This window comes from Phalacrocorax aristotelis, chromosome 2, assembly GCF_949628215.1.
Source record: "Phalacrocorax aristotelis chromosome 2, bGulAri2.1, whole genome shotgun sequence".
Classification (NCBI taxonomy): domain Eukaryota; kingdom Metazoa; phylum Chordata; class Aves; order Suliformes; family Phalacrocoracidae; genus Phalacrocorax; species Phalacrocorax aristotelis.
Genome location: NC_134277.1, coordinates 152290357 through 152434535, shown reverse-complemented (window position 1 = coordinate 152434535; position 144179 = coordinate 152290357). Strand labels below are relative to the sequence as shown.

The window sequence follows — 144179 nt, the reverse complement described above, 5'->3', positions numbered from 1 at the left end:
AGGTTGGCAATGGAAGGAATTACTTTGTGTTAGCCCTGCTTCAAGCTCTCGTGAGAGCAAGGGATAGAATTTAGGGAAAAGCCAGCTTCCTTTCCATCTCAGGCTGCAGGCTGTAGTCTAACCAGCGCATGAAATTATTTAGTCAGTGAAGAATCATTTTGGTTTTAGGCCCATGCCAAGGAGACGTTGTAATCCCATCCTGTTTCATTTTGAGGAAATGCAATTTAGAGAGTTCTCAACGGTTCCTCTTTAACATGGCCTCTTCGTGCTCAGCTGCTGCCAGCGGTTACGAGTTAACTGTTCTCTGCGAACACCACAAAAGCTAGAAACTTCCCAGAGAGCAATAAAGACTCTTTCCATGAGGTGCAAAAGAAGTGATACAAAGAGGAGCCCACTTCCCCCAGAAAAACTGCTCTTTTCCCTCCCCATGCACTTGCTCCCACCAGCAAACAGCCAGGCAGTGCTCTCCTGGCCTGTCTGACTTTGGGAGAGGATATTCCACATGGCACTTTTCTTTTTAATATGTCCACAACTCTGAATTTGTTATTCCAGTATAAAATGTCCGTCAAAATGTTCGTGGCACACAGAAAGCCCCTCGTTTGGATGTCACCCTGCATCCTCCCTCCAGACCTTCTGGACTAAGTACCCCTACATGGACTGCCCTCCTTGCCCACTCATCAGCCAGAGAAGTGGCAAGACTTCAGAACAGTTTGGAATCATTATTTTCTTTTACTGCTTGTTTTATTTAAAATCCGTTTCAAATTCAAGCTGTCTTATTTCTCAGAAGAGAGACCTCAGCCTCCTTGCTGTGGCTGTGGCTTTCTTGCTGCCCTGCTTTTATCCAGGCAATTTCAGGGGAACATACTCTGGAAAGCTAAATGCTATGCTAGTTTCCAAACATTTCATGCATTTTCTTGCCCAGACAGAGTAGTGCAGGGAAAACAGTGAGCTTGTACCTGTGGAGATTTAGTTCAGGCTTCACTGGTGAAGTTTCAAAAGCCACATTTTGAAAGATGCTTGAAGATCCTGATAGACAGCTTGTAGGATTTTTAGCGCTGTTTTAACAGCTGATTTGTAAGCTTTTTTGTTTCTAACTCTCACTCAGGTCAGTGCCTTTAGAGAGAAGGTCTAATGCGTAATGAGTGGGTGCTCTGAGCAAGTGAGAAGTTGTCCTATTTACTTCCCTATGCTTAAAATGCCTGACCTGGCACTAAAGAAACTACTGTGCAAAGTGTCCTGGTAATTATCTTTTTCTATGTTTAACCATTTTGGTGTATTGCTTTAGTTAAGAGGGTGACCATCAGATGAACACACTTTTGAAAAATTGATTAGGGCATGATGATAAGCACAAGACAAGGAAGCCAAAACGCTGTAATTTTTACCCCTCCGATGTAAACTGGAAAAGTTATTTCTGCCTTTATTTCCTTGTGTATAACATAGGGTAGGGAACGGTGCCCCCCCGTTTGCTGAGGTCCATCCTCACAGACACAGGCACGTGAGAGAGAGGGTCAAATCTTTCTTAGTCAGGGCGGCTCCACACCTGACATAGTACCATCAGTAATCTATATAATTCCTGTCCGAGCATAGCGAAGTCCTGTGTGGTCACCAGATCACACTGAACAGTCAGAATAACCAGATGATTTCTTCCAGCTGAAATCACTTTTATAGTGTAGCGACTGGGAGTTCAGCCTGCTGGGCATAAATACATCACATCTGGTGGAACTGTTGGGGTTGTGCCAGCACCGGGTAACTCTAGAGGGCTGGGCAGGCAATGATATCCCTGCCATAGACTTCTATGGGACAAGTGAAAAACACACAGGCAGGCTAGCATGCTTTACTGGATCTGACATATTTTTAACGAATCAGAAAAAATCCATGGTAAATTCATTAAGACTTTTCCGTGTGGGTCTCTAACCAGAGTCCCACAGCTGGGATTTAAAGGTCCTGAGACAAGATGTAGAAGATTTCCCCTTGGATGAGGCCCAGAGAACATACTGGAAAGATAAATGCGCACTTCTCTCCTCATCTTCTGTCTTTCTCTGTAAAACATTTAGGCTTAGATCTTCCCTGGAGATAAACTGGCACGGTTTCTCTCGTTGTAATAGAGCTGCAATAATTTACGAAGGGCCTATGCATTTTAAATCACATCAGTTATGGCAGAGACAGAGGGAATATTGCAAACCACAGTCCCTTCTGAATGACCACATCCCCTCCAGCTCCTGGTCCCCACATGACTGCTCTCCCCGTCTCCCCTTTAAAGCCAGGCTCAGCAGAGGTTTTCTCATCCACCAGCACCCTGGTTCTGACCTGGGGACAAGAAGTGCCTGAAGGAGCAGAGCTGCAGCCAGAAGCAGCTCAGTAGCCCCGTGCACGCCCTGGACAAGCCAGTGTGATCCTGCTCGCTGTGCTGAGCACAGGCAAAGTTAAGGCTCCCTGCGGAGCTGCACCTTGGGGACCCCACGCGACCGCTGCAGCCCAGCCCAGGGCTCCGGGGGGAGCTCAGGCTGCCTTGCACCCCTTCCATTTCACAGCCAGAGCACGGGGCCCCGCATCCAGCCTGGTCTCACAAATCCCCCAGCCTTCCCCTGGAGCCTTTGCAGGTTTTAGGGTTTCCATTTAGCGACTCTCTGAAGTTATTAATACAGAGGGCCTTATGATGATTCTGCAGAGCCCATTAATCACTTCCGCTGAGACAGAGGGACTGTGTGTACAGAGTTTGCAGAGATTATCGCCCTGGCTCCAGGATTTGTCACATTGCATTACAAATGGTGTTTTAGTGAGCTCCACAGCTCCCAGTGGGCCATAACCTGTCTGAGGCAAAGTCAAATATTGTTGAGCAGCAGAGGTTCCCCAAGAAGGGGCTTATCTCTTCCAGATTGCTTGATTGTATAAATAGGACTTCAATATGAGATACAAATGCAATTAATTCCTCAAGGGTTACATTTGATAATGGCACAGAAATTAATCTTCATTTGCAGAAATAACACTGGCTGTTTCATGGAGTCTAAGTAAAAGCCTGTAGAGATATCCCCTGTCCCACCAAAAATATTGTTTTATTTTCCCTTTTAAAAGAATTATAATATTATTCTTGTAACCCACAGAGATTTCTTGTTTGAAAATGTTTTAACAGGGATTAATTCATTAGTAACTGAAGGAAAGGGCACAGCCGCCACAAAACAGCTGAGCTGCAGGCACTGTCCTGCACGAGCAGGGGGCTGAGCCAGTGTTCCCAGCTTTCAGTTCTGCTCTCCCAGCCATAATCCAGTAGAAGGAAGACCCAAGATTGAGTGTTACAAAGACATTTGATGTGCCTAATTACTCTGGTGTGAGTTAGTTGCCTAATGCCATTAGGGAGCTTGTTCTAGATAACGTAACAGGTCGTTTCCCAGGGGCAAGTGGGAAACTCTCATGGGATTCTGCCAGGAGATGCTGATCATAAACTCACTCTCACAGAAGTTTACCATTTTCCAGCTGTTCCTTCTGCTCTCAACTGAAGAGCAGAATTTCCAGCCTTAAACCTTTACTTAAAGTAAACTTAGTAATTCAGATAAACTTACTAATGATTAGTGTTATCAATTCTTTTTTTTAGGCTAGATTTTCTTTTCTGGGCCCAATGTACATATACATGTAAATGCATCCAGTGCCTTCCACAAACTCTTGCTCTCCACTCTCAGAGTAAGTGGCAGCTCTGTTCAGTTCGCTGTCTGTACGTCTCATATGCCCGTGCAGAAGACCGATGCACCTAAATGGCACAGGTATTTCTGTTGCTTTCAGAGAGGAGAGAACCTGGAAAGAGATGGAGGACTGAGAGGGGAAGAGGGGAAAGGAGATGCAATGGCTGGTGAGATCTGGCTTTGATGCAGAGATGTCAGTGCAGGGGTACAGCCAAAGATAAGTGGTGTTTACATCACTCTCAAATATACCAAACAAATGTTGCCTACCACTAGGCAGATGAGTAGGATATCAAGAGAAGTGTGTCTAGGGACTGGAACACACAGTTTTGGCCCAGTCGCAGGAAAAAATGCTGAGGGGGACTGGGGGGAAAGAAGTGAAAGCAGGACATCAGTCTTCTTCAGCATAATGGTACCGGATTTGTTTGTGGTGGAGGTAAGCTTGTGTATAACAGGAGGGTAGCTGAGAAAGCCTTAATTAAATGTGGTTTAACAAAAACATACATGAAAGAAAAGTTTTGTCATTTAGAAGTTTGGTGATTATGTATTTTGAGCAATCCTACCACCTGCAGCTTGAGTCAGCTAGCTACTTCAGAGACTTTTGGAAGGCACAAGTGAACAGATGGTGTGTTTGTGACACCATCAGGTAGTGGGCAGTGAATATTAGTAAACTGGCAAGTATCCACCAGAAATTATTCCAAAGCAGATAATTAAATAAGTTATAAATAACAACAACAACAAAAATTTTTCAATAGTTGAAAAGGAAGGAATGAGGGGAGGAAACAAGACTTTTTTTTCAGATTAATTATACAGCCTTACTTCTTACCTTTTCCTAGTCCATTACACAGAGACCAATTAAAAATCTAATAAATTAAACATCCCTCAGATATTCTACATAACTGAAGCTAATTGTTTGCCATTTTGATATGGTCAAGCTTATGTAATAATAATGTTCTAGTTCTCACTAGCATTAATACAGACTTGAAATTAAGTCCCCCAGACATCACAAAAAAAAGTCCACTGATTGGCACAGAGCAGTGATTTGTATGAATGACATATCCCCATTTTAATTTTACTATTTCCAGCTCAGAAGTCTGGCAGGCCTGCCTGGGTTCTGACAGCACTGGTCTTGGATTTTTTGTACACGTTCTCTCTGACTCAATCTTGACACCAGCAGTCTTGTTCTTGTTTAGGGCAACAATAAATCTGACTTCTTTTCTACACAATACAAAAGGAAATACTGCAATTCTGTAAGCATTCTACTGATGAAGCAGAAACCTTGTATGATTTTTTTAATATCCAGATTAATCAATAAAACAATATAATATAAACAAGCAACTCTCATTCTGAAAACTCATTGTGGCTACTGAGAGGTGAGGTCTAAAAGCGGGAGAGAAATACTCACAGGACTTGGGGGAAGATTCCAGCTACAGAAATACAGCCATAGAGCCATCAAGGACTACAAGACCTTGCTAGGGCATGGAGACACAGTCAGGAAGGCTAAGGCTCAGCTAGAACTGAAATTGGCCAAAGATGTCAAGAAGAACAAGAAAGGGTCCTTCACATATGTGCACAGTAAGCAGAAGCATAGGGAAGACATAGGACCATTGGTCTACAGGGCAGGGAAACTACTTCTCAGTGCAAGGCCACTGTCTCCGCTAGTTGTGGAGATCAGGGGATATTGCTGACAACTGGAAGAGAGCAACTGTCATACCCACCTACAAGAAAGGAGACTACGGGCCCATTGGTCTTACTTCAGCTTCTGGGAAAGTAATGGAACAAGTTCTCCTAGAGAGTATCGCTAACCAAATGAAGCAGGTGATTAGGAAAAGCCAGCACAGATTTACCAATGGCAAATAATGCCACACTAGCCTGATTGCCTTCTACAACAAAATAACATCTTCCTTTGGCATGGGAAAGCAGCGGATGTTGTTCATCTGGACTTCAGCAAATGTTCCACACCATTTCCCACAGCCTTCTCCTGGACAAACTGGCAAAATACAGATTGGGTGGGTGGTCTGTGAGATGGGTGGGGAACTGGCTAACAGGCTGCACTCAGAAGGTGGAAATCAATGGTTTTTACTCACGCTGGCAGCCTGTCACAAATGGAGTTCCCCAGGGATTGATACTGGGTCCCACACTCTTCAACATCTTCATAAATGATCTGGATGATGGGATTGACAGCACCCTCACCAAGTGCACTGATGACACCAAAGTGGGTGGTACAGTGGACATGTCAGAAGGGAAAGCCACCTTACAGAGAGACCTTCACAAGCTGCAAGAGCAGGCTAGCAAGAATTATATGAAGTTAAACAAAACCAAGTGCGAGCTCCTGTACCTGGGATGACAACCAAGGAGCCCAGTACAGTCTAAGACCTGTGTAGCTGGGTAGCAGCATTGCTGAAAGGGAGCTGGGGGTCCTGGTGGAAAACAAGCTGACCGTGAGTCAGCAGTGTGCCCCTGCAGCAATAAAGACAAATTGGATCCTGGGTTGCATCCACAGAAGCATTACTAGTGGTGGTAGAGATGCGATCACCCCACTCAGTGCTTGTCAGGCCACACCTGGAACACTGTGCCCAGTTCTGGACCCTGCAATTCAAGAAAGATGCAGACAGACTGGGGAGGGTACAAAGGATGGTTACAAAGATGATCAAAGGGCTGGAGAACCTGCCCTATCAGGAATGACTGAAGGAGTTAGGTCTTCTCTCCCTTGAGAAGGCAAGGCGCAGGGGGGCCCCATCACTGTAGTCCAGTACTTAAAGGGTGGCTACAAAGAGGACAGAGACTGTCTCTTCCCAAGGAGCCATGTGGAGAAGACAAGCGTCAACAGGAACAAGGTGCACTGGCAGGTTTCATATTGACATGAGAAAGACTTTTTTTTATAGTAAGAACAATCAATCAGTAGAACAACATCCCGAGGGATGTGGTGGAGTCCCCATCACTGGAGATTTTCAAGCTGTGATTGGACTGGATGCTAGATAAACTCATCTAGGCTCCCTTTCCCATGAAAGGTTGGGCCAGATGATCTTTTGACATCCTTTCCAAACTGGGCTGTTCAATGATTCTATTCTATTCAAATTACCATTTACATCTTAATTTTAGGGTACAGGGTTACAACCGTAAGTTTAGTGTACAGCTGAGGTTTTTTTAGGATTTACTGTGTATTTGGCGAAGACTGGGCTCTTACAATAGTGTCATCACAGTAGCCAGTTGACTTGTGCATGCTAGAGATCCCATCTCTGAAGAGCTTGGGAGCTCAGGATAATATTTATACCATCACTCCACAGGCGAGAAGCCAAGGCACACCCAAGGGCAACGGCATTCAGCCCAGGCACCTGGGGAGTGGGTGGCAAACCAAGGGCTGAATGCAGAGTTCCTGTCCTGCGCCTTTTCTCACAAGACTCTTCTTGTCCACGCTCTTCCTCAAAGGACATCAAGCAGAAAGCAGAGACAGTCTGGTCTTCTCAAGTGGCCTTGAATAAGCTGAAATCTGCTTTCCTGTTAGGTGCTTCTGTTTGCGATGCAGAAGACACTTCAACCTGGAAAACAGATGCATGAGGGGGAATATCACAGAGGTCTATGCCGTCATGAGTGGCTGCATAGGGAAGGGTGACTAAGGAATGGCTGTTTAATATTTCATCCATTACAAAGGCTAGCTGGTAGGTAGCACATTCAAAAGAGACATGTGAAAGTATTTTTCATAAGATGTGTTCAAGTTGTGCAACTCCTTATCAGAGAAAATTAAAGGCTGAAAATTTACAGTCTCAAGGAAAGACTGGACAAATTAATGAAACAGAAAGTCATTGTGTGCTGTTAAAAACAAAATATTTTTCCTGGGTCAGGAACTCCCTAACAAATTGTCAGAAAGTTGGAAAGTAATCTGGGGAAGTACCAAAAAAATGTTTTGTCTATTTTCATCCTATTCCTGAGGAATAGCTTGCAGCCACTATTGGAGGCGTGATGCTGGGCTAGACAGATTTTTGGACCATCCCAGAACAGCCCTGCTTGTATTCTTGGGAACTGACAGAGAGGTCAGGGGTGGAAAGAGGGAGCCAGGAATTCTAGAAAACTGCTCTCTTAATTTTTTCTGAAAACCTGCCTGTCGAAACTGGTGCCAATTCATGGAGTGAAAAATGTCCTCAGTGTTTCTCCAAGACAGCCTGAAAGAGTAACTTCCCCAAAGAGTCAAATCAGTAGCATCTTTGGATGCAGAGGAAAGAACATGGCAAAAAGATCATTCTGGATCAACTAGAGGTCAAGCCTTCAACAAGAAACTTCAAAGTCCCCTACTGAGTTCCTGGAAGGAGATTAGACTTAAAAAAACCATACCATGTTTTGGGTCATGATTTCCACAGCCAGAAGAGTCTCTGTCTATCCCAGAGTATATTGCTGCGAGTATCCTCAGGAGCAATCAACTCTATGGATTCACCCTATCGACAATGGCATGAAAAAGGTTGCTCCTGGATGTAATCTCTGTGTGCCGGGCAGTGAGCCACGTGGAATGTCAGGCAAGCTCTGCAAAAGAAGGATTTGGCTGCAAACCTGCCAGTGCTGCAAAGTGTGTAATACTGAAAAACCATGGACAAGGAGTGTTTGGCATCATGAGACCTATGTTCTGTGGGAGATCTCGGGCTATCAATGCAGGATCTGTGAGCGGGTGAGTCAGTCCAGCTCCCTGTTTTGAAAAGGCAGAAACTGAGTCAGAAAGGGCAATGAAGTTTTCTTAAGGAAGTTAGAAATATTTTTTATTTTTTTATTATTCTGTTCCCTACTCTCCTTGACTGCTAAGCCATTTCTGGTTCACCTTTCTCTACTGACCAATTCTTTCCTCCACTTAACACCCAGAAACCCTCATATATATTTTTCTCCCTTCCTTGGTTTCTTTTAAATGCCAGTGACTCATCTACTCTCTCTTTTCTTCCTCACAGCTCTTGGCTCTGGGTTGTTTTTGATTGGACCCTTGTTAACAGCTTCGTTGTTTCCCTGTATCCATGCACAGAGCGCAGCTGCATGCTCTTCCTCTCAACGGCAGGAGATGAAATCAGAAAACAAAGTCCCCCCCAAAAGAGCCCAGCCTGTCTCTACTGTAACAAGCTGAAGCAACTTTTGCAAAATGACTGCCTCCGTGGGCAGACAGCTGAGCTCTCCGAGACAAATTTGGGGCTCAGGGTGCACAGACATAATAATTACCAGAAATACATCACAACCACCTCTCCTGGCATTAGCTAGGTCATTCCTAAATCACAAGGTGCAGCCTCTTTCTCACTCCTCTCTGGGTATGAAAACTTTTGCTTTCTATCATCGTCTCTCAGTACACTGCAATCTTTCTCCACAAAATTGTAAATGATAACACCTGCTGGCGCTCTTATTTGTTCATTCCCTGTATCTCCAGCTGCTCCCTGTGCGAGATATTACGCCCACACAGACGTATGAAATATACAGTAGCAGCTTGTGAAACTTCTATATGAAAGATGCAATGAGTACAAATAATGGCATTGTTCTGAGGCTCTTCATCTTGTACCTGACAGAACATGTTCAAGAAACTCCAGGAATACTCTAAAGCTGATGGAGGAGTCACTCACACTGTACCAGTGCAGCTGAAAACAAATGAGCAGGACTGCTCTGGACATCCTATTTTCCTTTCACCACCAGAATGTATTTGTTCTTCAAGTCATACCATATTCATATTTACTTTAATGATTCATAAACATCCTGGGTTCCAGAAGCTTCTAATTAACTCATCTATTTAGTGTCGCTAACAGATGCTCAGGGAGTGATTTATTGTACAATACCAGATCACACCAATGTATAAATCCAGCCAACTGAACTGGCAGGCAGTCTGGGTAAATATCTTCTACTGCTGGTAGATGAGACTCTGTCCTAAATTCAGCATTAATGCCCTGCAGACTGTGGCTCAAGCATTACTGTTTTCTTTTTCTATTACTCTGCACGTGTAGCATACATTGTACTGTACAACTCTGGTTATTTCCCATTCTTTTAAAAAAAGATTTAGTGAGGTACTGCATAGGATTCAGGGTATGTATTTATCCTGTCTGAGAAAAGAGGAAATCAATAGCTCCAAAGAAGTTTTCACTCAAGCTCCTTCTAATTTAGCTCTGGCTTTCTGTAGTTTCAAAAGCATGACTGGTCCCTCCAACATGGTGTAACAGAATGATGCTAAACTTTGTTAGAGAAGTCACATCAGGGACCCTGTCTATACTAGAGATGTGGCCAGATCTCCAGCCCATTTATTGATAAATAAAGGAGCTGGCCTGGCCACCACAGCTTTGGGCAGGACATTGAGCTTAACACCTACAGCAGCAGAGCTGGCTCTGCAGGTGTAGAAACACCCACAGAGGTGTTCCACACAATGCCTAGGGCTGCTCCCACTGACTCACATTCCTGAATTATTAGAGGGACCCTGGCATGGCCCATAGCCTTGGCCAGCTAAACCTCCACCAAATCCTGGCAGGCAGAGGCAGCAGAGCCAGAGAGCAGCGACACGAGGCTGTTTGCAGGCAGCCATGCCGGCGTGCACCACGAGAGCCCACCCTGGACAGAGCCAGCCCGCACCAGCTGGCCTCAGTGCGAGAGGGTGCGAAAGCCTGCTCTCAGCATTACTGATCCACCAATATAAATACAGCCTGTCAGCTTTGGCCTGGCTGACTTGGTTTATTTGGGAACTAGGGTGGAGGTTTTTTTAATTTCAAATTTCAAAATGGTAACAACACATGGTCTCTGCTTGTTGCCTGGGCAGGAGCTCCCTTCCAAAACTGAAAGGCACGGACAGTTATTTACCTCACTGGAGAAGAGCTGCAGACAACTTTTACAGCTTTTCTCTTAAGAACTCACCCCCTTTTCATTCCAGTTCTTCCCAATGGCAACACCATGACTCAGTTTGTGTAAGCAAAATACTAAGGAAACACAGATAAATATTGTTTTAAATTCCTTAAGGTGGGAGTCATTAGAGGACCTTTAAAATAGTCTTTTTTGCAGTAATTATGGTTTTGCCTGTCTCTAGTCTTCAAAAAAGGTGTATTTAAGCTTTGTGTTTCAACTGCACTGAAAGGGACTATTGTAAATAATTAGGGTGTGCTTTTTGCTCAATTTTTAAGAACAATATTTATAGCAAAGTTACTGGGTTTTAATGTACTTTTGACTCAGAGTGAGATTTTGAAGATGAGATGCAGTAATAAGCAGTACCACCTCATAAAAATAAGTTTTAATATTAACCACTTGACTTCACATGACTGCATATTAATCTTTCTTTTTGCAAAGTTCAAACAATGTTCGAGTCCTGCTTTGTTTACAAAGACGGGTTTATTCTTCTTCATCATTTTGCACTGACTGCACGGCTTCTGCCTTAACCCTATTTCGCTTTCTTTTTCTTCTTTTCTTCTTCTCAGCAGAAGGCTCCTGACCCTCCTGTATTGTCTTCTTTTTCTTCTTCAGACAGCTGAGAGGATTGGGGCCACCTGCCCTTTTGCGTTTTCTTCTCTTTTCACCTCCTTGCTTTGCTAGTCCTTCTTTTTCTTTAAGCTGCACAATACTTTGTTTCTGATGCTCCGGAACAAGCTGATTTGTCTGCAACTTTTGAACGAATGCCAAAGATTTAGGAGAAGGTTTGTCTAGCACCATAGTGTTCTGAATAATAAAGAGGAGAGGAATGCCAGCCTTCTTTTTCACTTTGTTTGCTAAATCCTGGTCCTGTAAAATTAAATACTTTAGTCAATATTTTGGGACTAAATGGTATTTGCAATTCAAATGCACCTACTTTTAATACAAAACTCTGAAGATAAATTACATTATGAAAAAGATAAGAAACTTAATCTAGCAGATATAACTGGCAGTGCCTTTCAAAGCAATTTAATTTTCAATTTATCTCCTTCTGATTAGCTGTACTTCTGATGAAAAATTTATTAACGTTTCCTTTTTTCATGCATGCATATGTGCATTTTTTGAGGAAAAGGTCCCAGTTCATTGGTATGTAGTACACCACTTCACAAGAAGATAGTTTCTTCTGTAACAAGTAATTTTAAGTTCCTGTATCTTATGTAAGTATACAGAACTGTACTGTAAACCATTTTATATATGGTGTATATAATTTACACATACAGTCCCAATAACAGACCTAAATAAAAAACTGCCTTTCTCATTTGTACACAAGTTCTACTTTTATTCTTTAGTTAGACCTCCTAAATTTCTTGAAATTTAAGTTATACTGTCATTTAACACTTAATTTCACTTTCCAGACTACTGTGCAGAAGTGTTCTGGGCAGAGGATGCACGCGCAAGCAATACGCAAATTAACATTCATCAGCTGTTTTCCTACATGTCAATAGGTAGTCAGTATGTTTTCTACACTTTCTGCTAAACTAAGCAATATCCTTAAAGGGTAAAATTACCTAGTTCTTCAAGTAAGACAAGAGATTCCTGACTTTATAATTAGCAAGTACATTTAAGAGTGAGTAAGGCTTTACAAGATTAGTTCCCACAAGCTATTTAAAAATCTCATAATCGAGGTTTCTGTAGGTTTCCTTATTCTTAGGTATCAAGTGATTGCTTCAAATAAAATGAAGTTATGCTTCCCATGAGCATTTATTTACCTGTGTAGCAATAAAGAAGTGGTGAGGATTGCCTTCTTCAACCAGGGAAAGTAAACAGGCCGAACCGCTCACAGGATCCTTGTGGTGTGAACAGTTTCGAACTTGAAAGCTTTGGGCAATTAATTTTGCTCCGTACAGGGCTTTCCCCAGTGATTCCAGTTCTTTCAGAACACATCTGAAAACCAAAACCAACAGTGATTGCTAAAAGAGAAAATAACTACACACTTTTAACAACAGCAAAGGTTGACGTGAGTTAATTAGGAACAAGGAATGCCCAGTTGTTCAAGGCTCTATGATTTGTAAATGGCAGCAGTAATCTGAAAGCAGAAGCCCCTCTGAACGCGTCAGCAAGATTTCCTCTGTTCTAAACAAGATTAACCAGTAACTATGTTAACTTGTATTAAAAGACTTTAAAATATTTTGTATCAGCAACAATGCCAAGTCCTTATACCTTTATGTTCCGGTATCCCCTAGCACATGAACTACTACTTCACAAATAAAATTACTTGAGTTAGTGCAAACTGATTAACCACTACATTTAAGTTAAATTCTTCATCGGCGTCCATCACCTTCCTTCAAGCTTGCTATCAAAATCCAACCAACCCACACGAAAGAAGGAAAAAAGTCTGTCCAAATGATTTAGAATCTGGAAGTTCATGATTCCACAATTTTCCAACTAGACAATGAAACGCAAACCTAACATCCTCCTCTTGGCAGCAGCTAGAGCAGACGTTCACACAGGACAATGTGGCGGTCTATGAGGATGCTAGCGTGTATACTCAGAACTGAACAGGGGATGAAACCTAACTTACTCTGGCTGCTGAGTCTTACTATTACATGCAGACAGTGGTAGGAATACATGGGCTTGAAATACAGGTTCAAGTATATGGCAGCACAGCGATTAATCAAAAGTAAGCATGCCAAAAACCTCTTTGGAACTTGTACTGAGTTTACATTTATCTCCAAAATAAGTGCAAGGTATTAAAAAAACTATTTTTCCTTCCAGAGAAGAAAGTTTAGCCTTTGAGGACAGTCTTGAGCCTGTTCTTTTTGCAATGACTCTTGGCGAGCCAGCTCATTTCCTCAGGGAAGCTCTGGCCATACCACTGAGGCGCTGCCTCACCAACTTCGCATTCTGGCAGCAGAGAAAGTCAGTCCATTCGGCTGCCCGAAGTGAAAACTGGTGACAAAGAGCAACAGAAATTGCTGAGGGAAGGAAGCCAGAAGTGACATTTAGACATGACTGGAACACTGTTTGGATCAAAGCGATTCCCAGACCTTTCATGGCTAAGGTCATGACTTGATACTTTCTACTGTTTAGAAGTATGGACCAGTCCTGCGTGCTTTGCAAGATGGCTCAGTATTTAATTTTTGTAGCCTAGGGTATACATCTTCCTGATATTTTCAGTACTTGCCCCCATGATGGGCAGTTGGGTATTCTGTCATTGCAGAAATCCAAGTGAAGGAGATTTTATCATACGCAATATACAAAGTCAAGTAAAAACAAAGGCAACTTCAAGGCAACTTAGGTATTTAGTGTGCACGCTTGACTTTCGTGCCTTTATCTAGTACATCCTTGCTCTCCCTTGAGAACAGCTACTCTGGAAACAACCCCATACTGGCAGGCCGAAACTCGAAGCAAGCAGTAATTCCCTCCCTGCCCAGGAGATCCAGGCCTGCCTCCGTGGCTCCCACCTCACCAAGGCGGCGCTGGGAGCAGGAAGAGACCCACCTGCACGTCCCTCACACAGCGGGGTCACCCCTCATCCCACCTTGTTACCTGTAATTCAGAATAACTCCCGAAACACACAAACTATGTTTAGAGAGGAAACATTGTTTTATTGTGCACAGGGTGCAAGGTGGAATATTCCCACAAACCAAGCACACCTAGCTGAGTTCATTCTGACACTTATACATGACAGCTAACACACCACGCCTATTTAATACATAATCATTGACCTGAGAATCCTCTTCTTCCATTGGTCTGTACCTTTTCTGCTTAATTTTAAAGCTACAGTGTGATTTTAATCCACTGCCCATGCTCAAAAGGAACGTGCGTGTGTGCGTGTTAGTCCTTTTGTCCATCAACTGAGTTGGTGGTTGCAATCTCTCCCTGCCAGAATAGCCTTTCCCCCAGTTACTGGGCTTTGGCAATTGTCCAGTTTTCCAGCCCCTTCTGGGATGGATGTCCCCTTTTATCACTGCTGACTATTTGTGGCCTTCCCGAACCTTCACAACCCCCTTTACAGCAGGATGTTTCCACTGTCACTCCTTGAAGTTCTGACTTATTGTCTTCTGAGGAAGTATTCGTTAGTGAGGCATGCATTGCTAATACTCTCTTACCTGGCCTAAGTATTATTTACTACCTCGTTAAAATTCTCAGGTGTTACTTTCTACTCCTGTGATCCTTTCTTAACTACTACAAACTCCTGTGCTATTTCCATTTCACCTAAGAATATATATATGATTGAGGCAACAACCTCATAGAATCTAAGAATGGTTTGGGTTGGAAGGGACCTTTAGAGGTCATCTAGTCCAACCCCCCTGCAGTGAGCAGGGACATCTTCAACTACATCAGGTTGCTCAGAGCCCCGTCCAACCTGGCCTTCAATGTCTCAAGGGATGGGGCATCTACCACCTCTCTGGACAACCTGGGCCACTGTTTCACCACCCTCTTGTAAAAAGTTTTTTCCTTATATCCAGTCAAAACCTACCCTCCTTTAGTATAAAATCATTACCCCTTGTCCTGTCACAACAGGCCTTGCTGAAGAGGTTGCCCCCATCCTTCCTATAGTCCCCCTGTAAGTACTGGAAGGCCACCACAAGGTCTCTCTGCAGCCTTCTCTTCTCCAGGCTGAACAACCCCAACGCTCTCAGCCTGTCCTCACAGCAGAGGTGCTCCAGCCCTCGGATCATTTCTGTGACCCTCCTCTGGACCCGTTCCAACAGGTCCATGTCTCTCCTGTGCTGAGGGCTCCAGAGCTGGATGCAGCCCTGCAGGTGGGGCCTCACCAGAGCAGAGTAGAGGGGCAGAATCCCCTCCCCCAACCTGCTGGCCACGCTGCTTTCGATGCAGCCCAGGATACGGTTGGCCTTCTGGGCTAGGAGCGCACATTGTTGGCTCATGTCGAGCTTTTCGTCCACCAGTAGCCCCCAAGTCCTCCTCCGCAGGGCTGCTCTCAGTCCCCTCATCCTCCAGCCCATATTAACCTCTCCCCTCAACAGTTTCTGCCACCGTCGGGAAGGCAGCTGGCACCGACAGCAGTTCCTGTCCTTCTCCGAGTTAACCACAGCCCACGGCGCAGCCTGCTCACCACAGCTACAACCCTCGTCCCCACCGCCACGGCCCCTCACCCCTCACTACACCCCCAGCCCGCGGGGCGGCTGAGGGACGGCGGGCGCGGCGCCCCGCGCACGCGCCCCGCGGCCTCTCGCGCACGCACACCCACCGCGTGGTACAGAGCTGCGTGGCGCCGGCCAGGTACCCGGGCAGCTGCTCCCGGATCTGGATCTTATTGCGGAGCGCGGCCTGGCAGAAGGTGCCGTCCAGCAGCACCTGGAAGGGCTCGCGGAACTGGAAGTTGTGCTTGTAGAAGCCCATGTTCTTCTTGGCGTGCTTCTGCCGCCGCAGCTTCATGGCGGCTGCCCCGGAAGCCGGGGCGGGGCCGGGGCCTGGCGGGGCGCCCGCGGCGGCCTTGGCTGCGCTCCCCCCGGGCGGAGCGCGGGCCGGGGCCGCCGCCTGTGTGCCCCGCCGGCACGCGCGGGGACGCGCTGGAGCGGGGGGCGCCGACCGTGATCCATCGCGCCCGGCGTGCGCGAGGGGCGCCGCTGGCGCCCCGGTGCCTCCGGCTGACCGCCTGGAACCGAGCTCGTTACCCCGCGCTTGCCCTGCTCCCGCCGTTTGCCGAGGTCGGAAATACACAAGATACTTATTTTTCCTAACTCGGTATAATGATTAAATTATAATTACTGCCCCAGAGACTTCATCGTCACCATATTTAATCACCCATCAGCATGCTCCGCTTAGGAAGTCCAATGCTCTTGTTCCTTGCCTGCATTAGGTACATCACCGCAAGCTCTGTATGCACAAAGTTCAAAATTAACATTGAAAAGCGTGTATTTCTACACTTTAACACTCCCTTTTTCCATGATAAATGAAAATTTACTTTACTCCTAGTCTGCGGATACAGCTGTCACTCAGCTAGATTGCACAAACCCCTCCCTGTTGATCAGAAAACCTGAGCACGCTAGGCATCTGGCAGTTAACAAACTGCAGTCAATGCCTGTATTTTAGGCAGGCAAAGGGATGTGATGCCTTAATGCCATCAAAATGATAATTAGAGACATCTGTTTCGCTGCACAGGTACAATGGCAGACATCTTCCTGCCAGGGACAACTATTGCAAGCAGAATCTGCAGCTGCCTGCCAGTTACCTCGTTATGATCCCTCAGACTGCTCTAAGGTCATTTAAGCAAACACCCACCTGTTGTATTGGTCTTTTTGCTACTGAAACATCTGCTTCCAAGTGGGTTAGTTAGTGTTAAGAGAAACTGAATAATAATGCATTTAATTACTATTCTAGAAATTGAAATGTTTAAATGGGAAGATATCTTGAAGTGTCTACAGGATGAAAAATGGGGACAACAGGTGACTGCAAGTATTTTCCATGGAATATGACTCTGCTGATGACAGTCTTTTTCTGTCATCAAATCCTTCTTTCCAGCTGTCTCCAGGGCCAGTTGTGCATGCTCATGAGTATCATGGGCGTAAAAGGCTATATGTCTTATTCTATGAGCTAAGTGATAAGTTTAATTCATTGGTCTTTGTTAAACTTCAGTCCTGTGGCTGATGTCTTCCCATACTGGTGTGGTGTCTCAGTTCCTCTAACTTCATAGTTTCAGTATTTAAAAAATTAAACAAAACCACTCAGCAAGACTCCAAAGTAAAACCTTATTAGATTTTTTTTCTTTTTCTTTTTTCCAAAAGCAGCTGCCCAAAGATTTCCTTGTTAAGAACAAGGAAAGAAAAAGAATTCCTTGTTAGGAACACTTTGCCAGCACGTCTCACAGTGGAACGGTCAGCTAGAATGTGGAATCTGCAATGGTAACAGCTGCTATTACAGAATGGAGATAAAAAGGAGAAACAAGTAAATGGGAGCTTGAACTAGTCATCATTTTGAACTAAATGCAAAGTAAGATGTGATCCAGAGTAGGGTGTTAAATACCACTGTGATGAGGTACTGCTTCACTGTTCATTTGGTAAATAGTATCACAGACAAGTTGTAATGGGATTGGCATGGTAAAATATGCTCAGGAGGCTGGCTAGCAGGTAGAGCAACAGCACAGATTTCTCCTTCATTATGCAGAAGATGGCATTAGTTGTATGATAAACTACTTGCCCTACCATTCTGTAAATTGTATTTCACTTCTCTGCAAATCTTTTAAAGTTTCTTTTTAATGGATTTTAAATTTTAAAAGTAATGTCTGTGAGAATACTATAGCAGTGCAGAGTAATTTTTTCAACATTTTCTTTGATGTTTTGACAGTATTTTACATAAAATAAAATTCACCATTTTCCTTTTAAGTTCAATTATTTTACTATTCCCATGAGCAATCTTAGAGTGGATTTTTTAAGAATAAGCCTAAGGATCTTACGGGAGCTGCTGAACCCAATGGTCTCCGGGACCAGGACCAGGGGCTGGTGCTTCTGGCTGCTGAAGTCCATCCATGTGCATTCTTTGGAGCTGGGAGGGGTCTTAGGCTCACATGTATCCTGGAGAAGCATATGCATACACACAGAGGACATATATAATGTAAGTACAGACAGTGAAATGGACCGCTGCCTGCTCACACATGAGCCTCTCCCCCATTTTCCTACATGTCCCCCTAGATCCACCGTGATCCTTCCTGTCCCTGCCTTTGGGCAATTCTGTGAACAACCCGTAGTTAGTTTTGCATAATGCCATAATCCCCTGCTGATATCCCATAAAAAGTTCTGCAGAGTCCCATACACCCCCTTGGATATGTTGTAAAACTCATAATAATCATGTTTTCCCCATCTCACCAATGACAAAGCTCAGGGTGGCTTCCTTGGTAGCTCCTTTAATAGCCTGAAGAGTTCTGCTCTTCACTATGCCTTTATTACCACCTGCTCATTCAGCAATTTTTGTGTGTCTCTGTGTGTTTAATATATCACTTTCCCTATTATTTCTTATTCCTTTCATACTGAATAATTTTTAACCAGATGACTTAATGAACCAAATGCTCTCACATGCCACATACCCTTACTGAAACTGTAGCACAGGAAGGCTTGTCGTAAAGCTCAGAGGAAGGTACCTTTTTGAAATTACTTGCTATTGTATTTTTAATTGAGAAGTTTCACCAGTTACCTCGCTGCATTGCTAAAAGACCTTGAGGGTTTTGTTTTTTCAAGTGACCGTTTTATTGAATAACTAACAAACCAGTTGCAGCACCAGCAGACTGACTACCACCAGTATCATAGAATCATAGAATCTTTAGGGTTGGAAAAGACCTCTAGGATGATCAAGTCCAACCATCAACCCAACACTATGATGTCTCCTAAAACATGCCCTGAAGTGCCACATCTACATGTTTTTTGAACGCCTCCAGGGATGTTGACTCCACCACCTCTCTGGGCAGCCTGTTCCAGTGCCTGACCACAATTTCAGTAAAGAAATTTTCCCTATATACAATCTAAACCTCCCCGATGCAGTTTGAGGCCATTTCCTCCCCTCCTATCGCTAGTAACTTGGGAGAAGAGACCAACACCCACCTCGCTACAACCTCCTTTCAGGTAGTTGTAGAGAGCGAGAAGGTCTCCCCTCAGCTTCCTCTTCTCCAGGATAAACAACCCCAGTTCACTCAACCGCTCCTCATAAGACCTGCTCTCCAGACCCTTCACCAGCTTCGTTGCCCTTCTCTGGACATGCTCCAGCACCTCAATGTCCTTCTTGTCCTGAGGGGCCCAAAACTGAACACAGGATTCGAGGTGGGGCCTCACCAGTGCTGAGTACAGGGGCACGATCACTGCCCTGCTCCTGCTGGCCACACTATTCCTGATACAAGTCAGGATGCTGTTGGCCTTCTTGGCCACCTGAGCACACTGCTGGCTCACGTTCAGCCAGCTGTCAACCAACACCCCCAGGTCCTTCTCTGCCAGGCAGCTCTCCAGCCACTCTTCCCCAAACCTGTAGCATTGCATGGGGTTGTTGTGACCCAAGTGCAGGACCCGGCACTTGGCCTTGTTAAGCCTCATACAACTGACCTCAGCCCACCAATCCAGCCGGTCCCAATCCCTCTGTAGAGCCTTCCTACCCTCAAGGAGATCACCACTCCTGCCCAACTTGGTGTCATCTGCATTGTGGAAATGAACCTGAGGAGGAGAGTGGAAGGTGTTGAAGCACCACGTTTGTTAACGTGACTTGTTTTTGCAAAGACAGGAAACAGAATTTGAAGTTAGGAACTTCCTTTCTGAAAGACAACTGCCTGGCCACTTCTGGACAAGATACTGCTCTAGGGTACAGTTCTGATCTAATAAAACAGTTCCTGTGACTTTATCAATAATACTAATACCTTGCGGGTAAATATAGAGTACTTAAGAAAATAAGGTGTCACACTGAAGGAGACCTTTCATATATCCAAAGTAAGTTGATACTGAACTTACCAAATCTGAGCAATGATAGGTGGTGTAGGAAACCCCGCTTCACCCATTGCCCTGCACACAAAACTTGCTCCAGCAGAGCATTAGCTCTTTGCAGAGGAGACCATCTCTTCACGTATATGATTTCAGCCCTCATTTTGAGATGGTAGGTAATACAGTAGTAGAATTAAAGTACATAAAATTGCTGTGATATGTGGATTACTTCAAGTGAAAGCTGTTCTTTATCACAAGAGCTTTGATGTAGGCCTAGTAACAAAGATTTCCCTTAATAGCTGGCATTTCACACAGAATCACAGGTTGGAAGGGACCTCAGGGATCATCTAGTCCAACCTTTCTAGGAAGAGCAGAGTCTAGATAAGATGGCCCAGCACCCTGTCCAGATGACTCTTGAAGGTGTCCAATGTGGATGAGTCAACCACTTCCCTGGGGAGATTATTCCAATGGTTGACTGTCCTCAGTGTGAAAAATTTTCCTCTCACGTCTAATCGGAATCTCCCCAAGAGCAACTTGTGTCCATTCCCCCTTGTCCTCTCCATGTGACTCCTTGTAAAAAGGGAGTCTCTGTCTTCTTTGTAGCTGCCCCTTAAGTACTGGTACATGGTGATGAGATCCCCTCTGAGCCTCCTTTTCTCAAGGCTGAACAAACCCAGTTCTCCCAGCCTGTCCTTGTATGGCAGCTTCCCAGTCCTTTGATCATCTTGGTGGCCCTTCTCTGGACCCCTTCCAGCCTGTCACATCCTTTTTGTATAGAGGGGACCAGAACTGTACACAGGACTCCAGGTGTGGCCTGACAAGCACTGAGTAGAGTGGGATAATGACTTCTTTCTCTCTGCTGGTGATGCCCTTTTTGATGCAACCCAGCATCCTGTTGGCCTTCTTGGCCTCAGCAGCACACTGTTCGCTCGTGTTGAGCTTTCTGTCCACCAGGAGCCCCAGGTCCCTTCCCACAGAGCTGCTCTCCAGCCAGGTGGATCCCAGTCTGTACTGCACTCCTGGATTATGTTTTCCCAGGTGCAAGAACTTACACTCCTCCTTGAACTTCATAAGGTTCTTGCTGGCCCACTCCTCCAGTCTATCCAGATCTCCCTGCAGATCAGCTCTCCCTTCTGGAGTGTCTACTTCCCCACTCATCTTGGTGTCATCGGCAAACTTCATCAGGCTACACTTGATCCTGTTATCCAGATCACTTATAAAGATATTGAATAACATTGGGCCCAATATCGATCCCTGGGGGACTCCACTAGTGGCAGGTTGCCACTTGGAAAAGGAGCTATTTATCACCACCCTTTGGGTGCTGCCTGTCAGCCAATTCCCCACCCGCTGCACAGACCACTTGTCTAGGCCATAACACATAAATTTCTCCAGAAAGAGACTATGGGGGACCATATCAAAGGCCTTGGAGAAGTCCAGGTAGAAACTGTCCACCACCCGCCCCAATCTGGCAAATGCTTGTAGATTGGCGAGAAGATCTTGGCCCCTGTTCTCTCAAACTTGTCCTGTGTCAGACTTTTTTAATCTGAATATGTTGCTTTTGGGCAAATGCTGGGCTCAGTGGTTATCTCCAGTAAGTTTTAGCACCAGACATGCTTAAATATGAAATTAACTGATGTACAAAAAAGAAAAGGGTAAGGTTTTCAATTAGAACATTTGGAAACAGATCTGTAATAAATAAACACAGGACAGTAAAACATTGTTGGAGTGTGTCTGAAAATATTTTCCTAGGTGTATTTTTGAATTTTTCTGAGGTACGTATAGGCCACAGAATAAGATTCAGCAACACTTAATATGCTAAATTATATTTGTCAGAATGTTTATTATTCATGGCTGGCTCCTCCTTACATTGCCTTGGGGCTGGTTTTGAGCTTTTGAATTTTAGCCTTCATCAGGTACATTCATCTTTTACAGTACCCATTTTTCTATTATCTCATGGGAAGGCAGCATCTGGATTTATAATAAACATGGCTGTGACAAACCCTGGTTTTTCTTTAAGGATTGGTATGAACTCAGCAGATGATAATTTTGTATATGGTAAAGCTTTCTGCACCTTTCTGGCTCTACTGTTATCATAATCCTTAGTTAGGAATTTTTTTTCTGGATTAAATACCATAACTGCCCATCACAGTGGTCCCACATTAACTGTCTTGTAAACTGTGTATCATAAGTACACATTTAATGTAGACATTAGGATATTTAGTTTCACTACATACTGGTGACTTCCATGGTAAGAAAAAGAATATCTATACAGCAGACATCTATACAGTCCTTCAAGTGACTACTTATAGTAGCAAATACTTTGAGAATGTTCTGGAGGACACAGGTTTTGCAGGCAACTTCAGCTTTCTTGCTAGAGCTGGAAGAAATTATAGGGCTAAAAATAATCAGTGGGATTCTTGGCAGCTTCTCGAATGTTACACCAGCTTTTTTCTCTTTTTGTGACCTTGAACCAAATTCACATGGATGATTAACAAAATCAGATCTCACCTAATTTAACTAAATATTTTGTCTTTCTGAATAGATACGCATCGCTGATACACACCATTTAGTTTATGCGGCACTTTTGGTTGATGCAGCGTTCTAAGATGTACCTGTTAAACAACTGGTTTCATTGGTCAGGCATTGGAACAGGCAGCCCAGAGAGATTGTCGAGTCGCCATCCGTGGAGGTATTTAAAAGATGTGTAGACGTGGCACTTCAGGTCATGTTTTAGGAGACATCATAGTGTTGGGTTGATGGTTGGACTTGATCATCCTAGAGGTCTTTTCCAACCTTAATTTTCCAACCTTAATCAACTGTGATTCTGCGATTCTATGCTGCTGTAAGGACACACAAGGGCATCCATCCAGAGCAGCCTCTCCTCCCTACACTCTTTGTGGAGATCTGCACCGGTTAGTTGCCATTCTGCTCCCTCTATACTCGCAGAGCTTGTAGAAGCCCTTAAGATTGATGTAAAACTGCAATAACCTAGAAAAATAGGAAATCTTCATTGAGTACCCAGGACTGGAATTGTAACTTCAATTTGGGCAGCAGGGAGAATGCAGAAGAGAGGATGATATCTTGCCAAACACTGATAATGTGACAGCAGATGTGCTAGTAGATAGAGTGGAAGAATGGAGTGATGCTTTACATCTTATCTCCTATTGTGCCTATGAAAGCATCATTTTGAGCAAAACATCCCTCTTGGCCTTTTAGTATTTCTGATAGAAAGTAAATATATCAGGTCCATTTTAGCTAGTTCTTTTAAACAACGATATGGTTTTACTTTGGAGATTACAGGAAGCTGGAGGATATAACACATTTTGGATTTTGCTTACTTTCATTTGTTTCCTCATTTCTTGTTCTCCTTAGAGAAGGATGTCATCTTTGGCATGTGATAGCTTGTGTGCCATCAAGAATCAGGAAGTGCTTTAGCTGATTATGAAGATAAAGCAGAACTAATTGACATCAAAAAAGAAGTTACGTGGGAAGCCTACCTCAGACAAGAAATTAAGGTTATGGCCAAAATTCTGATTTGTGCAAGAGAATTAAGCTGCGTTGCCTGAGATACCATATGTGTCTTTTCACCCTTCATTGATTTTAGGGAGAAATCCGTTAACTGGGAACAGAGAAGTAGAATCCTTACATTGTGGTGATAAATGAAATATACTCTCTATGCTTACATAATTTTCTAACTTGGTACTATAGCAAGAGTCTGGCTTTGCTTAGAAACATATAATAACTTTGTGCAAATAACTTTTCTTTGTTTTACAGGTCAAAGTTAGCACTCAAAATGTCCCAGTCTTTTTATCAACTACGTTTTTAATTAGGTAATTTATTGTTAATTCTGATGTAATTTTTTTTCTTCCTGTTAGTTGTATGCTAAAGGTGGTAAGGTGCTTTACTAAATGATCCATTAATAATAAAAAATAAACATCTGGAACATAAAAAGAGTGGATAAGAGTAGAAGGTAACTGAAAACATTTACTGGAAAACAGTTACTGAAAAAAGCAGAGAAAGAGTTGAGTAGTTAAAAAAATAGCTTCCCCAAGAGAAGAGCTTATATTTTAAAATATTTCCTTCATGTGCAGAAATATATTATTATGCTACTGTCTGGGATAGCTGCTCCATTTTATTTTAATATAATGCTTCACATTTAGTCAGGCAAATGCTAAAAGGTTGCCTGTTTAAGAGCATGGCTGAAACCATGCATGGCCTCTGAAACCTCCATTCTTAAAGAAAAGAAATTGAATTTTCAAAGTTCACATTCTGGTCCTGTAGTTCCTTTATTGCATTTGATGTTTGTCCCTGGGGGTTTCTATGCTGTTGCAGCTCCCACCTTCACCATTTTTCTATCACTCCTGCACCTTATTACTTTCCATTTCCTATTTCAAATAAAAACATCCAATAAAACCAATTTCTTCACTTTGATTCTCTTGAAGAAAATTAGAAAATATTGTGGAATGGACTTCAGTATTGGCATCAATACTTTCTACAATCACAGTTAGCTCATGACAAATACTAGTACTTAAAAACTCTTTGGCACGAAACGCACACGCAGTTATGTAGCCTGATCTTAAATTTTCACATTGAGGTCCTCTGCCTAAAGTAGTAAGTGTTGGAATACCTAACACTAAAGATTATTATTTATCAGTGAAACAGAATCCTGTAGATGCTGTAGACATAAGTATAGCAAGGGCCCAACTTCAGTGACTTGCATATGGGGAAGTGATCAGTGATATCTGAACAAAGTGGGTGTAGAGTGCTACCTTATTTATCAGGGAGAACCTTTTTAACATGGAGTTGATACACCAGGGGATATTTCATTTCCTTTAGACTTAAGGTGCTGCGGTCAGCAGAACACAAATGGCTGAAACCCCTGAATTGCATGGGATTTATACACAACGCTGCTTCCTGAAGCTGTAGTCGGTGTTTGGAATTGCCTGCACATGGCACGCAGCACTGCTGAACATAACTGTAGTTACACAGTTATACATAGTGGTACAAGCATGCACTTGGCAAAACTGCGTCTACTGGAGAGACCCGAGGCAATGGTAGTTATTAGTGCAGCTTTGTGTTTGGGGTGCTGTTGTGTCTCAGTACAAGTACAGACTGCTTGATGTCTATCCTAAGTGATTCTTCCCTATTCCTCTATCCTTTTTGATAATGAAATTAAGGTGTTCATTATGCTTAGAAATATTTGGATTTGCTGAGAGGGTAGGGAGGAAAAACACAGAATTCAGGCACAACACATTTACCAAGTGGTAACAAGTCATTGCAGGTTAGCCAATCTCTGGTAACTACTTGTGTGCATGGTCTTAGCCTGCAGCATACACAAACGTAATTCAAGTTGGTTTAGCCCTTAAGGTAAAGTCAGTCTGACAACTTGGAAGGGATTACATCTTTGAACCCTTAATCAGATAATTTCCATGTAGCAACACTAGTTCTGCTCATAACGTTAGTACAGTGCAGCAATGCTGTAGAGATAAATGCCACATCTGAATTCTGCCAAGGTTTCTACTTAAGCAGGACTGAGGAATAAAACAGTTTAGTTTGGTTCCAGCTGCCTTTTGATTTAGAGTATAATTTTAAAATGATTAACAGAGTTTGTGCACTACATGGATTTTCTAAAACACTTTGTGATGGAAGTCTTCTGTTTTGTGGTTTTCCTGAGTAGCTTGGGCAATGTTAGTAAAATTTTTCAGTTTGATATCCTTTTTATGGCCTCCTTTTCAAGAATTCAGTATTTTCAATGGTGAATTTTTCTATGGCCTCTTGCCTGCAGCGATCTGCTGAGTTCTGTAAAGTAGAAAGTTGATATTTGTGTTTTATTTTTCATGTTAATCATAATTAACCAAATTGACTGAATTACTCTGGCAATGCATTAAGTAATGTGAGCCCTATGCCAGTACCTTGAATGCGGCTATTTTGGGTGCCCACAGCAACCTCTTTGAACATGCTGATGTTCTGTGCTGTAGCTACTTGTTGGTTTGGGGTTGGTGTGTGGGTTTTGTGTTGGTTTTTTTTTTGTTTTCTTTTTCATTTTAAATTACATCGAGTTTCTGTTAAAAAACTGACAGGCAGGAATAATGCATTACATTTCACAGAACCACAGAATCACAGGTTGGAAGGGACCTCAGGGGTCATCTAGTCCAACCTTTATTTGTCTTATCCCAGGAGTTTTCATTCCTTTTCAGCTCTCTAAGAAGCTGCCAGTAGTAAAGCACTGCGCTTTTATTGACAGAAGGTGTGTTTTTTCTGTTTAAATAACTTTCACCATCATCTTTGAAGTAGCCCACAGATCTTCAGAAGTCCACGGACTAGAGTTGAAAACCACTATATTACTGTAATACTGTTTTCTAATCTTAGTTTTCTTTAATTAAAGCTATTTGATCATATTTGTAAATTAAAACTGAATACGTATGTGTATATACCAGAAAAGTGACATATTAATATTGAATCAATGAACTTTGTTCTCTAGAAAAACTTCAAAAGGCAATGCCAGTGGGAGTGCAACATTCAGTCATGGAACCCTGTGAAGGGTAGGACTCAAATTTGCAACACCTACGCGATGGCTGAGCTCATTGGCCACAGCATACTGCCTTGAAACTCTGGGTCATTATTGCATCAGCCTCTCTACAAACCTATTTTTTAGAACAACGTGCTAATCCCGCTGCACATGCACACTTCAGTCTCTTTGGGGCACAAGGCACATTTGGCCTCAGTGATGCTGTAATTCTAAACGACACCCTTAATCTCTGTTTTACAGATTTTTCCCAAAGGGAAATCTAACGTGGGATTTGTCACACCTAACTTTAGACGTCTATTGCGAGGTGTTCTTAGCTAAGCTGGGTATCTAGGTCTCTTGTTAGTTAATGCAGATGTGGTCAGTGATATCAGTGGCATTTTGGTTTGCCTTGTGGGGATGATTATTATACTAGATTCTTTGGTTGAATTTGTTCCAGCCCTGATGCAGGCTGCTAGCAGGAAATATTCTTGTGTTGTTAAGGCCACTTTATAGCCACAGACAAATGCTGGGTCTGCATCTGCTGGAAAATGCAGATACTCTGTGCTGGTGCGGCCTCACCTCGAGTGCTGTGGGCAGTTTGGGGTGCCACAGGGCATTAGGGATATAAAGCTACTAGGGAGTGTCCAGAGGAGGGCCATGAAGTTGGTGAAGGGTTTAGAGGGGAAGCCATAGGAGGAGCAGCTAAAGTCACTTGGTTTGTTCAGTCTGGAGAAGAGGAGGCTGAGGGCAGACCTCATCGCCGTCTGCAGCTTCCTCCCAAGGGGGGGAGGAGGGGCAGGCGCTGATCTCTTCTCTCTGGTGACCGATTACAGGACCCGAGGCAATGGCAGGAAGGTGTGCCTGGGGAGGGTTAGGTTACATCTTAGGAAAAGGTTCTTCACCCAGAGGGTGGTGGAGCCCTGGAACAGGCTCCCCAGGGAGGCAGTCACGGCACCAAGCCTGGTGATATTCAGGAAGCACTTGGACAACGCCCTCAGAGATATGGTGTGAATTTGGGGTTGTCCTGTGCAGGGACAGGAGTTGGACTTGATGATCCTTGTGGGTTCCTTCCAACTCAGGGCATTCTGATTCTATGATACATCTTTGTACTGTCGTTAGTAAATATGTTCCCCCCCCAGTTAGAAATTACTGTCAACTACATTGTTGAAAAGGGTAACGGGGAATTTTTGAGGTCACATATTTGGCATAGTGTCTGGAGAGCTTTGGAGTGTTTGGTACATCTACCTTTCACAGCCCACCCCATTTTTCAGAAGCATGTGTAGGGTTTGAAATACTTAAAAAACCCAAAACCAAACCAAACCAACAAAAAGAGCAACAAAACCAAGTCAACTTTTAATGTAACACTTAAAATACTTTCCTGGGAACAACATGAGTAGGTCATTCAGGCTTTTGCTTGTATCTAATGTTAAGATTTTGTATCCCCTCTCAGTGCACTGATGATACGTTTCTCATTCTCAGGACATATATTCCATAACACTCTGCTTTTTTACAGCTAAAATCCAAAGCTTTCAAATCTGCTATCTCTTGGAAGTGCTTCTCCCTCAGTATCACTCTGGTTTATTAGGTGTAAACCTGCCTTCCCTCCCGCCGGGGAGCCCACCCTGCGCCCGCTGCCCGCACCAGGCCTGGCCCAGCGGCACGGCTAACTCTACGTGGCCGCCAGCATCCGAGCCGCCCGCGGCAGCCACGGAGGGGCACGGCCGGAGGGCCCCGGGCACTCAGGCGCGGTCTGCCAGGCGCCAGCCGCCATGTGGAGCGGGAGGTGGGGAGACAGGCCCTCGGGCCCTCTCCCGCCCCGGTTCGGGCGAGTTGGGATGGACAGCAGCGCCTTGCGCAAGGCACAGCGTTCTCTCCTACTCCAGAGGCGCGCGGGGCCGTGCAGGAGCGCCCGTCCCGCCGCCAATGCCACGCCATGCCCTGCCGTGGCCTGCCCTGCCATGGCGGCCCGCGGCGGTACGGCGCATGCGCCCCCCCCCGCCCCCCCCGTCGTTTCCGCCCGGAGCCGTTTCCCCGCGCGCCGCCGCGGCCCCGCCGCTGCTTCCGGTGTTTCGCTTTTCTCTTTCCGGCCGGTGCGAGGGGAAAGATGGCGTCGCGCAAGGAAGGCTCCGGGGCTGCTGGCGGCGGCTTCGGCGCGTCGAAAGGCAAAGGCAAGGCCGCTGCCACGGGCGACTCGGCCGTCAAGCAAGTGCAGATCGACGGGCTGGTGAGCGGCGGGGCCGGTGGGGCGGCCGCTAGCGGAGGGGCGGGCGGGGCGCGGCGGCCTCGTGGGGCCGGTCCCGTCTGTGGGACGGGGGCCGGTGTCTGTCCGTCCGGTCTGGGGCCGGTGTCTACCTTAGGGCCGCCCGGGCGCCCCGAGGAGCGGGAGCAGTTCCGTCCTCCTCCCGATGTCCTGCACCCGCGGCCGGGCTGCCCCCGCGCCGCCCTGGGAAGGGGAGCGCCGCCCTCCCGGTGCGAGCCGGAGCAGGGGCAGGGGCCGGGCCTGGCGGCGATTAATCGCTTTTAAATATCCTCTTTCTGCCTTCAGCTCCGCGGCTCCGGCGCCCGGGCTTCCTGCTTCCACCTTTCATAGCTCAGACTGTTGAAAACTGCACAGGTGTAAGCGCACGGTGGGGTTTTCCCTCATTCGTCGTGCTTTCTGCCTTCTCTGCCAAGACTGCTAACGCCTGTTGTGTCTTATTAATGCGAAATAAAAGAAAACGACGAATTGAAGGGGCTTAGCAGAGGATGAAGCCATCCAAATAGGGGCGAAACTTGTGGACCTTAAGCGAAAGAGTGTCTACTGAAGTTGTTTCTTGGCTTTGCTACTGGATGTTTTTGTGTCTGTTCATGCCTCATACAATTGATATTACTCACAACAATGTAAAGTGGGGGGAAAAAAAAAGTTACTTAAACTTCTTCAGGATAGAGGCATTGTTTGTGACTTCTTCGTTGTCTTTCCCAAGCATCACTGGGACACTACACCCAAGTGCGAAGGAGAATCAGTATGCTGGTAGTGAGAAGGAAGATCATAGTTTTGGGGCAAGTTTTGAAGCCTACTTGGCATTTATTAGTGATAGTCCCCAGTCATTAACCTGGAGCTGCACAGTATAGTAAATGTTTTGGAAGAGGGAGTAGCTCTTATGAAAGAGGAAATTTGAATTAATCAGAGTATTTCTGCAGTGTTCTGTTCAACTGTCTGCATATCTGTGGCTTTGGTGCACATAGTGTTTTCAGGGAGTGGTGAAAATGAAATGTAGCCCTGAAAATATAGCAGCTGACAGCAGACTGCTGCTGTTGCAAGCCAGATAGACAGTGGGGTGTGTGTGTGTGGCTTTCTATTAGCAAGTTTGAGGAAACAATGAAAAAGGGAATAGTGAAGAGCAGGCTACAGGTTGGTGCCTTTAATTCCCTTTCTGTGGGTGTAAAAGTTGTTTCAGAACTGTTCTCTAGCAGATACGGAATCTGCTTTGTGAACTACTGTTCATGCTAATGGACTCCGAGTGACCCTGATGGTCTGCTTCTGACAGTCCAGCACATACCTATGAATACTTCTTGCCTTTTTTTTTGCCCCCCTTCTGTATATTTCTGGTACAGCACAGTGCTGCCTCTTGCATGGAGCCTGTATGGAGGATGGTAACTTAGTGAAAACAGTGGAAAGCTTTCACCTTTCTACCCGCTGAAGATGTCTCCCAATGGATCTTCCACAAAACATTCTCAGGACAGTAACAGTGCGGTTCACAAACTTCCATGACACCTGTGGTGAAGGGAAGTGTCGGCATAAATTTGCTTGCTATGTAAATAAAGTGGCTTCTGTTGCAAGTCCTTAGAATCTCTTACTGAAATTCTGCTACTGCTAAAAGGTTTCTAATATCTTACCAATTTAAATTTCTTATCTGTGCTCTCACAAAGTAACAAGACTGCATCGGTCAACTTGGTGATGACCAGGGTGATTATGTGCCAAAACTGGGGATGAATTTGGGTGAGTGTCAGGGAAGTTAGCGATACTTTTTTTGTCTGCTGGTGCCTCATCTCTTCGCCGTGGCATAAATAATCCTTTCAAATGGGACTGCTTTGAAAGCAAACACATGTTATGTAGGTTGTTTTTGGGTCTGTGTATGCAAAACAGAAGATGCATTGGTCTTCTGTATATGTGAGAATGTGAAAGTACTTTTAGAAAGCTAGTTACTTCAGAGGTACAGTAAAGTGAAAGAAAATAATATTAGTAATGAAGAAAAGTTCTAAATGTCAGTATGTTACCTTAAAACATAATACATAATGATGCAGCAGTACCTGCTTTTCTGACCTCCTTTTAAATACGGTACAAGCAGAGCATCCTGTAGTTAACTTCTTTTTAATTTTAATCTGATTAGTTCCTTATTTTATTCTGTAATGGTGTAATTTGGATTTAGATCCAAAAATTCAGTCCAAAACAGAAAAGTGCAATTTTGTTTCAGGTAACACAACACTAAATTAAAAAGCACTGCCATGGCAGGAGTAAAAGCTAAAAAGGAAAATCTAACTGATAGGCTAAATTCCCATAACTTTTTAAAATGTTAGTACTATTAGAGCATTTTGCAAAAGAGGAAAAAAAGGCACCAAAATTTAGGAATATTGAGTGAGAACCATGTCACATTGTAGACACTTGATAACTTGATTGAGGTACCTGAATGCTTGTTTATAAAATCCTTCTGAACTTAAATCTGAATGTGGATTTCCCATCCTCACAGTTTGACAGAAAGGAGGGGAAAAATACAAATCTGTACCTTTTTCTACCAGCTTTTTTGCTAGATAATTCAGGATTCAGTCATCAGGTTATACATGTGGCTAGCTACTGGATCAGCATCATGATGAAATTCCAAGATTTTATTCTATTTTTGATAGCTTGAACATGGTTTTGTTTTCTGATTAATTTTTGAGGTCTGTAGTAGTCAGAAATTATCTGTGTATACAGTTATATTGGCAGTTTCGAATTAGGAATTACTTTTGTAAGGCGTGGTAAGCAAAAGTGGGAGATGTCCTTCATCCAGGTCAGGAGTACAATGAACGACTGCAATATCAAAGAAAATTGACTCTATCTGGTTGCTTTTACAACACAGGAAAAGACACTGATTGCATGTGGATTCAGAGCCATTGATATTTAAGAGGTTTGTTAAATAAGGCATCTTTGAGGTGCTCTCTTCTTGCAACGGGCCATCTTTTGAATTATTGAATTGAATGGGTATTTTGGTTTAGACTATGTGATGAATAGCAATATGAGATTTCTGCTGTTCCTTTTAAGACAACATTGCGATCTACTTTGGGTTTATTTAGTAATAAAGATTAATAGCAGCAGCCTATGCTTGTTCTGCAGACCACTGTGTTTTACTCATCCCTAGTGAGCAGGGATGTGTAGCCTATGCAAGGATTTGTACAACTGTAAAGGGTAAAATAGTTTCAGTTGCATATTTTGGAAAGTCCTGATATGTCACTGGTCTATGCCATCATAAAGTACTTGTGCTGATTCAGCAAACAAAGTATCCCATGCGTTTTAGTTTTTTACTTTTTCAGTTTTTCACTTTTTCAGTTTTTCAGCTTTTTCTGATATAGCAGCATGTCAGAAAAATTACATGCTTAATGAAGAAACCTACAGTGAAAGCAGTTTCCAGTGTAGGTGGTCTGGTCTTTCTAAGAAATTAGAAATCGTACGGTGAAAAATAACTCCTCAGAAACTCACATTAGAATGTGCTTTTTCTTTCAAACTAGATGTAAGATTTCCTGTGTTTGTTTTTGACCATCCTGAGAAAAAGATTGAAGATGAGTGCAATACATCACACTTTGTTGCCTTTGCTTCCTGTTGTAGAAATTTGAAGATATTCCATCGTGTTCTCTCTGCTCAAGTAGCCCAAAAAAACCTGTGTTCACAGTAGCGGTGATCACATGCATAGGATATTTCTGTCTTCCCCACCTCTTTCTTTCTTTCTAGAAACAGTAATTGTAGATTTTATAGTGAGTGTCCATCTGCAATAATCACAGAAGAACAAATGATGATTTCAGTGTAAGAACTGAAAAATAAAAAAGAATGACTGGGTTTTGCAGCTGGTTTGCAGTGGGCTTTTGGACCTAATTAGAGCTCACACCTTCTTAAAGCTATTTGTTAATTTGGAGTATCGTAAGCTTTTTTTACCTTGTGCAGATTGCTTTCTAAAGGCATTTTTAGAAGGTGAGCGAGCTTGTTCTTCACATAATCTCCTTACTCTGCTCAGCTCACTACTTGCATGGTGTCCGTAAGAAAGAGAGCTCTCTTGAAATAAGTTTAGTTTCCTAAGTTTAGTACAATCACCAGCAACTTTGGAAGTATAGGTGGAAGATCATATATGAGCATGGAAATATCATGCAAGTTTGCCTTCTATAGGGAACTAGGCCGATAATTCTACTCACTTAGTGTCTTATATTATTGTAACGTGTATCTGATGTGGTCACGTCAAACTGTTTTGTAGTTGTGTTTTAAAAGTACAGGGTTAAGATCACCTTATGATCATCTTTTGCCATTTGCGGATGTGAACTTAAGCAGAATTCAGACATATGAAGACTAAAAATTACTTTGGTTTATTATTAGTTCTGTGTCTTCTGCATTCGCTCACCTGCCTGGTGGTAGATCAGGGTAGCTAGTTCTAGAGGTACCAGCTGCATTCACAGTTGATCGCAACTGTATTTAATTGTGGACATGCCACTCAGAGATTGGAAGAGTTGTCGTTGTGACCAGACACCTAGGAGTCCCTTGTAGATAGTTAAATTTTGTGTCTTTCCACTTTTTTATTGAAAGAAAGGATGTATAACGTAGGCTTTTTCTAAACCTCACAAAGGGAGGAGAAAGGGCAGCACAGCTCTGGCGTGTGTGTGTGCGAGGAATGTGTGGAAGGAAAGAACATATGCTTTCTTCCCAGTTGCTCGTGTGCAGCAGACTGTCGGATCCCTTTTTCCTGCTGAATGGGGAAGTAGCAACAAATAACACCAAATTTTGTAACATGTAGCTTTTACTACCCTTGCTGGAGGTCCTTCTGTTTTTTGTGTAGCTAGTGGGGTCCAGGTATATGAGAGCCATTCTATAGCTTGAGTGCTTATATATTTCTGGCAAAATCCATGGATGTAGTTTAGACTAGGATGTGCATGACTCTGTGAGCCATTTTTTCAATGCTTATAAGCTTGCTAGATTTTCAGTTTCACAGTTGTATGACCCTTTGTAGCAAGGAACTCAAAAGCCACTCTCAGGATCTTCCTCAAAGGAGTAGTAATTATCACATGCTGTCTGAAATAAATGTAAAGCAGTGCCATGATCTGCTTACCCTTTTCCTTTTTTTGCAAGAGGTGATGATGGACTTTTACTTGTTGTAATTCTAGAAATTCTTTAGTGGGGGCTGATTCTTTTTGGAATTCAGCTTCTGAAATTAATCAGATTTGGTTCACTGACAGTATGCTCTTTTCCTTCAGTAAGGTGCAATAAATTTCAAACTGTAAGCTGATGGATTTTGGAACACAAGCATTAGTTATTCCTTTGAATAGAAAGAAATTTTCAGGTTAGCTGAACAGACATGCAGTTTTCTTTTATGAATACCTACCTGTGCAGTCAAGTGACCTTCTGTGTAAATCTACCAAAAGGAAAGATGTGCTTTCCTGTTTCTTGCAGGAAAGCAAGGGCGAAGGTTAGGTTACCACAGGATTGCATTTAGTGATGTCAAAATGCAGAATAAGGTCCATAAATTTGCTGGAACTTTTACAAGACTCTTGGACCTACGCTTATTAGTCTGAGTGGTCTGAATTTGTAAAGTTGGGTATGAATATTAATTTTCTTTATTCCTACAAAACATCTTAAGCCTGAAGTTCAAACTTCAATTGCACATCTAAAACTTTTGTAGCTGTCTAAAAATGATATATTTTCTGGGAGTGTGGTTAGTGGGTCTCTAGATTGATACAAATAGCTATATTGAAAATAACCTTTTCATGGAATCACATGAAAAGGTTTTTTCATATCTTGGTATATTTTTCCTTAAAGCTAACAGACATCATATTTCCTCGTTTTCATTCTTTGTCCTATACTCATTTAGGATCTGTATTACACCATGTAACAAAAAATATTTCTGTTATTATTTGGTGTTATGGCTGTGTCTGTCATGAAACACTGCTCTGTTGTATAGGGCTTCAGATATAAAGTCACTTGTTGCTGTTTTCTTCAGAACACTGTTATTTACTTGTTTTCCAGTGCAATATTTGAAATTAGAGAGGGTAAAAAGGAAATACTGTGTTAATTTTGTGCTTATTGGATTAATGATAAAGGTACTTGGATTTCTTGCATCTGCAATTTTAAATAAGAACCATTATAACCATAGAAGAGTAATGAACAGTTCTGATCAGCTGCATTTCCTGATATTTATTAGCTCTTAAACTGCAAGGTTTTTTCAAAATTACTACTCTGCTGCTGCAATTTTTATTTGACCTCTTTTACATATGCACTGGATTATAACCTCTAACTATATGAGTGCTGTTTACTCTATAGTACCTTTGCATCTTTTCTTTCACACAGCGAAGTCAGTAAATGAGGCAAAGTGGACAGAGGAACTCTGGTACTAAAGTAGCTGCGCTGTGACCGTGAGAGCAAATAAAACAAGTTAGTTTGTTGTCATTAAAAAGTCTTGTCTTCTAGTTTGCTGCATTATTATAATGGCAGTTTGCAGGGTAACCTTGTTTCATGTTTGTAGTAACTCTTCAGCATTTGCTTTTGCAGTATTATTGTTCTTGTCAACAAAATAATCTTACGGATGAATATTATTTAGGCTCAGTATAACATTGCTTTACTGCAGGTAGTGGGTTGATGGCTCTAGGGTGTTGTGAGACTTTGGTTGTTTTTCATTTCCAGGCTGGTTTCCCATTGCTGCGTAGCCTAATCTTGGAAACTTGTACACCTGGGTAAGCTTATTCCTGGGATACCCACAAGTTTAGTTTTGTATAGGGAAGCAGCATGCAGATTCTCCAGTTCTTAAATTTGCTGCTGCTGAAAGTACCAGCAAATGGTGTAGTCCTAGTAAGAGATTCTGAATTCCCATCAGAGTTTGAAGACTTTTCTAGAACACTTTTTTAGTGAAACTTCTAACCCTACTCAGCTATCTAAAACTACTTACCAAGGGCCGCCTCTGCATATTTCTGCAGTTCTTGCAATTTCAGTGCTTATATTGGGCAAAATATAAAGCTGTAAAAGCAGAGATGAACTAGTGTATCACTTGGAGATGTAACATCAGGTAGGATGAATATCATTTTTACTAGAAGAGCACAAAAGCTTATGTAATATAGAAATTGAACTAATATTCAAAAACAGAGTTATTCCGTGGGTGGATTGTGGGTCATGTCTGACCACTAGTATGTAGATAATGAGTATATGCAAACTTTCTTCTGGGAAAATAATGCAGCTGTGGGTTGGGTGATAGGGATCTTTTAGCAAAGCAAGTGTGCTGGCTGCTAGGCTGAATAAGTGTTTTATATTAATCAAGTTTGCCTTCAGAGTAGTCACAAGGAAGTATGTTGTTACTGGGAAGCTGTTTCATTCTTTGTAAATCCTCTGCATGACAATTTCTAGAAAGGAAAATAAAAGTAAAGGAAAATAATTCCTCATCCAACTAAATCCTTAAGCACTAATATAAGGCTTTTTTTCCCTTTTTGAAATCCTAACCTCTTCAAATTATGTATGCATTAAAAAATTTATATCCAGTAATGCTTTTGGAGAATACAGTGGTGACTGCCTGAATAAAGTTTTCCTATACATTGCTCTTGCATAACAAAAAAATTAGAGCTTTAACAACATGCTAAAGCATTAATACATGTCGCTTGTATTATTTCATCAATGAGAATGTTGTTTCCTTTTTTTGTTAAATCACTGCATATTAATTCTTATGACATATTGTAGAATGTAGCAAATGCTACATAGAAACCTATAGTCATTTTGAGAAGTCTATTCCTTACTTTCATAGCTGCTCATGTAGGAAGGCTTTAATACCAGTAATAAATTGCCATTCTGTAGTTAATGAATATTGCTAGAGCTTTTAACAGAAGCCTTTATGGATAGCAATGGGTGATGCATACCTGAATCTTTAGGCCATCAAACTCTGAGATGAGGGTTAGAGGCCATGTTAACGCTCAAGACAATCTTCTAATGCCAGATAATATTTGTTCAAGTTACTTAATTCTTTGTCTTTGAGTACATATTTAGGTGTACTTCTTAAAGTTTGTATAGTACTTAAACTAAACCTTAAGATATCCTTGTCAGTTTATTTATATTAAATACAAATGTATATTGGCTAAAACATAAATATGTCAAGAAGATGGTTAGAAGTTGTAGGCCTTGTCTGCATTTGTGCTTGCACCAGTGTGGCTATAGTGTAGACATGTCTCTTGTCTCAGGTATAACTGAGTAAATCAAAGATTGTTGCTTTGAGCTTCATTGCATCACCCCTGATTTGGTGATGGTGTAGTGGGCCTAATGGTTTGCATTCTTACCTATGGTGCATAGAGGGGGTTTGTATGTACGTATTTATTAATGTAGATGATAACATGTGAGTCTACCTTTTTAAAAACACCCTAACATTATTGAATTTTTTTTTTCCATAGTTACACTACTCATGGTTGTGGTATTTTAAGTTGCTTGTGCCTTGCTTTCTTATTACCAGCCATTTTTGTCCTAAAGACGTATGACAGAGAGGATTGTATCCTCAGCTGTTAATAGGGAAAGCCTAGTTGGCTTCTTAGGTGAGGAGCTCTTTAGGATGGTATGTTTGATCACAGTAAATGATATAAGGTACCATGTTTACTGAAAATCGGTTTTTGAGACTTATCTTGCAAATGCTTGTTTAAGCACTTTTTCAAATGACAGCACTTGGAAAGAAAGCAATCAATTTCTGTAGTGTTTGAGAAATAGGTAATAACAGTGAAGCCTGTATTGAACTGGCTGAAAATCTTTGACATGTCTTAAGTTGCGAAGATTGTGCTTTTCCTAGCTTTTCTTGCGGTTTCTTCCTTTCTCCTTTACCCTTTTTGGTAAGGATACCAAAGAGGTTCCTTTTTTTTTTTTTTTTTCCCCCCAGAGGTTCCTGAAGAACACCCAGACTGTGTGTTCTGCCTGCTGTTCTCTCTACTTTCTTGACACTGCAGAGCTGTAGAATGGCATTTTAGGATGTAACATTCTTCAGGCTGTATTGTGTTTTTTGTGTCCTCCAAAGAAGTTCAAATGAAATTTTAAGTCCAAGTTTAATCTCTTCGACTTTTTGACCCATTTCCCTAAAAACTTAGATCAGATTAGAATGGCACTGAGAGTTTGTGAATTGAATACTAGCTTGATGTGTTCTGTCGTCTCCATGGTTCAAGGCATCCATGAAGTGTTTTGTGTTAGTTGGGTGATGTGTATAAATTTTCTGTTAATCTTCAGGTACAATGAATCTAAACCAGGGGGAACCTTCTGACATAGAATCCGTGCTTACATTCAGAAAAAGTGTTGAGGTATACTAGCAAGTTGAAAGCGGAAGAACCTCCTTGGAATAAAAGACTTCCCATTTTTCAGGCTTAGTGAAGTTATGAGGCATCACACTGTATTGGTGCTCGCACTCCTTCATCCCCTGGCTGGCTACCTCATTCGTAACACTTCAGCAGGACAGTTAATAGCACTCTGTGGAAAATGTCCCACGGTGTCTGACCTGCTGGGTTTTGTGAGCTAGCTTCGTCTGTTACCAGAGTAACAGTGATACAAATCAAAGTGGTAGGGAGTTGAGTGAAGTGTGCCAAGAATGTTATCTGTTGTCCGTGCTCTTTATGCCTCTTCTCACATGGGCACATTTCTATTTAAAGCAAAATAAAAAAAGATCTGTTTGTTGGTTTCTCTTTTTGTTATTTTGCTAGCCTAGGGTTCCCTCAGTTCTGGGTCTGTGAGTGTGGTTTTTTTTTTCTAGCAAGGAAGAGACATTTGGTTTTTTTTTAAATTGTAAACTCTTATTCTTGCTATTGATTTCCTTCTTAAATATAGCCACTATCCTCTTTGAGATTTCTTAACCAGGAACAGGTAAAGTACCCACGTCATGGTGGTCTGAGGATTAAAATTTCAGTGTGTCTTGCCAATGGATAGCAGGTATACTTGCTAACATAGCACAAACTTTAAATGATTTGTAAGAGTGCATTGGTGCACTCAGCATCTACTAAGTGTCATGATAAGTATACTCTAGTGAGACATTTAAAACTGGAACATCTGGTATCACTTCATACGGTGAAACTAGTGTGCTGACAAAAGGAGTTAATCTAAATGTGGAGGTGGTTTAAATGCGTCGAGCAGTATTACACTTCAAGACTTGAAGGGGAAAATATTATTTCAAAACACCTTTTTTTTGCTGTGTGTGAGGAGAAATAATGCATTGCCCTCTACACTGCTGTCATTAACAGTTAAACTTCTCATTATTTTTTGTTCCTGTTCTGTGTATATCAGACTGGTCTCTTGCCTTGTAATTATGTATGCAGAGCTGTTGAAAACAGTAAATCGTGCTCTTGTGATATCTGTTTCACTGTGTTAATACCAAGGACAAGAATATTTCCAGCAGGTATCTTGAAAATAATTTTTTACATTTTAGTGATTAAAATGTTACATAGAAACATTAGTAATAAGCATTACCTTTGTGTCTTATTTAGGTGTTAAATTTGACTCTGTTATCTATGAGTGGATAGCTGACAATTGCTGGCTTTGTTGCTGAGACAACATTATGTCCTTTTGCACACTGAAACATTAAATATTCTCCTTTGGTTTTCAGTTTATTGTAGCAAAATTAGACCTTTGAAGCTGACATGCAGCATGGTATAGTTGAGGGAAGCATACAAGATACAGTGGGCCATGGGGCAGAAAAACAGCAGGTACAGGTACTGAAAGGCCCTTTGTGGCACGTATAAAATGAACATCTTTTATGCCCTATTATATCTTAGGACGTTTTCGTCTACCTTTTGAGTAAATCTTACAGATCTTATGAGAGGCCGTGTAATAAGAACAAGTCTCTTGTTTTTCCTAGTCTTTGACAGAAGATAATGTTTTCAACTTGTTGTTGCTGTAGTCTTTTTTTTTTACTGATCTTTCTTTGCCAGAAACATTTTTGGATATGATTACTTCGTGTGTTATTTTTCTGTATTTACACACATGCTCAAAATAAATTCTCAATGATGGTACGCTTTTGAGCATGCTGTTCTTTCACAATTTTTTTTTAGTCTTCAGGCAGCGTTAAGGTTGCAGAGATGTGATACTTACTTTAACAACAATGGTTAGCAGTTACATGATGTTACTGCATGTTAAATAGTCTCATCCAATAGTCTAATATCAAGAATGCAAAGGCAGTGTAACTGGTTTAACTTTGATAATGTCTTTTGTAACATGCATACACAATGTTTAGGAATAAGCATGGAAATATTCTTGAGTGACTTGTATGTGGATGCTTATTTAAGATAATTTTAATGTTAATAGAGGCTTATTTACTCATTGGAGTTTGGAGATGCACCTGAATTTTGCTGTGTGTGCAATAACAGGCTAATTCTTTTATAAATGTTGGTCCTTTACTGGAAAAGGAGGCTTAGGATGTTGCTTTGAGCATATAATGCTTGTCAGGCTCTGCCTTTGTTCTGCTTAAATATTGTATCCTCTTTGCAGTCCCTTTGCTGTGCATCTTTCCCGTTCCATGGAGCCCCACGTCTGTGCAATACTCAATATACATACATACTTGTGTTAAGGAAGTGTCGTGCTTTTTTGGTGTTCAGGATTTTAGGTGGAGGTGTAAGTCAGTTCTTACGAATATTTGGAGTTTTTTTATGCATATCTGGGGAAAATAAGCAATCTCAGTGACAAAATTCTTCACTAACATAGGGCTGAGTTCTGAGCACTTAAGACAGTTATTTTTCACTATTACATTATTATCAGTTAAAAAAATAAACTCTTAAACTTTTTCAATTTTAAATGACATAGGGTATTTACTGCAGCTATCATGTCACTTTTTGGGAACAATGTGAAAGCTGTACTGCCTTATCCTTTGGCGCTCTCAGTGATAAAATTAGAATGGTGGTTTTTAATCTCACTGTCACAGTGGTTATTATTAGAAATGGAGTTATTCTGGAAGTGGTTTTCACGTGTCAGTGTTCAGATAGATGGTGATACAAGGGCAAGTCTTATCTCTATTTGAAAGATGAGGAAGCTGAAGCTTACCGATAATAACTGACTTTCATGTTTGTTTCCTCAATCTCATACTTTAAGTCAGCAGGAAAACTGAGACTCCGTGCAGGCTCTGTTCTTTGGCTTGCCCTACCTGTTACTAGGAGGATCTGTCTCTGTCGCAGCCCCTTAGCACATACCAAGCATTTGCCAAAAAGGATAAGTGCTTGAATGTGGAAAAAATTGTTGCGCAAAAGGTTATAAATTATTAAAATGACATGGAAGTCATGTCCACTAGGGATTTTACTGGTTACTTGGAAGCATCTGTTGAATACATATGGAAGTCATGATTTTAAGACACACCCTTAAATAGTATATGTATTCCAGTTTTGTTGTGCAGGGTACGGTCTTTGTAAAAGATCAGTAGTCTCAGATCAGCCTCTGTTTCTTCCTCCCCATCTAGCTCTGCCCTATTTTAGTAATTTTTGGAGGTCAAATAGGTAAGGGTAACAAATAGGTAACGGTAGTTTTTCTGCAGCTTCAAAATGATAACAGTTGGCACAATCTGCTTAATAAATATGCTGTTAAATAAAATCTGATGCTGATTTTGGCTGTCATTTTCAAATCTTTTTATAAGAAGCTGCTAGAAGTTGATGCTGAAGAGAAAACCTTTTACTTGCAAATACACTACTAGCTCAATGAGCACTGTGAATATTTGAATGATGGTGATTGACTAATACACAGAACATATGAATCAACTATATGTGGAAGTATAAGCATAAGGCTCTGGTGTATCGAGCGGAAAATGTTGAAACTGTGCCTGCCTTTACTGCTTGTATATAATTTCCATATGTTGTACTCTAAAGGAATATATTCATCAGCGTTCATTCTTCAAATGATGGTTAGGTATTGAATTCATTAAAAGTAATAAATATAAATTGTATTGGTAATTTACAAAAATTGCCTGAAGTACTGAATGCTTTGCAAAGATTTGAGTTTGGTGAGGTTTGTGAAATAGGAGAAATAATACACTAAGTAGTCCTGGGGAATTTCTCCATCCCACTCAAAACTAGCAGAATTTTGGACATTAATCTTACTACAGCCCTATCGCTGCCTCCTGACAGTGTGCTAATAACATCTAATGCCCAGCTGCTCGTACGATTGAAGTCCTGGCACTGCCATATAGAAACGTTTCTACAAGGAAGTGATTCTGCAGTGCCTGTGGCCCTGATGGTTTCCATGGGAATGAGCATGAATCCAGGTACTGTGAGATGTGTTATGAAACTTTGTATTGTGGAGCAATACATTCTATCAGTGTGTGAACAGGGCAATGGAGAATTTAGATATGCAAATGTAATGGTGCATTTTTACTTACATTGAGGCAGTATTTAAAGTGCACATTGTACACTTTACATTAAGTGCACATTGTACACAGTATTTAAAGGCTTGCGAACAGCCATGGAGATGGTTGTTAACCGGAACTTGTTGTACAGTAAAAAAAAAAAGAAAGAAGGAATGAAAATGAATGAAAAACAAATGAAAATGTAGTAGGACAAAAATCAGAAAGAGATTGGCCTGCTTGGTAAAACAAACCTTGATTAACACACACCTTGATTAAAATTCAGTACTTTCTTAAGTTTTAATAAACTTTGCTTTTCTTCACTGTTCAATGTCTTTTTCCTTTGGTGCACTGCTGTTTGTGCTGAACTTCTTCGTTTGCAAGAACAAGCAGCTCTCTTGGATGTGAGTAAATAAATGATTTAAACAGATGTTTCATGGTACCTACAAGACATTAGCTGATTATCTTAAGTTCCCGACAGAGTTGAGGAAAACCACAGCCTATGAAAAACCAACAGGCCTCTAACCAAACCCCAGTAATCTCCCCTTCTAATGTTGTATTTGTACAGAAACAGGCATAGTGCCTGTATATTTCAGTTCTTCAGGCTGAATTTCACCCACCTATTTATGTCAGTAGCAAAATCTTTTTCATTTTATATTTTAGATATTTACCAGTTTTAGTTCTAGGTATTAACTAATAGTTTGTTTCATGTTGTATGGTTTTATATAAAAGTCAGTGATTTTTAGAATTTGGAGTAGCTTTTTTTCACAGGCTTTACTTTTTTTTTTTAAAATCCCTACAACTTTTGAAGTGTCCCAGTAACAGAATGAGTAAGAAGCTAACCGATGTGTACAGGAGGTGGCTGTGCTGCCAGTAAATACAGTGTATGTGTCAATTACTTGGCAGTGCCCATAGGGAGCCTGGACTTGCACTGTGTGAATGACCACCTTTGCTGGAAGACTGGGACTGCTGGAAGGTTCAGGCAGGCTGTATGGTTGTAGAGAAAGGCCCTGTTCTTGTTAGACTGCATTTTGCTCTTGCTTGAGGGGAAATTCTAGAGCTCTTCAATAGCAGCAGTTTGGAAGTAGTTCCTCTTAAAAAGGGAAAAAACAAAATGGCTGAAAGAGTGGATACTTACAAAGTATTTTATATGGGGTGTTATCTGGTGGTGGTTTAAGCTTTGCACTCAGTTTGCGTTGAACGTATTGCTGAGATACACACAATCTATATAGCAGTTACAGAAAGTGAAAAATTACCTGAATGTGTACTTTCTGTAGACTGAGCTTCAGGGTAAGCAAGGTACAACTTTTCTAGCTGTGCCCCAAAGAGCGCTCATAACCGGTTAATGTGCAGGAAGGAGTGATAAAATGCTTCTTAGCATGGCACTTACTTTGAGTTGTGCTTTGAGTCAGCTTCTTACTGAGATAAAGTGCAAGGTATATTCTATCTAGTGTAATGCTATGTATGGATATTATCACCTGTGTCCTGTTGGAAAAAAAAAAAGCGACAGGAAAGTGTTGAGTTAGATGGCTATAAGTATTTTATGAGGCGGGAGGTAATATGGAAAGCCATCAAGATTCCTGTAATTACAGGGTGGTACAGTTCCTAAACTAAGTAGAAGTGACAGAAAATACTGACGTTAAATCATTAATCTGTTATGATTTGGGTAGTTTTATTCAGCCTAATGTACATATTGTGGAGCTGCGCTCCTTTTTGAAGGTTACTGATGTTCCCTTTTGTAGTTAACTCATCTGAAATCTTGAGATTTACAAACTGAAAACTAAGCAGGTGATATGGTACCAACTGATGGGGTAAGTCTCCCAGGGAACAAAAAGCTTTGGACACTTTTCATATGCTTCCTAATACTCAAAAGTATTCAAATAGTATAGGAGCATGCAATGTGTCGTGTGTGTCTGTGGCACACCCCACCCCCTTCCCCCCCAAAAAAAGCCCTTACAGTTCCAGATGGAATATTTTCCATTCAGTTTAACATCGATTTCCAAAATGATCTGGTACTGAGGACCTACATGAGACAAAACCAACAGAATCCTATGACTTATAATTTCTGTGTGAAAATATGTGGTATCCGCTGCTCGAGGACCACCTCAGATCAATATCCATTGTTCCTACTAGTTGAATTCAGGCTCAGCTCCAGGAAGCTTCCACTCTTGTGTCAGAAACAGATTTTGATACTTGTACCTGATTGAGATGGTATGAAATGGCATGCATCATTCTGTTATGCCTCCTATGTAATTACTGTTTTTAAGCCCCAAATTTCTGTCATGTTCAGAAATAAGTTTTTAACATCTGGAGTTTATTAGCTGTTGAATGACATACCATGTAAGCTTACTATTCCAAGAAATGTATTTTCAAAGGCTTAGTAAATGTTGGTGTTGGGGCTCTAGCCAGTCAAGATGAAGGTAAAACGTTGTGGGGCGTTTCAGGCCTTCTGTCCAAGGGATGACTTTATACTTGCTAGACGGAACAGTGAGGGCTAAGAGTTATTATTTCTGAACTTCCTGTTCAGAAACAACCCTTTTTTAAAGTTACCTTGGTTTTCAGGTCCACTCAGTCTAGTCCTTTTGGCCTTAGATTTTGTACAGTATGTTTAGATTAAGTATTTTTCTGATTACTTGTCAGGGAATTAAAATATCTGTCAAAACAATTACTTTAAGATGTTGAAGGTCTTAATGGAAAAGAATAATTATTTTTTTACTTTTCCTGAGGTAAAATTGGTCTAATGGTTGTAAGAGCTTTTATTCCAAAGTTAAACATGAGGGGAAAAAAAGAATAAGTGTTTAGGCATTGATTGTGTCAGGAGCGTTAAAAAAATTAGCACTGCTGAATAAGAGAATCTAGAAAAATTAAAAAATCTCTGCAGATGATCTAGAATATGCATTTTGGTGAATTCAAGGTTTGATGTTCATAATGATTTTCATGTTTCTCAAGATTAGCATAATGTGAAAAATTGAGTTTCACCTCTAATCTTCAGTTCACCTTGTGGCATGACTTTATGTAGTGGCAGTCTTGTGCCATGAAGCTTTATATCCAGCACCTAAAAGCTTAGGTTATCAACCTGTTGGTTTTGCGCATTTGACACGGTATCTGCCAGACAGTGCTTTCTAGAACATGTTTCTGTGGACTGCAGTGATGAAGTTGGAATTTTTTGTGTGTCTGTAAACATCTGTCTCCTTAATCATCCAGAGGAGAGTGTTATGTGTATTAGACATATGTTTTCTTACTCTTAACCGTTGCAGTGGTATCTTTAATTTACTTCAGAGTTCCTTTTCTCCTGGCAGGAAAGTTGAGAGACTTTGTTACCATCTCATCAAGTGGTGCTATAACCAGGAGACAAATCAACTTGAGACAAGATTTTGCTTGGTCAGCTTCCAGAACTTGTCTTTTTGTAAGTCTAGGATAAGCACTTATCTGTAGTGTCTAAAAAAAACCAACCCAACCCAGCACCGCTCCTCCCCCCCCCCCCCCCCCCCCACAAACCCCAACCTGAAAATATGTTAACATTGCTCATGTTTCAATCTATCTTGCTCTAGTTTTCTTTTTGCTTTTTTGCAGCCTTTGTTTAAAAACAAAGCCATTCCATGCTTACCTGAGGATTTCAGAACTGTTAAATTGAATTTAATTTCTGTGTAGCTAATTGGTTAAGTTTCTGTACAACACAGGTTGTAGGTTTGATTTTGGTGTAGTGTGTGCGGGGAAGCAAGCAGGGCCACTAAATTAGTGTAAAATTTGGTATGCCTTCATTTGGGTATTAATAAACAGGTAAACTAACTCTCTTTTTCCAGAGGTGCCATATATGCATTTTACGTGTGTCAGGTAGATGCCTTAATTTTAGGCACCTGATTTTAGCACAACTTAAACTCAATTACATGACTTGCTGTAAGTCATGGTAGTTGAGATCTATCCATTTACAGAAATATATTAATGATTCTCTCTTGAACTTTGTGCTAGAATTTTAAGTAAAATTGGTCATACCGTAATGCTTAAATGTAAAAGTTCATGGTTTGAGTTTTAAGTATACATATGGAGAAGGCTTCATATGTCATACGGATGTATTCAAAATATATCAGACACCATAAGCGGTAATAGCTTTCAAGACTCTTTTGCCAAGCTAAATGTTGATCGCAGTTTCATTGGTGTCAAATATTGAGAGGATGTGGGCGTCATGGCACCTTCCGCATTTGATGCCCATGTTGATTATGGTTGGTTTGAAAACAGCTACATAACACAGTGTTATTTACGCTCTCTCCCTATCCTCTCCCCAGATGCTGGCAGTTGGTGCTAGTGGTTGTGCCGACAAAGCTTTGAGTGAGAAAAAAAATGTTAAACATGCAAAAAGATTTAAAAACTTGATTTAAGACTAAATCAGCTTGTTACATCATGTATCCAGTGGGTTGACAGAGGCTCTCTCCTGTTTGATATCACATCTGTAAGACACAGCACAGGTACTGGAAATCTGGTTTCAATGTGGTGACTTTCAGCTCTCTGGAACACAATCATAAATGAATCTTCAATGCTTTGGTTTGCTGTTGTCTCTCTTCAGAGAAATACCAAAATGTGCATCTTGGCATATTCATGTCCTCACAGCGGAATCTTCCCAGGACCCCCCCCAAAGGCTGATGATACTTCAGCTGGGGGTTCATGTTATAGCTATTTTTGTAATGAGATATAAACTTTTGAAATTAACAACTGTGATGTCGGGATGTAGCCAAAGTTAAAATTTGGCATTATACTCCTACAGCTAAAATATGTATCTTTGAAGTTTTTAATAGTTTCAGAATGGTTCTTTTTTGTAGTATGACTTCATTCTTAATGTTTAAGCAGTGCTTTGAAGGTTTGAAGATTAGAAGCACTGCTGAACTGCAAGCTCTTTTTTTTTGTTAATTGAGGATTAATAGCCATTAAAATCTTGCAAGTGGCTTACTCCAAGTGATTAAATTGCTTTGGTATTTTGAAGACTAAATTTACAACGCTGGGGGACGCGAGTTTTATTTAGTAGTTATTTGTATACCCTTTTCTAAAGAGTCTGTGTACCTGAACATTTCTTAATACTAACTGTATTTACTAAATCAAGCTGCATACCATTATTGACTTGTGTGTTCAGAGGTATCAGAATTTAGAAATCTGGCCTTTTCTTTTTTTTTTTTTTTTAAAAAAACCACAGTAGGTCAAGTTACTTTATACATTTTCTACTTAAGTATATAGCCTCTCCTGGTTGACCAGCTGTATTACTTAACAGTAACAGTTGAAATATGGTTTGGTTACTGTTAATTTCACGTAGCAATGGTGTAGCAGGAAGGGTCTAAGGGAATTTAAAAACAATTATATAGTTTGTACAAAGAACCAGTATCTTTTAGTAGATGAATAGAAGGATGGGAATTGTAAATAGTGTTTGGAAAGTGAATCAGCATTTGATTAAAGATGGGTTATACTGGTGTTCATTTAGATTTCTTTGGGATATTTTTTTCTGTGCCATTTGGAAAAATTGATTTGTGTTTCTCAGTGTGTTGTGTTACTTGCATTATTGATATTAACACTTCTTACATTTATTTTCAGACCAATAAAACTATACAGATTCTGTTCTGATGCTTCATAAACATGGCATCTTTTCTGGGAAATGTCTAGATATAAATTAGTGTTCTCTTTTTGGGAGTTCATGATTTACTCGGTATAAAGTATTGGTTTGTACTGTCAAATCAGGGAATGTCATGGTATTGCCATTTGTATAGTGATCAGCTCTTCCTGCTGTATCTAGACTAGCAAACAAATGGAAACAACATTTTTAATGTTTGAAACTGGTCTTGTTATCACTAGAGAAATAGTTCTACTTTACATTTGAAGGTCTGTTTTTAGTACTGAGACACAAGTTCCAGTGCATGTTTCCCTCATGGTCATATGGTAGCATTTTGATGGCAGGTTTTTCAATCCAAGTTTAAGAGCCTGCTATACTGAAGACTTGTGTCTTATGTGATAAATAAAACTCACCAGAACAAAGAACAAAATGAAAACAAGACTCGTGTCATTGGATGCATTTACAGATTTGTTCATTTATCTTTTTATAAATGATTTTGGTAGCTAATGTGTTTTTCAGTGCAGTCGTAAACCTGAACTTCTGCAGCTTGCTAAGGGGTGTTAAATTTAGAGTAGTGAGTTCATGACCTTCTCTGCTACCTTTTTCAGACTCTGTTAGAAAACAAGCTTGCAGGTAGGCCTAAACTAGGGTCTGCATCTCCCTGGATAATATCAGCTGCGGTCCTCAGGCTCGAGATTGAAAACTGCAGGCTTGTGTATCTTACTACTTCATTATGTATTGGGGTATTTGGTTAGCATTTAAGTGTTTTGAACTCTGAGTTTTATCTCCCTGAAAAATCATTGATACTCGACAACAACCCATGCTCTTTTCATTTGCGGCTGCTTTCTGTGAGCAATTATAATCAGAAATGCTGTGATAAAATTGGCATTGTATCACAAGTGCTCCTGGAATGAAATCAACATGCAAACAGGATTCACAGTAACAGGGACAGTCAGCGTGCATAGGAAACTCAAGAGCAAATGGGGAGAAAAATACTGGGAAAGGTGCAGTTTACAAGACTGTAAAGGTGTTATGCAGTAGGCAGAGACCATGCTGTGCCATAGTGTGTCTGGTTATGGATTCTTTGACTGTAGAAGGCAGTGTATAGCAAATATATGATAAACCTTAACTTCACACTAAATGCAAGTTAAATATTATTTATATGCTGGCTCTGTGATAGAAGGCATCTGTCTCCTACATCTAGGTGGTCTTGACCTGGTGTTTGCTGTACTGCTTTCAGCATTGTTAAATTCTACTTCACTGTCCCCTGATCTTATTTTCCTTACTGTTTTCCCATGAAATGAAGTTTACGAAGCCAAAGTATCTCTTTGTCTCTCTGCTCTGTAGACCTCTTAACAAGTTGGATAAAAAGGTATGGCTTCAGAGGACTTGAAGGACAGATGTGAATGTCTGTTGGGGTGAAATAGTGTTATCTGCCTGCAATTGAGAGGCTTCAGTGCAAGTGTATCTGGATGCAAGAGAAAGCAGAATTGAGTGGTATTGTGAATAAACAAAGGATCTGTGAGTGTCCTGTTCAATACTTACCTTTTTCCAACTAAGTTGGATAAAGGTATTTATTTTCCATTCTCCTTCCACCTCACAAGCAGGCTGTATGTGAAGCTCTTGTTTTCCCATTTTACCCCAAGAAGGCAGTGTGTTTGTAAAGAATTTCTTTTCTAGCCACCTTTTTCTTCCATTTAACCTATATTGTGGTGCTTTAATTCATTAATGGGGTTTTAAAAATTGCGACATAAAATTATGCTGAACAGCCAAGGAGAAAGCTAGGGACAAATATAGGTTCTGATGTGTAAATATGAGCATAATTCCCACCCACTCACCCCCCCACTCCTTCCCCGTAGAATGTTCACTAAATACCAGTATTTGTAGAAGATCTGTTCTCAGGGTGGTTGAGCTGAAATCCATTACACTAGTCTGTTTGCCAACAGACATTAAAGTAGTATTGCTTTAATGACAACACAGTCATGAGACATTTTCTGGTGCATTTTGCTCGGATGGATTAGGATTTAGTGAAATAAAACCCACTTGTGCTGTTCAAAGTATAAGTTCTTTAAAGTCTGACTGTGGTTAGTTTCTTATCTTGTTCTGTTTCTTGTTGTTAAACATAAAGTTTTACTTAAGTGTAAAGTGTTTCTGGCAAATGATTGACTGTTTTTGAGTGGTTTTGTTCATACTGTTCTAATTTACAGTATCACCTCAGGAGAATTATTCATTATGGAGTTCAGATTTAGGAAAGGAAGTGAGAATTTTATTATTAAAAATACGATGAGCAATTTGTGCTCTTTTATTATTCATTATTCTTAAATCTCCTATGACACAGTTTACAAAATATAAATTACATTATCATCTGAAGTACAACTGCAATGAGATGTACTTTGCGTTAACCTTCAACTGAAATTTGATGCATTTTGTGCCTTTTAAAAATTTCCTACCAGTTTCTGCATAGTTACTTTCAAGGTGTTTTGATAGTTTCTTGTGCAATGTTTCCCTCAGGAGGGAGCTTATTGCCCCTGCAAGATAGCTTTTAAAAGTTACAGCAATAAGGTAAAGTAAAAAAGATCAATATTTCATTTTAGAAGGGTGTTTCAGAAAATTGGTTTAGAACTGCATTTTGACTGTTCATTTAATGGTCTTTTTTATTCTCCTGTAATATTAGGATGGCCTCCAGTTCTTCAACCTGTATTAAAATTGCTGGTGTTTCAGCAAGTAGCTCACTTGGTTTGCAGCTCTAATTTATGCAACACTTCAACAGTTGAAAAAATGCCAAATATATAATTCGAGGACAAAAAACCCCATTGCATAGTATGATTTTCTTATCTCTGTGTTCTAGGTCGTGTTAAAGATTATTAAACATTACCAAGAAGAAGGACAGGGGAATGAAGTGGTCCAGGGAGTGCTGCTGGGTCTTGTGGTGGATGACAGACTTGAAATCACAAATTGCTTCCCTTTCCCTCAGCATACAGAAGATGATGCAGACTTTGATGAAGGTAATGGTTACAGTTTTGTAAAAAAGAAGTATGTGCCAAAAAGGATTTTTTTTTTCCACAGTGACCAGAAGCTTGTTTGTGATCAGAGAGTGTTTTTATTTGACTTGAAGTGTCAGTGGGTTGCAATCCTGCATATCCAACCGAAATACAGTCTATGGGAGGAAAGTTATAGGGATAGATACTGTATTATAGGAACACACTTATTTTCGAGTAAGACTGTCCGCATGGGAAGTTACATAAGTTTCCAGCCTGTAATTCATATAGACTTTAAATTTTTTTATGAAGATGGCTGTGTGTATGTATATATACATGTACATATGCATGTAGTCAGGCATATAGATTGCCTCTCTGTACATTTATTTGTATGTGTTTAAGTACTCATTGAAGGCCTGGAGAGCAGAGCTTTCAGTTTAGGAGGCAATGGTTAACTAGAAATCTGTGTGGTGGTAGAAATTGGTGGTTTCTATCTGTCTTGGTGTTTCTTTGCATTACTAGTAATGTTTTCTTATTGCCACCATAAGTCAGTATAATTGGCTTGAGACAGAATGGTATAAAATGCTTAAAGTTTTAATCTTGGTAATATGTGTGTGTGTGTGTGTGTGTGTTTAATGATGCTAGTAGAAATGCTTCTTTGTTACGGCTTACAGAGAGAGCTTAACTTCCAAGATTAACTAGGGAGGAAATGTAGTCAAAGTAGTTGTGGTTGGAAGTTTGGTTCTATCTAATTTTGATAATTCAGTATGAGCGAGATTATTTAAAGTATAAACTTTTTTCGTATAATGAGGTTAGGTATTAAATTAATATTTCTCTTTTTGTAAAGAATCTTGGACTCTATCTTTGAAACAGATAATTTTAAGAATTCTCTGTAACTTCGTAAGGTTTCTTAGCTGTTTGTTGCTTTTATTGTGGGATTATACAATGTACTATATGGGGGGTGGGAGCAAAGCACAAGGGAATCTTAATTGTCCTACATTAAGATGGTGCTCAAGTGAGAACTATATTTTATTAAAGCCTAAAAGGTGTTTTAAAGATTCCTCTCTTTTGGAACTCTTCAAAGGATTGGAGTAATCTAAATTTTTAGTTGGAGCCCATGCTTCAGTTTTTCCTGTAGAAAATGGCTGAACTGTTTCCATGTAGCTGATAGGCAAGCAAGGAGTGAAATAAATTTCTGAGTTTTTGAGATGGATTCATCTCACCATATGGTGACTACCATGATGAAGCTGTAAGCCTGTGATCTTGTAAGCAAGGTTCAACTATTTCTGCTCAGGATAAACTTTATTCCAGGAAAGTGACTCTTGTTACCAGTTTTACTTTTTCCCTTTTTAGCAAGTAGGCAATAATGCTGTCATTAAGTAAGGTGCAAAAGGCAATGCTTGTGGAGCTTCCCTCACCTAGATGTCTTAGCTTGCCAACATTCTGTTCCCATGCTGCAGGCACAGAACAAAGAGTAAACTCTAGCCAGAGTGGAGAGTGAACCTATCACAGTGATGCTGATGTATGCCTCCAGCAGTGATGGGGAATTTGCAGCCAGGTCAAGGGAGCTTATCTGTGCTGAATCGCAGAGTCATTTAGATTAGAAAAGACCTTTTAAGATCATCGAGTGCAACTCTTAGCCTAGCACTGCCAAGTCCAGCACTAAACCATGTCCCGAAATGCCACATCTACTCGTCTTTCAAATACCTTCAAGGATGTTGACTCAACCGCTTCCCTGGGCAGCTTGTTCCAATGCTTAATAACCCTTTCAGTAAAGAATTTTTTCCTAATATCCAGTTGAAATGTCCACTGGCACAATTTGAGCCCATTTCTTCTTGTCCTATTGCTTTTTACTGGGGAGAAGAGACTGACACCTACCTCACTACAACCTCCTTTCAGGTAGTTGAATCCTATAACCCAACCCCAAGAGCCATTTTTTTTGGGTTTTCATCTTCCCTAGCCTCTACCATATGGGTCACAGATAGGTTCTCTGTATTCTTCTTAGTGAAATACAGTCAAATATACCGAACCATTCAGGAAACGCACAGTGCTCATGGTCATTCTGCGTCCTTTTACTTAGGGCTTGTTCAGCCCATTGACCTGTGTGGTAGAGGCTAGAGAAGATGAAAACCCAAACAAAATGGCTCTTGAGGTTGCCAGCTGAGCATTAGGTACCTTTTCAGGTTCTATATAGAGTTGTCTTCTGTCTTGCCAATGTGAAAAACAATAATGTTTTATAAATACTCCTGTTTGTTTTCCCTGGAGCTATGTTTCCCTATGCAAACATCCTGCCAGGTTTTGAAAAGATTCTTTTTTTCTTCTAGATTCTTTCTCCAGCAGAGAAATACCTTGTTATATGCCATAACCTTAAAATTCAGGACGCTAAAAATCAAACCAAACAAGGCACCTTCCTCCCCCTAAGACTTGCATGTTACATCAGTATCACAACTGGCTTTATGTATTTGTACATATTCAGGCCCAGAGATACAGAAGGAAAGAATAAGGGTCCTGGCACTTCAGTGCCTCCATCACCCAGAATGCTATTTAATGTTGTTCTCTTTGGTCAGAATAACATTATATTGTCCTTTGCTCTTGCTTGGTGTATATCGAGGGAAGAAAGGCCCTGCAGATAGATCTAGACAAATTAGAGAGCTGGGCAATCACCAACTGTATGAAGTTTAACAAGGGCAAGTGCCGGATTTTGCACCTGGGGCACGGCAACCCTGGATGTGCGCACAGACTGGGGAAGGAGAGGCTGGAGAGCAGCTCTGCAGAGAGGGACCTGGGGGTTCTGGTTGATGGCAAGTTGAACATGGGCCAACAGCGTGCCCTGGCAGCCAAGAGGGCCAACCGTGCCCTGGGGTGCATCAGGCCCTGCGCTGCAGCCGGGCGAGGGAGGGGATTGTCCGCTCTGCTCTGCGCCGGTGCGGCCTCACCTCGAGTGCTGTGGGCAGTTTGGGGCGCCACAGTGCATTAGGGATATAAAGCTACTAGGGAGTGTCCAGAGGAGGGCCATGAAGTTGGTGAAGGGTTTAGAGGGGAAGCCATACAAGGAGCGGCTAAAGTCCCTTGGTTTGTTCAGCCTGGAGAAGAGGAGGCTGAGGGCAGACCTCATCACAGTCTGCAGCTTCCTCCCAAGGGGAGGAGGAGGGGCAGGCGCTGATCTCTTCTCTCTGGTGACCGATGACAGGACCAGAGGCAATGGCAGGAAGATGTGCCAGGGCAGGTTTAGGTTGGGATTTAGGAAAAGGTTCTTCACCCAGAGGGTGGTGGAGCCCTGGAACAGGCTCCCCAGGGAGGCAGTCACAGCACCAAGCCTGATGATATTCAGGAAGCACTTGGACAACGCCCTCAGAGATATGGTGTGAATTTGGGGTTGTCCTGTGCAGGGACAGAGGTTGGACTTGATGATCCTTGTGAGTTCCTTCCAACTCAGGACATGCTGATTCGATGATTTTTAAAAATTATATATTTTTAACATTTTGTTTCCCCCTTGTTTAAGATTCTGCAATAGCAATAATTCTATTGAGTTCCAAGTTTCTGGGCCTGCAGAGAAAGCATTTCTTAGCAGACTTGGGTCATACTTGATCTTGTGTTAATGTGGGACTGTTGCACTGGCTGAAGGGCCACACTACGTCAGCTGCCCTTCTCCTGAGGGGAGGAAATGGGGAGCAACCGTGGTGTGGTTATCTGTTGGCAAACTCCTAATCTTCCTGCTGGGAATTGAATGAATATACCCCAAAAAATCATTCCTTCTGTATCATTTTGCAGGAGCTCTAGAAACAGGTCACCTGAAAAATACTCATTTGCCTCTTGGTCTCGAGGTGATTGTTGTTAAAGAGAATTGAGATTACGTACAGGAGGGTGATATTTGGGCAAACAAACAGTTGGATAATTGGCAAGAGATTTTAAGCTAACGTTTTCATTTTTTAAACTTAGCAAATCTAATACAAAACATGTTTTTGAGCTTGCGAAGAAAATATCCTTAATTTGAACTTGAAATAGGTATGCATGACATGTAAGAATCAGTTTGCTAAAGATGTATTTCTAACTTGTTAGTAACAACCGTTTCTTCAGATATGCTTAAATATACTTTTGTTATGGTGCCATTTTGTCTCTTGCTGCCAGTGCCTGAGATTACATTGTTTTGACTATTTGCTGCAACAGAATTCCTTTGAAAATGAAATATTTTACTTAAAAAAAACCAAACCGTACCCAAACTTCTTCTGGTGCAAGAACATGTTTTTTAGCACAGTTGAATTGGACTATTTCTAGAAACTACAGAAAACATGAGAGGTTTTTTAGCTTCAAGTAATTCTTCTTATAAATCTGGGAGGATTGTCCACCCTTTATGAATCCACAGGTGTTTTTCATCTTGGAAAGTTTCTCCTGTAGTGTCATCTTCCTATGATTCTTTTTACAAAGTGCAATTTTTTTGGTAAGATTTTCCTGTCAGAGAAGTCTTAAACACCTAGGTTGGCCTGCTGCAGCACAGGATTTTTGGAGGGAGCGGGAGGGTTCAACCCAAGCTCTGTGTTAGAAATCTGTAGGTGAAGTTTAGTTGATGATGTGTGAGCTAATGGAGGAAAATCGCAGAACAGGGGTATGTTGTTGAGTCTTCAGCAAAAGATGCTTCAACACAAATGTTTGATATTTTGGGGCTGCACTCTGGACTGTTGGGCAGGCGTTTACTTTTCAGATAACTGTTTCTGTATTACTAGAATGCTTAAATCCTCATCGGTATTAATTTACTTCTCACAACACAGATCTTAAAAGTAGAGATACTTTGAGTTATCTATGTGTACAACCCCTATTCCTGTGTGCTCTCCCCCATCCTTCACCAGATGGATTCTACTCTAGTTTAGGGAAAATCAGATTTCTGCTGTAGGGATTTTTGGCTTAGGCACTTCTGTGAAATGATGCAGTACCCCAGCTTGTCTTTGAGGTTAGGTTTTCTGAGAATTACTTCCACTTTAGGGCACTTCTAAGCTTTTGTCTGAGCATAGGTTTACTTTCTTTCAGCGAAGGTTTATAAAAAAGGTGTAAGGCATGAAGTGTATTGTCTTCCTAAGAAATGAATGTATTATTCTTGTCTAGAAATAGTGTCTCTAAGCGACATGTTCAGTCCTTTGTACTTCACTGTTTTTATCATCAGTGCTATTCATTGAGTAGCTCGTCTCCCTGTTTAAAGGACATTTATATGCCTTTCGTGGAAAGCAACAGTTGAAAATGTAGTATACATCTTGTAATTCATTATAGATTTTGTAAGACATTATTTTGATAAGGTATTTTGAAACAGACTTTATTTCAACCTGATATATTTTAGTACCTTATTTACAAAGCTGAGATAATAAATTAAGTGCTGTGGTAATTATGCCAATAGAAACTTTGAGACAGTTATAATTATATATCAAAATAAGTTCTGGAAGGTTGTTACTTCTTATTTTTTTGTAACTATGCAGAGTTTTCATTAGATTCCCTCTGAAAGGCATCAGATGCAAAGGTGATGCCGCCTTGTCCCCCTGCCCCACTCCCCAGCATGACTTTTACCTTCTTACCTGTTTTTCAATTTTCAGGTTAGAAGTATCTAGATGATTAAAGATTCTAATACCTGTGTTTTTTCTGTGCTGTAGGTTGTTGTTTAGTTGTATCATCAGTCAGTAACAACTAGAAATAACAGTGCAACATTTCTACAAAAACACTCGCCATTTTCTTTGATTTTGGCTTCTGTGTAGCCTGAAATGAATGCAGTTGCATATGGAGAACCACGTTGTAGTTCCTATATAGTACTTTTTCAGGGTTTTAATCAGCCAGGGGTAGCAGCAGTTCATACTGCTGAGCCTTACCTCCAGCGTGGCCAGTACAGTGACCTGTGGTATGTGATCCTCGCAGAAGCAAAGGCTTCAGGTTGCTTAAAGCAACATGCTTAGTAAAGTTAGTTTAAGATAAAGCAACGAACTGAAAGTGCTTTTGAACTGTTGTCTACTGCAGTGAGGACGAAGTGTGTGTTGGCTGTGTGAAGGCCCTTCCTGTTTTGTCGAAGGACTTGTTCTTGAGGCTACATTTCTTGAAGCGAAGCCTGGGTCTCCTACGCTGGTTTGACATTATAGGGGCTTCAAGACCAAAGTCATATGAGTTTTTACACTTTCCAGCTTACTGGATCTCAGTGCATAGGTGTGAGATATGCACTCACTGGTGGACATTTTGGCTTTTTAAAAAGCATCTTAATAAAAAAGGCTACTGTCTTCTAGAGTTATTTTTTTAATTGTTATTATTAAGTTAATAGCATAGTTTCCCAAACAGCCTTATGAGTACAGCTGGAGAGGCAGTATGATCCCCTGAGGTGCTTGAAACCCCTGTGTGGTCAAACCAGAATTTCCCAGACAGTATGTGTATAACTTTAGGGACCAAATGGACTATGTGAAGGTTGATTTCTTTTGCTAGTATTGCTGTAGAAGTCCTGATGTAATTAAATCACAGCCCCTTAGCTGTGTTGGTTCATCTCCTTTCTGTAAAGTCTTCTATCAAGGCTAAATTTTGTCAAGTTTTCTTCTGAAAACATCTTCCAGTTATAATACTAGCAGATTCAAAATGGGAATAACTCAAAGGTTTATCATTGTAGGCGTATCTTCTCTTTCTCTTGCTGCAGGACAGAAGTTGAGCATGCTGTAACTGTGTTCTGAACAGGTAGATGCAATTTTAGCTGACAAATACTTATCTGGGTTTTTTTTTGTTGCCTTTTTTTGCCAACTGTTATTAAAAAAAATGATAGAGAAGGTCATCTGTATTGTCTTTTATTGTAAGAAAATGGAATGTTTATGAAATGCAGAAGTACAGTTAGATGAAATTTAAGTTTTATTTCACTAAGGACAAGAACAGATGACCCAGAAGTTCCTAAATCACAGCCTTGGTTCTGGCTCCAGTTGTAGTCATTTATCTGAATTCCTCAACCGTGTTTTTCATAAGTTCCTATAGTAATTTAGGAAGAAAGCTATACTATGTAAATGTTGACTTTTCAGTTACTAAGTGCTGGCAGAAGCCCATCAGGTTTGTGTATGCATTTATGAAGTTTTATTTGATGCTCTATGTAAAAAGAATATTGAACTGTAAGTTGGATTTTTTCTTTATCATTTGGGTGTAAAGAATTCATTAAATAGTCCGTAGACTTGGTAAGGATTAATTTATATAAGGAATTCAGATAATTATGATAGAGGGTGGATGGTCATTTGTTGAACACGCAAAGCAGTCTTGTCCAGTCTTCCATGTTTTGGGTTTTTTGTGGGTTGCCAGAACTGATATTGGAATACCAATTGACAGAGAGGTTGGCTATTAGATGTGCTAATTGTCATGTAATAATATGTATCACATAATCAAGGTTTTTTAAGAAAGCTGCTAATCACATCTGAGTTATTTTGTACTTTACATGCCACTGGTGCGAGTTCTTGATTTATTTCCTAAAAGGAGACTAATACTCTGACACTGTTGGCATAATTGTAACGGTTCAGTGGAGTAGCAGGCATGCAGCATGTTAAATGTTTTGCGTAAGTTTTCATACTGTGCAGACTTATCTTTACTGGAGATTTTTGTCTTTAGTGGTCAAAGAAGAAGAAATTCAGATAAAAGGCTACTTTTTCATGGCACAGACTGAAGCACCCTTATGTGCGGGTGGCGTGGACTTGTCTGTATCAGATGCAGCAATGTGCCCCAAAGTATGTTTTTGTAATATAGAAGCCCTTTTTCTTCGAGCTTTAATTATCTTGAATACAACAGAGGAATGTGAAGGGTTTGTGTATGTACCCTCATCTCAATTTTAAAGCTCCTGGAAATCAGGCTATGGACTGAAAGCAGGGTGACAGCAGGCGGTCTTGGTGGAGCCCCCGTTAGAGGGCACTCGTACCCAGCACACAAACCTCCAGGCTGGGCTGCTTACTGAGCTAGGAAACCTGGGGCTTGCAGACAGAAGAGGGATAAAAATAATTTTCATCTGATAAGGTTCATATAATCTTTTATACAAATGAATTTAAAAAATGTTATAAAGTGCATTGAATTAAATGCAGCTCTACTGACTCAATGTTTTTCCATTTCTTAAATCAGCCTAAACCTGATGTGTGTTCTAAGAAACTGTATAGATAAGTAGAATTCGATTCAGAGACTTCTGTGTCTGTATATGTATCCTAGAAGAACAGTAGCTTTCTTATTTTGCAGGTTCTCTTCTTCACTTCTCAATTCTACCAGGCATAACTAAGAAAGAGGACATAGCACTTGTGATGGACATTCTTAGACAGCTTATTTGAGTAGGTTTATACTGGTGGACTTAAAAACTGCATATAAAAGATTCCTTTTCTGATAGTATTGCATGAAATGCCTGAAATGCTGTGTTTATTGCATTTCTGGATTTTCAAGTTGATTTTTACTGTAAAGGCAGTGCTTTAAAGTGGTAGGTAAATCCTCTTGTTCAATGTCTAATTTTGAATTAAAAAGATTGAATCATTCTTCTCTTTTAAAGTACCAGGCATTTTAAAGTTTTATTTAAATCCAGTTCTAGTAAGATATTGTTGCAAAAGAAGTTAGTGTGATTTGCTTTTAAACACAGAAATGCTGTACTAACCACTTTTTAAAATAAGAAAACATATTTCGTGCCATTTTTCCTTGAGTAATTTTAAGCATAAAAACCTTGTGGTTGCCTAAATTGTGAAAAATTCAGTCATAGTTTGAGTTGTTTTAATAATCCATGATTGCAATGGATATTAATATATCTAATATAATTTCATCCTGAACTTTACTGAAAATTATGCATAAGAATAATCATTTAGTAATCCTAAAAATGAAGTTAGAGAAGCATCTATTTTAAGTGAAAGGTAGTCTGTTGTACGTAACTATCTTTTAGCAGCATTAGAATGAGCTGGAAGACTGTATCAGCTCAATTTTGCATTTGACTGTTTCACTATATGCAAGTTTTGAGCTTGAACCTGGGAGATTTTTACTTCATAGTTTGTGTTCTGTCTTAAATGTATTCTTTACTTATAATCACGATATGTGATCATTTAGTCTGCTGTATGGATAGTTCATATAGTTTTGTAACACTTGCAGAAACTCATTAACTTTTATGTAATCAGCAATATGAAAGTCCAATTTATTTTTTATTTTCTGCAGTTTAGGTAAATTATTACAAATTAGCTATTCAGAATTGGATTTTTTTCTTGCTTATATTATCAGCTCTACTCTGACTAAAGACACTGAAGTGCACAGAAGAGGATAACTAAATAATAAAACTATATTCAGACGTTTAATATTGTTCTTTGATTTCAGGTATCAATCTCTGAATTTTATGCCTACATTATAGTTTGTGATAGGGCTTAGTGTTTTCAAATTATTCTGCTATTTATTAGAGGAGAGAAAATGTACAGGTTATTTACCCTGAGTACTCAAAAGTGGTTGTTTTTTTTTTTTTTAATAATTTTTGAGTTGCAAAGAATCTAAAGGCTGTTAGTTTTTTACAAATTCATTTAAAGTATTATTTGTTAAGTTTTGGGAATATGCAAGAACTCTGAAATATGAAAATACTTTATATTCCTCCACACTTTAAGTCACACAGATGCAAACAACCTCATGTTTATATTTGATCTTTAACTTGTGGAAATGTTATGGTAAACAATATCTAATGTGCAATGAGAAGCAGAGACTCCCAAGTAATTCTTTTAGCTGTTCTCTGCTACAGATTGGTTTATGAAACGATATTGCTGTGAACATATGGCAAAGGTGAAACCTGCTGGCTTTTTTCCCCCCCAATGTACTCTATTTACTGAGAATTTGAATTTTGCTGTACTGCAATTCAGGAGAAAAGTCTGGAAAAAACTGTTTGTATTTTAAGGAAATCGAGTTTTTTCAGGCAATTGCTAGAGCATAAAATAGATGTCCTGGTAGATCCTGTATTCATCTTACCCAGCTCAGGTAGGAGCCTTCTTGGGTGCCTAAAAGTTAGAAGAGTAGTAGCTTTAGGCTTCCTCTGTGTTGGGAGGAAGTGAAGCTTCATCCAGAACGAAAACCAGACCATGTAAAGGCAGTGTTGTCAATTCTGGTTAAAATTTCTACTTTTTCCTTGATTAGGACTCTTCAATCTGCGACGACGTGCTGCAGAAGTGGACATTTGCATTGGACTGCCTGGATCACTCTCCCTGTGCTTTTGGGGTGTTTTTTTTTTTGGTCTGCAGCATGTCCTTTCTTAGGAGACTGACTGCTAGTGGTCCCTGTGTTCCCCCATAGCTTTGGCCAGATATTTTGACTCTGCGCTCGTTTGTTCTTTTGGTAACGCTTCTCCCAGTATGACTGGATCAAGAGGAAGAGTGTGTTCTTTTAACACCTTCTTATTACCTCTTTCCATTCCCCCTCCTTTCCTTTTTTGCTAATGCAAGTATTTAGCCATTTCCTTCCCTGAAGAACGCTGCAATAAACTTGAGGGAGCTGAAGAAAAGCACGGCAAAATGAACAAATCCCACGTGCTAATATTTTATTCTGAGAGCCAAAATGAAGGAAATGCCTATAGTTCTATTGAACAACAATTCAAATTGGTACACCTGGGTAAAAAAATAATAGAAACTGATTGAAACAAGAAGTAGTAATAAATTAAGAAAAATATTTTTGGTTCTTATTTCTTGCTCCATAAGATTTTATGGATTTCTCAACTGCATATTCTGGAAAAAATTATATAGCATTATTCTCTTCTAGAAGAAAATTGTACATACTCGAGGTATAGATCACATTAAACCCAAGTTGCACCTTTTTGTTTATAACTTCTACATTTATTTGATTAATAGACAGACGCGTTACTGGCCCAAGGTTCAGTACTGAATATTGAAGTGAATACTTGAGGAACAGACTTGAAATCCATTTCGCTAACAGGAAACCTACTGCAGCAGTGGAGTTGAGGGGATAAGAAATTGATTTGCAAAGATTACTAAACTTAAAAGATTTCCTAGAGAAATACTAGTCTTTGATAAAAAAGAGAAAAATCTGTAGTAGGGTTTAAGTTTATAAATAAATAATGCTAACATATAGATCTAATTAATATATGTTGTTAAATCCAGTGATGCAGTCAAAAATACATGGAGAAAGTGAAAAAGCTCAAACTCAGCAAATCTTGCATTTTAGTGTTGTGAGCCACTGTATAGAATCTTAATAACAGCAAAATTTAAGGAAATAAAAACTTCTTTAAAGCTCTATTGAAAATGAGCTGGGTGTACATAGCTGCACATGTAATAGTGTATGGAAGCTTAAATTTATATAATTCCTTACTGACTGTATCTACAAAATGTATTTATTGCAGATAAGGTTGTTCTTGCCCATCTAACTTCAAGACGTTTACTATGTTTTGGTTTGTGGTACATTGGTCAAGAAGTTGCTGTAATATGCAGCTTGTCTTTTTGTTTCACTGTTTGCTGAATACACAGTTTGATTTCTTTTTATTGGATTACATGCTTCGGTTCAGTGTAAATTCATGCAGTAGAAAAATACACATTAGAATAGATTGTTTACTCGTCACTAAAATACTTCATACATTTTTGTAGGTTTAGTGTGATAAGTCCTTGATGTACGTATTTATAGCTGACATGCAGCATTGTGGAGTTTTAGTCAATAATAGAAATGGAAAGATCTCTTAAAACTTATTTTAGAAAACAAGACAGGCATTTTCTTTGTGCGATATATTTAGGTCATAAGGGACATCTGCTAAGGATAATTTTTTAACACTTGCTAACAATTCTAATATAATATGGCCTATTCATCAGTCATATTGTTCCTGACTTGGCTAGTGTGGATTTTAGTGATTCCCGATGTGCATTCAGACTCTCTTAATTGCTAGTTTCTTGCTGTTCTATCTTATTGTTTTGTAGGACAATGCATAAGCAGGCACAGAATAATCAAAATGGTTTCCCTGGCCATATTAGGCACCTAACAGAGATATATTTGCTGTGCAATGTGTGCATGTTTTTGCAAGTGAAGTCTCGCTGAAACAAAATAAACTTTAACGGGAAAATAATTCAACAAGATTTGAACATGCTATTCAATATGTATGTGTGAAAAATATATATTAAAAATATATATGCATGTGCATATATATTTTTATATATCATATTTATATCTGTTCGATATATCTTGGAGCTTTTATGGCGTGCATTTATGCATCAGAGAAATTAGAGGGGTAAGTTAGGGAGGTACTACAGACACAGAACATCAGGATTTGAGAGTTCCTGATAAACTGTTATATAGTGCCAGTTGCGTGCCTTGGCTTAGAAAGAAAAAGCTGGTTCAGAGATATTTGCAGTATAACTGAGATCTAATCTTCCACGTTCTCGTGAACTCGAAATTTCACTTAGCTGTAAGGCATTTGACTCCTGAAGAGGTGCATGCAATGTTTCTTGAACTATCACGTGCGAGGCAGATAGTAAGATGGGCAATGTTAGGCTTCATTGTCTGAGCTGAGCAGAGAGAGGTTGTGGTGGGTTTTAGGTTTTGATATTGGTGAAACAGGAAAACTGACCAGCTGAAGTCTAGCAAAATTGCTGAAAGGGGCATTTGAAATTTGACTGCTACATGTGGATGAAAAATTATTTTTAATTTATTTTATTTTTCTCTTTTTATTTCTCCACAGATTGTTTGGTTTTTTGGGGGGTTTATTTGGTTTGGGGTGTTTTTTTTTTTTTTTTTTTTTTTTTTAAAAAGCAGTTTGTATTGCTCCATATTTTGTTCTTACCTGCTGATAAAGTAATAGCTGTTTAATGCTTTTGGATAATTGTTCTAATCATTAAGTGTTTTATCTTAATCCAGTTCATGCAACTCTGAACTGTTTGTTATAGTGAAAGAAAAAAAAAGCAGCAGAAATTGTAGCTTTTGCAGCAGGTTGGGGGAAGCTTTCTTAATACCTTACTCCAGGTGTTGAGTCTTGTTTTAAACCAAAGTCTCTTACCAATACTGGGAGGAAACAAAAGGACTTTATTTGTTACTTGCATTTTTAATCAATTGTCTTAACCAAGCACAATAGATGATCTTTAAAATCGTGTATCTCTGCAAAACATGAAAATAGGGATTTTTTTTTTTCTTAATCATTTCAGTGATTTTTAGTTCTGTGCTAAGAAAGTGTGCTTAGGAAAACTGGTTTGGGCTATTAGAGCGATACCAATGATCGGGAATAAATCAGCTTGTGGCTGTTAAGTCAGTTGTTGAGTGCAGTTGAAAGACCATAGTCTAAGTAAATGCTCATTTCGTTAAGAGTTTAAATCTGTAGCTGTATGGCTTAACTGAAGAATTGTATCAGACTTCAGAGTTGTTCTCCACATCTACATTGTTGAAAATTTGATTAATCTATGTACTGTTGATTAAAACAGTTGGCAAAAGCTTTATGTAAACTACTTTACTTAAAGCATACTTTATGAAATGTACAGTTTAAGCATAGAGCTGCTGGTCTTCTGTGACTGCAGCCTGGGAGAAAGGAATGAGGGAAGGCAGTTTGAGAAGAGAATTGAAGACACTGCTGTAAGGATGCAGTTTGGACACTGGGTGCCACTCCTGGTACACACTGAGGCTCGAAAGCCTTTCTCACACAGTGGAACAACAAGCACACTCAAAAATGGAAGTCTTTGTTACTCAGGAAATTCTGAAGGTCTTCATCCCCTGAGCTAACTGGTTCTTCTAGTTGAAAAACATATTCCTGAGTCCTACAAGAAGTAACTAAAGCTACAAGGGCAGGATTTCTTTTAAAAATTATTTCAGTTCTACTGAGGATGATTTTCTAGACTTGATGTGTTTCTCTCTAGTTACATAGCTTTCATCATGTACAGGAAGGACAAGGTCGCAGCACCACGTATTCAGAAGCCAGACCAAACATGGGAATTCTCCTCAGGAATAGGAAGAATAATTTCAAAACAACAACAGCAACAAAAAAAAGAATTGAATGTCTCCTTGGAAGTATTTTTTGTGGGTGGTGGGTGTTCATGTGTTTGTTAGAATAGTACAGTCAAAAGTCATTGACTGGTATGTTATTGATGGAAGGCTGGATGAAAAGACAGTTGCGGATTCGTTTGGGATTGATCAACTTACAGAAACTAGAATTGGAGGCATGTAGTGATGGTTTCCAATAGACACCAAGTGCTGAAAATAAGAGGAAAGCTGAGGAGACAGAGTGAGGAGTTGGGAGTAAGAAGTGTTTACATGTAAATTGGAAGAGCGTTAGTGCTCTCATCCCGAAAGCTGTGTAGCTCTCAAACTAGGAAGCGCAACGTGATTTATACTTTACTGCGCTCATGCCCGGAGGTGTCAGCTGGCTCTGGGTGTCCCAAACATTGTACAAACACAGACTTGCTCAACTTGCTCAAACATTTTAGAAATGGCACAGCAGTTTAGGTGTCCAGGTCTTAATGGCTTTCAGTGGAATATTGGCATCTCTACCTGACTAATTTGGAAAGTGAAATTTCAGTTTTAACTGAAAGGCAGATGGAGGTTTGGAAGGCTAAATGCCATAGCATTTTAAAAAATGTTAGACTACTAAACCTGATTTCCATGTAAAAAATTTATCCACTCTTTTGTTTGAGAAGGAATTGAAACAGTGGGTCAGAAATTAAAATATGCTTCAGGGGGCAGAGGGGGGAACAAGACATTGGTTGAAATAATGAATGGCAAGGTGAGGAATGACAGAGTTCCTTGTAAAATTCTGCTTTGATGCACTGATTTAGAATTAAAAACAAAAAGTCCCTCTGTCCTCAAATGTAGAAGTTTGAGCTGTTGGTTTTACTTTTTAAAATGACATTTGAAAATGGGTCCCTGTTATTCACAGTGCTCCATTCTGTGATGTTTGACTGAATCTTCCAACCCACTTTTCTTATAATGAAATTTCAAGTGGAAAAAATAATTGATGTATTTGGATGCATAAAGCACGATGTTAAAATGAAGAATAAATGTCAAATAATCTGGTGTTTTTGTCTGCTTGCTGTTAGAGTTTATACTCCTTTTAAAGGTAAAACCTTTCCAAAGTAGTTCAAAATATTGACTATGTTTTCAATTGAAACTTGCAGGTTAAGTCTGTGAAAGTTGCCATTAAATATTTTGGACTGTACAGGACAAATACGTTGGCCCACAGAAAACCATGGCAAACAGGAGTCACTTGGTATCTCCTTTGTAATTAGCTAAACCGTACATAGATAGTGAATAATACAAAGCCGCAATGGTTTCTGTGGTTTTGCCAACTGTGGCAAAAAGCCTGACTCCTAAAATAAGTATTTTTTTAACTTTTTAGATTAGATGTTCTTATCAAAAGGCACCAGATACATAAGTAGAGCCAGAAATTAAAGAACTGGCAGCAAACCTTCTTTTGTTGTCACCTGGAAATCTATTAAATGGGCCACTTGAAATAATGAGTATGGCATATGATAAACTGGAGCCACCTGGGTTTTATTAGGCTACTTGATGCTTTGATCACAACGTTATTTAAAGAGTTGTCTGTTTATAGTGTCAGTGTTCCTTGTCATCGCTGTGATTTAGATTTTAATCTGACACAATGCAAAGAGGGATTGCAAAAACCAAGAGTCAAATCAGAAGTTGGTATGAGAGAGATGCTATTTCAACTTGTCAACGTTGGAACAAAAGCACCTGTTAAACAAGATCTGTAATCTGAAAGTAGGGCAGTAGATGATTTTCAGCAGATGTGGGACACATCTGCATCATGCCATGGGGAGCACTGGTAATAACTCACCCTTGCTGGGAGCAGACAGAGGAGTTCTCATGGAGTGGTGCACTGCCATCTCGGGTGGAGGGATCAGGGTGGGCATCAATAGGACATGTGTATGTGGGCACGTTGCAGCTGTGTCCCTTAAGAGCTGGTGTCACGAGTAAGCACGGCTGCAGCACTGCGTGCACAGCTCTGCATTGCACTGTGAAACAGCCGGGTTCTGGCCCAGCTTCGAGCTCTTGCCGCTGCCCTCTGTACGATGATTTTCTGTTGCTCTCCCTTCACTTGTTTAAATGGCACTTTAATGTGAAAGAAGGAACACTTAGGTCTGCCCTATGATCCTGCTAATTCTTGCTAATAAACTTATAAAATGTATTTTGGAGTTCTTCAGAGTAGACAGGGTGAAGGGACGTTTGATTAGGTCTCCTTTAAGAAAAAGGTTTCTGCAAAACAACTACTACACTTTTTTTTTTTTTTCTCCCTATGTCCAAGGTGCAAGAAGCAGCAGTGTGTTTAATTTTTGTAAAGGGAGGGTTAGGTGAGACACGAGGAGAAACACTGTAAGGGTAGTGGTACTCTGTGGCAGGTTGAGGGGAAGTCTGGGGAGGTCTCAAAGGATATATTAGCCAAATGCTCGCTACAAACAATATGTAATGGGAGGAAACAGCGATCGAATGACTTTTAGCTCTGTCCCTATGATTTTGATTTCCTATTTATCCTGAATTCGAAAGAGACTTTTAAATTACCAAAATCTATGCATTTCAACATCTGTAATGTGATCAGCTTGTACGGTAATATTTTCCATACGCACACCTCCCACCCCCAGTATGCGGAAGTTTTCATTTCTGAAGGGATTGATGTGAAGGTGGCTTGATTTCACTGGAAATATTTAGAGTTCTGAGGTGGAAAATTGGACTTTGTATTAAAACATCTCAAACATCATAGTTCAAGTATCTCAGGATAGTATAAAGGAGAAATATTGTTTTACTTTTTGTTATTTGGCATTTTACTCAATTGTGTGTGTTTCAGTTTTTCCACTTCTGACACAGAGGAGGGTAGTTGATGTGCACATGGTAAACACAGTGCAATGGCCAAATGGCTTTGAGATCCAGTACGTGATACACTGAGAACACGTCATTTGGGGAAGATGGGGAGGTGGGTGGGAAACAGGACAAATCCTCCCCAGTTTTGATTTTTTTTTTTTTGCCTTGTGTCAAGATTACATTCAAAAGTTAAAGCCTTCTTATTTTTTTCTGTAAAATATAATTTTTCCTTGATATTTTTAAGGAATTTGAGTGTAAAATTTAAAGTTCATTACATGTGAGCAACAGTTTCATTAATCCATGTTTTATCTTTCAGATCAAATAAAGTTTAATTGTTATGCTAAATAATTAGTTTTAATGTTGACTTTTTTGCATTTTAAAAATGCTATGATCATAGTTAAAATATCAGCAGGTCTGTATTTTCAGGTCATATGCATGCAGTGTATATATATCCTTTCTTATTTCACATCTCCTTTCTTCAGAAGTTCTCATCGGTGTGTCACTCTCCTTCAAGTCGCTTCAAAGCTTAAGCAAACCTCTTCAAACGTGTCCACAGGCAATGCTGGACTGATTTGTATGGACTTAAGTCCTGTAACTCCTGCCGGTCGTGCTTCTGCCATTAGCAAGGGCTCTGGCTGGTTTGCAGTTAGTGGTGCTGTGTGGTCCTGAGTGGGCAGGGGTCCTGCTCGCACGGTTTGCATGAGCAGTGGTTCCAGTAAGGTCAGTAGCCGAGCCCTCGCCTGTAAAAGCGTGAGCTGGAAGGTCCCGTGTAAATGGGGATAGATCTGTGACTGCCTGTGGTTATCTGGACCTAGCTTACGTATTTAAGAGACTTCCAAGTATCTTACGCAACGAGTTTATTTCTGTCTGGATTAGTTCTCAAATGTGGTACTACACGTAATGTTAAAAAGGTATTGGCCGAGTAAAGCAAACGGTAGCAGTCAATTCTTATATGCAAGTGTCAAAGCATAATATTAGCGTATGCTCCCAATCCCCATTAACTTTTTTAAAAGTTAGCTAAAATAGTGACATGATTTCCAGGATACTCTTAAGTCTTTCTGTCAGATGTGTGTGTCTAAGTATGGAAACTTGTTGATCAAATGATTTGTTTATTCTAAATTTGGATAAAAATTGTGGTAGTTACTTTTAACATCACACTTTTGTATAAGTTGTTGTTTGGAAACAAGCTGCTGAATTCTGGGCCTTCAACTCAGGTACACTTTTTTGTTTTTGTTTCCTAGTAAGGTCTTGCAGCTCTTTGGCTTAGATAAAGGCCAAAGATGTGTTATGGGAATAAAGGAATACAACGTTCATTCTCCTGAAAAATCACTGTCATGTCTTGATAAAAATGAGATCACCATTCTGGTTTTACCAAGAAATGGCTAAAAGTGTTAAGAGAACTGTAGATGTAGTTGAATAACTAAAGCTTTCACTAAAGCTATTTACTAATACTGACTGTATTTGGTCTATAAATCCTTTCAAACTCTGACAAGTTAATAAAAAACCAGCATTTTTGCTGTGTAGGAATAGAATTAGTATATCGTGACATGAGCAACGTAAATGATCAGGTGTTTTTAAACACTTCAGCAGCCTTTTAATTTAAAAAGTATTAAACACTTAGAAGTGCCGTTGGTATTTTTCTTCCCAGAATACTTTTCTTCTCCAGTCAGGACTTCTGTAAATGTATGTGCGTGCTTCTTTTTGTCTCTGTATGGCAGAAAGGTGTAGAGTGCACTGAACATCTATAAAATGCTATTGCTGTTGGCTCTGTGAAAAGGGAAAAATATTCAAAAGAGACTTGGAAGAAAAGAATGGAAAGGGACCTCAGCTTCAGGCTTGGGGAACTGCAAAGCACTTCTGAGCTGCTGGAAGAAGAAAAAAAGGCTTTGTTTATACTAGTAAATCATAACTAGAAGCTATAGCAAATGCAGAACTAAAGTGGATTTAGCCAGTGTTGTGTAACTTTGATCATCATTATGGTTTGTTTTGCATTTCCTTCGTAGTGTCCCACCAGGCTGTCTTTGAATCGGCTTTGTTGTCATCGTGTCATCCACACGTGCAGACTCCCAAACTGCTGTTCTTCCGTCCTACGTGGAACCTTGCAAACTCTGTATTTTCTTTAACTTGCTGAACTGTTTTGCTTTTTCTTCCATCTTTTGTATGGAATATCAGTTTATGGTAAATTAACTTTTACTGTCACCTCTTTTCTAAAGTCTCTCCCATCTCCCATCCAGATTATAGCATAAGGCTAACAGTTGATTTACGACTGTTTTCATCTCTCTCCTTGATCTTTCTCTTTCCTTCCCCCAGCTTGTCCTGTTAACATAGAGCAGATCTGCCCTTGCTTGCACCGCTGCTCATTTTCCCCTGCACTTCCTGCTTTGAAACCTTTTCTCTGCTTGATCCTCTGACCTGCAGACCAGGCTGATAAAAGCACAATCTCTTCGCTGCACTGTCCTTTTTGCTCTGTCTGCTGGATCCATATCACCAATGAATCATGACTGCGAACTCCCCAGTGTTTATGTTACTGCGTGCTCCAAAGTTAAGATTGTTTTATTAATTCAGAGGGAAATCTTCATCTCATATATTATTTAAATAACATTATGATGAATGAAGTGTAAGCATTCAAACTGGTTGTAGACCCAATGCATGTTTTGAAAAGTATGCAATTAAAAGTTAAAACTTATAAAGATGGCCAGTGATCCTTTTGCTCCTCCTACGCTAGAGCTTTTATGCAAGTTAGATGGTATCTGGCAACGTATCTGTTACATGCAGCTGACAGAAGTTTCATGGATCTCATAGTACTGCAGGCAAAAACTCGGTGTCTGTATGCAGCTCGCAGGCTGTGTATTTGGGCAGTCTACCTGAAGCTGCAGATGCCTCAAACCAAATGCCCTGTTTTATGCAGGAAAGTGTAGGTAGCTGAACCACAAAAGTGCACTGTGTCTAAGATGTCTGCTGCGGGGAACCAAGCCAACGTACGTAGTAGAGAGTTTAAATGGTTGTAAAGCTGCCAACACTAGGTAGAAGGTGGGATAAGAGAATGATTTGTACCTAGAGTGTGAGATTAATACCCCACACTTGCATAGCACCTTTCATTTAAGGATCTTGGCACACTTTATGATCAGTTAATTGCCTCATAACCTCTCTGTGAGGTAAACTATCACTAGTTCACAGTTAAAGAAACTGATGCATAGAAGAATTTCAGTAACTACTTTGGGATACCTGGGTAGTTGTGGGAGAAACCTGTGAAGCTTGCTTGTCCTGTGATAATTTTGGAACGTCTAACATCACAACACTTAATTTCCCTAAACAAAAGGCAGTGACTGATTCTCACTTCTTCCTCCAGCTCTTCAGTTGTGTGTGTTCCTTTCCTGTGTTTTTTTTTTTTTCCCTGTGGTCCTTTGAACCATGGTCTTACAGGTGGCAGCTGTAGGGAACTGTTGGAAAGGGAAAAGAAGTGCTCTGAACTGTGAGTTATAAGCACTGCAACTTGCCCGTCTTTGTTAGATGCTGAAGAGCAGAGTTTTACCATGAAAAGAATTGAAGACTTGACTTTCTTCCCATTATCCTGAACATACAGCTGTCTGTAAAGCTTCTCCCTCTGTCCCCTATTGTTCTTGTCGCTTAGAGAAATCATAAACCAGTCATCCTGTAGTGCCCGAGTTACCACGCTCGTTTGCTAAATGTGCGTATTGCTGGTGATGGTCTAGCAATGCTAGGGGAGCTAGGCACTGCTAACTAGTAGCGCTCAGGTTCAGGCACGGCTTTGTCTCTGTTAGAACTTACAAGCGTTACATGAAATTCCATTTCTGTTTTAGCTTATGAACGCACCTCTCTGTGGCCTAAAGAAAACTTTCACAGTTAGTTTATTCCTAATCGGCCTTTTTTCACGTTAGGAGTAAAATAATCAGAGGTATCTCTTTAATCGTTTTAACCACGTCTGTATAAAATTCCTGCTTGTCTATACTGGTTATAAAGGCAGGAGTAAGTAGAATTTAATATGTGCTGGGAAGGGATTGATCGGGTAGAAGAGGTGTTGGAATATGAAAATTAAATTTACTTTTTAGGGAAACAGTGCTACAGGCAGCATCCTTTGTAGTAGTATATAAAAAAATCTATCTTTAGAAAGGCAGCTGAGAGTAGTAATTCTTAAGATAGGAAAGTACTTCAAAATTTTTGGAACTATGACAATTTATATTCTGGTTTGAAGTACACATGGATAAAAATGGACACTGCCTACACACCCCCTACACCTCCCAGCTTCATGAAACGTGATTTCCTTATTACATGTATCAGTTCTTGTTAGTAGTGACTTTCTTCTGGTTTTAAGGCTGGACAGTGAGAGGTGGTGAAAGAAACCTGGTATTAGCAGTGTGCTCAATAAGCAAAACAAATTTTTTTGACCTTAGCTTTAAAGAAGAAGAAGAAAAAAGTAAACGGGACTTTCCCTTTAGGATACTGCAGACTTGGCAAGACTGATAATTTGTTTTAATCTTTCATTTCAGCTGCTGTTACCTCACAAGATAAAGTATTTTTTTCTTCTGCTTCTTAATGAGCGCTAATGCATCTCATGCTGCAAGGCAAAATCATAAGGTCAAGTGTTCAAGGCAGACAAAATTTTTGTTATTTACATATTTTTTTTACCCAAACCTACTGTTTGATTGTTCTTTGATATGCATCTCATTTAGCAAAGCTATACAGTGCTTCTTCCTTAAAATAAGAGCAACTAGATCTGAATGTAATTTAACTAGTTTCTTAAAGAGAGAACTTTTAAAACAGATGTACAAAGCTTGTCTTTGTTACAGGAGACAATTTTAGAAACTTATTAGATGGCACAAGGATGGTTGTTGTGATGGGAAAGGTAATGGATTGTTTCCAGGGAGAAAACTCACCAGCTTTAAGTTCAAAAAACAAGCTGAGTGGTTTTGAGCTAGATGCATGTGCTGATGCTGTTTTTAAAAATGATGCTTTTACTCCTGTAATGTATGGTGTACGTGTAATATTAACTAGCTCACTCTAGTTATCATCCTAACTCCAAGGAAGTTAATTAGGAACACATTAGGTATGTTACAACTTTCAGAGGTTCATACTGGTAGGTGTTCAAACTTGCATGATAGATGGCTGAGCAGAATTAATCCCTTGTCTTATAAGCATACCTGCAAACCTCCTGACCGTGGCTTTTTTCTTGTAGTGTTTAATGGTACTTGTTCTGCATTTGGGGTGTTATTAAAGAGTAGGCGTTACTGGAGTACCTGTTGCTGTAGCCTCAGTAAAGTTATAGTCATCTCAAAGAAAAACACCTTTGGTGGTTTTTCTCTTCCATGTAGTGCAAAATGTATGGGATTGTGGGGGTCTTATTCATTTACGCGCTCCTTCTGTGTGAGGTTTCTCTCCCAACTGACTTGCATGCGTTTTTCATTGTTGAAATGGTGCTGAAGCATCACCCAGTTTCAGTGCTCAGTTAATTTGTCACACAGAAGATAACTGACTCTGCTGGCCATAAAATTTATTTTATTGCAAATACATTTAAACACTTCTGATTAACTTTTATTGGGGTCATTTTATTAAATTTGATGCCTGTGAGTATCATGCTGAGGTAAAGATTGCTACTTCAGATGCCACAAATTTTATGAAATTATTATCTGAGAGCATGGTCATTCTTTGTTTCTGGCCTGGACATCAAGTTTATTTGGAATCTGGCAGAATAATGTGTTGTTTCCTTCTTTTAAACTGGTATCATGCTAAGTAGTAGGGCCTCCCAAATGCTTTGCACAATTATTTTTAAAAGATGCAGAAAACCTGAGAAATATGAAGAGGCTTCTTTTGAAAGCTTGGATGGCTCATCTGAAGGACAGATTTATTTGCTTTGCCTCTTCTACCGAAGAGTTCACATAATAATGGCCAAGAAAACATACCTCTTTGCAGGTAGTTTTATTGTCTTTACAGAAAATAATCCAGCTGACGTATTTGAAACATGTATATTTGCTGTTTCCCTTCACAGTGGGCTGGAAATGAAGTTTTTAGTATTTAACAATTCAGCCCTGGAGGAGAACTTTTTTTTTAACTGAACTGGCTACTTTTAGTGCAAGTTAATTAGATTTTACTCCCAAGAAGAGTAAGATGATAGTAGTCTCACTGCAGCTCAGTATTGATTTGAAGATTACATTTTATTAATTTCTACTTTAAAAATAAATACACTTTCATTATTTAAGAAATATTGCGGTTAGAAGTAGATGTTCTTATTTTTATTGATAATAAATAATTTTTATAGAATGTAATGGAAGTTATATGATTCTATATCACGAAAACTTCATGTGGTAATTAATTGATATCATAGAAGTCAAATAGTATTACAAGTCAATTTTGCTGAGGAATAGAGACGTGCCAAACAGTTACATACTGGGACTTGAACAGGCCAAGTAGGTTATTAATTTTAAGTAGTAAATGGGCTACTAGGTAATGTTTACCTACAATTTATACTGGGAAAAAGAATGTCTTTAATAGGCTTTTGGAGAAAATTTTATATGGGTTAGCCCTGGTCCCCAGTGGTAAATAGAAAGGCAAAGAAGGATTGGCAAAACATATCAGAAAGTAATACTTAAGAGACATGGAAGGTGATAGCGTACTACTTTTATGTTTACAAGATGATATTTACTGTATTTATTCCATAAGAGTTGCATAAGTAAACAGGCAAAGCTTAAGCAGCAGGGACAATGGGAGGAAACATGGACATTAAACTGGCTACGAGAGATCACAGCAAGAAGTGGAGTGAGAGAAGAGAATTTATGCATGAAGAAATGATGTATTTACTGTGATGTGAGTTGTAATTTGGTGTTACTGGGAGTGAAATGGTGATGGGAAGTAGAAGTTATAAGCCAGAGTACTGGTCTTTCTTTTTGAGCATAGTATCTCTTTTCATAAAGATAAAGGCTAAAATGGGTGAGTTTATTTCCTACATTTTAAAAATCAAAGGATTTGATTCAATATATAAAAACAGCATTTGAGAAATTTGATGAACTGTGTGCTAAGTGATTATTTTACCTCCACGAGAGACCCTGAGGACCTGCAAGTTTTTGACACAGAGAAATGTGTAATTCTTTAAAATAACTCCTGCTGCTAACCTAAGTAAAGAGAGAACTTTTGTATGAAAACCTAATATGTGTGTTCCTATAGTCATGCCAGAAATGCAGATACAGTGCTTCATGTAGGCTTTTCTGTGGCTCCCGGTAACACAATTGCCGAACATCTGACAGCAATGAATGTATTTCACAATAAACTGGTATTAATCTGTGCTTTGGATGAAAAGAGGATGGCAATCTTTTGCCTTGTGTCACCTAACCTGATTTTCAATTCTTCAGTTACATAAAAAGTACAAAATCAAAATATGGGCATCTGTTCTAGAACATTTGGTGATTTATTTTTTAATAGTAATTTCTATTTTCAGTTTGTGTCTTCTGTTAAATATTTTAAATTTTTTTTCTCCTCAGGCTTTCATGGACTAATCCTCTCTCTTCATATTAAATCATAGCTGTCCTTTTCTATAAATGAAGGAAATAGCTGTGAAATGTCTAATTTCTTGAGTGTTAAGTAGTTTTTCATGTGAAGAGCTAAAGCATACCACCTCCCCCTTGTTTTTTTTTTTTTTGTTTTTTTTTTTTGAGGAACATGCTTTGTATGCTTTTTAGAAATTACTAAAAATACTTTATCATCGTGTGCTCCATTGTGGTACACTGTTTCATGATGAACACATAGAAGGTACAGGTTACAAGAACTTAGTGTTCTTTATAGATGTTACTGAAGGTGATTTGTCTACATACTAGGAAAGATGTTTGCTTCTACTCAACAAAACCAGATTATTTTCTTAGGCAAGAGAGCTGTTTATACAAAATATTGTCACTTCAGGATACATAGGAAGTTAATGACTAGATGAATCTGTTTGAGGTGTCATCAGATGGTGGTATGCGTTTTTGGCACACCATACTTACTCATAGTCTGATGTTTCAGGCCAGATTTTATTTTAAACATATTTTATCTGGAAACTGGGCATGTAAATAGTGCTATCCCCCCCCGCCCCGCCCCCAACAGAAACATGCTTTTTAAAAATTTTGTCCAAGATTTTTAACTGTGTCATTGTAAAACCAGCTGGAGAACAAGACCTGAACAGATATGAGAGTCACAGTATTTGAAGTTTGGTCTGTCTGCAGTTTTTTGTAGGAATATTTTATTTTCTTTACAAGAAGAAAATGAATTGCAGTAAATTACTATAGCTGGATGGCCTTCATGGAAGTTGAAAAAGAAAGAAAAACAGCTGACCTGCTAATAGACTGTATAATTTTTTACTGAAAAAAAGGGTACTTCACAGCTATTAGAAGACAGTGGGCAGTATTATAAGCAGCTAGAGGAAAATGCATTGTAAGTCATTCCAAAATAAATAAAGCTTGTGGTTCTTACTGTGATACTGAAGGCAGGGGAAGTAAAATCGTTAGAAATATTTTAACATGTTGTTTTTCTAAGTGTAATTAATTAATGACTCCTAAGGGTTTTTTTCATGCAATTAGTATAAGTTAATTATGACTAATGAAAAAAAAAAAAACAACACTAAAACCCACCCCAACAGGTTTTCAGTTATTTTGTATAAAATTCCACAAAAGATGCTGAACGAAGTCTGGTAATTGCGCGGTTCCTTGCAGTGGGCAGACTGAAGCAGGATTTTTAAGCATTTCTTTAGAATAAGACAGCTACCTACCTAGTTCTGAAAATTTTACTTGTCTCAGATAATTGAGGGGAAGGACACTGGCAAATTGAGTTGACCCTAATGTCACACTCAACACAACTCTGTGGACAGAAGGAATCCTACTGTTTTTGGACTCCTTTTCTGACTTTTAAAAGTTATATTAAAGTAATATGTAGGTTTTTCAGGTACTTCTAGTGTTTTGGGTGGCTTGGTAGCTACAGCTGCTGTGGAACTGGAGGGCAATTGCAGGCAAAGGGAGCGGTGTACAAAGGTGGAGGAAGGATGGGGTAGTAGCTTGTGAATGTCCCGTGACAATATTTCAGAGGCCAAATTTATTCTTTCAAGACGGATCTTCTTAGGCTCGCTTTTCATTTATGAGAGGGAGAAGCTCAAAGAGAGTAGCTAATTTGATGGCAGGGAAGGTCTCAACTGACATTTCATCCCAGAATGAGAAGGTGAGTATCTGTGTAAAAGCACATCACTGAACGGAATTAAGCAACAAAGGGTAAAAATAAATATTGAAAGCAGTGCATAACTAACCTGTTAAATATTGAAAGTATTTACTGAAGGAGATGGTAATTTTTCTTTTCACATTTACAAGGCAGTACTATGTTACACCATCACAGAAACACGCAAGTGAAGAGACGGTAAGGTGAGAGATCTTGTATTTTACTAGAGATGGGAATTATTTTTCAAGGTATAACAAACTTTCAGTGTAACACCATTTGTTTTAAAATCAGTTAGTAACTTTTAATCGAGTTTTTCCTGTGCTTTAGCTGGTACATTTTGATTTTTTTTTTTTGCAAAACCCCTCATGAGTTCTTTGTTTAAGCACGTTTTAAACTGTAATTGCACTTAATGCTCTGGTGAGACAGAGGGGACTGTATCTGCGAGTGGGTTTTTTCTTTAATTACATACTGAAACAGTTTTAAAAAAATAATCATCTATTTGTATCCTTATGGTGCCTTAGCCTTCCTAGGATCCAGTTCAATGAACTGTGTCTGTTCAGACACAACGTTTTCTCTGCTGTTTCTTATGTGCCTGAGAACTTCGTGTCTCAGAGGATTTTTAGCCATTCATAAACTGCTCACTAATTTTTCATGGAATTCAGTCTTCTTCCTGTAAATTACATTGAAATGACTGACAAGTTGTAAACGGGCCCTTCAGCTCCTAAGTGTATAGGCAAGCGTCCTCTTCCCCACAATGCCGTAGCAGTTAAAACCTGTATTAGAAGGGTGGGCCCAAAGGGGTTGCTATATGTTTGTTTGCGTTAAGATGTTGTCAAACCAAAATGTGGTCACGTTGCATTTGTGTGATGCCTCAAGTGCCATGTTTCTCTGCTTGGAAATGTTAGCAACTTGAGCGTGGGAATAAAAATAGGCCTGATAAATTAATAGACTTGTATCAAGCTTTCTTAAGCATCCTGACAGAAGAGTGGTTTCTCAGAGAATAATGAGACAGATTTGCAGCTGGTTTTGGACTAGACTTCATAAGCAAAAATGGAAGTGTTTGTGCTTTTCTTCATAAGTTTAGTTGAAATACCATGAAAAGGTAATGGGGATGGGAATGGGGGTGTGGGAATAGCAAAAAGGAAATGAGCCTTTCTGTCATTAATGAATGAGAAATTACACGCAGAAAATGGAAGGGCAGACAGAGGTCTTAAAAGTGGAGAGATCAACTTATATTTTTGTATTTATAACACCTCTTCCCTTCTACTCCAGTCGTCTTAATACTCTATAATAGAGTGTACTAAAGCAGTTCTATAGGAGGTCTGTATCATCGTTGTGAATTGATATGAATAAATTATTAGTATACTGGTCAAAGCTAAAGGAAAGCAGATGTTGGATTTATAATCAAGAAGAGATCATCAAGAGACTGGATCATTTAATTTAATTTGTTATTCCTGTACATAGGAATGGCAGTGTTTCAAGTTGCGAATGACTTCTCTAAAAGATAGGTCTAGGATAGAACTTGAGAGGATACCCATGTACTGGCTGTAAGCAATAGGTTTAGTGAGCTTTATGTATCAAAAAAAAGCAGATATATTCAAAGGGGGGATTTTTCATGTAAAGCAAAGCTCACTTGGATTGACAAGAAAATGAGCCATAGGGAATGTGAAACTGAGGAGGAAGGCCAACTGGGAAGGAGAAGATATACTGATTAGTTTTTATCAGGTGTCCTATTTATAGAGTAAATTGAGAGGTTTTGAGAAATGGGGAAAAGGTGATTCAGACTGTTGGTATAAAGCCTGAGCTCGTGAAGTAGTGTTCATTTAATAAGATGCTCAAAGATGCCACTTCTTTAGAAGGTGCATTGTGGTATTAACTGGTGCTATGGGAAAACTGATGCTGTTGTGATCTAATCTGAAGGATCAAACTCAATCTGGGGTCTTGATCCTACATTTGCTGCAAAATTAAACATATGCTTCAATCCTTTTAATTATTCTGCTATTTTACTAGTCTCCCAAGAACAGAAATCTCTATTCTCTCTTCCTCACAGAAAATGCAGTTCACAGTTGGAGTTTGAATAATATTCTTTGTGATTCATCTTATCTGTATAGAGTTCTGCAGAGGGGAAGACATTTTCTTTCATGGTTCCTGTCTTGACTTATTTCACGTAGAAGTTAATTGGTCACAGAGTGAAATACAATGTGTACCATTATTTCTTCTGTATTATTTGATCCTACTCGACCTGCCAATAGCACCACAAAGTTATGTGTATGGGGGGAGTGGTTTGCATGCACTGCGGGACAGGGATAAGAATGCAGAATGACTTAAAGCAAGATATGTCAACATTTCCAGCCCTTGGAACTCTGCTTGGCTATAAAACTTTTCACAGGAACTATTTCCTAATAATTTAATTTTATATAAAGTACGCGAATCAGTAATTCTAACCTCAAGCAGCCAGGAGACCCTGAGTATTAACGCAGTCTTCTACTGCATGTATTTCTATTTCAAACCATTTTTTCAAGCTTTCCTTTATCGTTAGAGTACTTCCTGTGTTGATACACACTACCCCTAAAATATCTGGTTTAGTTGACAAAGCAAATGCCTAACCTTTATACAGCTTTTTACATAGAAGTTGGTGGTTTGGTTTTTTTTTAATAATAAAAGATTTTTTTCTTCTTGAAATTCTGACAGTTCTTTTAAATTTGCTGCATAACTCCTGTATCTGTATGCAGGGCACTCTTGAGTACGGATTTGGCCTCCTTCACATTCTAAACTTCAGTGAATTAAAGTTTCCCGTTAATGTCACAGGGCTCTTGCTTTGAGTTTCACAATCTTTTTTCAGTTTATCATATGTGAAAAACAAAGTAAGGCTGTACATATATAGTATTTGATAAAGTCTGTAAATCCTGGATTACTTTAAATAATTTCAATGCTATTTAAATTCCATTCTTGTGATTCTCCTAATTAGCTATAGCTCTTGTTAGGGCATGTGTTACTAGGAGAAGACCATTTCATTGCCCTACCATTTCTGAAGCAAATGGTTGTTGTTACAGGGAGACCTTTGTAGGTAGCATTTAATTTAAATATGTTCTTACAGCAGCCTCTTGGCTGTTAAATTTTGTAATTCAAGCATCTGTCACTCAGAGCTCATTCCCTGACAAAGCAAATCTTAGGTAACAGGCATTTTTATTGTGGCCTGAAAGCAGCACTGTATTGATTAAGTTGGATGGTTTCAAGAATGGTAAATTAACTATAACATGTAATTTACGCCTTCTTTGTTATTTTAGTATGACAGGTTTTTTTGAATGATGTATAACAAAAAAAAAAGGATTGGCTGTTTCTAGTTATGATACTGTTCATTTTAGGAGGAGTGATTTGTTGTCTGCAGGTGAACTTTCATAATACACGTAATCTAATCTAACAGCCAAAGGATGGGAGGGGTCCTGACTATTCCTCTGTGCGCTTGGCTTCATATTCCTGCCTCCTCCCTTGTGTAAGATTTAGTGATTGCATGACCACAAAGGGAGTCCGATTAGTTTGTTGATCTGCTGGAGAGTGAATCCAACAAGTTGATGCAGGAGGAAGAGGAATGAGTAGGGACCACCCATTTCAGCAACAATTCGGGGTAAAAGATTGAGTGTAACATGAAACAATATCACTTTTGTTCCCATCTTCTTTCCTTTGTTGTCTGTTAACACAGTGGAGAGTTTATCATAAAATGATCAAGAGCTGTAAACATTATTGGAGTGACTTGTTTTTCTCTTAGCTATCTAGATAACATGTCAGCTACAGTAATTTTGAAATAAGCCTGAGCATAATATTATCTGTATCGCAGCTGTAGACTTATTTGTGAAATCATGTAGAAAAGCTGAGCAACTGTTGTTTCTCATTAAGGGAAGGACTAAATTTTTGTTCACGAAGACAGGTTAGCTGAGTATTTATCTTTGAAGGATACTTTGCCTGAGATTACCCCAAACTGCTGTACCTGGACAAGGTAGTGTAAACAGATAATGATTTATAGACTGTAGCATACAAATTTCATAGGGCTGTCCATGTAAGAATAATGTTTTTGTCATTTGTACTGGTTTTGTGGTTTTTTTTGGCGGTTTGTTTCTTCTGCCCCCCTCAGCTAATTTGAGTTATGAAAAGCTTTTGCATCACACTTGTCTTCAAAGTATTTTGAAGTTACATTGCAAGGTAGACCGTTTGCAACAGTTATTTGGAACAGAAGTTGAAGCTTGGTTGCTTTTTCTTAAAACTGAACAAGCAGAAGTGCCCCCTCCGCCTCTTGGTTTTCGATGTGTCAGAGGTGATCCCTTTCTTCATCCATTCTTCTCCTGGAACCTTTCATCACTTCTCTGCAGGGTGTCAAGGAACAGGACACAAGCCTAATATCAACACCTAATAATTTGGTATGATTGGTATTGCAATTCTATTTCTCTGTGATAGGTTCTTGGTATCACGCACGATTTATATCATGACACTACTTAACCACGTCTTCCATGGCCAGTTCTTAATCTCTGTTTTCCCTAGTTGACCACGTTACATTAATCTGTTCTCCGTTTTTGTCTCATGTCTTGCATTAAGTACATGTAGAACTCCTTTAATTATTATAACAAAAGGCTATTATGCAAAGGTAAGTGGGAGAAAAGGGCCCTGTACTGAAGGAGTTCTCAGCCACACAGTTTGTGTTAACGTGTGGTCTATTTGGTGGAAAAGTTTCAGTGTTCCTGTGATGGCACTAAACGTTTTAATCACTTTCAGTTCTACTATGAAATTTTTATCCAGGAAAAATAAGTTTGGGTCTGGATATCACTTCTTCATCTTCTAAGTTTGACTAACCAGATGTCCACTAGAGTATTTATTATTCTGATTTTTGTCCCAGGTTTGATGCTAGAATTGTTTAGTGACCAGGCTCTGTTTCCACTGTCAGTAATGTTCCTGCCATTTATAACACTGTGTAAAATCCAGTCTCTCTTTCATCAGTACTAATGGAAGTGAATGATAGTATGAGGTGATGGAAACATCTTATTTCCTAAACACTTTTCAGTTTGCTGTTGATTTCAGTTACTCTGGAGGACTGATCTTTCACAGCTGTTGCAAAATGTAAGTGGTTTTTTTCCCTGCTGTGCAGATATTTGCCTCTTTTAAACTCTCTGTGGCACAAAAGGGTCTTTTTAAAATGTCACAAATACAAAGCAATTTATGTTAGCGTAAACGTAAACATTTTGCTGTCATTGTTTATGGAAGAAACTTAAAGTTTAGGAGTGAATGGGTAAAAAAAGTAAATATTGGGCAACCTTCTTATAGAAACAGGAATGTGAGTTACACATAGTTTATTCCTTAGGAAATATCTTGCATTCATTTTTATCAGTTACTGCTTGAGAGTACTTGGGGCTTCACTTTTATATAATTACAGTAACTATGCCTTTTCCTGTCTACTCTTGTTTTTTCAAGTAAGTTTGGTCAAATGTAATGATGGATGAATTAATTTTTGTAAGTTTGCTTGTGGTCTAAGACTAGTGAAAACTATATATATGTGTGTCTGTGTATGTACGTATATCTAGCTTTAGATGTGTGCATATAAGTATGCCTAGATAAATCGTTGCATATGCATAAAACTGCCTAAACCCCCCGATGATATAAAATAATACGATAGGTTCTAAATGAGATAACTTTACTTTTAGAAATTACTTTCCACTGAGGGATAGCGCTGGACATTAATGCATACATATGGAAGCACAATGTTGATTCAGATGGAAGAGGAAATATCAATTTAGATTGAGGAATGTGTTCCCTGTAATCCTCCCTGTTCTCAGTTATTCTTATAGAGCTTTGCATAGAGCTTGTAGCTATGGTGCGGGAATACTAACCTCAGTAGCAGATGTGAGCCTGAAGCTTATTACATGTTTCACCAGATGTTTCATTTATCTTTAGGGCAACCTTCTGGTTTGTTTTTTATATCAAACACTATGAGAAATCAAAATTCAGAATATATTTAAAGCATGTTATGGGTATTTGGAGATGAAGGAACCCTTTTATAACCTGAAGAAACATTGTAATGTCTCGTATTAAACATATTTTTCTTTTAAACTATATTTCAACAAGGTAGTTTGTAATTTCATCTCTTGATCCAATTTCATTTACACTAAGCTTGCTTGTAAAGGTAATATAACCCTAAACCGAGCAGGTTTTGTTTGTTTATGTAAGCTCATTGTCTACTTTGATATTTCTTTATTAATAGTTCATGTGATTTAATATCTTTGTTTACAGCTTAAAATAATCTTTTGGTTGAAGAAGCCCTCAGCATTTTCAGCAATAACTGTGAATCTCAAGAAGAGATGCCTCAGAGAGCGTAATTCAGTTGATAGTTGTGGAAGGAAATTGATCTTTAGGACACCTCTATGGCCTGCTGTCTTTGTCTTTGCACAGCAGCTGTCACCTCTGTGCAGGATAGGAGGTCAGAAATTCAGCTTCTATGTACCTGCACCTGCTCATGTGCTTAAAATCATGTGCTATCCTAAAGCTGGTGTGTGTTTGGTATCTGTTAACAAAAATTTTAGTACTTGTGACTCACAGTTCAGGAGTATAACAAAACCGTATTTTGGAAAGTTTTACCGATGAAAATTGTAGGGGACAGCAAGTGAAATGTCACTAACCAGACTTTACAGACATTGTTCATCAAGCACTTTAATGGTGTTGCTCATCAGGCACAATCTCTGCCTTTTGTCTTTTCTTTCATCACCGTATTGGTTCCATGAAAAAAAAAATCCTGTTTGCAAACTTACCATAAAACCAGAGTGAATTGTTAGTCAGCTTCAACTGGAAGGTAAGTAGGAACCAAGGAAACACTTAAATCTGATTCTGTTCTGTAGATTATTACACTTGAGTTCTGGAGAAAAACTGTCAGACTTTGCAAAATCAAGCAAAGATCGAGTACGATTCTTGCACTTGAAATGTAGCGTTGAAAAACAAGTTCTGCTCTTGTCCTTGAAAGGAGAAGTAAGAGAGAGTAATTTTAAAAACACTTTGGATCAAGAGTTTGTAAACTCTTGTGTTACATGGAGCAGGTCTTAACAAAGGCTATTCTGTGTACGTACTCTCCCGTTTGTGGATCTCTCCTTTGTGGCTCTGCAAGCATCTCTCCCCTTTGGGACTTAATTACATAGGCTCCTTGTAACAGCTACAGTTGCTTACATAGAAAAGTAATATCAGGAGGGTATTTAATATATTTATAGCTATCTTTTGAAACAACAGCTGGCTACCAGAGTCGGTGTGATGTGATCAGCAATTGCTCTCCAAAACAGAATTTGGAAGTCTATTTTAAAAGCTAACTGGCATATATTTAAGTCCGGGGTAGTATTTCTGTTCCTCCTTGGGCTTCCAAAGTAATGCCTAAGAAAGGAGGCATTAAGGATAGACTTTCATTGCCACATAGCCTTGTTGGGGATAAAGGTGTAGAGAGAACAGCTTGGGCTCCACTTCTGCTTTAAAAGAAGACAGTGGAACGGATAAGGTTTCGGTTGTGTTGGAGCGATCGTACAGCTAATTTAGCCAGTTGCCTAAACATCTCACTGAAGGGTTGTCCATAGCAGAAATGGTATCGTTTACCATGGACTGGGTTATGCTGAGTCCCTAGTGGAAGTCTAGATTTGTGAAATCATCGTGGATTCAGCTGTCCCATGCTGAGGTTTTGTTAGTGCAATTGTCAGTCTGTCAAGGGTTTCTAATTCACAGGACTCCTACGAGGCCATTTTTCACACAGAACCTTCTCTTCTACCCGCCGAAGGAGTGGGACGTGGTTTCCAAGACCCCTCAACTCTATGTCTAAAAACTCAAGAAAGATTATTTGTAGAAAAAGTATCTTAGAGTCTTAAGCTGAATGGAAATTGAAATTATTTACTCTGCAGAAAAAAATTATTTTTTTCTTATGCTACCAACCAGCGTAATCTTGTTGGTATTTTATGGCTAAGGACTCCATGCACACACACCACAAGCTCTGTGTCTATGTGAGTGCTTTAATGCTCTCTAATAAGCAGTGCTGTGGCTCACCATATTCCTACAGAAAGAAGGATTTTAAAATTTTTTTCAGTCCCCTTGAGTATATTCTTATGATAAAATATGGAAGAGGTGTTGGAAACGCAAATTGCAGTTTTTAAGTAGTTGTTTGGAGACTCTGAGAATGATATAAACATCTTTCTTCTGAGGCAGAGAAAACTTTTGACAATAACTGCAGTATTTCCTGCTGGCACCTGATACTATATTTGTGGTTCATAAAAATAAAATAAATTGGGAAGTTTAAAATAATTATTTTAAGTAAACAAACCTTGAGGTTATTCTTACTGAATTATCACCTTTCTAGATACCTCACAGTTGCCACTGTTCAGCTCATTGAACTTTTATTATTCTGAACTGTTTTCTGATATAAGTGTATATCTGTGGCACATGTAAATTATTTTTTTCAGTGAAATACTTCAGAAAATAGCATTCTCTGTAATATCTTGCAGAGAAAGGATCTTCAACAGTTCATCTAGATTTTATTCTGCTTATATTGTTATTCAAGAGAATTTACTGACTTTGCTGTTGATGGCTGCAACAGTATTTCTCAATTTTCTTGATTTAAATGCAATTTTAAACAGAGGAGATCATGGTCAGTGTACTAAGATGCTTTTAAATTTGTATTTCTTTCTGCCATGTTTCCCCGTCTGTTGAACAAAATGAATTCTCAAGGCCTCACTTTTCAAGTCCTCTTGACATTGCAGTTCAGCGTTATTCAGTCCTTGGCTTTGCTTCCTTTCTGTCCTTTGACAGTTCTGTATTTTCATGTTTGCTTACCATATTGAACTGCAGTCGCAAATCTAAGCACAGTTTGTGAAACAATATTTTTGGATTGTCTTACCCATGTTAATTTTTTGAAGCCATTTCTGTTGAATTTTTGACATTCAGTGAGAGTGGCTAAAATAAATATAGTCCGTGGCTGTTAACCAAAGATTTTGTACCTATTGTGACTAGTGTCTTGTTTGCATTTGAAAAAGCATTTAGGCTGAATCCTCTGAGAATTATGTACTGCTCTGCATAATTACTTTTAACGTTTTCAATAACTAACAAAAAGATGAATGCAGAATGAAAATATCTGCTTTTGAAACACAAAAAGTCTCCTTTGATGCAATGTCACACTATGGCAGTTTGTTTCTAAAAGCCTGTATTTTACTCAGACCAAACTTGTATTACTTAGCCATAATTTTTCTTTGGTATGTAGCAGAAGTTTTGGGATCTTGGCCCCTTTAAAAAATATTAAAAACAATAATATTTTGTGACTTGAGTTAAGGTTTGGTGTGGTTTTTTTTTTTATTTGTTTCTTTGCCACGTTCTAACTTATTAAGCCATCTTTTCCGGTCATAGAATCACTGAATAGCTGAGGTTGGAAGAGATGTCTAGAGGTCTCTGGTCTAATCTCCCTGGTCAACTAGAACAGGTTGTTTAGGGCTTTGTACATGGAGGCTCCACAGCTTCTCTGGACAGCCTGATCTGGAGTTTGTCCATCCTGACAGCTTTTTTCTTTTTTTTCTTTCTTTTTTTTTTTCTTTTAAAAATAAAAGGTATTTATTCAATCTCAGTTGAATTTGATTGAATTAAATTTAATTGAATTTCCTGTGCCCATTACCTGTAATCCTGTCATTGGGCACCACTGAGAAGTGTCTAGTTCTTCCTTCATGATATCCCTGCCTCTCCCTGCTTAAGTATTTGCACACATGGATAACATCCCTCTAAGCCTTCTCTTCTCCAGGCTGAACAGCCCCAGCTCTCTCAGCCTCTGCTTGTATGACAGATGCCCCCAGTCCCCAGTCATCTTCATGGCCTGTCCCTGAACTCTCTCTGGGAATTCCATGTCTCTCTCTTACGGGGGAACCCAGCACTGGACACAGCATCTCAAACGCATCCCACCAGTGCCCCTCGACTTAGTGGTAATGCTCTGCCTAATGCAGCCCAGGAGGTGGCTGGCTGCCTTTTCCTGCATGGGTCTATCACTGGCTCATGGTCGACTTGGTGTCTACCACAACCCCCAGGGTCTTCTCTGCAGGGTTTCTTCCCAGCTAGTCAGCCCCAGCATGTGCTGGTGCCTGGGCTTGTCCCTCCACAGTGGCTTTGTTTCCCTTGCCTGAACCGTGAGATTCCGGTCAGCCTGTTTCTCCAGCCTCTTGAAGTCCCTCTGGATGTCAGCACAAACCTTTGGTATATCAACCACTCCTCCCAGTTTTGTATCATTGCAAACGTGCTGAGTGTGAGCTCTGTCCCATCATCCAGGCTATTAATGAAGGTGACAGAAGAGTACTGGACCCAGTACTGGCCCCTGGAGGACTTTGTGCTGCTGATCCTGCACACTTCATCATCACTGTGTCTTTTATCTGAAGTCTGTTTGAGTAGCATGCATCTTGATGAACTTTCTTTCTCCAGGTATAATTTAGGTTTGTAAATAGGATTTAGTTATGAAGGCCTTTTGGCAGTCAGTGAAGTATAGGTACCACCAAGTGATTCAGTGATTCATCTTTTCCTCAAATGGGGTGGTTTTGCTTTGGGGCTGTGTTCAGAGTAAATGGTGAATGCTGTCCCAAGGGTTTATTATCTTCAGAGAAGAAGCAGGAATGGAAAGAATTGACTTGTCCAGCCCCCATCAGGGAGTCCCTCAGCTGAGCGAGCAGTGGAACCACAGCCTTCTGCCTCCAGCTCCAATGTACTGCACATTACACTGTGCTTTTCCCTCTTACTCGTTAGAGAATTGACTGCAGTGGACCTGTCCCCCTGCTTCCCAACTTGTTTCCCATGTACAAAACCTTCTTTAAGTTTATAACTTCCTCCTTGGCACAGAGCACTTTTTCTGCCTGTTTAAACAGGGTGTGAGTTTAGTTCTTGGCTACTTTGAAAGAACAAGCCACGCTTAGATATAAAGTTGCAAGTGCTATTTTGCTAAAATATATTAGCTTTGGCTTGCAGAATCCTGCCATATGATGTTACAAGCCCTAGAAAGGGGAGAAATTCACCCTAACTCTGTCTTGTGTAGCTTGATCTAAAAGCCACAAGCTTTGTTTTCTAAACTTAATATTCTTAAACTGTTGAGGGTTTTAGTTTTGTTCAATTTATTTGATATCTTCTGCATTTTGACATAGTGCATGATCTCAAGTTGCTAAGATGCCAGAGGCTGCTTGTGAGAAGGCATGACTGTCTTTCACCTCAAATATCTAACCACTCCTGTTTTTATTGTTCCTCTTGCTGTGCTATGGAAAAGACTTTCTGAAGCTGGCCTGAATTCATTGTTTCTTTGAGAACACATTGAAGAAGTTATACTAACAACGGGCGTTGCTAGTGTTATCCTGGGCTTTAGGAACTCTACTGAGTAATACCAACGATAATGCCATTCAGTAGGTACCTTGCAGTGTTACAGCTCCTAACTGCAGCGCTAGCGCACAATGTAATGGGGATTTCTGGTTTGTGTTACCTTGGTCTGAATTCCCTAACTGTCAGTTTTTAATCTGAGCAGTGGTGTGAAATCATAAGTGTGCCACACATACCCCCCCCTTTTTTCTTTTTTGGAGGGGGGGATGGGGGGAGAGCTGAACCTTGTAATAATGCAAACAGATGCTGTGAGAAGTTGCCTTTCCATTACTTACTGTTAAACTTGCTTTACAACACCCTTTTTCCATGTATATGAAAGTATGGCCATGTGCATTAATATTTGTCATGCTCTCCACCTTGATTCTTGATTAAATGCATATTTAAATATGGGGGGTTGTGTATATTCTCTCTCTCTTCCTCTGCATCCCCCTCTGCCCCCTGTATATATGTGTGTATATATGTATATATATATACGTGCACACAAAGGGAAATGAAACAGTAAGTGATGATGAGAAACCTGATTTCTTGGGAAGAAAATGGGACCTGTAAAAACTAACTATTCAGGTTGTCCAAGACAAGGTTGGAAGTCCGATATAGAAGTAGTTTTGGGATTTGGAGAATGTTAATGCATCAGCACAGTTGGACTGGATCTGTCTTGGCTGGTTGAAATGTCATTTAGTTGTACCAGGTTTTTCTTTCTTCACATCTGTGTGGAAAGCCTCTGAAGACTAAACAATGCTTGTTTAAGTATTTCAGTAGATTCTTGTGTGTTAAAACAAGGACTGGCAGTCCTGTCCGCCTCTTCCCCCCTTCCTGACAGTGTGGCATGCGAAATTGTATTTTTCTTCCCCAGATTAAGGAGTGAGCATTCTGGTAGAAAGGTAGTGGGAACTGGAAAAAAATGACTTTTATGGTTCTTCTGCCCAAACACCGTAGTTTCTGCCAGTGAGCCTTTTAAAACTCTACCTGCTGGCTTTCCATGGCACCTGTGTTATAAGCTACTAGCCCTGTGTTAAAACATCGAGTGGAGTTATTTAGAAATCTGTAGTGTTATGCCTGAAACTGTATGCTTTTAAAATGTTAAGTACCTTAGTAGTGCTTCACTAATTAAATGTTGCACATGCTACTTAATCAATAGCTGTATTGGCAGCAGTCACTTAAGGAGAGAGCACAATGATGTAGTAGTGATGTTCTTGAAGATCTCTGCATTGGAATTGGCATAAAAACAAGGTTTTGCCTAGTAAAGCATAACATACTTCCTCATTTGATTAGCTCCAAAATTCTTAACACATTGTTTTTCTTACAACATTGGTGCTCAGCTGTATGGGATGAGAGTTGTTGAAAATTTGGATGACATCAGCTCTGGATGATGATTTTCTGGTCAGAATGCCATGTCTCTCATCACTGTAAGCTCTTGCTGCCTGCTAGCATTCGTGACCGAAAAATAACTTTTTGCATCTCCAGTACCCTGCTAATGCTATCGCCTGTCATGTTGACATTTACATAATATTAGTTGGCTTCAGAAATCAAAGGAGGCTGGTTTTCACATGCAGGAAGGGACTGCCTCTATAAGCATTTGATTTAATGTGCTGTTTCTTGGTACAGATAGCAGCTTCCAAAATGATTGTGCTGTGACCATTGCCAGGCACAGGTTTTCATGATGTGAAAATGTTTTGTCATCTAATTGCAATAATTTAGGAGCCTTTCAGGCAAATTCTTTCACAAGGTTTGAACCACTGGTCCTACTCTTCCTCCAAAATGGAATATTTTTCTTCAAGCTCCCTAGAAAATGTTAATCCAGGTCTTCTACTCTTGAGCCTACCTACAATCACTATCCTTTCTATTGTTTCACAAACTCTAAACTATCCTAAGAGAGAATTGAGAGCAGCTCTTGGTAACCAGCATGCTACAATGAAACACTAGCGTAGCATCTATCCCTTATGAATATTGTAATGTATTAAAGACAGTTATTTCAAATACAGTATTCTGACTCTAATTAGGCATCATCTAAGTACAGATCCACAGCCTCCATATGTGCAACACAAACCTTTCACTTTATCTATAGAAATGCTTAGGTGGAGGGGCTGTTTAGTTATCCTTTCAGAAAGCTCTGTGTTCAGAATTTTGTGTTAGCACGAGGATAGTAAAAGTTTATTTTTCCTTCTCTTTTAAAGAGTTGCCCAGGGATGATAAGTGATGTTGAATATGTCTGTCTCCTGTGTAGTGGTTGGATCTGTAGCTCAAGAACTAAACCATCAGGAAATCCATGGCTCTGAGATCCTTCTGTCTGCAAGCTAAAGAAGGGTAAAGATTTCTTGTTGTGGCAGGGATTGCAAGCAAGAGGGCTTGATCCATCTTAACTGAAAGTCAGTGCTTGGTAAAGCGAATGGCTGATCCTGGATCTCGTACCGGAGAGGTGTTTTCTCATCTCTCTACTGGGTAGTACTTTGCCTGGATTCTGACTTACTTGTACCTTGTTTGAATTAAAGTTATGTTGCTCGTGGCCTGAGGACTTGGCTGATAGTGATGAGGAGTGCATGTTGATGGTAGTACAGCAGAGATCCAAATGAAGCTACCCTTGGTTGGAGTTTGCATACGGTTTAATCATTGCTCTCTGAGCTGGTCGGATGGGATGTCTCAGTCTTTCTTGGTGTCATGGACAGTTAAATGGCTACCTGCTCAATTTGATGTGTTAGAGAGGTGTCAGGTGGTGTTTTAAGGGTGTTGGAAGAGGTATACTGAAATGTTGTGGTGGCATCATGTTCATCTAGGTATGATACAAAGCCTGTAGTTATTGCTTTAAGTGAGGGGTGAGAATTAAGTGCTATTCTGACTGAAAAGAAAGAAGTTAATATGGCATTTTACTGCTCTTTCGTCAGTGAGTAATGGCGCATGGGCTAGATAAAACTGGTAGACTTTGTAAAACTAATGTGAATTTTGGGGATTGTGCTGGGTCCTCCTTTGTTCCTTAAAGGAGCAATAGATGTTAACTTGATCTTGCTCTGCACAAATAGGCCCCCAATGGAAGAAGCTGTAAGCCTGAGGCTGAAGACACACTCATCTTTTTTTTTTTTTTCTCTTTTTTCCCAAGTGGACTTAACACATATAAAAGCTAGACGCTTGTGTAATTTTGATTCAGAAGGCATGTGTTTATGGTGGTATCTGCTATATTGTTCTTCTGTTTGGCCAAAAACTAGAACTTTTCTTCACCGATTCTCCCTGCCAAATGTTTGTGTATCCCTACATGATGGGCTGATGTAGGTCACAGAAAACAAATAGCTTGTGTAACTTTAAGCTGAAGAAAGAGGCTGTAGCAATGATTCTTCTTTTAAAGAATCCTGATACACTCTAAGGACAATTCATGAAAATTGTTGTATGGGGGTTGTGTCTGCTTCAGTGTTCGAACCACATTTTGTGAGCTTGAAACTTAAGAACGGTGTGAGAGAGTCTTCAAGACAGACATGTGGATATTTAATACCAAGGCATCAGAAAACTACTTGCTTCATTGTATCTGGTAAGACGAGTGTTTTGGCTTTAAGTAAGCTGTTGAAGATGTCCCTCCTCTTGCCCCTGCCCTTTGAATTTTGTGCAATGCAAACACTAAGAGTGGTACAAGATGCCAAAACTTCAAAGCTTTACAAATAAAGAATTTTTTTCAGCTTTTCAAGGGGAGCTGGGTGATGTAAAAGCCCCCCAAACCCCTTATATTAATTTATAATTTGTTTTCTCCACTTATTGAAAAGTTATTAACAAAATAAGACTGACTTTCTTGTGATGTGTACCGTATGACACTACTGATTTTCAAAGTGCAATGACTGCTGACTTGTTTCCATTTCAGTGTCTGTCCCCATTCTGCTTTCAAATTGTTGAATATCTGTGTTAAATTAGAAAAAACTAAAAATGACTGTGTAATTCATTAATCTTTAAACATTTCCAGATTTTTCCAGATAATTTAATAATCTCTCTGAGCATTTATGTAATATAAATTTTCATAAAAATACATTAATCTGATTGACATTTATGTAGGGAAGGAATTAGAATGTCACCACACATTTTTGTGTTATTGTGTGCTTAACGGCTCTGTAACTTGTAGCACTGAGGTAGATACGTTGAAAATATTTTGTAAAGAAAGAGCTCTTACCTGTTAATGTAGCCTCACTACAGTAAACAAGCAAAAATCAATGGCCAGTAAAGAAACATAAGGAAATCATACTAAACTTTTTAAAATATTAAAGGAGGTGCTTAGTCAGATATAAGGTTACTGTAACTTCCAGGTGGTTTTTGACCATGCTGATTCCTTTTCATGCCTTTAATCCTACTTTGCGTTTTAGTGGCAGAGTGGTACTCATTGGACAGTGGATGTTGTTTACCTTGACTTCAGCAAGGCATTCAACACTGCCTCCCATAACATCCCCACACGCAAGCTAAAGAAAGCGTGGGTTGGATGAGTGGACAGTGAGGTGGACAGAGAACTGGCTGAACAGCAGAACTCGGAGTGTTGTGACCAACGGCGCAGAGTCTGGATGGAGGCCTGTCACTAGTGGTGTTCCCCAGGGGTCTGTGCTGGGTCCAGTCCTGTTCAACATATTCATCAGCGACCTGGACGAAGGGACAGAGTGTAACCTCAGCCAGTTCGCTGATGATACCAAGCTGGGAGGAGTGGCTGATAGACCAGCAGGCTGTGCTGCCATCCAACGAGACCTGGACAGGCTGGAGAGCTGGGCCGAGGGGAACCTCATGAAATTCAACGAGAGCAAGTGTAAGGTCCTGCACCTAGGGAGGGACAACCCCGTGCACCAGTACATGTTGAGAGCTGAACTACTGGAAAGCAGCCCTGTTGAGAAGGATGTGGGAGTGCTGGTGGACAAGCTAACAATGAGCCAGCAATGTGCCCTTGTGGCCAAGAAGACTAATGGTATCTTGGGGTGTGTTAAAAGGAGTGTGGCCAGCAGGTGGTGGGAGGTTATCCTCCCTCTCTACTCTGCCCTACTGAGACCACATCTGCAGTACTGTGTCCCCTTTTAGGCCCCACAGTTTAAGAAGGGTGTGGAACTCCTTGAGCAAGTCCAGTGGAGAGCTACCAAGATGATCAGGGGACTGGAGCATCTCCCATATGAGGAAAGGCTGAGAGACTTGAGTTTGTTCAGCCTGGAGAAGAGAAGATTGAGGGGGATTCCATCAATACCTATAAATATCTAAAGGGTGGGTGTCAAGGGGATGGGACAAGGCTCTTTTTATTGGTGCCCAATGACAGGACAAGGGGCAATGGGTACAAGTTAGAACACAGGAAGTTCCACCTAAGTATGAGGAAAAGCTTCTTTCCTGTGAGGGTGCCAGAGCAGTGGCACAGGCTGCCCAGGGAGGCTGTGGAGTCCCTTCCCTGGAGACATTCAAAACCCACCTGGATGCATTCCTGTGCCCCCTGCTCTGGGTGTCCCTGCTCAAGCAGGGGGGTTGGACAAGATGGTCTCCAGAGGTGCCTTCCAACCCCTACTGTTCTGTGATTCTGTGGGCAAAAATAGTGTAAGTAAAGGCTTTTCAAGGTGCTGTAGTTCATGGGAATGCATTCCTAATAAAGAACACTTGATGCTTTCATTAGGCATTTGATGTTTATAAGGAAACAAGATAGCATCTTCTTGTTCTTTTACAAGGAAAGCAAGAATTAAGTTGCCCTGGTGGCATTTTTAGTAGTATAATTTACAGCTGTCATGACTGGCTGAAACTTAAAGATTTCAATCTTGTGTCAAATCCATTATCAGTCATCATGAAAGTAGTAGTGTAGTAAGCCAAATGGATGCTTAGATATAGATAATGTTTACCTGTCATATAGGAGAAGATTGAGGATTGAGTGGTGAGTGTTTGTAAGATACTGCAAAGATGAAGCTTTCTATATAAATGCCAAGAAAACTACTCCAAATATATGGCAGAAAACCTTCAAAATATATTGCATTTTCTTCTGGCAGTTGGTTTCTTCAACAAAATAGTGAAATTATATTGCTTGATTTCAACTTTAATTTCAAGATGCTAATTTAAAATGGATATCTGAATTAAAAAATGCTATTAGAAGACTCAATTATTTTGCTGTTTCTGGAAGATAGTGTTATAATGCTTTTATTCTTTGGAATAATGTCGCATACCTTAGAAGAGAATTTTGCAAGTTATCTTGACAATCCTGCCCATCTTCTTTAGACTATTCTTGGGGCTTGGGTGTGTTTATTTAAAAATAGTACAAGTTTCCATTATGTTGAGTTGTGTAGAGAATTGTGTGGTGAGTAAGACTTATTTATTTTGTCCAAAGACTTATCTGAGTATTTGACATGTGTTAATAAAATGATACGATAGCTTGGTTAGTTTGATTGCCTCCTAATTCATTGGTTATGTGCTCAGACCAGAGCCCCAAGCTTGCTGTCAGAAAACACTGGGCGAGTGCCAGCACATGTGCAGGAAGTGGTGTGCTTCCATTTGCTGCTTTCCCGTTGTCCCGTCACGCACATCCCCGTGCTCCCCATTCCCTTGTTTTACTCTTTTTCTCTCTGAAAAGTTGTCCATGTCCTCCTTTATTCCCACCAGTGACAGAGCTGCCCTTTCCTACCTTGCCCCCTTTCCGTATGCTGGCCCATGTCTGAAACCCACCTCTGTGAAGCGACAAGGTGGTCATGGGCAGTTACTGCCTGCATTGGCGTGGTGGTGTCCCACGCTCCAGGACACGTACTGCCAAGCCTCTAGTCATCAGCTCTGGTGGAGACTGTGCATGGGCGACTGCTGTCTAAACTGGTAATAAATATCTGGAGATACACGTGTACATCTTGGGTAAGTATCTCCAGACAGAAGCACTCCAAACCTGTTGTTTTATTTTTATTGTGTTCCTGTTACTTTTCACTGTTCACCTACTGATAGTGATACCTCCTCTGGGTGTCCCATACTTCTGTAGAACACAGTTATAATCATAGTGCTGTAGTAAAATTAACATTGAATTGTGATCAAGGTTAAAAATGAATGAGTTAACTGAGCATGCACAATGAAGAGTTACTCTAGAGTTCTTCCTTTTCTTTTTCTCGTCGTCTTTCTCATAAAATGAAAGACTTCCAGTTTTTGAAAGCATTAAGACACTAGCAAAGCCTAAGTTCCTGTAATAAGCATCTACTCACAAGGCAGTTGGGCTTGCTCTTACTAGAGCGGTAGCGTTGGTGGCATAGATGGAGGTGATCACTACAGATTTGCTTTTGATTTATCCCGTAGTCTTTAAAGAAAATGCAGATTTGTAAAGCGTGCTTTTCAGATGGTGTGCAGTTTTTCCACCACAGTTACTAATTTATTAAAATATAACAATTCCTTAAGAAAAATTTAATCCACTTTGGACAAATACGTTCTGCCCTATTTTTCATCCTTGAATTTAGCAATTAAAATGGAGTTAATTCTTTTGACTCATTTTTTGGTTTTGTGGTCTTATGATTGACTATGACTCTTGGACTTTTGCCTGCTTTCAGGTGATTTTTTCCCATCCAGCCACTCACAGGCCCTGGTCTGCTTAGCTTCCAAGTTTAGAGGAGATCAGGTGCTTTCAGCCCAGTATAGCAAAAGCACATAAAATAGAGTACTGTTTTGTAACCCTGCCTTGATATTTCAGAGGAGGAAATGAATATTATTGAGGAAGGCAATATTTACTTTTAATTTTTTTCTCTCTGAATAGGAGAATTGTTGAGTTACTGAGTTTGTGCATTTGTCCTGGGAGAACTGGGGGATGGGGGGTGGGGGGTGTTGGATGTAGATAAAAATCTGCAAATATATGCGTGCATGTGTGTTGCACACTTAAGCTTAGGAAATGTATTTCAGCAGTATCTAAAGGCTTTTTGAGATAAAACATCACCTTTGCCAGAATTAACTGTGAATTCTTGTTTCTCATTGCCCATCGTTTTTATTTGTAGTTTTTAACCAGAATAAGTTGGTTGTGGTACTAATTATATTTGTATCTTCACAGTTGGAATTGTTATCAATAGATGCAGTCATTGTGATTCATAGTTTTTTAGACAATTAATTGAGATTGTGTGTGCAGAGGGAAACGAATTAATCTGTTGTCTCCATAATTCTCTGTGCTTAATTAAATTAAATAAATCAATTTTCCTCCTTTTCAAATGCATACGCTGGTTCCTTGAACTAGCATCTGCTAACTTGTTTTAGTCATTGAAGATACTGTCTGAAGCATACATGTGGTTTGGCAAAGCTTAATATGTATAGAAAAAGCAGGATTTTTTGTGCTGTTAAAAAGTACCATGTAGCATATAGCACTTGTTCAGTACGCATGCTACCACATGGTAGCGCTTCAAAAGAGACAAATTACTGCCTTAAAAATACTATTCACATTATTAGTGGTGCTATAAAAGGAATATTTTAGCTGTTCTTCAATATTGTTTGATGAGAACAACCAAAATCTGCCATGTTCATGTGGCCAGGCCAGTTCAGTTCAGAGAATTGTTAGGGCAGGGGCTGGATGCTCTTTCTTCTGATGGACTTCTGTGTCCCTTGGAAAGTATGCCCAGTCTTCAGTAAATTGTAGTTAGTGACAACCCTAAGTTTTAGTTCATCTATCTTCTGGGTGCCCAGGATTCTGCGAGGAAAGTATATTCATCCTCAGACAGGCCACAGAGCCTTTTTGAGGAGGCTGTTGCGGGTGAAGGAGCCGCAAAAGTCCACCTTGTTCTTGAATCGGTGACGTGCCCTCGGGAAGGCATGTGTAACTTCTGCTGTTTGAGTTCATAGTTCAAGAACAAATTTGTGAAACGTGAGTCAAAACCAACACTTAATTGTGAATTCCAAACTAAAGGCTATGCAGGTGTTAGGGGTTCATAGCGTAGAGTTGGTTGTTACCTCCTTTGGTAGTGCTGCCTGTGTCCTGCGTACACTGCAGCGAGCTGGGTGCGCACCAATGTAAAATCAGTCTATGGCATGTGATACTGGGTACACAGTTGTTCTGCTTTGGTGGGCATGGCTTTTTTAGGAAACATATTGGTTGCTGCTCTTAAAACCAGATTTCTTAGGGCATATCAACCTGAGATATGTTTTGGAAATTAAGGCCTTGAGCATCTGAGGTGCCATCCAATGTATTGGCTCCAGGCCATCATTGATCAGGGTTTCCCATGCCGTAATATTTACCACCAGTCTGAATGTGGCCAGGCTGAAACGCATCTCATCTGATAGTAACAAGAACTATTTAAGGACTAAATTTTGGCAACAAGTACATTGATATGTGACCTCCTGAGAGCTGGATTTTAATGAATTGTTTATAAAGAAATAAAAATGATCCAGTTTTACTGATAAACAAACTTGCATCATGTATCAGGTTGCTACAAGAACACTTGTTTTGGAATCATTTTAGAAGCAAGCTGTTAATACCAAGAAGGATATGAATTTGCTAGTTGTTTGTAAACTCTGGTGTCTTAGGTTTGTTTGCATTTTAAAATCATCACGTGGACCTTTCTTTAGTTGATTTGACCTATTCTTGAATTAGGTTTTCAAATAGTAAAGTTATTGACCAAGGATATTCTAAGGTAGTTAGAGTATGTGGCTGAGTTGTCCCAGTGTTGAAAGGATCATTACGTTAGCATTCAGTTCTTGGCCTTGTCTCTGATTTATTATGTAATTTTAGGTATGTTATTTTCTAATTGATAAGGTAGGGTGTAGACCTCTATGTGTTAAAGCCCAGATAAATCTAATGTTGCCAGTACTTCTTAGAGAAGTGTTAACATTATTTTAGTATTTTCTTTAATCTTCTACAAGTTTGTTAAAACATATTTGAATTTGGGGGGGATGGGGACAACAACACTAAACTACTGTAATAGGGTTTACTTTTTTCACTCAGGGGATTGTGTTAGTACAAAATTCACACAAGTCAATCACATTCAAGCAGAACAGCCATACTGTATTGTTTTGCATTTTTTCTGCTTTAGACGAATTATAATAACACTTTCTAGCTGCATTAATCCCCCCATTTATTTGCAAACTAACAAAAAATTTGCCCTTTTAGAGGAAGGAGGGTTTTTCTAAATAATGGCAAAGACAGAATCTTGTGTTACAAGAACAACAACAAAAAATCCACCCCAGAGAGGTGCTCAGGAGAACAGGGGGTCGATGCAAGTGTTCTCAATGCAAGAAGCGTGACTGTTGGCTTTCCTTATCAAAAGGACACTCCTGAACAAATAATTTGCTTAAATTTATAGGTACACTGTTTAAATGTGGGGGAGAGGGGTGAAGCATCCTGGTCTGGCTGTTCCCCTGCCCTTTTCCTTGCTCACCTTAGTTCTTGGCACTTTCAGATTTAGTGGCATTCTTTAGTGGCACGTTTGCGACGGAGCTTGGGAAAAGGACTATGATGTGAAACAGTGAACTCCTCGTTAGAAATAGTGTGTGATCGTCCCAAGTCCTAGCAGATTGACAACTAGGTAGAAGGAGAGAGCGGTTGCCTAGCCTGTGCTAAACTTCCAGGTAAAAAGATTATGTTCTGTAGATTGGGCAAAAGATGTAAAGAAACAGTGGTAACATATCAACAAAAGCAACTTGGGGGCTGTTATCCATTTGTGCAAGTTGGCAGCTTGTTGGAGCTCTCTAGCTACTAATACATGTTATAAAATATATATGTTTGGTTAAAAGAGTTTCCATTTCTCCCTGGTGGGGACTGCATCATGTTTTAATTTCTGCAGTTGTTTTCCCAAGGCAGAGATGTTAGCTATTGATGCTTTATTGGTTCTTTGAGATTTTTCCGCTATTGCCTTCATTATCATCTAACTGCTAACAGTCATGAGAGGAAGAATTGCTGACTTGAAATCTGGATGGTTTTCAGTGAGTCCTTTTTCTTCTAGACAATATCACTTGCAGTTATGTTCAGCTACATATTGCTGGTTATACGGTGTTTAAGAAAATAAGTTGTCCTGGAACTTGATTACCAGTTACCTGTCAGATGAACACTTTTAAGAGCATGATATACCTTTAATAAAGTTGTGAAAGATCTGGATATTTTCTTAGGCTATTCTCTCTCTTTAACATTACACGTCTTAAGGGAGAAATTCTCTGAATGGGTCAGCCACATGATTTCATTTTTCCCATTGTTACATGACCACCTGTACTTGGACAGTGTCCTCAGTTACGAGAGAATCGCCACTGAAAGGAGCAGTCTAGCTAAAAATCCACATTTAATCTCATTCTCAAAAAAAGTTTTATCTCTTTCAGATGCTTTTGAAAATCCCTTTCTAGTTTTTCCTTTTTCAGGCCTTCATTTGGCTAGAAAAGATCTAACCATAATTTCGTGTTTTAGCATGTTGCAGCACGTCATGTCAAAAGCAAGTCTTACTTGCTTTCCACACAGGTATGTCTTTGAAAAGCTTCTTTTAACCAAAACAGTTTATTCTAGCTACATTTAATAAATGGATCATATGCTTTTCAATTCAAAATCTTGGTCACAACAGGAGTGTTTGTTTGTTTCAGAGGAGGTCTCTGTTCTTTACGTTTTAATTGTAAAAATTAGAAACTTAACATCTTTGCCCCCAAAACACCTACAAAACCTTTAAGCTCCTTCGACAACCTAGATTTTAGCTTTGCTTTTGTGAAAAAACATTGAGATGCTACCTGCTAAAGCACTGGGGCTGCTCTGTGAGGAGCATTCTTGAAACTGGCCACTATTTCTGGAAGTTGTGCAATGAAAGCGGGTTTAAAATTTGTTTTGATCTGGCATGGGGAAGGTTTTCATACGGACATAAAAATGGCTGTTTGTTCAGTTCTACTGTCTGGCTGTCCTGAAGAGCATAGTGGCATTTTTAGATTTGTCTTGGTTCAGAGACAGCCAAATGGTGCAGGCCTTTACTTTGCTTTTAGTGTATTATGGGATTTCAGACTGTAGCCTGGATCGTTTTGATGTGTTAGTTTTGGGGTGCTGTATTATCATAGTGTCCTGGATGAAACACAAATTGCAAGTCATTTCTATTAAGATATTATGAAATAGAATGCAAGCACCAACATGTGCTGATGGAAAAAGTCTGCAAGGGTTTATATAAGTGTACGTAGATTACTTTAAAAGTACAGTCAGTAAGATATGGCAATTTAATGAAAAGGGCCAGCAGACTGCAGAATGTAGTTTGTGCTGTAAGAGTGATAAGTTGGAAAAATATTTGTCCAATCTTGAAAAGTGTCTCCCCATATCTTTAAAGAATATGGTTGGATTTTTTTTTATTCTCTTGAAAGGATATAAAGTAGGGTCTGAAAATGCAGCACATTCTGTCTTCTAATTAATTTATGTTGCTTTCTTTTATAATGAATATCACATTTTCATCTGTGCAAGGAGAAGCCTTGAAAAAAATTAGCAAAAAAATGAATGCATAGGAGGGGGTTGGTTTTTCTCTTAGTAATTTTTGCAGCTGCAGACAAAACTTAAGCATTGCGTAGTGTTGTTGCATTTGATTTCCTATCAGTTGGCTGGGAGTGTTGGTTCATCTGATAATTGCACTGAAATCTGTTTCCTTAAATTTAACCAGCAGGCACAGTGTCTGTCTGTTTAAAAGGTCTGATAAGTGATAAGGTGTGTTGATCTGCTTGATGGGATTATGTTAAACATTCCTGAATAGAATTCTGTTCCATCGAGGCAATCTATTTGAATGAAGCATTTAGTAGAAACGGAATTTATGCGTTGGTACAATGAAACATCACAGCTGTTGGTCTAAAAAGCCTGACAAAAAATGTTCTTTACTGTCTAAGGAAACTTACTGTATATAAATATGTGTATTATGTATAATATATGCATACATGCATGTATACACATCTAAAAAGAAGAAACGGTGTTGAAAAATTGAAGATAAATGCAATCAAAACTGTCTGTCAGCTCTAGCTGGTCCCCCAGACTCTAATACTGAAAATATAGATTTATACTGTGAAATAGACATAAATAGTTTACCTTCTATTTCATATTCTCATTAAATAATAATTCTTTTGATTCCAAAAGTTATCTAATTCTGGATGGTGTTACAACTTAAATCACGATATCTCCTTGTTACTAAATGACAAAATGTTACTCTGTGATGAAACCCAGTATCAGAAATTGTTTTTATGAATGAGAAAGGTAATATGCACTGTAAATGACGTGTAGCAGTCTGATCACTTTAGCAATTAACTGCAGCTGAAAAAAGTCTGCTTACGCAGGCTAGTCTTGCTCTCATTCTCTGAGGAAGCCCTGGATTTTAATGAAGATAGTCCAGCAGTGAATTAACAAACTTCTACGTAGTTGCAAAAATGAAAATAAAGTAAAATACAATTTACTCATTTAATATCAAGCTCGCTCTCAAAATAGTAGATTGTGTAAGGTTACTTTTTAAACATATTTTTTATTTAATCTAGTTCAATACCAGATGGAAATGATGCGAAGCCTGCGCCACGTAAACATTGATCATCTTCACGTTGGCTGGTACCAGTCCACATACTATGGCTCTTTTGTCACTCGTGCCCTCCTGGACTCCCAGTTCAGTTACCAGCACGCAATTGAGGAGTCTGTAGTTCTCATTTACGGTTAGTATGAGGTTTCCTTTATTATTCTTTTCCCCTCTTAATATTATTACTACTATTTTTGTATTCTGTCTTTTGCCTGTAAGAGTAGCCTGGCAGGCCTTTTCGAGTAAATACCAACCCTGTGTCTACGGCAGCCTCAGCAGCAGCTAAGTCTAGACAGGGTTTCCTTCTTTCTGTTTATTTTTCTTGCTATCAGAGCCCTGATGTGTACGTTTTGGAATGCTGGAGTAGCTGCTTCATTTTTATTCCTTCATCTCCCCTCCCTCGTCGAAGGGGCTGGTGGAACCCGACCAGATGTCTAACAAACCCCGCTTGCTAGCGTGTCTGGCTCTGTACGTGACTGACCAATCATTGCACGAATTGCCAAGTTTTTTTTATACCTCTGACAGAAGCATACAAAACCTGGACTGTTTCTTAGCACAAAGATTTTTTTCTTTTCTGCCTATTTAATGGTGTTTCCTCAAGCTCTCCAGACCAGATGTTCTGTGCTGTATCAGAACCGTAGGCAATTTAACAGCTTTATAGCCTCCCCCTCCCCAAACACTCACAGTTTGCCATATCTGGCAGACTTGCATATAGTTTCCAGCTGAGAAGTAAATGTAACGTCCTGAGTATCTGTCAGAAAAAATACTAATGAATACGATCAATCTTATGAGCTGCCCCAAAATTGTTTCAGTATGTTAACAATTGGATTACAGTAAAGAACAAGTTGTTAAAGTATACTTATATTGGCTGGAAACATTGCATCATCAGACCTTGATGAATTTTCCACTTGTTTCAGTCTATTTTGGTTTTCATTTTATCACCGATTGCTAAAAGTTTTACTGTGTTAAGTTTCAGACAACATGAATGTTAACACAGCTTTTATTCTCATGTTGGCATGCTTCAGCCGTTATCATGCTGCAAGTGTTAAGCTTCTTTGTCCTAGGAATGTAACAGTGTGTTTAGAAAATTTCCCCCTAAATTCAGTGGAGTATGTCAAGGCAAAACTAATCTTTTTATATACCAGTTACATTGTTATGCACGAAGCAGCAGGGCAACTTGATTTGAATTAGCGTATTGCTACTCTAAAATTACCTTTTTTTTTTTTGTATAAAATGTAGTTTAATGAATAATTTACTGCATAATGACTGGAGGGAAAAATCTTTATTTAAATGAGGTAGCTCTTGCATAAGTTCTGTGGATAGTTCATATGAAAGAAAAGAAAATATGCATTAGACCTTTAACGGGGAAATAATGTTGTGAGTAGAATGGGTCTAGATCCCTCATGTTCTCCAAGTTTATTAATTATCTTCACTGTGTACAATTGGATGTATTCTACATTTCAGTACAATAGGTTTACTTGCATGGTAGTGTCTTTTCTGTGTTGGTTATCTTAATTTTTTTATTTTTTTAAATATGACTACTTAGTTCTTTTCTTCCTGGTTGTCATTCAGATATTAAAAAACAGCAATCTGGGGTTAGTAATAATACTCTTCCTCCATTTTTAATTATAGATCCCATTAAGACTGCCCAAGGGTCTTTGTCACTAAAGGCATATAGGCTGACTCCCAAACTGATGGAAGTTTGCAAAGAAAAAGACTTCTCTCCAGAAGCGTAAGTAACTTCAAAGAATGTTTTCTTATAGGTTTTGCTAGATTATCTGGGAGGCAGAAGGGGAGACAGAATGATGAACTACTGTATTTTAAAATCTCCTATAATAGTGTGTGCTGGGGAAACTGGATACATACGGGTAGCGATAGACATGCACTGATACAGTGGGCTGAGAAGGCATGAAAGTCTGCCTTTGGGCACCTAAATAAGGGCTGAAGTGGTGGAACTTGAACTAATTTTGGAGATGGTCGGAAGGCTGGCTGTGAGGACCATGGTGAAGATATCTGGGAACAGAGTCAAAAATATAAAAAAAGAAATGGAGGAGGGGAAATAGCTGGTCTGTCTTTAAGCCCTTTTTTTCCATAAGGAAAATTGAACAGGTATTCTGGAATAGCTGTTCTTCTGTATTTATTCCAAATTAACTCACCCGTGTGGACACAGTCTTCTGGAGTAAAGTGGGATAATTACTCGGTTTCAAAAGATTAGCAGCTTGTAACAGATGTAGGCCTTAGCTGTTGTCTTTTTCCTCAAACAGCTTGGTGTTCAACAGCAAAACCACAAGCACTTGTTAAACTTTCTTAGTTGAGGAAAAACGGGATCATTTCATCACTTGGTGTCTAAACGTAACATTTCCATGATGAACAAACAAATCTGTGCTTAGTCAGGGAGCAGAGAAAAAGGTAAAAAGCAAAAGTTTTTGTTCCAAAATCCAATATGTATACAAAGAAGATAGGGATATATTTCCTTAGAAGCTTGTAGATCATGCCTTTACTTCCAGATTTTATGAAAAGTGTTACCTTCCACTTTATTATAATGCAATAACAATAGTTGTTATATGTATATTGTAAAAAAAAAAAAACAAACAAAAAACAACAACAAAACAAAACAATTAAAATTTATATCTTACTATCCGCCAAGGAATTTAACTATTCCAAAATGCACGTTATTTTGTCAATCTAATTTTTAGTCAGTAAAAATTTTAATTATTCAGCTATTGGGAAAATTGTTTTCTATTGCAGTAGTTATGATTTCAAAGGTATTTCAGTGTCATGTGGTAACTAACCGTTCACTTCTGTTTAAGAAACCCTGATGGCAGGGAAGTCAGTAAAATATTTTGGAAGGGGCAGAGTTAATCCTGTCAGTACAGTCTCTTGCTGGAGGCTTTTTCAAGTAAGTAATGTATTAGCAAGTAAAGCGGCTGCTTGACTTCTGAGAGTTTTTCCTAGAGAAGCTTTTTCTAGTCTTTGTAAACGTGAGGTTTTGCCATGCAAATGCTCTCTTACCAAAGCTTGAGTCTTGTTTGATTGTGGAACTATGAAAATGAAGAGTTTTTACAAAATTGCCAATTGTTGTTGGAGCAACAATTCAACAAAAAGAACAAGAGAGTTACTGGCTATATTAATAAATATTTTTAAATTTTTTTACAGCTTGAAAAAGGCAAATATTGCTTATGAAAACATGTTTGAAGAAGTGCCCATTGTAATTAAGAATTCATACCTGATCAATGTGATGTTGTGGGAACTGGAAAAGAAATCCGCAGTAGCCGATAGACATGAATTGCTCAGTCTGGCTAGCAGGTAAGTACTTGTTACAATAATGGATGTATTTTTATTCGCTTTCCCAAACCACAGTTTAACACCTTGGGTGAAATCCCAGTCTCATTACAGTCCATGGAAGCTTTGCCTTGACTTCTAATGGGGTTAGGACTTTACCCTTCATGTTCTTTTGCTGAAGGAAAAACTGCATGGTAAAACTATAGCATTAGATTCAAGGACTAAATTCAGTCTGTAATGCACATATACCTATACTGCTTGATGTGTATAATCTTTTCAGCAGTGTATACTCCTTCAAGAAAATACTGAGATTCAGAAAATTCAGGCAACTAGATCTGAAAAGAAAAATGGGTTTTGTTAAATATTCCTTAAGTAATTCTATAAATTATTTTAATAAAAATTGCATTTGTTCTGCTTTGGTATCAGGATGCATTTGAAAAGAAAATAATAAAGCATCTGTCTGACAAACTAGCAAAAATGCTCAGGCTGATTGCCATGATAGCCAGCATTCCTGATGTCAGAAATTGTTGAAGAGTTTCTAGGATGAAACTTTTTCTTCTTGTAGCACTTTGCCCTGAAAATACATTTATGATAACAAAGTAGGCGTGACTTCTGGCAGCATGGCCAGAAATTTAGGGGTGTTTAAATCTCACACAACACAGTACAGCTAATTGGATTATTGGGCTGACCAAAATAACCAGGTACACAAAATGATGCAGTATCTTGTTGCATGTAGAAACTAGGATGTATTCACTAAGGTTTTCAAGTGTAAGACTTTCTTTTTACGTCAAGGTGGCGTCTGCCAAGATTCTGATCCCCTCTGACTCTGACAACCAAGTCAGCCCAATTCTGGTGGCCTCTCTTATTCTTCCTTTTTTTCTGTGCACCCCCCTCCAGTCATATAAGGCTGTTGGATCTATATTGCTAGTGGTCCATATGTTGTCTGTGTTAACACAAATTTTCCACTCCATTTTCTTTACTTCGGCTTATGTGGGTGTATCAAGGGATCTGATAGCTTTGAGAGAAATTGGTCAAGAGAGAACAGGTACAGGGTGGAACTCTGCCAGGAAATTTACAGATGTCACAAGAGATACTTAGTCAATCATTTTCTCCAGTAAAGCTGTGAATTTGCACCTTGGAATTAATGAAGTGAAGAATTTTTTCTGAGATATTCAGACTGTTTAACTTTGCAGGCTTTCTGTTAGGCTTTTTCCTTGGTCAAAGATTAGAAAGCTTTCACTGTCTGAGGAGAGGGTGGCACTGGAGGTAGGAGATGACAGTGATTCCTCATGAGCTCTACTACTTTATTGTGAAAGGAGGACTGTGCTGAGGATACAGCAGGTTTCCAGGTGACCTGACAGCACTGCCCTTCATTGTTTCTATGGATTTGGTCCTATAAAAAGGTTTGGGATTACCTAGCACCCTGGATCCTAGCACAGGCCACTGCTAGTCACGCGATACGATTCTGGAAATGGAAATTAATTTGAACAGATCACAAACCACATTGGAAGTTTTTCATCAGCTTTACATCTTACGTAGTAGTGGTTCCATACCATTGCCCTGACTCAAGATAAAAGATAAGAACTGTACAAATTAATTTCCTTTCTGGAATGATGGTGTTAATAGCCTGGTGCAAGACAGGCTTTTGTGCTGTTCCTCACATCAGTAAATGAGATGAGAAGTGAACAGGAAAAACATGACCCCAAAAGAAAAAGGAAACTCCATCATAGGATGAATACAACAGGAAAAAGGAGAACTTTTGTCTTAGTGAATCAAAGTTTCTTTTCAATGGGTGTTTTCTTGCAGCGGTGCAGTGCCGTTCTTGATGGTGACACAGGTGGAACTGGATTCTTGATAAACCTGGTTAAAAGTGCCTTTTCAATTAAGTGTGTTTCTTTGAACTTACACAGTTACTATCCTATATCCTGGCAGCAATTTCTTGAGCTTATTGAAGTCTAGAATTTCCTACTAATGGGGAATTAATTCAACAGATTCAACAGTTTTCAGAGGTATTTCTGAATTATTTCTCCTGAACTGGCTTTCCTGGCAGCATTCTTCTGACTCACCTGGTCTGTTTGAGGAACTTCATGTGCTTAGTTTTGTTTGAAGCAGAGTAAAGTTTTGGAAATTACCCCAATGGGTTTATTTGCAGGTATTTGTATGTGTCTTTTTTTTTTTAAAATATTTCATAGCTGCTTTTAGTTACAAGGCAGGTTACATTCAGCATTATCTTACATTGGTATAACTCAGCTGGCAAATTAAAACATTTTAATGCTCATTTATTCAAGATAGGGTGATTTATACTGCCTGCTGAAACATTTAACTAGTTTTTACTTGAATTCAACAACTAAGATTTCTCTGTCAAAGAATATAATGCCTGAAGTTGGGGTGTTCATACTCCCGCTATTTTGGAGTTTTATTTTCGGCTCGCATTTCTTTTTTTTTTGGTCTTTTAATAGCTGCGGCTAAATCATCTCGGGTATCAACTTTTTAATTTTGGTGCATGTCCTCCTCACCTAACTTTGCTAACGTAGAATTAGTTGGCAGTAGCTTTAATTCTGCTTTTTTTGTAGGAATGGGGGGTGGGGAGTGTTTTTGGGGGTGCTTTTGGTCCTTTGGGAGCATCCCTGAAACTTTTTAAATCTTCTGAAGCAATAGTTTTGGCAATGAAATCATTTACCCATGGTTCTCGTCTGGAGAGGTTGTTTCATCAAGATTCTCACATATTCAGCCACCCACCTTGTCTGAGTTTGAAGCAGTACCTATTTGAGGTACTTTGTCTGTACCTTAATATCTTTCTCCTTTTGAAGTACATTTGTGATAATTGTATAGAGTAGCTTACTTTTTGGGGCATAAGTTTGTTTCTTTTGTGAAATCTGAATTGACTGGAATATCCCAGGGAACAAAGCTGAAGGTAGAATAGCACAAGGCTAGCAAGTAATAGCAAGTAAAGGTCTTTTGCTCATACTGTTATCCTCCTGCTGCCCTTAAGGACCAAAATGTCTTGAAGACCTTGGAGTACTGCCAGTCTTTTGATAGAGACTCAAGAATTAAAATCCTGTCAGATAATGTTCCAGATCTTCAGAGAAATAATTACAACCAACTTTCCCATTCTCATCCATCTCTTCCCTATTCTATTGATGATCTAGTTTAAATTAAAAAAAGCTTTTTTGTGGTCTAGCTTCATAATAGGGTTGTTCTATAATATCTCAATTTGTCTCAAGCAATTTTTCTAATAGTGTGCGTCAGTAGAAGCAAACATGTGCTGAACATTTACTGCAGTAACATCTACTTGGCAGATATATTTTTCAAACATCAGATGCAGTATTTTTGCAAAAGTGACATAAGGAGGGTTACTTTGGCTTTTGAAAACAATATTAACCTTTATACATAGTACTGCTTATTCAGAAATCTCAATGTGCTTAACGGATTATTAAGATAATTATGAAAATCTCTAATTTGCAGTTGGGGGAAGCTGACACAGAGAGGGTAAATGTGTTGCCCAAAGGCACACTTCAAAGCCGGAGTAGAAGAGGGAACGAAGCTCAAGACTCCTGACTTACATATCTCATTCAAACAAAATCCTCTTAAAAAGAGCACAGGTTGGACTCGGGCTGAAATGCTGAGATGTAAACAAGCTCTGCTAAGCGGTGGGAATGTTCCTTAGAAAAATTTAATCAAAAAGATGTGCTTTGCCCAGCAGTACCTCTCTAATCCACCCAAAGCTGTTCTCACCAGGAGGAGGAAGGCTGCACAGGGTGGCACCTTTCCCAAATAACAGTGACTCTGAGAGGGGCCTCAGTAGAGCTGATGGAAAGTGGAAAAACAGTGGAAGCAGATACAGCATTTTCTTACTCTTGCTTTTGCTGCTCCCTTTTCTCATCTTCCTTAGCCAGGTACAAGCGAAATAGATTAAGTAAGGAAGGGATTCATTTGTAGTGATGGTCGGCAAGTTTGGGGGACTATCTTTTTTGGACACCTCCAGCTTCAGAATAGTTATACCCAAAAATCAGGTGCCTGGGTACAGCACAGTGATTCAGATCTCGGAGGCTGGATGCCTCTGCTCCCTCCTGGGCCAGTGCAGGTAGGTGGGCTTCTCCAAAAGTGCAAGCTGCGGCCCCCGAGCTGTGTGTAGAGACAATTAAAACTAATGAGCAGGACATGGGAAGCTGAGAATGATGTGAATTGCGGCCTCTCTTTGAAGGTTTGGTGTCTGACTCGAGGCTGCATTTTGGGTGTTTCAGACCTTTAGCGAGTGTGTGTCTGGAGTCCTGTCCTGATTAAAGATGCTGAAGTAAATGTGGGCTTCATGTGTAGTTCCCCATAATGAATCCTACAGAAGCGGAGCCAGTTTGAGGTTCCAGCCTCAGCTGCTTGCATCATTCCTCCCCACTACCCCCATTTCATCTCTATACCCCTCCCACCCTCAAAGGTTTTAATTCCCTCATCTGTTTCAGAACATGGCTGTACAAATAACTTTGTGGAACAGTCTTGTGGAAAAAGTCAGGCTGCCACTCTTCCCTTCCAGCCTTTCCCTTAGCCTCCCTCAAAAAAAAGAAAAAAAAAAAGAAAAAAGAAAAAAGAAAAAAACCCCAACAGAGGGTGTTTTTGCATTTACAGTAGACTATTTCACTGAAGGAGTTTGAAGTGTGCCCACGCAAACAGCTGGATCCATACAGCTGAGAGTGCTGTAATCCTTGGGCAAAGGGGGAGGGAGAGGCAGGAAGATGCTGGTGCTGGAACCTCTTAAACTGGCTTTGCTGGCAACAGCAAATTGCACCTTTGCTCTCCTTAAAATACATCTGCAAAGGGAGGCCCTGGTGGTATGAGTGTTCCCTCAGGAAAAGGGAGGCTTGCATTTGGGTCTCTTAGCCAGATCCATATCCTAACAGGATGCCCTTGTGTAGTGAGTGATCCATGGGTTTAGCTAATGTATAGTTGTTGCTTTCTCCTTCTGTGGATGCTGGAGCATTACCCCGTCGAATGGAAGGCTCACCAGTGGGAAGAACGAGACAGAAAGGACAACAGCTGCTATCTGTAGATTAGGCTACTCTGTTCACTGATTTCTATTTCCCACCCTCAGAATTGTTTGACCTTTGTATTTGAAAATTGTTAAATAATGAATCGGAAGTAATCCTTGTGTCAAGGACTTGATTTCGTATCTGCCCTTTTGGGCGAAGGAGTATCAAGTGTAAGGCTGTTACAGCAAAAATGCACAGTGCGAGAAATTGCTCTGCAGGCTAGACTTTCTAGTCTGTTTTGTTTCTAGGAACAGACTTTGACAGTTTCCCTTTGACGTTTGTATGTGTTTGTCCTTTTTTGGCATTTTTTATTATGTCAGCCATGCCACACAGATAAGCCAGAAATTTAGCATTTCAGAAAGTTTCACAGGTCACTCACTACAGGTGAGTGATCCTAATAACAATTCTCATGAAGGAGTCCTCTCACATTAGATTACTTCTTTATTAGATATGTCAGAATCCACATGACAGATACTTTTTGACTGTCCTAACTGCAGGAGATTCTCCATTCTGTTTTTCCCCCTTTTGTTATCTATATTTCTCCCCAAAAAGGAACATAGTCCCCAGGTGTGGACCTTGTGATGCTTAGTATGATAACAGTTCTGCAGCTGAAATTTTTTCTCCCACATATATTCACTGATACCTGAGGTGTGGTGGTCTCCCTGTGCTATCTTAGATGGAGCTATGTCTTTTAGTTCAGTTGAGGAGTGTCCTCAGATCACCACCACTGGGTGATCTCAGACCTGACTTGTTTCAGATGAAACTAAACTGAAAACAGGCTTTTGGAGGATACCTGCTCTGCTTCAGCTACTAATGGGCTTTCAGTTCACTGGACCACATCAGAACTACTGATAAGAAACCCCCCTGAAACACATGTAGCATGGACATTGGTTCCTCAGCACCAGCTGTTTTGCTCCATAGGTCTGTTCCTGTTGGTCTACACTAGTCGTTAATCTAAATGTAAACTCGATTTAATTAACTCTTACGATGAATCAGCTGAATGAAATGCATCCATTAAGAATGCAATTTATTACGGAGCCCTCAGAACAAAAACAAATGCAAGTGCTGAGCTCGATGTTGTGACTATCACAGAGCCTTGTAGGAAAGTGAGTCTTAACGGGGGTGTAAGCAGCATTTATTGGCACCCCCTCCCCTTTTTAAAAATTGTTTTTATTTTTAACTTTTTTAGTTACATTGATGCGTAGAGGGCATTTAGGTACCTAGCAGTGTGATCTTTGGGATCTGCTGTAGGGGAGTGCAAAAGGTAAGGAAGTGCCTAACAGAGCCTTTGGGCTAAGTAAGTGTATGATGAGTCTTACGGGCTGGAGCAATGTGATTTAACTTGCTAAATCTCACCAGAATAAACTTCAGCTGGATAAAACTTGCTTAAACATTGTATATGTACATTCTTACAAGTTACTTCCTATTGGTCTTTCTGGTTTTTTTAAAGAGATGGAGCAAAAAAGGGTATCAACCACATGAGAACTGAGGAAAAAGCTGGTCCTGTATTTGCAGCATACTTATCACTTCATGTCTCAGTTCACATCTGTTTAAGTTATCTGGTTTTAGCTTTTTGTTTCCCTGGCAATGAGAGAAAACACTGTATTACTGCAACTTCTAACAATAACTCTCTGTTTCTGTATTCTGCTCTACTAAGCTGGTCCCAAAGAGATTCACATAAAATCATTCTTTGTAACCAGCTATATTTCATATGGACACTATCTGTAAAATAATTATGTATTCCTGATGTCCACATACCCTACAAGGCTATTAGTGTGTACCTACATAGGCATTTCTGATAATATCCAGTTCTAACACTAACTCTGTATAATATAAACTCTATAAAAATGGAAAATATCCACACCCCTAGCCATGGCAATATTCCACAGTTCTAAATATCATGTGCTTGAAATGTTCAACCAAAAAAACCCCAAGAAGTTTAAAAATAATTATTATAGTGGCGCCTTTCTTGCTGCTGTGTAGCCGAAGTCATCCTCACCATCTACCCCTGTATGCAGCTGAGATTTAAGACTCTGGCATGTAAGTTGTGGTCTGGAGTTACTGATACAGCTTTTTGTTCAGTGAGCAGGCAGCTCAGCTAGTGAAATAGCTGTCCTAGTACTCAGAGATAAGGGTGTCTTTAGCTACATCAGATACCTCAGCCGATACCCTCTATGCCTCAGTATGTCACCAGCTTCTGTCTCCAGCTGAGAGTTCTATGGATTTGGGGAATAATTTACACTTAAACAGCGGTGTGCATAGTATTATGTATGTGGTTCCCTTTTCACTTCATGCCTGTCTCTCCCACTTAGAGTTTCTCCAGTCCATAGGCTGTAGGATGGTGGGAATGTGTTGTAAAAGGCAGAAAGAATCTGAGTGGCTGAAGGATATGATTCTGACATAGAAGTGCACCAAAGTTTTTATTTGAAAGAAGCTCTCATGAGGTTGAAGTCATGAGTGGTGGATTTCAGTTGAGGAGAAGGATGGAGTTTAGCTTTTTGAGTCACTGAACTTCAGCCAAGCAGGAATGGGCAAGGCTTAAATCAGAGTGAGCAAGCTAGCTTCTGACCAAACGGATCAACAGAGAGCAGTAAGTATCCTTCTCTTACCGTACTGCCTGTAAACACAATTTAGGATGAATACTGTCTCCATGGGCACCAACCTAAAAACTTCCAAAACTTTTAACTTGGAAGCTATACCTTAAGTTGAACATTCCTGCAAAATACTGAAGCCATTGCTAAAAATGGTTACAATAAAAGTTGTTTAACAGACTCCATTTGTCTGGCCAAGGCAGTAGATCGCATAACTGGAACTGGACGCACCCAGCCTAGCTGCTTCCATGTTGCCTATGGTATGGAATGTGGAGCTGGCTGGACTGGACGCAACACTCCCTCTCAACAGCTAAGATCAAGTGACGTCTGCTGAACTTCCAGGCGTGGTTTGATAGGCTAGTTAATGAAATGGAGTTCTGAAGAATATTTAACTATCCCTGCAGAGGGGTAGTTAAAATATTAGTGAAAAAGCTAGCGGTAACGTGAAACCAAACTCTTAGAACACATCTGGAACAGTGTTTGGGGTTGCATGTCACAAAAGCATCAGACTTTTAAACATTTGACCTGCATCTGTAATATCAGTAAATTCACGCGGGGCATTGGTTTTTTCATAACAATGAGGTTTTCTGCAAAGACTAAAACACTTATATATGGTATGTGCAATGTGGCAAAGATGCTAGAGGAGGAGATGCCATGTAAAATATCATCAAATAAATCTATGAACAAAGAAAGCCAGGAACTGAAAAATTTGCAGACTCTGCCATTAGTGCAGAAATGCTGGTCAGGTGACTTGAAATGAATTTTAAATATTTTTAAAAATAAATTCAATCTTTCATGAATGTTTCTTGTATTTCAGTAATCACCTAGGGAAGAGTCTGCAGCTGCTGATGGACAGAGTGGACGAGATGAGCCAAGACATTGTTAAATACAATACCTACCTGAGGAATGTAAGCAAACAGCAGCAGCAGAAACACCAGGTTGGTAACATGGAAAACCTGAATGAGAGGATTTTTTTCCACAAAAGTGTTTGGGTGGTGTTATCTAAGACAGATTAATTTGGATCTAAGCAAGATAAAATTCTTACAGAAACATATCCATTAAGTAGATGTATAAAATGTATAGTCAGTGGGGAATTATCAAATGGGTTCACTTCTGCTCACATGTGGTATGGATTGGTCTGTCTTTGCTATTTTACGTGTTTGTTAGTGATTTATGATAAACCAAAATAATTCATAAATATGCTGTGGACACAGGGATTAGAGGTTTAGTAAATGAAAAAGCTGAAACTGCAAGTGAATTGTTCCAAAACAAACCGTGTTTAAGACCACCACATGTAGTCATGCATCTAGAAATAAAGAAACATAGTCCATACTTAAAAGACAGCAGACTGTTCTCTGATCGGAAATGACATTTTAGTCATGTTTTATATCAGTAGGTAGTGATACAGATCAGGTGATGCTGACTTTTAATTCCTCTTTAAGATCCAAAATAGTCTGACTGGAGAATACTGAGTATGGAGACCTGCTCTAGGTGGCCGTGCTTGAGCAGAGGGGTTGGACAAAGTGTGACCTCCAGGGGTCCCTTCCAACATCAACCGATCTGTGATTTGGAGATAGTATTACTTTATTTGCTCATACTGCATTTGATGAAGGAATACTGTGTCTAATTATAGAAGAATGCTGGTAAATTGGAAAAAAGCCCTATGAGAATGATTTAAAAGCCTGGAAAGCAGACCTCAGTGAATGCAATTCACTTCACGTGATAAATTAAGTTAACAAGTGACTTGCTTACTCAAGAAGTACCTGCATGAAAAATAAATTTGAAGTCTCTAATCTAGCTGACAGAGATATGACAAGATTCAATATCGGCCAACTGAAAATGGGCCAGGCCACTTTAAAGAGAAAATATTGCAGGTATTGCTACACAAAGTAGCTTATTATTAAAAAGAGCACCCGTGGTTCATGTGAAATGCTTCATCACTGAGTATTTTAAAATAAAATTGGGGTTTTTTCCACTTAAGTGTAGCTTGAACAGGGAGTACTTTAGAGAAGCAGCACATGATCACTGGTCTCTCCTGGCTGTGTAATTGCTGAGGATGTAGAAGCTTCATGCATCTTATCTTCAGAAAATTTATTTTCCTTTGCTGCCTAATTTGAATAGAAAGATGGCATCCACTTCAAAAGTTTGCGTTAATAACAAGGGGATCTATTTATTTTGAAAAGCAGAGCAAAGTAGGTTCCATGGTGTCTCACTTCATTTCTTTACTAACTGTAGCTGCTTTAGTAGTGGCTCATTGCAGCATAGTTAGTGGTCTTAACTTCATTTTTAAAATGGAGCAATTGTGATTAAGAGCAAGCCGTTTCAATAGAGAATAATAGGCAGACTGCTGAGAAGTGAATGGGGTAATGCAAAGAAAGAAGAAACTACATGCGATTCACATACAAATATGGGCATTTAAGATTTTATTTTTAACATTGTCCAAAAACATGTATCTGTCACTACTACTGGAAAAAAAATTAACTTCATTTGAGTATGCCACCAAGTAGGATCTGTTTTCAGACTCTCATGCACAGATATGTTTAAGTAAGTGAGACCAAACACCCTGTCATCTTTGGCCTGTTTATTTTAAAGAATTTTTTGTGTTGAATATGAGGGCTTCGATAGACAAACCTTACAACTAATTCCTGGCTGTGACATACAGTACGAAATCTCACATACACGTGTTGGAATGTATGTACTTCTGCAAGAACAAATGTTTTTCCAACAGCTGAAGAAATGGTCTGCCTTAATTTTTGTAAAGTCCGACTAATCTACATGGCAAAGGGAAGCACTGAAAACAAATCTGATTGTTTTCTTTTTTAGCAGAATAATCTCTACAAATTTCTACTCTAGTGTATCCTCTGGTAACACACAAAAAATGGCGTTGAAGTGGCAGAATATCTAAATTACTGGAATGGAGAAACGAACCATTATGCTTTGTTTCAGCCACACTTTGTTCTCACTTCAGAGTTCATATTTTTATGCCTTAAAATACATTGTTTAATCAAGTTCTTTTCCCCTTCAACATTAATATTGTTTTGACCTTTAACTTGCATAAAACTGTGTATTTCTGCTTTGTATAACTATTTAAGGTAATGGCTTCTTATAGCTACATATGCCAACCTTATTTTCCTTTTTTGCACGGGGAAATGGAGGCCTTTATCTACCATGCTGTATTCTTTCCATCAGATAGACTATTTATCTCTATGAAAAAATTTAAAAAATTAACCCTACCACCTCAGTACCACATAATTTTCCAGTGCCCTGCTTTTTTAAGGTGCCAGCTTGGTGGGGTGGGCGGGTGGAAATGCTTGTTACTAGCAATTGAAATAAACTCTGACTTGCATTTGCATTATTTGAAATAAACTGAATTGCATGGACTTTTCCTGCTTTGGAAGTGCTGTTGCATTCTGTTTCTGTTGATTTCTTTTCAGTACCAGCAGAGACGTCAGCAAGAAAATATGCAGCGTCAAAGCCGAGGAGAACCCCCTCTTCCTGAGGAGGACATCAATAAACTTTTTAAACCACCACAGCCACCTCCAAGAATGGAGTCACTTCTTATTGCAGGTAATGTTCTAGCAGTCTCTTCAACTCATCTTCCCATATATGAATGTTGGCTTGGGGAAAAGTGCAGTTGTTACCCTAGAAAACATCGTAATTTTTCATCACCTGTGTCACTACGGTGTGATATTTTGGCATTGGTAGTATTCCAAATACTGTCCTTTATTTGGTCAAAGGCAGTGGTTTCAACCTGTGGTCTACAGCCCGAGTGTCTGAAATATTAAAAAAAGTAGCTAAGAAAAGCAACCTTACTGCTAGTAGGCAGACCATGCCTCTGTTAGAAAGTAAGCTTCCACACACGGAAGAATTTTAAGCCATCTAGGTGAGTACCAGAGGCACGTTACCCATGTATATATGGACATACGTAATTTTTTGAAAGCAAGCCACTGTGTTTAACCAGAATGGCTGCGTAAAGCTTTAAAGTTGATGTATGGAGACTTTCTCCCTTTATTTCCTATTTTTCCATGGTGTCTGGCTCCTGCTTGACCATCTGCGCCTCCTGGGTTAATGGGAAAGGGCAGGAGCAGCAGCCAGAGCCTCGTCCTGGCTCTGTTCTGAGAGGGTGAAATGGGATTTTAAAGGAGAGCTGGAGAAATGCCCCGCGGAGCAGGCTTTCAGCACAGATGGGTGTAGCAACTAGGGTAGTCCATAAGCTGCTCCCTGCACTTGTACCCCAGCTCCTCCCACAACTGCAGAAGTTAGGAGGCTCTACAGACAGGAGGCAGGAATAAGCTGTTTGGGCTGGAACTGCTGATTCAGAGCAGAGCAGATGCCTGCAGCCCTGAGTTACTGGTAACATCCCTAGGTGTTGAACTGGCTGTTGCAGCAGCTGAGATCTTACTTTTAATTTCTTTTAATTAATTGCTTTTAATGGGGATAATTTATTTGATTTCTACTGCCATAGTTTTATATGCATCTTCCGGCACCCGAAAGTGAATGAAAATGTAAATGGAAACAAAGCATAGGTATAGGTCCCGCCCCATAATTTCTTCACTTTAGCGGTATGCTGCGGTACGTAGCCACGGTTCGGCACAAAAGTCAGTGCCTGTCCTGTGCCTCCTGGAAGGGTAAAAAATATCTGGGGCACCACAATGGCAACAGACAGCAGAAAACCTAGATGTCCTGCTAAGTAATCTAAATTTGGAATATGTCATGAGAAAGCAAACTGTAGCAGGCTTTTTGGATTAGGTAGCTATTACAGTGTTTTGTGCTGAGAGAAAATTAAACCAAAGTCCTGGTAATTTAGGGTACAGGAAAGACTGTGCTTTGACATTAAAAAAAAAAAAAAAAGTAAATTTGAACTACCGCTCTTAAATTTTGGAATGACCAGGAGATTAATATTTTAATGCTGGTAAGTGCTGCTTTTAGAAGAAATAATGTTCTTGATTTATTATTCCTCCCAGAGTCTTTCAAAAACTACTGTTTTGATAGTTTTTACCAGTTCATGAATCCTAGAAGCATTAAAGTATTTAAACATTCAGCTTTAGCATAGCTTAAAAATGCAACAGAAATGTGTATGTGTGTTCTATGAAAGTGATATCTTAGGATGAATCATCTCTTATAAGAGGAGGAATTGAAAACTATTATACTTAAAGGTAAAAAACAGTTTTCGGCCAAAATGACTCTCTTCATTTGTTCTTTTACCGTAGTCAGGGGAAGAACTGAAAGCATCCACTTCAACTTAGATGAAGTAAAGTTTGTGGATAAAAAATAAAACTTAGCTTTTTTGTCTCTGAGGCATTTAAAAACTTTTCAAATAGAGCATTAAATCGAGAGTTTATTGGCCTTCTAAATAGTCTTAATTTTGATTAAACTGGCTTCATGCTTTGCTATTCCTAGCTAACAAGGGAACTAACTTGTAGCAGTATGTGTATAAAAATGTTTTGATGGGCACGTTTGATTTGTAAAGCACTGACAAGTCTTCATACCCTGATGATTTTTGAAATAGCTAATAAAATGAAATATTAGGTGGAAAAAAAAGGCTAGCAAAATGAGTACCACAGTTCTCAATCTGCTACTGGAAAATATTTGTTACAAATATTTTAATAGGGACAGCAGATGCATAAGAACAGAACTGAAATTCAGTCTTGTAATATTTTTAGAGCAACTAAATTGAACAATTACTATGATCAAGCGTCCAATACAGCAGCAAGAATTGTTTATTCCTTTTAATGTCATACGTCTTTTCAGAAATTGTACATAATAGAATTGTAGGAAAATAAAGAGGTTTTTGAGCATACAGTTTATGTATTCAGCTAGTTTAGCTTCTTCTTCCCAAACCTAGTTGGGAATACTGAAAATGTAAAATTCCGAAGTGTAGAGCAGTTGAGCTTTTTTGGTTGCTTCTCTGTATAAATCCTGAATGATTCATGCACATTTGGCTTTTCAAAAACAATGTTCTAGGATACCTTTCTGAATTTCAGAACTGACAAGGGTTTACTCTTCTTTCCTATTGACAGGTCAAATTAATACCTACTGCCAGAATATTAAGGAGTTCAATGCACAGAACCTGGGCAAGCTCTTCATGGCTCAGGCTCTCCAAGATTACAACAACTGAAGAAACTTTGCTGTAGCCCTCATCAGGAAAAGTTAGTTACAGTTTTAGACTGTTCACGATCCTCTTGAAAATTTACTATATTGGTCTTGTAAAACAGAGTCACCTTGGTTTGTGTAGAATTCTCCTCTAAGAAAAATAAAGGCAAATTTTAACGATATTTTAGTATTTCCTTATTTGTTGGCCCTATTGGACTGGAATTTTCTGTGGTCACTCAGGTTTTCTAAATCTTTGGCAGTTATTCATGTTTAGTCATAGCAAATAATACAGGTTTTATTTAACTTGGAATCTGAAATAAAAACAAATGATTACAAATGTTCGGTATAGCCGACTTCACAGAAGAAATTTAAGATTTCCCAGTTTTGGTTGAGAACTTACAACCATAATGTGCTAGTCACTTGGAGCAGTTTCTTGGTTTGTTTTTAATCTGTTTGGACAGGCTGATGTGATGGACCTTCTATATCACAAATATTTCATGGGCTTCATATTTGGAACATATAAAACTAGTGTTATATGGAGACTGATCCCCACCATTATCATGCTAAGCTGTGTTCCTATATTCTGTTGCTGCCACCAACCGGACTGAAATCCAGTGATGCTACTGAAGTCTTAATGACAGAAACTCTGTAAGTAGCTAACCTGGAGCAGCCAGTGTGGTGTAAATGGACACCATACCTATTCTGCACTTACTTTGCCATCTGGATGCACCTTCATTCCTGAACTTGGGCTACTTTCTTTTTAACAAGAGTGTTAATTGAAAGGTCTATTAGGTGGCAACCCACACATGTTACTGTTACTGTCATTGTTTCTGTGTCAGTTTTTCTTTTTTCCTTGAGTACTTCCTTGCATGAAATTGTGTGATATGTCCTGAGAGACTACAATGGCTGAAGGAGTTTGGTCTTTTAAAATAAATAACATCCTCTAAATACAGACCTGAATGTTTCAGCCTCGAAGGTGAATGTTTTGGAAAGTCAGAAGTATGTGAAAACTGGGGGTTAGAGTAAGAACTTATTCTTTTCCAGTCTAAACTATAGTGATTGCAGTATTTGTGTAAATATGGATGCAAATTTTGTTCAGCCCTCGCATATCTGGCAAATTGCCGGTCTGATCTTTTGCACTGGAAACTTTGGGCGCCTTTGTGTTAGCTTTCCTATGGTGAACTTCTCTGAAATCGGAGATTAGTTAAGTATCCTGCTACAGTGCCACATGATTGAGTTTCATTCCCAATACAAATAATATTCAAAACCTTTTAATTTTCTAGTTTTCTGAAGGACCAAAATAACCACCGGGGAGCAGAAGTAGGAGCAGATAATTAGATTAAGGTGAGACATCTGAGATAGAAAAAGTGATCTTCTGGATAACTGGGAATAGAAGACTGACTCTGGTGACTGTATAGAAGGAAACAACAGTAACATTACATGTACTAGAAGGTCTGCAAAAGAGCTGTTAGCAAAATAAATACTTGGAATAGGTTAAAAAACCTGTGTTTTGAATTAGTTCTTTATGATTGAGGAAGTAAATGTGAGAAGGAGGTCAGTAATATTCAACTGTGCTGGGGTTAAACAAGATAGGTGAATTTTGTGTAGCTGGATCCAATGTGCTAAATGTTAATGTCCATGAGGAAATAGGGAAGACTTCAGTAGAAATCTGTGGCTTCTAAAGGTATGGATCTGAGTCAGACAGGGGAATGAGATACAAAAAGAGATGAGGTGTACATAGACTTTGGAGATAATTTGACCGTTCTGTTCTAAATCACACTTTAGTCTTCTGTCTTGGTGGAGATAATTAGAGGAAGCCTCCCTGAGTGAGGGAGGTGGAGTCAGTTGAAGCTGTTGGTCTATAAATGACCAACAGCTGTGGAGGTTAGGCATTAAAAGGGACGGGGCTGTGTCTCCATGCTGGGTTTGGCGTGAGCTTTCTCCGCTGTCTTTGTATTCCTGGAACTTCGTTTTTACGTGTTCTGTTTCTAATGGGAGTGAGCTGGCAGCTCATTCACCATAAGGCATGTCCTTTCCATTTCTAATTATCATAACACTACCTATTTTTTCTCTTTCCTTGACTGTGAAAGGCTTTTCTGTATGCTGATAAAAATGTAGTGACATTAGTCTTTAAAAGTCACCTCTAAAGAAGTTAAAACTTCTAAGTCAGCGAGCCTGTTGTCATAGCAGAAGCAAGCAAGGCCTCTGCCCCATGGTTCCATCTCTATCAGGTGACCACAGGATATGCACAGAGGAGGCAAAATGGGCACGTAAGGGAAAACCTTCCCTGCAGTCCACATCTAGCCATCGTCTCTCCTGTCATGCTCCTAACCGCGCAGGTCCGGGTTAACTGTTTTGTAATTGTTTTTTATTTGTGCATGACTACAATCCGTATGAGAAAAAAATGTTATTTTGAAATCCAGCTCTAATTGGTATGAGTCTTAGAGGGAAGTCTTCCAAGCTAGATGTGCAAGTCTTTTAAAAGTGAGGTTTGAAAGGAGAAAAAAGGGGACGATTATTTTAGTTTTGGCACTGAAGAAAAACAGTATTTCTTCTAGTTGGTTGATACTTGGGATCTTCACCAGTATAGCTCCAATTTTGCTGTGACATTTACTGCCTCCGTTCCACTGCTACTTGAGAAATCCTCTAATTGTACTGATAATTTGAGCCAATGTGGGACGTGAAGTGCCATCTCCTGTAATTGTAGCGCTAGCTTGGTCATTGTGCCATGGCTGCCTACTTACGGGGAGCTGTGGTCCTCTGTCCCAACTCCTTTTTTAATGTGCAGATAAAATGTAAAGGCTTTGCTCGTGTAAGGTGGGGTGAATGCAACTTGGTGTTGCATAAATAGTGAGAAAGGTAGTGCTCCTGTAGTTCAAGGTAACACTCTGACTGAGGAGTCGTGGTAACGGATGGTGCGTGCCTCTGTTCGGTCACAGCACAAAGTGGAATAGGTAATCTGTGAGCATTTCAAACAGTCTGAAATGTGTCTGGTTATACTGACAGCCCTGAGGTTGTCTTCAGCACCAGCAATAGGAAAGGATGCTAAACTTTGGACCATCTACTTGCTTAACTGAAAAAGTAAGTGTGATTCCCCAGATACGGTTAACTGCCACAGTTGTTGTCAGAGGCTAATTCTTAACATTAATATTTAAGGAAAATTAATCTAAACGGGAGAGCTTTTCTGTAATCCAAATATACTTGGTGTGCCCTTATCTTGACATCAAGGTGTGATGGGCTATTTCCATTCTCCTTTCGGTGTTCTCAAATTTGGACCAAACTCCATCTAAACTGTACATGTTCTGCCACTGCCCATGTGGAGGAAACCTGGGGTGCTTTCCCCGCTTCTACACAGGTTATCACGTCCTTTTTTTTCATCAGCTCCCCCAAATACTTAAACATTTTAGAGGCTGGATTTCTCCTCCATCCTGTCAAAGTTTGGACTTCTGTGCAAAGCTGAACAGCGTGACTATGAGGTACTGCAGGTAAGAACGGGTAGCGTTTGTGCAGCTGTTTACAGCTGTACAGAGTAGAGAAGGTCTGGGAGGGGTTGCACATGCCCTGTTTGGTGCTAACAGATGTTGGATGGGGTTGGGAGTGGTGACCAAAAACACTTGTAAAGAACATCTGATGTCTTCGTGTTTATGCTTTTTATGCTTTGCAGATTTCTGAGCACAGAGTCATTCATTAATCTTGTTGGTCAGTACTGCTTGATTTTTTTTTTTTGCCTTCTGATGAATCTCTGATATGACAAATCACTGGTGACAAACTGAGACATCTTTAAGAAGCAAGCGCTATTTAATGGTTCTCACTTGATAGTCAAAGGACTCCTGGTGCGCTGTTAAGAAGTCGTTAGGAGCTGGTGATGCAAATAATATCACCAGGGGAAATATGTGCAATGTGTGCAGTAAGAGGAATTGAATTGCTCTCTGTAGAACTGCTTCTCATCCAGTTTGTGAGCCCTGGGGTAAAAGACACATCCCTCCTGATTTTCCATGCCTCTGCATTTTCTTCCCCTGGATTTTGTACTTCCTGTTAATTTTCTTCAGGTTTTGCCCACAGCTTGTTGACTTTGAAGCAAAAAGAGCGTGCTGCTCTAAATCCAATGCCTTCTGTTATGTACTTTACCATTAATTCCTCTGGAAAACTTTTACTGCAGCTGAGATGATGTTTTACATTTCCTGAGCTGAACATCAAATTAATGGTGGAAGTTTTGGTTGCTCAGGTGTCAGGTATAGCCCTGAGTTCAACTTTCTCATGCCCCTGGTCTTCACCTGCAGGGGACTGACTGCATGGGCACTGCTCAGGAGGCAGTGGTGCTGCTCCTTGGGACTAATCCAGAGGGAGTGATTCAAAAGCTTTTCGTACCAACTTTACAACTGGAAAGACGTTTACACAAAGTTGGGCCTGTGTTTTATTTTTTCATCTTTTAATTGACAGACCAGATTGCTGTTGACACAACTCATCATGAGCTGAGCGGTAGCAAATTACACAGAGCTGTAGAGGATGTCTTTAAAAACAACAGCTTTGGCAAAAAGCTCCTTAGTGAAAGAAAAGCTAATGTCTTATTTCAATTAAAGCAAAGGTTTATATGCGAGGAAAAATGGCCAGATCCATTTTACAATGATATTAAAAGGCATTAGGGTGTCAGTAAAATAAACAAGGAAGGGTAGCAGTGCTTTTATGCAGCAGAAACACAGCTAAAGACTTCAAAAGCTTCATAAAGTGAAAAGAATGTATGCAGCGAGGTTTCCCATTCTGGTTTAAATGATCAATTTATTAATGTGACCATTACTGAGGGTGGTGTTCCTTAAGTACCGTACGATGCATCAAACTTCTGATCTTTGTTTTTTTCCCCCCTTCTTCTGGATTTGAGCAATACAAATTTAGTCTTATATACAAAAATATGTCCTGTTTTCATCATTTAGTGTGTGATTTCATCTTTCATATCTCAGTAGTACTGATGAAGAGTCATATCCAACAGGTTAAAAAGTTGACGTCTGACTGAAAGGTTCAGGGTTTCATCCCATGTGCAGTGTTTGCTTGTGTATCCTGATGTTTGAAAACAAATCACTGAAGGATTTCAAGTAGGTTTTGTCTGCCACAGAATTAGTTCTTTTTTTTTGTTCCCACATCTTTCACTTGGCTTATTTAATATAGTAATGTAATTATTAACTCGCAGGTTGCATCTAAAGCAGGAAGACATATTATATGACTGGAATGCACCAGTGGCAACAGGCTCGCCTGTTTCAATCTGTGGTAATAAATATGCCTGAAAGTGAAGTCTAATAATGACAAATTTATATATTTTAGGAGAAGTAGTAAACAGTATGATGATCAAGGCTGGTAGGTCTTACAACAGATTGTAGCATTTGAGCAGTTTCTGCTTTGGACCAAATGTGTGACTTCCACACTGATGTTTTTTTTTAATTTGTATTTTTTTAGCTTACCTTAAGCAAAAAGCGCCGTCATATTAATTGCTGTAACATTTAACACAGTAGTCAAGCACATCCATTGTTACTAGCTATGGAAAAACTAGTTCCAAAAGGTTTGGCAATTACAAGCTTCAATGATGTTAACAACTTGTTTACATGGACTACAAGGTCATATTCAATTTAATTTTTAATGTGACTCTTGAAGTAATGTTCTAGGACTATCTAGGTTTCTAGTACGGTTAAGCTTTCAATATGGGATAAACCCCAACAACTTTCAGTTAACAGAAGAGCACTTTCTACAGTTATATATGTGAGCAAAAGCAGTCATGGACTTGGTTTCTTGTGGCTTTTCGGTCTTTTTAGTTCAACCACAAATAGCTGTTTGCAATGACTCCTACACACAACTGCCATATTACATCTTTATCTCGCTCCAGGAGGACTCTCCCTCTTTTTCAAACGTGTGCTGCTCCAGCGCTCCACCTCAGCCGCCTGGCACCTGGCAGGCCGTGCGAGGGGCTCTCCGTCGCTGCCTGCTCCCCGCCCCTCCTGGGCTGCGTGTTGGGCAGGTCTGCTCTGGGACCTCAGCAGCTCAGCCCACCGATGTATCATCTCATTGAACCTGACCAATGAGTTCAGAACTTATCAGAGTGGAGTGTAAGCAACAGCGTAACTGCATAAGCCCTGTTTCCTTAGAGAAGCTCAACATAAGCCTTTACTTATGCTGATATCAACAGCTGTGCATGGTGTGGGATGTGTGTGGGGAGGGAGCTGTGCAGATCTGGGTTTGCATGGACCACCACCATCTGTCCTGGGTGGATAACACAGATTGCAGTTGAACGAGCTACTTGGAAATGAAAAACTCTCCCATTTGCTGATTGATTTTCGTAAGACTTCAACGAATCTTTAAGGAATTCCCCACTCTGAAAGGAAAATTTTCTCCTTGGGAAGGATATCCAGACATTTTAATTTTACGTATCTGTAGAAAGGAAGTAAGGGGATCTATGAGAAGAAAAGAGGTTTCTGAATTGAGTAGTAAAATATTTACATGGTCACAAAGTGACTGGATTGTGGCTGTCTGCAAATTATATGTGCTAGCATAAAACTAAAATCCTATAGCATTTGTTGCTGTGAATATTTCTTAAGTCATAAGAATTTTCATTAGATAACATTATTAGAAGAACCTTCTTTTGTATATTTGGTATTTTTTTTAGCTATCTTAAAGGGCTAAAGTGGTACAAATCAGATATCTATCTGAAATTTCTCATCCCCTTCGTAGGCGGCTGCTGCTTCCTCTCTTGGGACAACCAAAGCTTTGCTTTTCTCCTACATAACGTAGGAGGGCTTTCCTCACTGAAAGAGGCAAAAGGGCCTTGGGCTATGGAGCTGAGCAGTCCCAAAGGAGGAAACCACCATGCCTGGAGAGAAGCAGCTCGTCCCTGTTTTGTGTCCCACTAGCCACAAGCTCTCCTTGTCACCATCTCTGCCTGCCACCAGGCAATAGCTGTGAACTTGCTGCTCCTGTTAATAGGGTATAAGTAGTCGTGTTGGTAGACATAGGCGAATAATCTCCTTATGTAAGCAGCAGCTCTTCTTGACAGGAAACATGAGCTGCTTCATCAATCACAACAGCCTGGCAATGTAAACATAAGCCTAGCGGGGAATCCTATGCCTAAACCAGGATTCAGTAGATCTGGATAAATGCCCTGAGCAGGTCCTTGAATCCCGGTGCTTTGTTCCTCCAGTGCATTAAGCAGTGAATTTGTCTCTTGTATTTCCAGAGTGTAAGCTCTTTAAGACAGATGCCATGTTTGTCATATGAGTTTAAAGTGCTTCATGTGCTCAATCCAGCCTGTGCTCAGCAGCTCCTTGATATCATTTGGAGAATCTAAGTATAAGTGCCTGATTATTACATCTTATGGAGAAAATAGTACATGATTAGGCCATTAAAATGTTGTGTGCTGAGTAACTGGTTGAAGATTGCACTGACAATTCAAGTTTTTCTTGTCTCTTGAGGCCTCAAATTTCCAAAGTTTAGTAAAGCAGATTTTATCGTATGAATCCGCGTAGGCTGCCGTGCTGGTTGGTTTCTGAGGCTGTATAGGAAGCACAGTTATCCTCTTTCAGAGCTAAGAGAGTGGAAAACAGCAGCACAATGCAATTACCTGTGATATGTACCTGACACAGAGAGGTGTTAATGGGTTTCTTTGCTACTTGCCAAACAGCAAAGCAGAATTGGCACTAAAATGCATAGGTGTGATGAACGGTTCTAGCCTTGCAACCCTACCAGCCAGACAAGGTTGTTCTGCCTAGCCTCTTCTTAGCACCTGCTTCTAATTTCTTATGTCTCTTAATTCTGTAATTAACTCATCACACTATTTCTTTTCAGCCACATCCTGTGCTCTTTTTCAGCCTCACTCCCTGGTCATTCTTCGAATTTTGAGCAGGGTGATGATCAAAACTCTTGTTCTGCTTTATGGAAGCACCAGAGCTTTTCATGTGAAACTGTAGTTTTCCTCCCCTCCCTCCCCTTCTTTTCTGTAACCTCAGTCTTGGAAATAGCTGAATCCCTTGAGCAAAAGCTTCCCAAAAAAGATCCTGTTAGTCAGACAGCTAACATCAGGAATGTTTAGCCTGAATTGTTCAAAGTTATCCTGAAGCAGAGTATTACAATGGAAAATGTTAAGTAGCCTCCGCATAAATGTGGCTGCTTGTGCTGCCATTAATAACTTGGCCTTGTAGAGAATGTTCTTGTGCTAGCTAAATTACATTAAACAGTAAATTTTCTCCATCTTTAATGTCTATCAGATTTAAGACTTCTGGGCTTGAGCTTGCTGCCACTAAAGCTGATGGTAAAACTGTTGGATTCTGTGTGAACATGGACTTTTCAGGAATGATGTCAGAATTTTGTACTGTTGAAATTTGTGAGTATTAAGAATACAAGAATATAGACATTACAATGCAAAACTAAAGTGAATAGCTCTCAGTCCAGATTTAAGTGTGAACAAGAATGTGTATGGCATTTCAGTTGTTTTTAATGTTAGCTTGTAAAAATCTTCAGGTATATTAAGAACATAGGAGTCCCTGTGGGTTCTGGTAAAATTACATTTTTGATATTGTAGAAAAAAATTGTGTGGTGAAGGGTTCAATTCCATTTTTATGAATGTTTCACATAACTGAAGAATTATAACTCTCAGGAGAGCATAATATAATATCTAAAGTCATATTAGTATTTAATGTTTTATCATTGTAGTTCTGCTTGCAGCCTCTGCACCTTATTCCATCACCCTCAGATGTGCTGTGGCGTTACTCAGATTTAAATAGCTTTTACCACTCACTGGCGAGAAAGCTGTTCCAAGAATATTGTCTGTATTGCTTGCTAAAAAACCTGATAATATAAGCTTCTGCCCTTTTCAACTTGTGATAGTTGCCTGGTGCCACTATTAAATAACAGGTAAACAAGCAGCACCCCAGGGTCTCAGCTGGCATATTGCCACTCGGGTGTAGTAATATGTGCTGTACTCCTAGATACAGGTAAGACATTTACTGATTTAAAATACTGAGCTATTTGTGCTGTATTTTGTATGTGCCAGGCAATATTTTTGTCCCTATGAAAGTCTAGAGTATCTTCAATGTTGTTTCATGTTGGTTTTGAGTTCCCAGAGATTTTTTTCAGAGCTAAATCCTGCTCTGCCAGGGCATGGGCCAGACCAGAGCTGGCTTTGGGAGCAAGTAGTTCAGTGGGATGAGATAACTCGCCTTGCTGGACTGCTGAAATATCCCAGCTAGCTGGAGTGTTTTCATGCTGCTCTGCCATGCATAGTGTAGGTAGCCTTCAGTCTGAGATCTCTGCAGGCAAAATAGGCTGTACCGGTGAGCTGAGCCACTCTGCTCAGCCTGTGGTTCATTCCCCGCAACGTGCCAGGGAGTAGAGAGGGAGGCGAGAGGTTTCGGTACGCCGTGGGTGGGAAGTCAGTGCCTCCTCCTCCCGTTTTTGAAAGTGAGAGGTGGCGGTGACTGAAGTCAAAAGTTCTACTGACCATGCCTGGAGAGTAGGAGCCTATTTCCAGCAGAGGAGAGCTGATGGTCCACGAAGTGTGCAGGGACAGGAGTAACACCTAAGCCAAACCAGACAGACTATCCACACACTCATATCCATTGTACAGAGAATTCACAGCGAGTGCTCAAACTTGACCAACCTGCAAAGTGATCAGATCAGCTACAAATGAGCATATCTCTTTTGGAGTGCTCTGCTGAGCTAACAGGAAGCCTCTCTGAAGCTTGTTTGTAGCTGATTTTAATAGCAGCAATCTCATCTTGGTGTGCGGGGCTTTAATTGTGCATGTCCCATTAGTGCTAATGGAGTTATGCACCTGAAGTCCTGTGCATGGAGATGAGACTATAAATCTAGGGTTACAACCTCATTAAAGTTGTTTATTTCATGTGTAAAGCCCTTTTGCCACCAGGATACCTTAATTGCTTACTTTATTTGTCCCTTTGAATGAAGTCTCCTCGTCTCAAGATCATAACTGCCACTTTTGTGCCATGCCCTGAGATGACCACTCATACTTTTTTCCATCTCTATTGCTCAGCATGGCAAAAAAAGCCAGGACCTGTCTCCTGAGAGTTATTGGGAGCCTGATATAGAGAAATATTTTTCTTTTTTAATCTTTTAGGCCTCACCAATGTCTGTATTCTTTTTCATTATAGGTGCTGGAAACTGCTGCTAGGCTATGCTGTTTCTCAGCGCAATTTACCATTGCTTTTGGAAATCTGGCTGCAATCAACGCTTCCCTATGGGCAGCGAGCGTTGTGGGAAGCAGGGTGCAGCAGCAGCTGTGCTCGTGCTGGAGATGGTGCGTGTGTGCACGGGGGCATGAGCTGCTGTGGGACTTGGGGAAAGCGCTCTTAAATATGCACAGGGGAAGGAGTGAAGAAGGGAAAACAAGGAGGGGTCTGGGGCCAGCAGAACAGAAGAGAGCTCCTTTGGCTGAAAAGCAAGTGCCAACAACTGCTAGGATAAAAAGATGAGTTTCCCCAAGTGTCAAAAAAGTGGGCTCAGGTCAGGCAGTCTATAAGAGAGGGTGGTTAGTGAGGGGATGGAGTGCTGACGGCAAGCGGCCTACGAGGAGCCTTGGGCAGAGGATGCCTGCTCCAGTCCCATGGGAAAAGAAACCTCTGACAGGTAGGTCCCTCATCTCTTCTGTCCATCTTATGATGATGGCTACCTTGGTCATTTGCTGTCTTGTAGTCTTTTCAGCCCTGAATCCTGTTTGTCTCTGAAGGGTGATGTACACAGGAATAACAGGGCCTTTTCTAATCCATCACAAACAGCAGATGACAAAAAAAGAGGATGCTTTATTCTGATGGCTTTTGTCTTGAACTTTTTTTTTTAGCAAGGGTGATTCTGTCCATTCTGGTCGTGAAAAGCTTTGCCACCTCTGAGCAAAGGCTTCCTACTACAGTGGTTAATAAGCCAAGTGCCCATCACAGCTTGACTTAGAAAGTCTGGTTTGCTAATGACGTGAAGTCTGAACTCTGTAAAGGGGATATAACAAGGTTAATGGTTATTTGAGAATATTGCTCTCTTCTGGTGTGGAAGGGTTGAAAAACCTGCTTTAGGTCCATATTTTTAGATTTGGATTTTCATGGGTGTTATGCTTTCCACAGGGGGATGCGGAGGTTACAGGGAGGACGGGGGGGAAGCGAGCGCCTGTGCTTCAGCCAGCCCTGTGTGTCAGAGGACAGCGGAGATGGGGGTGCAGGGCCAGCTTGGAAACAGGTTATGCTTCAAAATCACAGGTAGGAAGGTGATCATTCAGAGGATAAGCGAAGGGTCGATCATTTAGGACATTTTTTTGGTGGGAGAGAGGAAAGGGGAGGAGTGAGAAAGGTGCAGAGCTATTCACTTGCCCTAGCAAATTAGTTGACTGAAGAAATGCCCATATGTGAGGAAGACATTAAAGGCAGATGCAAATGTGAATTTTCATATTGTTAGTGGGAGAAGTGCTGCATGGACGAAGCTGAAACTAGGTAGAAAAATCATGAATGTGGACAGACTGAGGCCAGTGATGAGCAGTCTGCTGCAAGCAGCTGGACAGTGTTGGTGAGCTGGGAGGAGAAAGTAGGGATTTGAGCAGAAGCAAATCTAAATGGAAATGAAAGAGGTGGAATAGGAAACTTTTCCCCAGGGAATAGCTATTTAGTTCACAGATGACATTTTCTTCTGGAGAATTGAAGTGTCTCCTTACCAGTTAGGTCTGCAAAAATGGAGCACAACCGCTTCACCAAGGCCCCTGTGTTCATCGCAACCCCCGGCAGCATCCTGTGTTGCCCAGTGATTGCTGTTTCTGTTCGCGTGTGCCAGTCTCTTTCTGAATAAGCTTTAATGGCGTTGCAGAGCACTCCGTCTTCAATATGCAACTCACTGAGTTAATTCGCTAGGATAGTTAAGGTTTGAAGCACCTCATTTGGAGATGGATCCAGATGAGGCAGCAGCAGGCATTGAATTCCATGTTGCACATCGAAATAATAATCAAATAGAATTTTACCTTGCTCTTTCCATTTCAATTTTATTCTTATTCATTTAAGGGAGTAATTAAGATGCAGGTTGCCCCAAATACCAGATTCATCTGAGGGCGCATGGTACCCTAGGCAACTGGACACACAGAAGCCACCTTAGAAGTGTTTTAAATTCATTTAAAGACTGGCTTGTTTGAGAAAGCTCTGAGATTCAGGTGTACTGAATGTTTTTGTTCCACTGTGATAAAGGTGTGGCTGCCTTCAGCATACGTTCAAGCTACAGCATCACAAACTCAGCTAGTGTCCAGGCTCAGCTCTCCCTCTCACCATCATAACTGAGACCATCACTTCTCAGTCACCCCTTGGTGTCCCACTGGCAATGCAAGCAGCTAAGCCGGCCTTGCAGCCATTTAATTTGTGCAAGCCTAGGGAGAGAGTGAGGGCCCTTCAGTCAAGGACTCTTCAGTGAACCTGCTGGCTCTACCCGTTTTGTGATAATCAGAGACATTTATCTATTAAAAGAAACAAAATCAGACGCTGTCAATTTGTACCAACTTTTTGTTCTTCCATGCTGATCTCATTTGTTGTTCTAGACCTGTGCAGTTTTTTGTTGTTTTTAAGGGGTTTTATTTTTGACAAATCAACACAAAGTAGTAGTGGCAGTAAAAATCAGGCCATTTTATTTTGAGTGGTGTTTGACATTGGCAGGCAACAAATAAAGGCATTCTGTTGTCTCCCTGCGAAACAAGAATTTTTTTTTTTCTGGCCATTTAGGTGTGTACTGTGCTCTGCAGACAGCGCATCCCGTGGTTCCTCACAAAAGTTTCTTAACTGTGGGCCGGGTAGGATAAGCATTTAGCAATCAACCTGGCAGGGGAAGTGTTGCTGGGAGCCACCACCCAGGGAGTACTCCACCACCTACTGCTCGACCGGTACTGCTGGATCTGGTACCACCAAGATCCTGGCTGCCGTGCCACCCGGGTTGCTGGTTCCTGGCCTGGGCAAGCCCTTTGATGAGGCCACACAAGTTGGCTTTCATCTAGAGGCTACCACCTGCAAAAGGCTCTGGTGTGTCACATGCCCATGGAATGATTCGTCTCAGCTGGCTTCTGCTGCCTGTGTTGGACCCAATCATCTGGGTGCTTCTCAGTGAAGTGTGCAATGGTCAGGGGACCTACATCTGAATGAGATGTTTGTGCCCTGAGCTCTGCTGAACAGAGAAGAGGCACAGGGTTTATCTGCTTGGGTGTAGATAGATCTTCAGTCAAACGAATATAGTCTCTGGTACCTCCAACAAGATCATGTTAAGGTTGAGGGCCCACCTGGTTTGTCCTGGCTCACCCATATCTTCCGTATGCCCGTTACCTGTAGATGAGATCCATCCCCTCACCCTGGGCATGTGCTGCTCTGAATTCCTACCTGGAAATGGGAACAGAGCAAGCCCACATGCAAGAAGTGTCCTCACTGAGCTGTGCCACCCTCAGCTGCATTTACCAGCCAGGTGCTTTGTGTGTGTGCTCCTGCACGCTCTGAAAAATCAAGTCCCCACTGATAATCAAGCTTCAAAATACGGTATGTGCCCATCCTAGGGCGATAATCGTGTTGGTTACATGAAGTGTATCACGTTGTTGGCTTTGCTGATATTTTTGTATAGCTACAAATATTTTCTATCCAGTTTATTAAGTGAGACCCACATACTTTTTCCAGCTGTGACCGTGCGGTCTGTTCCTACATAGCTGTTCACCCCGCCCTTGCACAGCAACACTTCACAGTCATGCTGTGGTGCAGATGAAGAATTTGAGTTTGAAGCTGGCAATGTGATTCCCATTAAAGCTGTATGGAAATTTGCCACACACCTGCCTAGGAAGCTGGAATAAATAATTCAGTGCTGCGCAGTGATACCTAACGGCAAGCAGATAACTTGAATAACCTTGTACTGGGTTAAGCTCCTCAGTGCTCTGTCCCTTCATGACAAGAGAAGGAAAAAAACCCCAAGACCGATGTGGGAAGGTTAAAAAGGGCCGTGGACTTTCTCTGTCTTGGAATGAGCTTTTAGCCCTTCCGAAAGGAAGGGACTGACATCTGGTACAGCTGAGGAATGCAGTGACGAGTGCAAGCTGTGAGACCCAGTAACACTCGCTGGGGATAGTCGGCAGCAAGGAGAACACGGCTGAATTAATTGCTGTGTGTTAATAACCATACAAGGCAAAAAAAAAAAAAAGTGTGCAAATCTTTGTGTCTGACTCCCATTTTCAGAAATGCCTTCGGACTTTAGGAGCAAGTGTCTGACTGAAGTAGAATTTAGGCTCTTCATTGTATGGGTCACTGTTGCAAGGAAGACCACCTTCACTGCATACATCTATTAACCATTAACTGTGGGAGCAACTCTTCTACAACCATGACTGATTTGCCCTCACTTGGATGCAGCTACAGAAAGATATTTTAAAAGCTAGGCCTGCAGGAGCTGTGGGCAGAAACCTCTAGGTTTAGGTCCTGTGCTGCTTAGGAAGTCAGTTGGTTTTGTTGGTTTCCTAGTGGTTTCTCACTTTTTTTTTTTCTGCTATCTACATGCCTATGGACACCTGGTGATTAATATCTGGAGTTAGAGTGAAAATCACCAGATCTAACTGATGTTGTTTCATTTTATATTTTATAGCTCTAAAAGGCTAGGCATCTTGCGTGAGAGGTGAAGCCATCACATTTTTCATTTGGAGTTCACAAGCTAATCTATGAGAAAATAATGTTAACGTATACTAGTTTACATTTAAAACAAAACTTTATTTGCATGAAATCATATTAGCTTTTGTCTGCAACACCTTTTAATAAGGTTGTTTCTTATTCTTGAAAGTAATCTCTGCCTCCAGGCTTTTGGTGATCTGTAAGTTACAGTGGAGACAATGTATCTAATTCAGCAAGAATGATGCACTAACTCTAATACATGGTACAGCCTGTTAAAAAAGTTAATCTAATCTTGCTAAATATATGAATAGATTAAGAATGTAGTAACTAACAACTGAAGTGTTTGGCTCTGGGTTCATGGGCTTCAATGACAGGTCTCTCCCTCCTGCCCCATTGCCAAGCCTAGAAGCGCACCCACCGCGCAGCACATTGCTTCAGTTCATTATCACCAGAAGATAAAACTGATTCAGCTGCGTAGGGGCACCTGTTAATCCTCTGCAACCCTTTTACCTACAAACTTGCCATAGCAGGCCTGGTATTGAGCAGGGGAAAAAAACCCAAAAGTCTTGCATGGCCTCAGGTATGCCAACCCAAGCCGAAGAGGTGCCTGGTTGCAGACCTGTTTGCTCTACCCTGGCAGCGGTGGGCTCCTGCCCCTGCTGTGCTGCCCCAGGCCCCTGGCGGGCAGTGACCCCCTGGGGGGAAGAATAAACTGTAGCTACAGACATAGCCTTGCTTTCAAAGAAAGCAGGAGAATAGCTGTAGATGCAGACAGGGAGAAGATTTGCTGCACAGGAAGGTGTCATTCTCTTACGGTCGCTTTCCAGCACTGTTACCTCTCCGGGCCGATGTAAATAATATCAGTGAATTAAACAGAAGTGTTTTCTACTGTTACATAGCTATTATAATTATTTCCAAGCTGTATGGCAAAGAGATTTTTCCAGAGTGTCTGTGCTTGGAGGGAAACCGTAGGTAGGTCTGTGTGCTCAATTTCAGCATTTAATCTTGGGACAAGTAGGTTAACAAGTAGTCTCTCAATGACATTACAGTATATTGTGTTTACGATGTCAAACTAAGGCCATTCTGATTTTTTGACTTCTATAAAACACCCCATATACTGTACTAGGAAATAGTCACTTTCTTACATATGATGTGCCAGGTTGGTATAGTGAGACAGTTTTGGTACATTTCCAAAGAAACTAGACTTCTGGGATTTTTTTATTTCATTCCGCCCAATGCAATCTGATCTACTGTGGGTCCCACGTGAAGTCAGTTTATGTACCTTTGGCCACACAACCCCACATGATTACTAGCTGACTTTCTTGGCTCTTAGAAAAATTGTCAGGCAATTTTTTGATGTTAGCCCCAAACAAGGAGAAACACAAGCTTGCTGGTCCTGGTTCTACACACAAATGGTGGGGCGAAAAAAGCACATCTCTTTAAATAAAGGATCATATAAAAAAAAAATTATTGAACTGCATTTTTCTTCTATGTGAGCAATTGTAAGATGCTGGTTTCTTTATTGCGGGGAAACAACATTCTCATACCCCGAATTGCTGACTGGAACAGATCTGAAACAAACAAAATCTGCTTTACTGATACAATCTATCAATCAGCTAAATGTTCACACCCAGTAACTCCTAGAAGGTCATACTAACTGCTCACTGAAATATTGCGGGGTCTACAGTACTTTAAAATGTTTTTACATGTTATTATTTCTCAATCTTTATTTACATTTGGTGATGTCAGGTTGCCAAACTTATAAATAATGGGGTACTTTCACCTTCTATTTAATTACAAGATGAGCTGTGTCCCTCTTGTTGCAGCCTCCCAGCTATAGTTTAACCCTGTTGCGCGGAAGATGGTGGGGCGTTTCTTGCCCCGCTGCCCGGCAGGGGACGGTGGGTGGGTTGATCGCGCAGAGGGCAGATGAAGCAGCATTGCCGCCGGAGCAGCGAGACTGTCCACCGGGCAGCTCAGCACAGCAGGGTCCCGTCCTGTCCCTGCTAACGTTGCCAGCCAGGGTTTGGGAGCAGGGTGGGGGGGAGTTTTGAGGGAATTTGGCTCACGATGCATATTTTGCAGCTTAGACCTACTTCTGTTGCCAGGCCAGGTAAATTTTGCTGGTAGTTTCTGCATGATGGAGGGACAGTAGGGAGGATGCGGGATGTTCCTTTCTGACTGCAGTGGGAGAAGGTGCAGGCTCTGGGAGCTGAAGTCACAGCTCTGTCCTATTTCATGGAAGCTAAACGAGTGTTTCTCAATCTTATAATATCAAAGCACCAACAAGCCTTTTTGATCTGAGCCAGGGAGTGAATGGTGCCTGCGGGCAGGCACTGACATAAGCACCTGCCACTGCGTGAGAAGGCGTGTGTGTGTTTTGGTTTAGTTTCTTAATTATTTTTCTGCAATAAGTTCATGGACCACCTTCTGGTGCCTTATGTATTGCAGGTTGCCCATGGGCTCCATGGAGCAATGCTGAGCTGGGTGACTGTTATTTACAAACTTAGGCTGCAAGAGAGGCATTATAGATGAAGGATTTATGTGCTATTACATATATTCCCTGAAATAATCACCTCTGTCTCAAGTACTTTCATACTGATAAGTGGCTGAGGTAGAATCTGTGTTCCTGCCTAGTCCTACATGCCTTGTTTTGCAATTATTCACCTTCACTGAGTAGTTTCCTCGTATAAGCTTAAATTTAGCAATTATTTCTTTGCAATGATCCACATTAATTCAGACATTGCATCTGTGGATTTAATCTAGCATGTGTATTTCAGGTGAAACGTTAGAAGCCTTCCAGCCTCTGTAATAATTTTTGTGTGTTAAATGAAGGAATGTTTTAATTTGACATTAAAAAAATATGCTTAAATAATATGGGCTAGCTTCAAAGTGGCTGCAGGCAGGAAATTGGAAGGTGGATGCTCTCTTTTTAGCCCATGTGAACATAAGAAACAAAGTTTCACAGGAGCTGGACTTCAAGGCCCGGTCGGTGTGGTCTTGGTTTGCTGAGCTTGCTGCTTCCCAAGGCTTGAGAGGTCCTTCCTGGGGATGGATGAAACTCCAGCAGGAGGCTGGCAAGCCCGCCTGCGTGACTTTGCCCTGCAGAGCGCTGTGCGCTGCTGCTGCCCCGAAGCCCCCTTAGCTGGGGTCCTTCTGGGGGACATTTGTTTCTGTTGCATCAGATCAGTGAGAGCCTGTGGACATTGGAGTGTGCAGGTAGCTCAGGAAAGGTGGGCAATGATGTGATAATGAAAAGGCAAATCAATTATTATGCATGAAAAGGGTAATTAGTGAGCAGGTTACCGCTTAGCAGCCGAGCTTTTAATCTGTTTGGTCAGGCCAATTTTTTTCAGGAATGGCTGATCGACTGTAATACTTGATCTCTGGGGTACATGCATCTCATCTGTGGGTAACTGGCTGAAGTGATAAATCTGGCTACGCTGCAGTAGAGCCTAACCCTGCTCATGAATAGCCACTGTAAAAACATTTGGGGCATGTGCTGCATTTTAAACATTGATGTGGCTGGTTTTGTTGTTGTTTCAAAATACTGGAAGAGACAAGGCAACAGCATTATATAGTTCTCTGGCTCTCTTTTGCTTGTTCCTAATCTTAAAGTTATTTTTTTATGGTCATAAATACCATTCTTTTCATTTTCTTTTAATTTTGTCTGCCGCTTTGGATGTCAGATCTGGTTTATATACTTAGTATACACACACATTCCTTAAAATAGAGGGATCCTGCTATTTCGCCTCAGGGACTTTGCAGCCCATTCCTGGTTATAGCAACAGCAAATCTGGTCAAAGAGCAGTACCCTTCTGCCCTGCCAAGTACATGACTCGCAGCAGCATTGGTGCAGGCAGCATTGGACCTCTGTGCTCTCCTATATCCTGCCTGTCCTGTAGCTAAGGAAAACTAAATCTTCCCTCACAGCTGAGCAATTAGGATTTTTTTGGCCAAAGGAGAGGATGGGGAGGGGGAACCCCCTCACATGCCTTGTAGAAACATGGACTCTGCTGTAGTCACTTGGAAAAGTGATGGTGCAGCAATTTTCTTGCGTGGCTTTTGTTGCTGTTTATTTTCTTTAATTTTTTAGATTATTTTTAATTTAGTTGCTGTCATTTCCTGTGACTGCAGAAGAATCTCAGATTTAATTTTGTGTTAGAAAAAGGTAATTTTCTAATTTACGTTTGTTGAAGAAAAGCTTGAGAGAAAAAGTTCAAAGCTAAAAACCCAAAAGATGAACAAGAAGAAACCCACCGGATATTATTAAGACACACAAACAAGCCAATGAACCAACCCAACAAATAACGACCGTCTGGTCCAGTTTCTGATTGGGGCTGGCAATGCTGTGCACATCTGTCTGTCCTACTGGCATTGTCAGTACTCCCTCTGTTCCTCCTCTTCCCCCTTGTCTTCTAATTTTGTGAATGATGTTTTTATAAATGCTGCTTCTTGGATGTGTTTGGTGTTGGTGAAGGGAGAGATCAGGAGAAATGCCATCATCTGATCCACTCTGGGCTTGGTTGTGTTTTTCCATGCACGTTTCTTGCTCGCTGCCTGCCTCCCTGATTGCCTCTGTTCCGGGTCAGTGGCTTGGGAGGGTGCCAGGTCTTCGTAAGGCTGATCTGCTTGGTCAGGACACTTACAAATACACCTTACATCAACCTAATTGTCCTCTGCCCCTTCAGACCTCCCAGGCTGTCCCCTCCCCTGTTTTTTGGCTTCCCCTCCATCATTTTCCATACCACGTCTTTTTTCTTTCACTACTACTAGAGCTCAAGACTGAGCTGGAAATGGAGATATTGTGGCTTTATTAAGAGGATCTGGTATTGTTATTTACTTTCTCCATGGTTCCTACACTAATGGCCATCACAGCTCATGTTTTATTTCAGCCTGACATTTGACAATTCATTTAAGAGTAATAGACTTTTAATTTCAAACTGCCTGAAAATATCCACAAAGCTTATGTTGGGTGTTGCCAAAACCGGTAGTCCCATAGAGGGGAGGCTGCTGCAGCTCCACATGCCCTGGCCCAGCCAGCAGTGACACTGAAACACATGTTCCCATTAGGCACGAGTGCACACTCATACCTCTGTGCACAGCCTAAAAGCAACACAAAGCAAAGCAGATAGAAAGACACAAAAACAGACAGCGCAAATGACCTAATCCCGTCCCCCTCTCTCATGCAGCTGGATGGAGTTCTGTTAGTAGGAATAGATAGATGTATATATCTACAAGATGGATCCCTCCAGCAGCTGGGCTCAGCCTGGATCCCAGTCTCCCCAGTTGCTGGCACCTGCACATGTGAGGTCCCAAGGCCACAGCCCCACTCCAGTTGCTGCACTTGGACCCCCTTGCGCACACCTGCACACAGAAGAGACTCCCACACCCATAAAAGTTAGAAATTGAGTTTATTAAGAAGATAGGACCCCTCTTTATGTGCAGCTGGCCCCTTTGATGCCCTTTTCCATCTATTTTCCCGCATCTGTTCCTCCCCAGTCCACATCAGTCTCTCCCTTTCTCAGCCTTTGGTTCCCCCCCTAAACATCCTATAATAAGTCTCATACAATCCCAGTATGTGTTTCACCTGCATCCCATAATAATCCTTGTCACCCAGGGCAAGGACCCCCCCAGTCTGTGCAGTGCCCCAGAGCTGCCCCCATGGGGCTGATGCTCTCCTGAGACAGCCCTAGTGGGGCTGGGACAGGGTTTTGTGTCTCCGGCTGGTGCTTCCGCAGTGCCTCTGTGCTCTTCCTCTGTCGTTGGGGGTGAGCCTTTCGTCACAGAACTTATTTCTGGAAAGAGAAATTGTCCAGAAACACCAGAGATTACCCCTAGGTCAGCCTCTACTTAGGCATGTTCAGAAATGCCCGATGACTTAGCAGCCTTGTGTCCTTCCTTGATACTTAGGAACATAAAACTCATCCAAAAATGGCTGCTGTTCATGGTCCCAAGTTGCTTCTGAACAGGGGGCTGAGGCTTTTCTCTGCAATATTTACTCCTGTTTTGACTAGTATTGCACAAGCCATAGATTTTGTGCTATGAAAACTGCTCCCAACATAACAATTTATGGTGAAATTGCAGCACATATTTTAGAAAGATAGAGACTTTGAGTCAGGACTGGATAAATAATGGAAAATGCATCACACCATTTAGCAACTTATTCCAATAGCATCTTTGTTCTAACACAGTGATTTGTCAAAATCCTCTGTCTAAAACCTAATTGAAATGGGTTGTGCTGATTGACAGAGCTGTAGTCAACAACATTCAACGTAGAAATAAGCAGGATATTTTCTTCCCTGTGTGCTTGTTAGATTAAAGAGCTCTCAAGGATCAGAAGACGTGTCTCTGTCTAAGGAACAGAGGCATCTGTGAATGGTAGGAGTGTAATTTCCTACCCACCTCCAATTACACTCTCTTGTGATCCATCTGTCTGGGAAGGGATCAGGTATTGTGTTTTATAATTACTGCTTGTTAAAAATATCATCTTCATTGGAAGTTTAAAAAAAGGAAATCTCAAAAGACCCTTAAAAAGTGAAAATAAAGCTACTTTCAGAAAAAAACTTTTAATGATAGATTAAAAATGGGAACACTTTACACAAGGATTTGGATTGAAAAAAACCCAAACCCATGTAAAACATTTCAATAATAAAAGAAATGTATGTACTTATGAAAATGTTTTCTGTAAAGAAAGTGCATTCAAATGTTTAGATGAAGATGTTTCGGGATAATTGCAAGATTGCATTGGGAGGTGTCCTTTGCCTATTCAGGCGCAAGACTGAACTCCGAGTTTGATCTTCAAGGTAATGACTGTGCTCAGCTCCCTTCATCTGGGAGCAAAGTGATACATCTAATTGACAGGAAAGATGGATGTATTTGCTAATGGGATCCGGGTCTCCTTAAATAAGTGTCTGATCTTGCCATAGAGCTGAATTTAGGCAGGAAGAACAGGTGTCCCATTTTCCCTTCAGCCAGGTGAGGGGGGACACTGCTAGCTCCCTTCCAACCTACATGCCTGCATTTCCTTCCCACAGAAAGTAAAGGCTGTGACTGAGTTGCACGTCTGGTCCTGGAAGCTCTTCGTAGGTCCCCATTATGGATATAGCCAGGACTCACACTCTGGAGGTCTCTGAGGGCACTTCATTTCCATAAAAAATATATAAGGAATTAGGAGAATCATAGCACTGAGCATCTGAGGAGCCTTAATTAAGTGGATTTGATCCCACCTGGACCAGCCTTCACCTCAGTGCCACTGTGAACTGTTTAAGCAAGAAAGAGCATTATCAGATAGCAGGAGCTGAAAACTTGTGCATAATCTTAGTGATTGAAATGGCACAACCTGGTATATATGCTGATTTAACAACAGAATTTCATCTCTGTTGATAAAATTATGGAATTCTGATAGATAGCCCTTTCTTTATCCTTGATCTGATATCACCATTTGCTTCCATGGGAAACTAGATGTCCCCAGCCCAGCTGAACCATGTGTATAAGAAAACTGATTCAGTTGATACTGTTTACTCTTTCTAGCTTGTTCCTAGTTGCTTCCTGCTTTCCTTTCTTGATTCCTGGTCACTCAGATTAGGAAGCAGAGTCATCTAGAGGTGCAGAACTACAGCATTTGTTTTTGCGCCCCCTGTTACAGGAGCTGACCCATCTATACCCATAACAGCCTGAGAGGCCACCTAAATCCAGCTGGGCTTGCCCCTTCCTGCAGTGCTGTATGCCAAGGACACTCTCTGAGGCAAGCAACCTTGCTCCTCATGGCCAGGCATACACAGACTGATGCTGAGCTGACCTATGCTGCAGCGATACAGGGCTTTGGATTTATGCAACCAAAAGTGGGAGACAAGAAAGGGAAAATGACCAACCGTGGTTCATGAACATGGACTAATTGCTATTTTGGAACTAAGGCCATAGGTCTCGATGTTGCATATCTTCATCGTAGCACCTTCAATGAAGCCATGCCAATTTCCATGGGCTGATGATGTAGCTCATTAACTGTGTGGCTATTCCTTCCCCTGAAGATGGTCAACATGTGAGGGAAAAATTGGGGTAGAGTCTCTAGCCAGAGTTCAAATTGACTAGTCAGCTTTAGGGAGAATCACCCTAAGCCTGCATAGACAGGGAAGGAGTTAAAAACCGGAATTCCATTTTGGACATTGAGGGGAACCGTGACTTTTACTACATCCCTCTGCCCAGCAAGTATAGTAACAAACTGGGTGGATGAGGATCTCTCTCTGTTTGTAGAGACTGAAAATTATGGTATTTGCACAGCAATAAACTGCTGCAGGAGTAAAAACAGCACTCAGATGTTTACTGCTGGCAAACGGGGATCCTGAAAAAAAGGATCACGTAAGGATTTATGTTTTGTGGTGGAGACACTGACAGTAAAATGTATTTTTAAAAAAGCCAGTATTCTTACCTGATACCCTGGTCAGGCTCTGCTTCTCCATGGTTTCACCTCGCTGGACTGTAATTCACACTCTCTGCGGAGGCAGTACGCTTTCTTTGCAGAATGAGAGCGTGACAACTTGTCTCTCATCCTCTGCCCTGGAGGCTTGTTAGAAGGAGGAAGAATAAGTGCATCTGGAAAGTGACTGGCTAAATTACCCAGCAGCCAAAGAACTGGGTATGTGTGTGGGTTAAAGTACAGTTTGTGGGTTACTCTAGCTAATACCTCAAATAGCCCATCCCATGGAGTTAGGATGGGGTAACCAGAAGGGTACTCTGCTTTTAGTCATAGTTCAGGTGTTGCCCCTGGGGATCCCTGTGCATGGAATAGACTGTTTTTCCTAAGGAAAGTCTATAATTAAAATACTCCTTAAGCTCTCCTGTATGTATCTTGAGTCGTCAGCAAACCTCCAGAGAAAAGTGCCTGGCCATAAAACTCCTGAGATTTCCTCCACTGGGCCACACACACATACTTCTTCCAGGGTCATATGTGTTTTTCCAGTAAAAAGTGGTCTGACCTGGGGCTGTCAGGGGGATGGGATAAGGGGGACAGGCACACTACCCTGTGGGGATGCTGGGCATGGCGTGGCCCATAGCTGCTGAGTGGTCAGGGTACCCGAGGAGGGCCTGCAAGTCCTCCCTGTGGCAGCATCTGGAAGCAAAGGGGGAATTTCTGTGTCCAGAAGGGAGCCAGCTTTGCATAAGGAAATCATCTCATACGACAGTGTGATGAATTTGTGTGCATGTATATCCCTGCTTGCTGCTGGAGGCAGTCCAAGTTACGTGTCTGTGTGCCATAGGCCCTCTGCGGCTCAGAGCAAACAGAGGATCCCTTTCAGCCTACATGGTGGGGAGCCGTTCTGGCACGAGGCATCCCTGGGTCATGGGTCGTTTCCTAAGCTGGGCATTTTGGCTTAACCATGGTCAGAAAAGAGACTTTGATTTTTGCTGTTTTATACTAGTGAAAGCTCTGGAGAAGAGATGGTTGGTTTTGTGCTCTTATGCTTAATTAATTTAATTCAGTATTGGCAGAGCTTTGTTGGTGAAAGCCATCTTTCTCTAGTGTAACCCAGAGAACTTGTCCATGCTGCTTTTCCCCTGTGAGCCCTCTCCTACACAGGTGAGACCTGATGCAAAGGGTTGCTCAGGATCCGGCCAGTGCCCTCCGCTCTTGCATAGAGGGTTCCTGCAGAAAACACCCATCTGCTTCAGCCCAGGAATGCACTGCAACGAGAAGCAGGTCATGGAGCATGGGGGCGACTGTGCTGGCGGCCGTTTGCAGCAGGGGTGAAGCCGTCTGCCCCGAGCGGGTGGTGGGAGGAGAGCGGCTCCTCGCCAGCAGAGCTGGCGCAGGGCAGTGGGGCGGACTGAGCGATCTCTGTTCCCCCACGCCACGGCCACCCCGGCCTCCCTCTTTCCCAGTAGTTACGTCAGAGCCTGTGCACTTCGCCAGTAGGTTTGATACGACTGACTAAAAGCACCATTTTCCTGGTAAAACAAACACAGACTCCTTTTTAAAAACACCTTTTGATACTTTATGAGCGGGGCTGGTATATGTAACCTATCAAGCCCAACATATGGCTTATTATGACATTTAGCTGATTAAAATAGTCTAGACATAAACTTGAGATTTCAGAAATGTTTAAGCTAAGTCCGAAATACATTTTAATGTACAGTAGATGTATACTGCAATTTGGGCCACCTGTGTCCCTGTAGGAGTTATGGAGCAGGAAGTACTTTTGACTCAAGAAGTGTGTCTGAAAATTGAGGCTGTAAATTAACAACAGCTTGTCTATTAGATTATTTCACCCATAAAGGAGTCTGTATATTTCTAAATGCCTCATGATTTTCAATACCTTGCTGTTGTTACTTTTATTAAAGAAGGAGGTTGGCAACAGTCTGGGCTTCTAGGTCGAGGCACAGTTTTTTTAGAAAATCATAGAATAAATAGCAGCAGCCAGCCAGATGGTGGTGAAGCATACCTGTGGCTGCAAAAGGAGGAAGCCCCAGGTTGGCCTGTCAGTGGTAATGGTGGTGCTGGTGTCCCCTGGCATCCAGGAGACTCAGCCTGGCTTGCTGCAAACAATGGGTGTCCTGCTTGTTGGCCATTTCAAAGCTGCAGGCAAGGCGCTGTATGCACTCTCCTGTTAGCCATCCCTGCAAAGGGCCACATAATTTACCTCTTTGTCAGCTTCCCAGTCGCGTTGTATAACTTCATGTCATCATCTTACTTGCCTGCCTTGCTTCTTTATTTTTCCTCCCGTCCAATAGTTTGGCCTATTTATGGTTGTTCAACTGTCTCTGGAAAGGCCAGAATGGAAAACTAAGGGAAAAAAAAAAAGAGTCCTGCCACATGATCTGTCCCAAGCTTCCCTGGAGTAGTCTCAAAGTGGGGGGGAGCAATGAATCTTGAAGGCTGGGGAGAAAGGGCTGTTTCTGCAGACTCCTAGCAAGGGGCGTGAGAATAAGGCCGGCAGCAGGGAGACAGGACTGGGGCAGGGAGCAAAATATCTACAGGGAAATTTTCATGAAGAGGAAGTTATTGGACAGAATATGCATCCTAGCCCCCATAAATTGCTATAGAATTCCCATTTTGCTGAGCAGTTCTGCCACATAAGTTACGCCTAATGACTTGCACAGAGCATGAGAGAGTGGCCTACATGGGGGCGATTATTTTGGCAAAAAGAGCTGTGTTACGTTCAATCTGGTCATTATGAAGAGGGCTAGATACATTACCCCTCTGCTCATCCTCAGGAGAGGTCTGTACCCCCCTGCACGGACACCCCCCTCCTGCTGAACAGAATAATACATTGGCTGAAGTATGGGATCCT

At 40.3% G+C, this 144179-nt stretch overlaps 2 protein-coding genes across 2 annotated transcripts; one reads left to right on the top strand and one right to left on the bottom strand.

Moving 5' to 3' along the window:
• Positions 1 to 10874: 10874 nt before the first annotated feature.
• Positions 10875 to 15968, bottom strand: UTP23 (UTP23 small subunit processome component). The gene is made up of 3 exons (XM_075085640.1): positions 15727 to 15968; positions 12278 to 12452; positions 10875 to 11378 (listed from the first exon to the last, which is right to left on the bottom strand). Exons 1-3 carry the CDS (start codon positions 15912 to 15914, stop codon positions 10992 to 10994), a joined length of 750 nt encoding a protein of 249 aa, XP_074941741.1. The 5' UTR covers positions 15915 to 15968; the 3' UTR covers positions 10875 to 10991.
• Positions 15969 to 28455: 12487 nt separating this feature from the next.
• EIF3H (eukaryotic translation initiation factor 3 subunit H) lies at positions 28456 to 118440 on the top strand. Its single transcript, XM_075085639.1, has 8 exons — positions 28456 to 28662; positions 50401 to 50557; positions 101240 to 101407; positions 102904 to 103003; positions 104428 to 104577; positions 112983 to 113103; positions 115600 to 115732; positions 118186 to 118440. Exons 1-8 carry the CDS (start codon positions 28543 to 28545, stop codon positions 118281 to 118283), a joined length of 1047 nt encoding a protein of 348 aa, XP_074941740.1. The 5' UTR covers positions 28456 to 28542; the 3' UTR covers positions 118284 to 118440.
• The last annotated feature ends 25739 nt before the right edge of the window (positions 118441 to 144179 follow it).

Coding starts and splice junctions, on each gene's coding strand:
- UTP23 (XM_075085640.1), bottom strand. CDS start 15,914: ATGAAGCTGCGGCGGCAGAAGCACGCCAAGAAGAACATGGGCTTCTAC. Junction 12,453..15,726: donor ACGCAGCTCTGTACCACGCG/GTGGGTGTGCGT, acceptor TTTGGTTTTCAG/ATGTGTTCTGAAAGAACTGG. Junction 11,379..12,277: donor ACTTCTTTATTGCTACACAG/GTAAATAAATGC, acceptor TTAATTTTACAG/GACCAGGATTTAGCAAACAA.
- EIF3H (XM_075085639.1), top strand. CDS start 28,543: ATGGCGTCGCGCAAGGAAGGCTCCGGGGCTGCTGGCGGCGGCTTCGGC. Junction 50,558..101,239: donor TGATGCAGACTTTGATGAAG/GTAATGGTTACA, acceptor TATTTAATCTAG/TTCAATACCAGATGGAAATG. Junction 103,004..104,427: donor AAAGACTTCTCTCCAGAAGC/GTAAGTAACTTC, acceptor ATTTTTTTACAG/CTTGAAAAAGGCAAATATTG.